At 41.5% G+C, this 107,792-nt stretch overlaps 2 protein-coding genes across 2 annotated transcripts; both read right to left on the bottom strand.

Moving 5' to 3' along the window:
- Nucleotides 1-11,350: 11,350 nt before the first annotated feature.
- On the bottom strand, nt 11,351-90,621 carry XRCC5 (X-ray repair cross complementing 5). The gene is made up of 21 exons (XM_070422086.1): nt 90,543-90,621; nt 87,390-87,503; nt 85,466-85,649; nt 84,520-84,568; nt 83,472-83,594; nt 79,868-80,059; nt 78,254-78,368; nt 77,423-77,561; nt 74,212-74,324; nt 69,921-69,983; nt 67,572-67,709; nt 66,622-66,712; nt 63,765-63,898; nt 62,462-62,658; nt 51,524-51,614; nt 49,812-49,881; nt 24,867-24,976; nt 23,032-23,128; nt 21,009-21,076; nt 12,323-12,397; nt 11,351-11,567 (listed from the first exon to the last, which is right to left on the bottom strand). The coding sequence occupies exons 1-21, from the start codon at nt 90,561-90,563 to the stop codon at nt 11,553-11,555; spliced, it is 2,199 nt and encodes a 732-aa protein (XP_070278187.1). The 5' UTR covers nt 90,564-90,621; the 3' UTR covers nt 11,351-11,552.
- A 4,584-nt stretch (nt 90,622-95,205) lies between these two features.
- Nucleotides 95,206-99,387, bottom strand: TMEM169 (transmembrane protein 169). Its single transcript, XM_070423305.1, has 2 exons — nt 98,951-99,387; nt 95,206-96,798 (listed from the first exon to the last, which is right to left on the bottom strand). Exons 1-2 carry the CDS (start codon nt 99,219-99,221, stop codon nt 96,176-96,178), a joined length of 894 nt encoding a protein of 297 aa, XP_070279406.1. The 5' UTR covers nt 99,222-99,387; the 3' UTR covers nt 95,206-96,175.
- Nucleotides 99,388-107,792: the final 8,405 nt, after the last annotated feature.

Raw genomic sequence — 107,792 nt, 5'->3', positions numbered from 1 at the left:
AGACAAGTAAGACAGGTTAGACAGTGGACTCACTGGCCTCATGGAGTCTACACTCTAGGAAATGGAGCCAGCCATATAAACAGACAATTATAGTGAAGTTATTGGTGCAATCATGAAAAGTACATATAAGGTAGAGAGGATGGTGGGAAGGAGAGAGGGTTCAATTCTACAAGGAAGGTTAGGAAAGTCTTCAAAAAGAGGTGGTGCTAGGTTCAGGTTCATGGAAAAGCAGATGCAAAGAGAGGGTTAGACATGTGAGGGATTTATCGGTGGAGGGAGCAGAAGGCAGAAGAGCCCTCAGACCACACTGCATGCCTGATACCTGTGGGAAAGGAGGAGAGGATAGGAAGCGTCTCAGACTGCAGGGCAGTTCCAAGAAAGGTTTGGTCAGACCAATGGGGAGTCCTTGGACCAAAGCTACCCATTGGCAGAATCTCGTATCTTATTGGGCAGGGCCCACCATGCTCAGGCGTGGCCTGAGAGCAGCCCACAGGAGCCACGGCTTCGACATGAATATGGTGGCAGACCCAGCAGGGCAGCAGCTGGGGCATTGTCAACTACACTCTCTGCACTGCGAGGTATAGCTGCACATTTTCATAGCTTGGTCTTCTAAGTAATATCAGCAAGCATATAGGTGAGGGAAAGTGGGAGAAAACAAAAGGGAAGATGTTCCAGGATGGGGACCTGCATAAGAGAAGACTCCAAAGCGAGAAACAATGTGGATCATTAGTGGGGACGAACGGAATGTAGGTCAGGGTGTGGGGAGGGATGGTGCGGCAAGAGATGAGGTCAGCTGGTTGGAACAGTTCCATTGTGGGGGGTATTGCATATGAGCAGTGGGGAGTTATTGACTATCAGGAGGGATCACAGCAGCTTCGAGCTTTAAAAGAGGTTCTGGTGGTCATGTGTAGGGATGAGAGCTCAGAGGGAGGCAGGTGGGTCAGGCAGGAGACCCTAGCAATGGACGAAAGCAGTGGTGGCATAAAGGAGAGGGAGAGAGGGATGATGAATGGGAGGATGGATGAATGCAGGACTGAATGAGTGAATGAGTGCAAGTGATCAGACTGCTCTCATGGACAACTCCACTGTATTCAAATCCCTGAATTCTGCTCTGCGTGGGGATGGAAATGAAGCAGCTACTCTAACGCCTTCCTGCTGAAGAGTTTCCATTAGGTGAAACTGTGCCCTGATATATTACAAGGGGGAAAAGTCTGTCCAACATCTTGCTCTGCAGAAATGTATTAACACCTGCCCACCCTCACCTGCGCGCCTGACCCAGGCTAGTCTCAGGCAGGCATGGACACGACTCTGCACCCAGCAGAGCACCAATCCCCGGGAGGCGAGGCCATCCTTTTCTGCTCCATTCATTTTCAGGGCCAGATGGTGTTTGCCTCATTGACTTTCACTGCTGATGTAGGCTTGTTTGCTGGTTTTTCACAGGTTGCTTCATTTCCTTTATTTCAATTCATTCTTCCACTTGCCCTCTTTTGTGCTCTGTGTCACGTTCATCACGATGGCAGGGAGACAACTGGAGCTCTCAGCAGGTGGACGTTTTTTCAGGGAGCTGGCCAAACCTCGTGCCCACAGCTCAGCCCTCCCAGCTCTGGGGAAACATCCACAGGAGCCCCTGAGAACAAACAGAAAGCTCAGTTTTATTGAAAAACTGCTGATTAAGAAAGATGGCAAGGGCACCAACAACAGCCATGACCCAAAGGATGTCTGCTGCCACCTTGCATAAAGACTAAGTCTAAAATGCAACTTCAAGGTCATTCCTCACCCAAGTGCTCTGTTTGGTCACCAGCAAGGACAATCAGCGTACGCGCCTGCACTTACCATGCCTCCGAGCTTCAGGTGCCTTTCCCAAATCGAAAGTCTCCATCCTTCCTCCAGCCAAAGACATCCTCTTCCACCTTGACATAGTTCTACTTTGTGCTAGTACCAACGTCCCCAGCAGCCTCTGTTACATATGCCCACAGCCCTATCCAGTGGTGGCTAGTTGCTGACTTGCTTTGGTCTGAGTTGAACACCTTGAACATTAATTAGGGTTGCAGTTCTTTCTTCTTCCCCAGACTCTCAGATTCTCAAGAGTGAGAATGAAGACTTACTCCTCCGTTTGGGCCTCCAAGCATCTGGGGAGTGAGCTGTGGAGTGTCTGTGACTTGCAAGGCCTGGCTTCTAGGTCTGATCTGCTCTAGAAAGTGATCAGCACTGGAAAAACAAACAAAACACACACACTTGTCTTACATTTTTCACCACTCCTGTGTATCTTGGTCCGTGTCATTTGCCTTTCTTGGCCCTCCTCCCTGTACTAGTAAGTGTTTATGACATTATGTAACTGTCACACATTTGGATTTAATGGATTCAAAGTGAATTGTTCCGAAACCTTTTATTAACTAGCACATGGTTCCCTAGGCCCTGACTCTCTGCACTGTGGTGGTGGGAGGGAGGAAGGGAGGGAGGGGGGGAGGAGTAAGGGGGAGAAGGAGAGAGAGAGAGAGAGAGAGAGAGAGAGAGAGAGAGAGAGAGAGAGAGAGAGAGAGAGAAATTGAATTAGCGAACTGAGAGAGAAAAACAACCCAGCAAGTGCCAACTGGCAGCCTCTCTGGATCAATAATATTAACGATTTCAGAGACTTCCAAAGAGCTATTGCCAACTCTTTTGGCTTTTTTCAATACTATTATCACTATTACAAGGATACCCCAAGGCCCTTTTACTTAAAGCCATGAACAGAATGCCCCAAATGACAGCACTGTTGATTTCTGCATTCAAGGGCTGCAACCTCAATGCTTCCGAGAGAGGTGGGTGGTGGGGCTAGACTTGGCTGTAATTTGAAGGTCAAGGTTTCAGAGGGAGGGATGGCAGTCTCCTGAGAATTCGTTTTGTCTAGTAGCCATGTGACCACTTACCCTGACCAACCCTGAGGATTTCCACTTGCCTCTATGAAGATGTTGATAAAAATCAAGGCCTTCACTGGAAAAACTAGGTCGTGTCTAAGTGCCTCTGCTCTGGCAGACGTTCTGGTTCCACTCTCTGCTCTATCATTGACCATGTACTCCTCAAGGCCCTCCATCTCTTGGGGCCTCTGTCCCCTGTGACTTGGGGTATGGGAGCGGGAGGATTGTCTAATGATGAATGATTGCTGAGAGTCTGTGGTGGTCAAAGTGGATTCAAAGTGAATTGTTCCGAAACCTTTTATTTAGGGGTACAGGAGCCAGAGGGAGGGCACATGGCTCAAGGGAGAAGACAAAGGCCCGAGGAATCTGTGAAAACTAGTCATTCATTCATTCATTCATTCATTCATTCAACATGTACTTCCTGAGGGCCCACTCTGTGTCAGGCATTATTCTAGGTTCCAGACCAGGGGTGGGCAAACTTTTTGACTCGAGGGCCACAATGGGTTCTTAAACTGGATCAGAGGGCCGGAACAAAAGCATGGATGGAGTGTTTGTGTGAACTAATATAAATTCAAAGTAAACATCATTACATAAAAGGGTACAGTCTTTTTTTTTTTTTTAGTTTTATTCATTTCAAACGGGCCAGATCCGGCCCGCGGGGCCGTAGTTTGCCCACGGCTGTTCCAGACCAATGCAGTCTAAGAGGAATTTCAGGGGAGCCACAGCTATAATTTTAAACTTTCTAGTTGCTACATTAAAAGAGGTTAAAAAAAAAACAGGTAAAATTAATTTCAATGATGTTTGTTAACCCAATATACCCTAGGTATTATTTAAACATATAACCAATATAATATACACTGAGTGGTCAGATTATTATGACTGGCCAGATTTTTATGACCACTCCATCAGTACTTCATTGAGTCACCTTTTGCCTTCAATACTGCGGCGATTCTTCTTGGCATTGACTTTACGAGATGTTGAAAGGTGATTTGAGGAATCTGACACCATGCCTGATGAATAGCACTGTCCAGTTGAGTGAGATTTGATGGTTGTGGAACCAGCTGCCTGATGGCTCTTTTAACTTCATCCCACAAATACTCAATTGGATTGAGATCTGGTGATTGTGGGGGCCACCTAAGCAAGGTAAAGTCTCCCTCATGTGCTTGAAACCACTCCTGCACAATACGAGCACGGTGGCATGGCGCATTGTCTTGTCGGAAGAAGCCATCTCCATTGGGATACGCCATCAACATGATAGGATGAACTTGATCAGTAACGATACTTATAGCTAATTTGCTTAGAAACGTCAGGTGGTCATAATAATCTGGTCACTCAGTGTATAAAGTACTGATGAGGTATTTCATGTTCTCAGTTTCATCCCGAGACTTTGAAGTCCAGTGTACATTTGACATTTCTGGCGCACCTTAAATAATGGCTCCGTGGGCTGTGACACCTGAGGATTTGGATGTGGAAAGAGCAGAGACGGCTAACATTTATTGAGTTCTCATTAGGAGAGAGGCATCATGCTAAGTACTTTTTGCACATTAAATAATTCCATCCTACAGCACAGCTAATAGTCACTATCTCATACTTATAACAGAGATGAGGAAATGGAGACCCAGGAGCTCAAAGTTGCTCCAAACCATATGGCTATTGAGTGGTGAGCCAAGGATACAGTCTGTCTGGTGACATGTACTTGGGCAGATATTTACTATCCTATTTACTGTATTCCTTTAAGCTAGGCAGCCCATGTGAATCTGTAAACATGTGGTGGTTTCTTAGCTCTCAGGGCTGTTGTGGGGGATAAAATCAAACCGTTGTAAGTGGTATAAACTACTGGCTCTATCTCACGTAGGACACCAGGAAAGGGCACTTCCCTTTGAATCCTTCAATTTAGGTTAAAGCCACCTATAAGCTAAACGACAGTGTCACCCTTTGGGGAGGTCCTCCTTGTCCCTGGGTCTTACAGAGTCCTAAAAGGGGATCTGTCTGGCTCCACGGCCACCTGCCACTGTCCCTGTGTGCCATGCAGGGCCTGGTGGGGTACTGGGCCTCTCCCAGCTGGAGCTGTTGGTTCACACTGAACTTGACCTCAAGTAACACCAGAAGACACCACCCTCCACAGTGGGTTCATCAAGTCATACCTCAGGGGTAACAAGTGAATTTAAAATTTCAAACTTTTGAGCCCATCTTGAAAAATCAGGATATTTAACATAAAAATTGATATTTATAATGCCTCAAAAGTTTTTTAAATAGGATGACACTCAGTCTGGATTCCTACATGGCTACCACTGAGTAGCAACAGTCCCTTTCAGAGGGGTGTGTGCTACAGTGGACGCAGTCCTTACCACTACCTACTACTGGCTGGCCCCTGCCACTAATGAGGATTCAAGGGTGTTTTTTTAAAAAAATATTTTTATTGATTTCAGAGAGGAAGGGAGGGGGAGAGATCAATGATGAGAATCATTGATCAGCTGCCTCCTGCATGCCCCCTACTGGGGATCAAGCCTGCCCCCCAGGAGTATGCCCTTGACCAGAATCAAACCCTGGACCCTTCAGTCCACAGGCCGACGCTCTATCCACTGAGCCAAACCAGCTAGGGCAAGATTCAAGTTTCATTTGTCATCACACGTGTGTCATTGCTTTTCATTGTGGAGACCCAGCTCTCTGTGTACGTGTCTCTACAAAACAGACCACACACAGACAGGCTGTGTATTTCCTAAGGCCAGCAGCGTTATTGCTTTATTTACTCTTTTCTTACCTGGCCCCTTGCAACACCTGCCCTGCTCCTGGGTCCAGTCTCTCAGCCACACACACAGCCACTTCCTCTCTAAGGGCTCTGAGCCAGGGCAGATTCCGGCACCCACCTGCAGGAACCTGCAACCTGTAAGCCTCTTCCTGGTTTTGAAGAGCCTTTGAAATGCTAAGCATTCATTCTGTTCTCCAATGGTCCAGTCTCAGTGTGTGAAGGTACTTCTGAGGAGCCAACCTTCAGAAGCCCAGCGGTCCATTTCTCCTCTGCCAGGAGCTAGGGAAAAATAACCGTGCAGCCCGAGTTGCCTTCCTGAGGAGACCACGCAGTAAGGTGGCTAAGAGCACAGATTTGGAAGCTGGACTAACCTAAATCTAAGCTGGCTTGCACCCCTTACTGCTTGGGTGAGCTTGAAAATTTCACCCCGTGCCCCTGCCTTGTGTCAGGACCTGGCACAACCAGTGCTGTGTAGTTGCTATCGTTCTTAAAGTGCAAATAAAATTGTTAGCAGTTCACTCCACTGTGCCATTTAAGGGGGAAGCCTAGCTCTTGTAGAGTTTCTGGTTTCATAGTAGAGAATAAGGGCACGTTATCCCTTTTCCACACCAGTAAACATTCATGAGGATGTGCTCCAAGGATCAGGCCCTCCCAAACAGTCCTGTTTACTCTGTTGACTGCCCAGTTGAGAGGGAGACCCACAGCCCAGAGTACAGCAGACACCTGTCCTTTGCACAAGTGAGGAGGCCCCTGCAGGGCAGCAGGCATGGCTCACCGCCCAATCCCATCCCCAGAGTTCAGGCCACAACAAAGGCGCCCCCACATGAGCAGTGGAAGGAGAAAAGGGATTCTGCTCTGTAAACAAAACATAAATGCCACCCCAAAGGGCAGGATAAACATAGCAGGGGACCCAGGCCAACTGGACAAGAACAGGCTGCCTTGAGTGACAGGTGAGCAGGTTGTGAAAGGGGCTTCAGGTGGCCTGGAAACAATGAAAGAATAGGGGGCAGGAGTCAGGAGACCTGAGTGCCAGGCCCACCTGGCCTACTGTCTAGCTCAGGGGTGGGCAAACTTTTTGACTCGAGGGCCACAATGGGTTCTTAAACTGGACCGGAGGGTCAGAACAAAAGCATGGATGGAGTGTTTGTGTGAACTAATATAAATTCAAAGTAAACATCATTACATAAAAGGGTACGGTCTTTTTTTTTTTTTTTAGTTTTATTCATTTCAAATGGGCCGGATCCGGCCCGTGGGCCATAGTTTGCCCACGGCTGGACTTTAGCTGAACGGCCTTAGATGAGCCTTCCACTGTGCTGGTCTCAGCCTCCTCAGCCAACGAGGGGACAGACCAGGTGTGCATACTGTCCTTCTGGCCCATCCCCCGGCCTCTCATACTAGAGTGACCATGCTTATTACATGTCCTGGCTGACCTAGTCCTGACATAGTCCACTGTAATCCCCAAAGCAAGAACTGTCTATAAGATCCAGGGCCCTACAGCAGGTGCTGCTTAGAACCTCGGACCTTGATTGGGCTCAATAAAAGCTTTTCCTCCCTTCATCGTGGTGGCTTCTATGTGGAGCACCCCACACTTACTATTTACTTATCCATTCTTCCATTAATGTAGCATTTATTAAACTCGTGCCACTTATAACTGGGATGAATGAGACAAGACAGGGCACAAAATCCAGCAATGCATCCACATGACCTTGGACCTCTGAGAACTGGTGTCAAAGCATCCCGCCATCCCCTGCTTAAGAACGCATGCCATGGCTCCCTCCGTGTCACCCTAGCTTCCTGAGACAGGTGGGTGAAGCGGGTACCAGAGGGCCAAGCCAACCTCCAGCACCACTGAAAGCCCCATCACGGCTTCTTGCTCTGGACTGAGTCACAGTCCCCTTCCCTCTCTTCTTGCAAGGCAGTGCATGGTATGAAATGAGAACATTTCCACAGATTTTCCCCAAACTGCACGTATCCTGGGCTCTGGTGTCAGGAGCCTCTTCTTTTCCCAGAAGCCGAGACGGCGTCCCACTGACAGAGCCTGATAATAAATGAGTTCATTACCCTGGCTGCTGGGGCCCATGACAGCCCATCTGCTGGCGTGATTAATTAAAACTCTGACGGCGATGGAGGCGCCATCTCAGGGCAGAAAAGCAATTATTCGGAGCATCTTCCAGCCCAACTTTCCTGATGGATCTTAGAGAGAGGGACACCAGGGAGAGCAGGGTCTTCCAGGCCGGTCCCATCTCCTTCCCGCCTTAGGTTCCCTGTAGAGTCTCCTCCTGGGAAGCCCACTAGAATTAAGTGGAAGCGAGGGGTGGGCCAGATCCTCAAGTTCCCAAGTGCAGCAGGGGAACATTCCTTAGAAGAGGGTTTTCCCCCTTTTTGGACCCGTGCTCAGGAACTCCCCACTTCCATCTGCATGCGATGTGCTTGTCGTCCTGTCTTGCCAGTTGAGTGTGAAGCAAGGGTGGGAGGCCAGGCCTCAGAGGCTCCAGCCGTGTGCAGAGCCCTGCATTTAGGGGATGTTGGTGCGTTCTTGGTCATAAACAAGGCTACTTTGGTCCCAACTGTCTGTGACAAGTTGTGCTCCTCTCTATGCCAGGACCCAGAGGAAAAGGAAAGTTGCAAGCTCTGAGGAGCCTCCACTACCTCTGGGAAGACAGAGACACCATGTCTGTCTGATTTGTGCGCCCACTGTCCTGGGATGGCAGTGTGAGATCCAACGTGGGCTTTTCACTTGAATGAAACCACAGTAGGGACCTCATCACCTAGAAAACCATCAAGTTTGCCTTTGGTCTATGGAAATCCTGTGCCTGTTCTTCACTTCTCAGGCTTAGGGCTCTCCTACTGCCCTGGAACAAAACTCGCCCTGGAGCCAGCATCCACACTAAAGGATAAATACCTGATAACAGGTTAAACTATTATATTTATTTTATATATATATATGTATATATTGTTGATAGTATTACAAATATCTCCCATCCTCCCCCCCTTTCCATCCCTCCTCCCAGCCCCAGGTCTTCATTACCCTATTGCCCGTGTCCATGGGCTATGCATATAAGTATAGAAGTTTTTTGGTTTAACTCTTCTCATCCCCCCAACCCTACATCGAGGTATGTCTTGTCATGCCTCCCTGAGTCTTATTTTGTTGGTCAATTCATTTTGTTCATTAGATTCCACAAATAAGTGAGATCATGTGATATTTGTCTTTCTCAGTTTGGCTTATTTCACTTAGCATAATACTTTCCAGGTCCATCCATGCTGTCCCAAAGGGTAAGATGTCACTCTATTTTACAGCTGCATAGTATTCCATAGTGTAAATATCCCACAGCTTTTTTATCCATTCATCTAATAATGGGCACTTGAGCTATTTCCAAATTTTAGCTATCCTATATAATAAAAGCCTAATATGCAAATAAACCAAACAGAGGAACGACCGATCGCTATGACATGCACTGACCACCAGGGTGCAGACGCTCAATGCAGGAGCTGCCCCCAGCCCACAGGCCCCAGGTCAGCCACGTTGGGTGCCAGCTGGGAGGCCCCCCCCAATCACCCCACTGGTCGCCCCACAGATCGGCCCCAATTGCTGGCCAGGCCTAGGGACTCTACCCATGCACGAATTTCATGCACCAGGCCTCTAGTTGCAAATAATGCTGCTATGAAAACAGGGGTACATACATTCTTTCTGATTGTTTTTTGGGGGGTTGTAGGATATATTTATTAGGAGTGACTTCATTTTAACAAGGACCAAAGCCATGAGCTATAGCAATGAGATGGGTGTACTTCAGAACCAGAACCAAGGAGTGGAGGGATGGAGCTTTTGGGTCTTTGGGACCTCCCAGAAATGAATTGCTATACCAGCAATTTTCCACCAGTGTACCACAGGGATTTTTAAAACATGCAATACCTGACTATTTAATCAGGGGCACTGAACTCCTTTCCCTTAGATTGTAAAAAAAAAAAAGACAATAGCCATGTGGTGTGAATGAATCAAAATTATACCTATTTTTGGTCATATTGACATATATATTATTAAAAAGTATACTTTTTGGTGTGCTGCAGAACTTTAGTAATTATTTTATGTGTGCAATTAGATGAAAAGGGTTGAAAATTGCTGTTCTATACTAATATACAAGGTTAGCTCCTCTCTTTTTTTATATCCTCAACACTACCTTACTGGAGTTAGCATCATTTCATCATATTATCTCACCAGGAAGAAAGTGGGGCTCGGGGGTCCTCCACTGACTCTAGTCTCAAGAGTCCTTCATTACACGGCCCTAAATAGTCAGAATAGACATATACAAGGCAGGACTGGACGGACACTTCCCTCTGCGTTGTTGGAGGTTACTGTTTCATTCTGTGGTTACCTGGCTTGATGGGGTTTCCTGCCCCATGGCAAAGGCAACACAGGTAAGAGCTCTGCAGGGGGCTGCAGAAGACAGGAGGTGGCTGATTGGAAGCGCTTTCAAAGGGTCCAAGAGGGACATGGCTGAGGCAGGAGGTAGAGGGAAGGGTGTGTCACGGTGAAGCAGTGCCCCACACAATGCCATAAAGGCAACATAAAAAAAAAGGCCACATGTCTGGGACCAGACACTGCCCGTGCATGTGGTCTTTTTCCTCAAAATGTAAGAATTCATATAGGACACAAAGACACATACATATCAATAATAGGTAACATTTATGGAACACTCTACAGTTTGTTTCATATCCACATTCTCAATAAATGCAGACACAGATTCTTTCTTTACAATTCAGCAGCCTGACCCTTTCCACTCACACAGGATGTACAATCACCCCTCAGAGGGAGGCCCAGGCCACCGGCCAGCGACGCTGTGGCAGGTGTGCAGGGCCAGCCAGCAATCACCCCGCAGAGGGAGGCCCAGGCCAGCCAAGTGATGGCACCCCATGCCTGTCTCCCACAGAGGGAGGCACTGGGTGGTGGGGAGTTGGGGGGCGGGGGGGGGGGGCGGCAGTGCTGCACAGATGGCAAGCAGTGGCAGCGGTGGGGGCAGGGCCAGCTGCCGGCAGCCAGGGGAAGGAAAGCCCGATAGGCCCTGATCGCTGGCCAGGCCTAGGGACCCTACCTGAGGGTCCCAGATTGTGAGAGGGCGCAGGCTGAGAGACACCTTCCCCCTCCCCTGCCCCCTCTCCATGCACGAATTTTGTGCACAGGGCCTCTAGTGAAATGATAAAATCCTAACTGCTGTGGTAAATTTCTTTTTTTGGGGGGTGGGGTGGTCACTAACATGTCAGAGGGCAGAAAGAGCGTCTTTTCTCCGTGAGGACACCGTCACTTGCTGCTTAGAATGGGTATGCAGGAGACTGCTTCCCCTCCCACCTGCTTACAGAAAACCACCTGCACAGACAGCCAAAGTACTGTGGGAATAAAAGGCTTACATAAAAACAGATATGGGTAGGACCTACCCTACCCATGGCTTTCCAAACCCAGCTTTCTGTTATAGGAAACAAAGGGCATCAATGATCAGCATGAGCTGTGACTGCTGAGAGGACCAGGCGATGGACCACACCTCCTGCGAGGACTGAGAAACTCAGCGAGGGCCCTGCCGTGGTCTCGATGAGAGAGCTTCATGAGGGCTGCCACCCTTACCAACACCCCAGGTCAGGAGAAAGCCCATTTCCAGAAACTTCAAAGCGCATGTGCTATATACGGAGATCAGTAAGACCACAAGCAACAACACACCAATCAGAAAACAAGGACACTTTATAAACCTGTACGGGTCTAAACATCCCTCATGTGTATGTGCTCATTACAGGAAGAATTAGGAGGTTCCTTCCGCACAACCTCAGAGACTGTCTCCAGAGCTTCGGTCCCTCCAGGCTGTTCTGTGTAGAGGTCCCAGCACGACAGTAATGACGATTCGTGTTGATCCCCACACGTCCAGGACCTAAATCAAGTCCAGCTGCAACAGGAACAACATGTTCAGAAAGGAGCCAGGCCACTGCAGGCCACTTCTGCTCTGGTGAGTTTAATGACGATGGTTCTCTTCGCTGGCAACACACACGGATGTGCATTCTAGTCCACCACTGACTATTTCAGGAGTTAAATACCAAGTATCTCCCCATTATAATGCTAAGAGCTTCTCCATGTAAAGCTGACAGCTGTTACTGGACGGCCATGTCACGTGAGCCTTAAAGGCAGAAAGTTCCCACACCTGCAAGATGGGCACAGAGGCCAACACCTGTACCCAGCCCCCTGGCACCGCAATGGGATGGGGTCCAGAAACCCCCAGATGCCTGCCAGCCTGTTTTGTTTACATTAAGTTAAGTGAGAACATTTAAGAATCAGGCATCTTAAAGGCTGGTTTTTATTCGTCAACCTACACAAATCGCATGCTGTATCGCTTACTTAGGCTGAGAGCAATTTCAGGAACTGGGTCATTTTGCTACCACAGGAATAGCCTCCCCAGCTCTCTTAGTCCTTCAAAGAGGAGGATTAAACTGGATAAACTATGTGACTAAAACCACTGAGCACAGGGATTCCCACTATGAAATCACCCGATTAAATCTATGATGGCAACAAATAACAGTGTGGGAGCTTCCGGTGTGTTAGGAATGAAAGCACAAGTAAGAAACGAGGCTATGACCAGCGGCCTCTGTGCTACACTCACAGGTTAGACGACTTCCAAGATTAGCCCGTTTGTGTGAAAGTACTTACTAAATCATCCACATCACCACCTTCTTCAAAGAGGGCTGCTCTCTCTTCATTTGGATTTTCTTTAGGGGCCAGAAACTGTGAATATAAAAGCAGTTATGATACCAAAATGACATTCCTCCTCTTGAGATGAAGACACAAACCGCGAGCAGGGCCACAGGCAAACCTGAGACCTGTTCCTGATGGCTCCCAAGAAGCATCATCTCGATATTTGCTCCTGTGTCTGTCTCTGGGTGAAAGACTAATTCTGAGGTTGAACTGTCCACACTAACTAGTCACTGAGAAAGTGCCTGTGAAGAGGGAGACAGTGACCCTGTGGAGTCCCACGTCAGGCAGGGAAGATGCCTGATGTTCCCACCTGTGCTCCCAGAGGAGATGTGCGGGGTCATTAGGGTTAAGAAAAGAACCAAACGCCCTAAACCAGTATGTCTTTGTCTCCTTTGAAGGGATCATAAAAATGAAGGGTTAGAATTACAGATTATAACCCACTATTCTCCAACTCCTCTCCTCTGTGGGCAAAAGAGGCAAAAGGAAGAATTTCTTATCAATGATGTAAAACAAATAAATAGGTGAGCTTGGAGGTTATTCAATTCATTTTCTGGAAATCCATTGTGTTAGTCACTGTTTGAAGTGGATGAGAAAACTTCTCCCGTACCCGTTTGCTCAGCAGCCACGCTCCAGACTTGCAGTTTCTGAGAGGCAGAGCCACAGCAAAGCCAGGGCCCAAACCGAAGTCTGCAAAGATCTGGTAATAAAACTCAGACTTTAAAAGGGTAATGAGAGCCCTTGAAAACGATTTGAACACCCCTGCTCTCTCATCCTGTCCCTCTGAGAGATAGCAGGGGGGACTCTTTTTCTTCAAGGCACATGGTAATCACATCCAAGAGCTAGGTTTTATCAACCACTTATCTATCCTAACACGAGAAGTGATCTTCTGGCAGCGTGAGTACTTAAAATGGCAGCAGAGATGAGCCTGCAGGAGCGAGTGCTTTTAAAAGGAGAGGGGAGGTGGGAGGTGGGAGGTGGGAGGTGGGCAAGCATCCCATCAGCATTCCTCGGGTCAGTGTACACGGAGCACGCATGTGGTGAGCAAACCTGCCCTCCCACTCTTGCTCTCTTGAGGAGCAGTGTAGTTATACTTTCCTCCACCTAAGAGGGAGCAGTGTAGTTGTACTTTCCTCACTTCTTCACCATGAAAATATGCAAGAATTGCATATTTCTGTACATTCCTGTTATTTTTATGGTGTAATGGATACAATCGAGGCTCCTGAAACCTAAAACTTATAGACTCAAAATATGTCTCTTCAACAAGTCACCCTTTAAACATTAGGCTGTGCATAGCAAATCTTAGAAAGCAAGTGCTGCATGTCCTTCCATTCCCCACGGGCAAAAACTCACACAGTTAACCAAATGGGCACAGTGCAGGCCGCATGTACAGAACTGGGCGGTGCCCTCGTCAGCACCCTGGACTGTGCCATGGTGGCTCGTTTTTCATGCATCCTCCCCTGAACCTGTAACCCGCAGTCAAAGCAACCCCACCATCATTATCTTCAAGTCTGACTGAGAGATTAAGGGATTGATGTTTTTCTAAAGACATTTATGGATCTTTCCATCGCCCTTTGTTGACCCTAAATTGGACTGTGTTCAGTGCTACAGTCAATGGGAGAGATAGAAAATGCTAGCAGTAGGGGTACAGTCTAGAACAGAACTGTAATGCAGCTTCCGTACCATTAATTCTATTTATTTATTCTGGTTAATTATTAATGAAGATATTTGAGGGCCAAAAACAGATAAATAAGAAATCTACATGTGTATTTGCAGATGGTTTATGTCTAAAGATTAAACTCTGCTCTATCGCAGATTCCCAAATTAATTTTTATTTATGATTTTCCTAATTATTATAACTATTAAAAAGGATTTTTATTTTGTTTCTTTTCTCATTTCTCTGGTGTCAGGAATGTAATGGTTAAAGGATAAGATATCGGGTTGGGTGAAGAAAATATAAAGCAGGGCTGTGTCTTGCCACAAATGCCCAGCACCTTTCAAACACAGACAAACTGCAGGCCAAAGGCTCCACAGGGCACTGCATCTTCTATTACCCCTTAGTAACCTGATCCATGGTGGGTGCTTACTGAGGAAACTAGAAAATCCCTCATGCTTTTTGGCACATAGCCCTAAAAACTCCATATTACCATCCCCTCCCACCTGCAAAGCCCCTTTCACGCTGCAATTAGAGGATAAATTGAGACAGGACTATCTGCACAGCAGGATGGAGATCTATATAATTAAACTCAAATGGCACATCTCTGAGACTAGGCCAAATGCCTAGGAAGAGAGGAGCAGCAGCAAACCAACTTTCATCTCCATCCAGCGCTGAGCATCTGCAACTGAGTGTCCTGATAGAGCTGCTCAACATTTCTGCGTAAGCAAATTATGGCTAAAAGCTGGGCTGCTGTCCATTACCCTCCCCAAAGCCCCAGGCAAGGCTGATCTCTTACATGTATCACTCCTCCTCATCAGAGGTTTAAACTGCCAGTGATTTCCAGGCTGCACAGTGACAAGGAGGGAGAGACAGAGCAGAGAATTCAAGGAAGGGCTGGCTTTCTCAATAAAAGCAGCAAAGTGGGTAGGCACCAATTCTCATCTTTTCTTGTGCTCTTTCCCTCTACAAGATGCTGAAAAGGTAGAAAATAAATAGAAAGGACACGTGGGTGACACACTCCTTCTTCTTCAGAGCACCATCACTCACTTGGGGCTACCGAGAGTCTCCTTACTCGGAGATCTTTAGGGGATGGATAAACTGTTACTTGTCAAGTGCACAGAAATACAATCCTGGCCCCAAGCAGAGAAATGGAATCAATAACCTTTGTACAGAAATTTCCAGTCCTATCCCTCCGCAGAACTAGAAACTAACAATCAGCTTCTGCTCAAACCCTCACCAATCCCCAAGTCAAAGGCACATGGTTTCCATAGGGCTGGTTCCAACACCAGCAGATGATTATACACCCATAGTCCAGATGTATAAAAGCAATAAATGTCAACAACAGTAAAGAAAGCTAAATTAGGCAGCTGCAAGAAAGCAAGTGCTAAAAAGCTAATCCTCCTCCCCACCATAGAACTTGTACCACATAATTATTTAGACTAGCTCAGCCTCTCTGAATCCCAAGCCATAGGGATTAATCCCCTTTCCCACTGTTTTTAATATGAAGTAGAAAGAATGGAGGACTGGCGATGGTCCTACAAGTGGCTTCCTGGGCAATGACTTACCACGAGATCTCAGACAGATCATTTTACTTTTCAAGGCCCTACGTTTCTTCATCCATAAAATACAGAGTTGACACAAGATCAGTTATTTCTCAGGTTCTGCCCCCTGGGCACGGGTGCTCTCCATCTGCCACTCCTATCAACTGAGGAGCACCACCTTTACCTGTTCCACATATCAGGCTCCCTTGTAAGTGTTCAGTTTAAAAAATAAAACTCAGCTAAGAGATCATTAGGATTCTTTCCAGTTGAATAAAATTTTATGCAACATAAGCCAATGTCCTCTGCCTTAGTTAAGAATCTGGTTTGTTTAGATTCTTCTAATCCAGGGCTTCTTGACAGTGTCATTATCAACATTTGGGGCCAGATAATACCGTGTTGTGGAGCTGTCCTGTGCACTGTAGGATGTTTCAAAACTTGACCCACTGGGAGCCAGTAGCACATTATTTACATTTCTCAAAGAACCCTCTGTTGTAACCACCAAAAATGTGTCTAGACTGCCAAATGTCTCCTGGTTGAGAAGCATGTTCTCACCCTAACACAGTTAGCAAGAAGAAACCTAAAAAAGATAAAGAAGATAAACTTCAAGTAAGAACCAGCCTATCCCGACCTTTCCCAAGGCACTGCCCTTTACTGACTGTGGCCTGGAGCAAAGGACTTCCCAGATGCTCCTGAAACCTGCCAGGATAAACAGCCACCCTACCCACTACCACGCCCAGAGAATAAACTGACGGATGAAAGGCAACAAGAGCTGCACTATGACTTTACCAAGCATCAAATGTCAATGGCATGTCTAAGAATAATCACCAGAAAGAGAAAAAAGTGAACTGAAAGAATTGACAGGTTATAATAACAATAAAAACAAATGTAAAAGTGGTAATATTTTTGTTGAAGCTTCAAAATGCAGTGAGAGTATCTGTACACCTAAAAGAAAGTGACTACTTATATCTAACTTTATGTCATGGAAGAACTTTCTATTTCTGCAATATGGCTGACTTATCTACATTTCTCACAGAATCCAAACATCCACACATTTCTAGAATACAGTGGGGGAAATGGCTCTCCTTAAGATGTTCAAGTTAGAATTTCATAGTCATTTAAAATGGACACCCCTGGATAATTATTTTCTTTCAGGTCACCAACAGCAAGAATCTGACAGCTTGCCAATTTTAAATAACTTATAAATATCTTGAATTTAAATGCACTGTGAAGATTGCTCTTCAATCTCACTAATTATACTCCAGTTTCCTTAATTATTTGAAAAATGACCAAACTTAAAACACTTGTGTAATAAAGACAACATAAATGACTATTTTAGTACACAGTCAAAAATGACCACACTTCCCTAACCTGGCTAAGAGAAATAACTGACACATGTCTCTCCCATTAAAACCGAAAAGAAGACCTGCCAGAAATTTCCAGTCCTATCCCTCCGCAGAACTAGAAACTAACACTGCATCTGTGCACCAAAGGGTAGCAGGTTTGATTTCCGGTCAGGGCACATACCTAGGTTGTTGTTTGATCCCCAGTTGAGGTGCATACGGGGGGCAACTGATCAATGATTCTCTCTCACATCGATGTTTCTCTCTCTCTTCCTCTCTCTCTAAAATCAATAAAAACATATCCTCGGGTGAGAATTAGAAAAAAACAAAACCCACAAGGAACCAGCTGCCATGAGCCAGAATCTCTCTCAGTCATTCTCCCCATTATCATCTGTAAATACACTCTCACTTCTACACTTCTCTTCAAAATCCAACAGGTGCCATTTAAAAACATTTCTAATACAAAAGATTAAATCTTCACCCTGAAAAACAAAGGTTCATATGACATTGAAGTAGGTACAGAATCATCATCTTGCAAACAAGCGAGTATGCACAGGGGAGTCTAAACACTGGGCTGGACTCTACTGTCCACCATGTTTTCTCTCTAGTCAAGGATGAGGTGTTCAGAATTACAACCAACCGAAATCAGTTCTGCTGATATTAGAATCATGTAAGGACACCACCCCAGACATAGTCATTAACTGAAATTCCTCTCCATAGCTATATTATCAGACATAAAAATTCCTGGGGAGGCAACACAGAACAAACCTCAGACAATTTACTAGAAGCATATGATCCCCTTTCAGGTTTCTCTCTGCTTTAACTTTAATGTACTGGATCCACTGGGCTGTGACACCTCTGGGAGGAAAACTACCCTTTTAGATCAGTGTCTCTTCTTCTTCCAAAAACTGTAGTATGTACTCAACTCTCACCTAGATAATAGATATTTTAATGCAACAGTGACTAAAATTAAAGTATTCGTATTGGCTAATTCTATTTGTTTAGCAAAAACTGATTGACAAGCCTTCAGGCTAGGCCATGGTGCCCAGCTGCTGCGTCAAACGCCCGACTAGATGTTGCTGTAGATGTGGTTAACATTTACAATCAGCTGACTTGAAGTAAAGGTTCCCTCAATAATGTTGGTAGTCTTCATCCAATCAGTTAAAGAAATTCTGCCTGACGACTGTAAATAGAAATCCTGCCTGAGTTTCCAGCTTGTTGGCCTGCCCGACAAGTTTCAGATCTGCCAGCTTCCACAATCATATAAGCCAATCCCTTAAAATAAACCAATTTTCCTTCCACCACACACATTCTACTGGTTGCGTCTGTGCAGAGTCCTGAATGATACAACTCAGTTAGAGGGTGAAATATCAGCAAGCCATTGTATAAAGTAACAAACAGAAATAAAACACAGCCGCTGAATGACATACTCTCAAGTACTGGCAGCCTCACAGTACTGATTATGGCAGAGAGGGTGCAGACAACTCCTCCTGAGACAATCATCAGCATCTCAGAGTTTGCTTCTAAAATTCCAGCATATTATTTCTTGAAAGCAAAAGGCTTTTGCTAGGCAAAGTGCTTTAAAAAATTCCTGCATATTTAGACTAACTGTTCTTCCAAACAACATTAGAGTTTCTACCAAATCCTATCTAATAAAAGAGAAACATGGTAATTAGCCATATATCCACTACTCTTCCCATTGGCTAATCAGGGTGATATGCAAATTAACTGCCAGCCAAGATGGCGGCCGGCAGCCAGGCAGCTTAAAGCGAACAGGAGGCTTGCTTGCTCCAGTGATGGCGGACTCCAACGTTCCCCGCCTGACTTGCTGGCCTCTCAGCTGCAACTCTAAGCAACTATGTTGCAAATATAGAAGCTAAACAAAACCCCAGAAACCTGCTTTAGTCAGCCGGGCTTCAGCCAGCCGGACCGCAACATTGTATCAAATACAGAAGGTAAACAAAGGCCAGAAACCTGCTTTCAGCAGCCGAGGCCTCAGAGCTAAAGCTGGCCCAGAATAAAATAAAAAGAAAAAAAGGAGCGGTTGGGAGCTTCAGTCACCCGCCAGCCTGAAAACGGCCCTCAGCCCCTCAACCAGACTGGCCAGGCACCCCAGTGGGGACCCCCACCTTGATCCAGGACACCCTTCAGGGCAAACCAGCTGGCCCCCACCTGTGCACCAGGCCTCTATTCTATATAGTAAAAGGGTAATACGCCTGCCGGCACCGGGATCAGCATGACAGGGGGCAGCGCCCAAACCCCCTGATCGCCCTGCGGCTCTGTGTGTGACAGGGGGCAGGGCCCCAACTCCCCTATTGGCCCTAGTCTGTGAGTGACGGGGGGAGCTCCTCAACCCCCTGATGGGCTTGCTCTGTGCGTGACAGGGGGGAGCTCCTCAACCCCCTGATCGGCCCTGCTCTGTGCGTGACAGGGGGGAGCTCCTCAACCCCTTGATCGGCCCTGCTCTGTGCATGACAGGGGGCAGCGCCCCAACCCCCAATCAGCCCTGCTCTGTGCATGACAGGGGGTGGCGCCGCAACCTCCCCATCAACCCTGCCTTGAGTGTGACAGGGGGCGGTGCCCCAACCCCCTAATCGGCTGTACCCTGAGCGTGACTAGGGGTGGCATCGCAACCTCCCAATCCGCCCTGCTCTGTGCATGACAGGGGGCAGCGCCCCAACTCCCCCATCGGCCCTGCTCTGAGCCCGACCAGGGGCTGCACCTAGGGATTGGGCCTGCCCTCTGCCACCTGGGAGCAGGCCTAAGCCAGCAGGTCATTATCTCCTGAGGGGTCCCAGACTGCAAGAGGGCACAGGACGGGCTGAGGGACCCCCTCCGCCCCGAGTGCACAAATTTTTGTGCACCGGGCCTCTAGTCACTTATAAAAATTCAAGGCGTTTTTGATTTGGCCTAAACTTAGCCATAAGATGAGTATTTCCAGCCTTGTTCCTGCCATTCCCTTAACAGATTCCTGTCTGCCACTCCAGACCAAGCTCTCCCTCCACGGGTACAGTGTTTTCTGAGTCTCACTGCCTCCCTCTGCTACTTGTAACTGCTCCTTTGAGTTTCAGAGGACAGGGGTGCTGTCTTACCACCCAGCACATTACCTAGCAGACAGCAGAGGCTGAGGACACAACCGGCAGTGGCCAGGCGCTGTGCTGACAGGACTGGGTCAATCAGTGACAGAAACTGAAGCAGAATGCTATGAACCATACACTTTTGAGCTATTCAATTTAATTTCATTAAAATTTTATCAAAAACCTAGGTATAATGAAGGATTATTGACCTACATAGCCACACATATTTGACTCATAGCTGAATCAGATTCAGTACTCATATACAACAGGGAGACCTTGGCCTAACTACTTGTGTCAATACGAATCTCCTGGGTCTCACACATGGGGTCTTGTACTTGCTGAAAACACCTAGATGTGCCTTATGCTAGAACACCAGTGTTTTGCCACCTTGCTCCAAAATTACAAATTCAAAACCATGCCTAGGACCCATCTCAGACAAAAAAGTATCTTGGGGGAGGGGTTTGACCATCAGCATTTTTTATAAAAAACAGCTCCTCAGGCGACCAATGTGTGGCCAGGATGGGGTCTAGGCTGAGCTTGGTATGCACTATGGACGTCAGCAGCTTTGGAGCTACTGAAGCTGGGGTCACAGGAGAGTTCTGAAACATTACCACAGCCTACGGAACACTGAGTGGGATTATAATTTCTCCCACAAGGACACTGCAATTTGCCTGCTGACTGAATAAAAATGGGTACACTAAAAATAGTTACCCTCAAAAAGGTAACTTCTGCCCTGACCAGTTTGGCTCAGTGGATAGAGCGTCGGCCTGCGAACTGAAAGGTCCCAGGTTCGATTCCGGTCAAGGCATGTACCTTGGTTGCGGGCACATACCCAATAGGAGGTGTGCAGGAGGCAGCTGATCGTTGTTTCTCTCTCATCGATGTTTCTAACTCTCTATGTCTCTCCCTTCCTCTCTGTAAAAAATCAATAAAATATGTTAAAAAGAAAAAAAGGTAACTTCTTCAAATAAGAATGGGCACTAAGAAAAGAACATTCACTGCAATAACTGATCTAAAGACAGGAAGTACCTTTTTGGCTTCCTCAGCTGTGACAGAGCTTCCAGAGGCTTCATCTTTGGTGATCAGAGTAATTCCATCTAAAAAGTAATTCAGAGTAAAATCTAAGTACAGAATCAACCCCAGTCCCACCTTCCTTTCCACCATATCTCCTCACATTTAGAACTGGAGATCTTTAAAACTATGATTGTGCTCTTCTCTGTAAGGAATATAAAACTATAAAGACACTTCATTCACGTAGTTCCTTCCATCTTACATTACCCTTTCTCCTAGTTTTGCTTGTGTAAAATAAAAATCACATCGCAAATGCTCCGTGAAGCCTTCCTTGCTTAAATCCAGATAGAAATAATCTCTCTTTTGGAATTCTCAGATCACTTTGTTCATGCCTTTGAAATGGCTCTCATCATATCTTACCCTGTATAACTATTTGTATAAATTTCATCTCTCCTATTGGGACGCTACACTTTTCTCTAAGGCAGGTTTTACTCATCTTTATATTCCCCTCAATGTAGTACACAGCAGAAACTCAGTAAATAAGTGATAACTGAATGACTGTATACTTTGGTACCCAATATGGGAAACTGCAGACATTTTGACTTCCAGGAGTGTTACTGGCTATTGATGGAACGGCAGGAAGGCCAAGGTCGGGAGGAAACATCTCTTACAATGGCTGTCTATCATTTAGCACAGCACATCAATTTTAGCTCAGTGAGAGCAAACCAAGGAGAGAAAATCTACCCTTTAGTTTTCTTCCTAAGATTTTCTCCTGCCTCAAATGGCTGATGCATGAAATACTTTCAGAAAAGCACATGCATTTAATATCCATTTGTACCTAGAAATGGCACAAGTCATGTGTATTCTCTCAATAGGATATAAGCTCTCAGAAAATATGTATCTTGTGTACGTCCTGTAAGTTTCTTTTCAGCAAACAATATGCTGGAGGCATTCAATAAATACCAAAACCAATCTCTTTCATCTACCAGGTCGGCAGCAGAGACACAAGAGTGATTTGAGGAAGCGCCATTTGCCACCTATTCTAATTGCTTTTGCTCCCCAGTGTAGAAGTTAAAGGGCTGAGAAATGAACTGTCAGGGAAATGGTTGCCTGTGTGATGAAAAGCTGCCCGTTAGAAGCTGGATAGATAGGTATGTAACTCCTTCCCACAGAAATGCACATAAAGCCAGGCTGAAAGTAATTCTGGGGCCCTATTTCAAGTGAAAAGTTTCATACTTTTTAACATCATTGTTTTTAATGGCTTGTACAGAGTACTTGGGCTCTGAAAAAAATATCAAGTCTGCTTAAAAAAATGGGCAGAGGGCATGAAGAAAATCAAACACAAAGCTACCTTCTTTCTAGGTTTAATTTGCATTGGCCACTGTAAATAAGTGAGGAACTGAGTGGCCACATTGGTGCATGAAGTTGCTGGTCTGCTGCTATGAGAAGCCCAACAACATGGTAATGAAAAGCAGCAGGTGAGGCCAAGGAAAGTGCCGTGGGTTCAGCAGGACTAAAAGTATCTCAGAGTCTGGGGGAGGGGGCAATTCTGCCCTCACAGCTTCTTTCCTATAACACAGCGGTTCTCAACCTGTGGGTCGCGACCCCTTTGGGGGGTCGAACGACCCTTTCACAGGGTCGCCTAAGACCATCGGAAAACACATATATAATTACATATTGTTTTTGTGATTAATCACTATGCTTTAATTATGTTCAATTTGTAACAATGAAATTGGGGGTCACCACAACATGAGGAAGTGTATTAAAGGGTCGCGGTATTAGGAAGGTTGAGAACCACTGATCTAACAGAAAGGTGTGATCTTTGAAACGGGTCAGGCTACAGTTCCATGTGGGACTTACATGTATACTTATTATTTACCTCTTTGTATTTAGGCTTATTAAATTATGTTTTTAGTTCATTGAATCCTGAGCTGTTCCTAAATACACATCAAAAGTCATCACACAACACAATTTATATATTAGAATTTGTATTTATAATTAGAAAAAATAGCATCAATATTTGAAGAAAATGATAGCTTACCCTGAATGATGATTTCCCAGAAATTATTTAATTGTTTAATTTCCACTTTCTCGCGAAGGTCTTTCAGGAAATTGTTAAAGCGCTGATCTTCTGAAAACTGTGGGGGCAAGTCAGAGCAAATATAAAAATGAGTCCTCCCCAGGCCAAAGTACTATATATACTGAATTAGTCATTTATAATAGATAGTATATATATTACAATTATACATATATGTGTATATTTATAGATATTAAATATATGTTATATATTTTTATATAAATATTAAATATATATAATATATGAATAGCAATGTATGCCAATAATATACATATTTCTTTGGTAAGTAGAAAACTGTTATTTCCAATTTCAACTTTGTTTGATAGGAACCTGAAATCTTTCCATCTGTGGAAGGTACAGAACCTCCCAGAGCCACATAGTTTTTTAGTGGCCTGGTACTTTGTTTTTTACCCTTTAATATAGACATATTCAAACAAAAATAGAGATTAACTCATTGAACACTCATATGCCCATCACCCAGCTTCAACAATTATCAGCTCGGCCAATCTTCTTTCATCGATACCCCCGCCTTCTCCCACAACTCTGACTGTTTTGAAGAAAATTTCCATCATATTATTTCATCTATAAGTATTTCAATACACAATAGCTAAAATATATAGATTCTTTAAAATGTACTCATAAAATTTAATAATAATTCCTTAATAGAAGCAAATAACCAGTCAGTATTTAAATTTCCCCACTTATTCCATAAAACATTAAAAACATTTTTTTTTACAACTAGAAATGTCTTTACATTAAGATTGATATAATTTTAAAGTCTCTTTTGATTCTCCTCCAACTCTTTTTCTATTTTTTGTTTTTTTAAAGAAATCTATCACCGGGTACTTTTAAGGACAAGTAGTGGCAGGAGTACATAGAAATGTCGTCAGACGCTATCTAGCCCGGGGTAGCAGTGTGACTTAAAAAGCAGTATTTTTTTACTGCCTTTTTCCACCTGATGAAATCTTTCTCCACCTGACTGAGTCACCCCTGTCTTCTTCTGATTCTACTCTGCCAAAAGTTTCTCTTTTATCCGTAGGGCATTTGGGTCACCTGCTACTAAATCTCTTATTCTATTCTAACTGTAACCATTTTCCCATTTCTTATTCTTTGCAAGTGTCTAAACTATTCAAGAATTATACTGCTCATTCATTCAGCAAATATTAATTAGTACAAGATGTAAGAACTATAATTGTGCCTACTTTTATAATTTAAACTTGCTTATTCTTGCCTAGAGTTTATGTATAAAAGCCTAGAAATAATTTGGAAGATTTTTGAAGTGTTTTATAAACATTTCCAATTAAACACACCAACAAAAACCCACACAAAAGGCAGGATAGAGGTACTGAGTAATTAATTTTCAGTGTTCTTTTACGCCCTGGCATTCAGATCCCTACTCCTGTCTTCATAAAATCCTTCTCAATAATTACACAATATATATTTCCCATCAATATCCTTAAATAATTAGTCCATCCTTTACAATAATGACTGGACCACTAGGGGTACAACGGAACTCTCCTGTTTGCCTAATGGGAACCATACAGCCAAGGCTATAACATAACAAAAAGCTCACTCCCAGGGATAAAACATTCCACTCTTCCACCCATCCTTATTCCCCCTCAGAAATGACACTGACAGTAGGATGAGTCAGTCATCTCCACTTCTCTTGGCATACATTGCTATTCATAGTGAGACTGACTGTTTCCAAAGCCCAGGCTTATTTGTGGGGTGCTATATGTGTCTCCCCTGTGATGATGGCCAACGGTTTTGGGTGAGGAGACAGGCTAGGATAGCATTACCTGAATGGCTTCTTCCCGGAAGGCTTTGATGCAGTCCATGCTCTTCATAAAATACGGTGTTTCCTTAGTATCCAAAAACTGTTCAATGTGACTTATTAGCTGGCGACTCGCTAGAACACAAGAGAAGTTTTATTTTTCTCTATTCAAGTGATGCTTGTTAGAGAGAATATATCCTTCTGTGTGGCTATCTTCTTTTCTGGAGATGCAAAATGCTGATTCTAGATGTCTTTATTTGAAAAGTTTGGGTAGAACTTACTAATATTTGTCAAGAAATAAAATTTAATTTCTAAAATGCTTAGAATTATAGCTAAATGTTCCAATTGGGACTTCAAATACTAAATTGTTGGGTTTTTAAAAAATTATTGGTTTTGCTTTTTATTCTCCCTTCCCTAGAATTTAGGAACCATTGGGTTAATTTAAAACTGTCTTTCCAAATATATTTATAAAAGATAGGTCCTCTAGTCCCTCCCCTAATTACACTTAAGATAAATGTCAAACAGTGCAAGAGAGTGGAAAATAATGAGGCAGGGACACCTCATCTTCTACTAATCCCAGGTCAAATTAGAAAAGACCGGCCTCGTCTTAATTTAATAATATCCTTTGGAATGGAAGTCATTGCTATATATCTTCTGCCCTCAGCTGAACCCAAATAACCTCTATGCTGCTCAGCAGTCTACAGGCCATAATAAACACTTAATAAACAATAACTGTCAGCCAGCAATGTCAGAAATGCTACAGAAAGAGAAAACACATTAATGTTATCATTTCTAAGGCAGACTGGAATTTGGGGCTGCCTTACAAACAAACAATTCTTCAGTATAAAAGCAGAGAAAAATAGAAAAACAACATCATCAGGAAACTTAAGTTGCTGAGCAGATCAAAACTGACCCTTATGATCTGCGCAGAAGAACAAACTACGGAGACATGCACCTTCATGGCCTAACGGCTCCTTCTCACTCATCCCCTGAAACCACTCCCTAGGGCTGTTCAGCACTTTATGCTGAATGGTCAAGATGTTCTAAGACTACGTGTCTGCTGTGGGCATGGCCTCATCTGAGCACTCTAACAGTTATGAATGTGTGCATACAATACTAATGAAAAGTACTTTCAAGGCTGGCCTGTAAGGGCCACTAACTGAATCACAGTGACCTGACCAATGCTAGACACCTTCTGAAAGTCAGGAAACTCAGTGCCACCCACTTATTTCCTAAGGCTCTTGCAGCATGTGGAAAGGATTATAAACTGAAGTATTTTCCAATATAAAAATTTTGCAGCAGGAAAAAATATGCCCAGGAACCATTTCATCTCTTCTACCAACCAGGAGATTATGATCTCCATTATAATAAAGTACTTAACAAACTTTGAGGGATTAAGGAAACACTTCCTTGCAATTTTGGAAATCTTTACACAATGTATCCTGCAGCAGTAAATTAATATCCAACAGCAATTCAAAGGAGAGAAAGAACGCTCGGATGGGTCTTTTTAAACAAGGTAAACAATACAACCCTGATTAGTAGGCACAGCAGAAAACCATCCACAGAAGCTCAAAGCAACAAAAGCTATCTCCCTTTTGCAGCTTGGAAAGGTGAAGGAACAAATGTTTGATATTTCCTGTTCCACTTAAAGCAGGCTTCTTTATCAGACAGTCTGATATAAAGTTCATTCAGAGTTATATATCTGGGAACAAACAAGAGCCTTTCCAGGTCAATGGCAGTAATCCCAGAGATTCCAAGTTTCTCATTTCCTTTGAATGAGAACGAGGGATCTTTCAGGCTATAATGTAAATGTTCCTCTATGTTTGATTTAGTGATCATTTTCATTAATTTAACCTGGTATATACTTATTGTGTAACTGTTACATATAAGACACTATGCTATGGTCTGTGGAAGATTCAATTAAGTTGAAGATGAGATTCTTGCTTTTGAGGAGTTCCCACTCTAGTAGAGGATATAATACACATACGCAAAAACAACAGGTGGTAAAAGTGAAGAATGTTATGGGAACATACCAGTTGATCTGAATTTTTAAAAATTCATGAATTAACATTTTTTTTTTAGCTGGCAATGAAAAACAAAATTTAGCTGTCATATAGGAGAAAACAGACTGAGCAAAAGTTGGGAGAACAGAGGTGGGAAAGCACATGTTATGTTTGAAGAAAACAAATGATTCAGTATATGGAGTCCATGGACAGACAGACAGGAAGAAACCAGAGGAAAGGAAGCTGATGAAGGAGGCTAAGAAGAAAAGGATAGGAGATGAATAAAAAAACAGGAGGCTATGGTGTCACAGAGACTAAGAGAAGAGAAGCTTGGCAGAGCAAGGTTGTCTGCTGTGTCATAAGGTATTACATAAATAATGTTACATACTATCTATACTAATAAAAGCCTTGGGGGTAATCTGGCCAGCAGGGGAGGGCAGTTGGGGATGACCAGGCTGGCAGGGGAGTAGTTAGGCGTCAATCAGGCCAGCAGGGGAGCTGTTAGGGGGAGATCAGGCTGGCAGGCTGAAGCAGTTAGGGGCAATCAGGCAGGCACGCAGGCGAGCGGTTAGGAGACAGTGGTCCAGGATTGTGAGAAGGATGTCCAACTGCTGGTTTAGGCCCGATCTCGACAGTCGGACATCCTGGGATCAGGCCTGTCGGACATCCTGGGATCAGGCCTGTCGGACATCCTGGGATCAGGCCTGTTGGACATCCTGGGATCAGGCCTAAACCAGCAGTCGACATCCCCCAAAGGGTCCGAGATTGGAGAGGGTGCAGGCTGGGCTGAGGGACACCCCCCTCCCGCACGAATTTCGTGCACCGGGCCACTAGTCTGTATATATAAAAGCCCAGCAACCATTATGGTGGAATGACCAGAACGACCAGTCATTATGATGCTCACTGACCACCAGGGGGCAGACGCTCAATGCAGGAGCTGCCCCCTGGTGGTCAGTGCGCTCCCACAGTGGGAGCACCACTCAGCCAGAAGCCGGGCTCACGGCTCCGCCTCTGGCAGGTGCAACCTCCAGCAAACAGACTGCAGACCCAATGCCCGGGTGGTAGGGGTGTAGCCAGAATGACCACAGATGAGCTACCGCTGGTCCCTGGAATTTTCCCTTTAAACCCCGCAGCTGCCTATTGCCCTCTGGGTCTCCGGATGCGGGCTTGGGAAAACCCACAGAGGCGCTTCACGCACATACTGCCTGGGCCGGCTCCCATCTCCAGAGTGAGCGCAGGTGAAGTCCAACCCAATGACCGACATCCACACATGTCCATGTCCGCGGGCAAGCCCTTCACAACTTCCACCTACCACCCGGCCCTGGCCCCATCTCCCGGAAAGATCAGCATCCTGGCACTGAATACCCGCAGAGCTCTGGTTGGCTGGGGGGGGGGGGGGGGGGGGGGGGGGTGGTGGCCAGAGAGGCACCAGCAGGTGCTGGCCTGACCTGTTCAGTTCAGGAAGCTCCACACTTGGGCCAGGAGTTGCCTGGAAAAATCACCCCCTATAACCTGCAGGTACAATCTACTGTGAACAAATGCAGCATGGAACGTTTGCGCGTGACCGGGATGACCTTGATACTGATGCCGGCCCCCTGTAACTCCCCCTTAGGCATCAGGGCCAGGCTCCACCCCTTAGCTATTGCTGTGTTCCTTCAGATGCGGAACTGAAATACTAAGAACAGGCCTTACCCCGGACCACGATCCACGATCCACCCCTCCCTCCTTCCTTCCTACCACCCCCAGATGCCACTTCCAAGCCAGACTGGTCCCCACCTCCAGAAAGAGTCCCGGAAAAAGTGATAAAATCCCAATCTGATGAGCGGTCTCCCACGCATGTCCGCGGCAGAGCCCATCGCACCCTTCCTGGGCCTGGCCTGCATCCGGGCTCCCCCACTCCCCTCAGATTCCCGGTGGCTCTGGCAGGCAGGCACAGATGGACCGCCCCCCCCCCCCCAACCCCCCCCTTCGGTTCTGGTACCCACCAAGGACGCCCAAAGCTCAGCCAGAACTTGCTGTGAGGCACATAGCCCATAAACCTACAGGTACAATCTCCGGGGAATGGATGAAGCGTAGACACTCCGAGTAACAGGGATGAGCCTAATATTGCTGCTGGGCTCCTGGAACTCTGCCTAGGGCATCCAGATCAAATCTCATCCCTTACCTATTCCCGGGAGCTACAGAGGAAGGCAGCAATATAAAAATAGCCACAAGGTGGCGACTGACAATTGGGGATAAAAGAGAGATGGATCTGAAGGGTGGGGCGTGGGCAAGAGATCACCCCGCCCTCCAAGATCCCCAACTTTGTATTGTTCACCTCTGAGAGGCTCCTATCTGGCTCTGAGCAGTGGAAAGCGTCCAGCACAGCCCAAGGTGTTCACTGGGGACCTCCTGGCCAGCAAGGCATGAACCTGGCCACAGAAGGGACATTTGGAAATACTTTTTCAGGAAGCTGCGAGGAGGAGGACAGACTCCCCACATGACTTCCCAGTGGCTCAGGGGTCGTGGAAAGTCTCCAGGCACATGGGCCGAGGCTCCCGATTTCCTTTCAATGTGCACAAATCCATGCACCAGGCCACTAGTTACAGCATAAAGACTGCAAGGAAAGAGTAGATGGTATTAAGGACTGAAACTTATGGAGTCCTCAGACCCAGGAATCTATGCAGCAACTAAATAGGTACTGAACTGCTTTGCAAAAACACAACTTTCTGACCCATTTTATCTTGAAGCATGATGGAACACACACACACACACACACACACACACACACACTTGCCATCTTACAGAGAAAAATACCCAAAAGCAAAAAAATAAAAAAATAAAATATTCAAAAGACACTAAAATAAAGCAAATACAAAAGCCAACAACCCATCTGCAATAATGATAGGGGACAGAAGGAATTCAAAGAAAAGAAAGTAGAAATGTCAAGACCCAGTTTCTATTTAAGAGTGAAGTTTTCAAGTATTTTTGGGCTTATTTGGATATAGTTTTCTTGTTTGCATATTAGACTGTTCCATGCTTTCCTCCAGAAGGTTCAAGAACATAGATAAACATAGCCAAACTTTTGACAGGCCCAGTGATTACAAAGAACCAAATTTTGCCCTTCTAGAAACAATCAGTCACACGGTCTGAGCATCTGACCCATGATTCTGAATTCTGTCCCTCTCCCTAGACTATTTTGAGTTTGCTGACTATAATGAATCATTTGACACTAGCAAATACATATGATGCTTTAATATAATGAGTATGAGACTGGGATGTGGACAACAGACTTCCCTCCCCAAATATAGTGGCATTTCATATTTTCCTGTCACTTTTAATAAAAGTAAAATTCAGAAAAGGCTAAAAATAATATCCTTCTCTGGCTAAATTATGCTTTGGCTCCCCCTTCCTCCCCAGGCCACAAAAAGGAAATGCTGATCACAGGGGGTTTTTCTCTGCTTCTACATCAATTATAGGGCTAAGGAATAGTCTGTCAGTCTTCATACTCAGTAAATCACACCCCCAATTATTACCAAAATGCTTTTCAGAATTAGTCAAAGGCTCAGTAACACTCATTAGTTGCTAATATAAAAAATGGCCATCGCAAGGGCTATCCATCGTAGGATACCAAGACAGACAAGAACCGTCTTTTATCTCAATGAGTCTTCAAAATCAAAATGTGTATTCTGAATTTCAAAAATGTCTGTTTTGGATTTTGAGGTTTTAAATATGGGCATTATATATTAACCCAGCATCTTATATGAGTACAGACTGTTGATACACAAAATCAGTCTCAAAACATTAATACTGTAGTGTTATATTAAAATGCTATCCAGATTCAGAAGGGTTATATAAGAGGAAGTTTTCTTGTTTAATCTGAAATGTATGTTCTGCTTCTCTAGAGAAAACATTCAACACGATCCAAAGGCCCATACACTGAATCACCTCTCTTCTTGCTGTACAGTCACAAGGACCAAAACACCTGGGGCCACAAGCTTGTTGGCCTCTGACCTTACATTCACCCACCACGTCTGCCTTCTGCCAAGATGTTTCTAACAAAGTGAAAGGAAGTCATTTATCGTGGGTTTCTTCCCTCCATCAGTCAGAGCCACAAAAGCAGTAGGTTCACTCATCTGTCACACACTACACATAAAGGACTAGAAAGCTATTTCAAATGATTTTGCTGAACCCAAGCATCATTCAAGATGTTTCCCAATTTAATTCTTCTCATCATCTAAATGCCTCACGTGAATTTTGCTTATTGAAGAAGTACACATTTTGCAGTCAGCAGTTAAATCATTTTTAAATGTTAAGAACAGATTTACATAACCAAGTACAAGACAACTTTATAAACAAAATGAAAAAGTGACAATAAAAGTCAAGCATCTAAATCAAATAAGTACCTGGTCAGGTCAGTGATTAAGAGAATAAAAGGAAACATTATCTATCAGCAAATAAAACTCTAAGCAAGTAGTCCAATCTGCCACCAATTAAATCTATATGTAAATTACAATTACTGTTTTAAACCAGAAACTTACAAGAAACATTTGCCTGATAAGAAAATGGGTCTCTTTTAACACAGGCAACTAAAACAGAAATGGATCACAAACAGGCTTCCTTATGTCTCTACTATAGGATATACACTGGCCACTCTGGCTAGAGGCTGTGTCAGGGCCCAACAAGAATAATAGAAATCACTGAATATTTAACTAAGAAAGTTTAATGCAGGCAACTGTTACACAGGTAATGAAAAGCTGCAATGCCAACTGAGAATGGTGCTACACCCCAAAGATTAGGAACAGCAAGTAGCCCTTAGCACCCCTCTGGCAGTGTGTGGAAGAGGAGGAGAGGGAAGCGGAGGGGAGAAAAAAGAAAGAAGGGTGTACCTAGGCCCCAGGGGCCTGGTCCAATGGGAGCCAAAACCATGGAGGACTAAAGATGCTGCCTAATACATAAGAAAGAAAGAGGAATACCCTGACTCCCCCCTCCCTTTTTACTTCCCACCAGGGTCTTCCATTGGCTGAACCCAGTAGGAAACCAGTAGATATGGAAGCCTGGGAAATGCAACCTGCTCTTCCTTACTCCGCCCCCATCTGGTGCACAGGGAAAGGGCGAGAAGTGGACCTAGGAGCTAGGGGTACAATGTGTTACTATAAACCTATAGAGATGGACACCCCATTTAATGCACTGAATATTTCCAGGAGATAGAAATTAACAAGGTATTCTTTAAATAATAAGGGAAGATAAAGTGTATAGACTTTTTTTCTTTCTTTCCAGCAAGGTAGGATACAATGAAATTTAGTAAGAAGTTATTGAAAAGGTTCACAAGCATATTTAAAGCTTTCCCCAGCCATTTAAATATTTTTATATTTCTACGAAAACAGAGTTATATAAAAAATGTCTTTCATTTCTACCTCAACATCTTTAGAGCTACATACGCTTCCCTTTCCTCCAGGTTTAACATTTGAAACACAGCAGAGTTGCCACACTGTGTAGACTATGATGATAAACCAGAGAAACTAGAAGTGACTGAATCTTCTTAGGGTGTCATGTCCTTTTGGACGTCAAATGTATTATTTCTTCTAAAAATTTAAGTACAAAAAGGAGGTATCTAAATATTTTCCCTCTAAATAACAAAAGATATGCCAATTTATTTCTTAAATATCTTTCTAATTCCATTCCAAAGAGTTCAGATCTAAGATCCAGGAATGTTTGCCTCCTTGGTCTGGTATTCTTGTTTTTCGTTTTTGTAGTCTTTAATGAAAGCCTTACTGGGGAAAAAGAAGTCACTGGGTGGCAACAAAAGAAACTGAGAACTAAGAAAAAAGTAGAAGCTTTCTGAACCTGAAAAGGATATTCAAATGTTGTCTTGTTTTTAAGCAGCTGGCCTGTGAAGGTGACACGGCTCTGACCTGCTCTTTGCCCCTCGCCTGTCCTTCCTCCTTTCAGAAATTGTTCTGTCAGACTCCAGCCCGACTTCCTCACCTGCCAGGCAGAAGGAGTCCATGGATACCACACAGAGAACACCACAGCCATCATATTATAAGTGACCGGCGGTACAGGAAATTGAACTGCTGACCACCTCCACAGTACAGGTACAGCCCTGGTTATTATTTTTTTCTTACCAATAACTAAAAAACTCAATTAAAACCTCACCATTTAAACTCCACAAGTTCAATTACAGCCCATTTTTTCATGCTTAACGATTTTCTCATTAAATGCTGTAATTTCTTACAAATTGCACTAATAAAAGTTAAGTCCTGCTGAGTGTTTCCCCCCTTGGTAAATGCAGCCTTTTCATTGATGTGTTAAATTAAAACCCCAGGCACAAGGAGCAGAGTAAATGCAAAATCTTTATTGTCAGAATCCACTCCTGCAGACTACGAGTTCTCTGTTTTATTTTTATTTTTATTTGAGCTGTGAGTCTCTTGGTCTTAGCATACTCTAAAAAATAGGTGATGGTGTAAGCAATTGAGAAAGTAGAGAAACGGCATCCAGTTAGCCTACTGGTTGTAAGCACACTTCATGTAAGAGAACATTATGACAAGTCTTTTTCATTCTGTATGAATAATATTTCTCATCTTAAATAACTTGGTGTATAAGACCAGATCTGTTCCCAAGTCAGCGGGAAAATTTTATTTCCTGGTCAGTGGGTGGGTTCCATGACATTCTATGGTCTTTAATTTTGTATTAAAAGCATTCAATCTAACCATTAAAGACCCACTGCACATGTCCCACAAAACCTGAAGGTTATCAATTAACATTTACAGGGCATATAGCAGTTAACTAAAGACCAAAGAAAATCCACTCTAGTGTAACTAATTCCCCCAATCCAGAAAGGAATGCACTTACAGTACAAAACTGGGACATGAGGCTAAGATAAGAAAGAAACTAAAGGAAGAGCTTCTCGTCAAATGAGAAGGTGATTCTTCAGCTTGTTTATGTAATGCATATCGCATATGCTTGAAAGTATGTGGTGGGGGTGGAGGTAGGGAGTAGAGAAGGCAGACAAAGAAGGTCTCCACAATTTTCTAATGTCCTAGAATTCTAAAACTTGGCAAAGCTCAGTAAAATAAAAGTGATATAGAAGAATTAAGAACCTCACCATCTAAACCTGATCCCATTCCAGATGGGCAGTAGGAGGGAGGCAGAATGCAAGATGACAGTGTTTGGTACTATAGAAAGTCTACAGTATCTGTCTAGCTTCATACCTGAGTGGATGTCATCAGGCTAATGCAGAAAGTAGCAGAAAAAAACAAGTAGCCATAGTAACAGTGCAGCCAAGAAGAGATGCTCTGGAACAGGAGACCAATCTGGCAATGGGCTCCAATTAAAAGCTGGTAATTGAATGGAACTGAAATTCATGTATTAGTTGAAGAGCTACAGTGAATGATGAGTCAGACTCCTCAGCAAGGAAAGAAGCAGGTGGCCACTGATTGACTGTGCTGTCGTGGATGATGGAGGAGCAGGAGGCAGCACACAATGCTTTATGAGACCTCAAAAATTTGACTCATTCCTTAAAGGAAATATCAAGTAGCAGAAATTTTAAAACAATTATACTCCATGTGGTAAATCTTTTTAAAAAATGATAAATAATGAGGTCCAGTGTTTATATAGTACCTTTCCTTTAAGGACCTCCTCAGATCCTTTTTTTCCCCTTTAATTTTTCCCTCTATCTTTTTCTGGTTTTGTGAAGAAAGTTACATATTGTAAAGCTCAAAATATAGACATGTTATTTTTCCCTACTTCTTTGATGGGGCTAAAATTTATGAATTTATCTTACCTGAGAATTAATTCTGCTGTAATTCAAAAATTCAAATTGTTATTATTCCAAAGCACTGCTTTGTTAAAATCAACAATGGAAACAAACAAAAAAATTACTATTAGCCAGAGTACTTAGAAAATAAAAACAGATGGAGGTTATCTGACAGCACACTGGCAGCAGCATCTTTGATAATGAGTCATACTACAATAAAACTACTACTCGGTATTGGCATCCTAGGGTATGTTAACTCTTAAATCACAAGCATCTCTTTAGAATGGGATTTGGGAGTGAGGAAAAAGAATGGAGCTTTGTGGAAGGAATATCATGAGCAAACATACAGAAGCAGGAAAGCCAATGTTACAAGGGTATTAGCAGGAATACAATTTGGTTTGGGTTCAGGGTTCACAAAGGGGAACTGTGAATGGATCTGGAATGGCAGGGTGGGACTCGATCATGGAAAGCCTAGAATGGGGCATTAATTTTAAAGACATGGGAAATAATTAAGAAGGGATGACCCATAATCAAATTTGTGCTATAAGAAGCTAAATCTATACAACAAATAGGATGAGTTGAACGAGAACATATTATCCAAGGATAATTAATATAGAAGAATGCTGTAGCTGTCCAATGTGAAGTAGTGAAACCTGAATTAGAATAGTGGTAGTTAGGATGGAAAGGAAGAGACAGATCTAGAAAATGATGAGAAATTAGAGAGAATTAGAAATGGGTACAAAGTAGTCAGAAATGATCAACAGTAAATGGGAATGGGGGGGAGGGTCCCAAAATGTACTGCCAATGGCCATAACCTCAATTTACCATATCCTAAAGCAGCGGTCAGCAACCGGTGGTCTGCAAAGTCCAAAAGGTTGGCGACCGCTGGTTGAAGAAAATCTTTGGAGCAGCAGTCGGCAACCGGTGGTCTGCGGACCACTAGTGGTCTGTGAGGTCCGAAAAGTTGGCGACCGCTGCCCTAAAACTATTAACCATCTTGACTAAAATAGAGAGCATTAACAGGGTTATCCTTATGAAGAAAGAGTAAGAAAGAAAGGTAAGAAATGTGGCTATCAGGAGGCTTTGGAAAAGAGGGGGACAATGAAAGAGGAGACTTTCTCCTTTTAACTTTATGTATAACCTATGTTACTATTTTCTTTCCCAATGAGCACATACTTATTTTTTAATGAGGAGAAGCCAAAGGAGCAATTAAATCATCTTGTGACATGTAAGAGGCTATTATATAAGTAGACAATAAAGAACTGTTTCTATTTCTAGTGAGTCCTAAATGGAAAGACATTTTTCATGGGTTGGTATTTATTAATGGTGAAGCTCAACATACTTGTAGTTCATTGATCTTTTTCCTTTATTCTTTCTGAACCACTTACTTTTTTCTGTTTATTACTCATATACTTAATGGGTAGTATTAAAAAGGACCTTAGAAATTATCTAATTTCATCCACTGTTTTCAGGAAAGTCTACCAATTTTAACTAGTTTTGTTATAGGCAAATTTTATTTTTGGATTGTAGATTCAACCCTCCCTGTAATTAAACACATTTAAAATTCCAATATATGAGTCTTGCTGACTGCATTATAGTCCATCTAAGGAGTAATTAGAAATGGGAACAATTACAGAACAATCCAACCTTAGCTATTCCATATACCTTCTTCTCAGTGTATTAGATAAATAATGAATCAAACAAAATAAACCCTGAGAAATGGCACCAAAGAAGAAACAAATGAAAAGAGGGAATAATGAATCTAAATTTTTTCTAAATCTATACACATTGACATAAGACAAAAATACCTATTGTCAAAAAAAAAATAGCATTCCTATTGTCACTAAAATGTAAATTGGGTTTCATTACTCACAACTCATCATCTCTATGCTCTAACAAGTTCCTGAAATCTACACAATATTTCTTATACTGAGTAAGCTTGTCACTTATTAATGTAAATGAATTTCTCCCATGAAGCAGAGGATTCTGAAATACAAACATAATTTTGTGATACATGTATCTAAGTGTGTTTTTAATTCCCATACCTGATGACCTTTATTTAAAGTACACTTTATTACCTGAACTGACAATGTTTTCTTTATTGGTACTCTGTAAAAATTCACTTGGGTCTCTAGATTTTTGTTTAGCTAAGCGAGGCAAAAATTATACAGGTCTTACTAGCCCACAAAGTCTCAAGATGAGTAACTTTCAAAACTCAAAACATCATAGAGAACAACTAGACAGAAAACCAACAAAGATATAGATTTGAACAAAATATCGACCTAAATGACCTGACATTTACAGAACCTTCAACTGAACAACAGCAGAATACACATTCCTTTAACAGGCATATGGAACATTTCTCAGAAGACTATATGTTAAGCCATAAAAAAGTCTCAATAAATTTACAAGGGTTGAAGCCATTCAGAATGTTTTCCAATCACAACAGTTAAATTAAAAATCAATAACAAAAAGAAATTTGGGAAATATTCCATTTTAGGAAATTAAACTACACACTTCTAAATAATCCAAGGGTTAAAAAGTAATCACAAAATAAATTAGAAAGCATTTTAACTCAATGAAAATGAAAATACAATGTACCACAACATCACAAATTATGATGTGCAGCTAAAGAGTGACTAGAAGGAAATGTGTAGCTTTAAAACAACTATATTAGAAAAGAAACGAGGTTTCAAATCAATAATCTAAGCTTCTATCTTAAGAAACTAGAAAAAGAAGCCCAAATTAAATCTAAAGCAAGCAAAAGGAAGGGAATAATAAAGATAGATTAGAATCAATAAAATAAAAAAGAATGATAATGGGTAAAATCAATAAAAGTTAGGATCTTCTATAAAAGATAAATAAATTCATTGTTAAAGTTAATAAATGAAACCTCAACTAAAAGCTGAGTTGGGAAGGCCTGTAGAGGGAGCTCTTCTCACATCCTACTGCTCAGAGTCAATTACAGCCTCCAACAGGAAGAGACTACCTTTCACTCCCAAACAGGAAGTGCAGCTACTTTACTACTCCATCAGGAAGAAGGAAGATTTTCCTTTGGCTCAGCAACAAGCCCAGTCAATGGAAATACCACAGCTCAGCCAACAAAAAGCCATTGTCACCTGAACTCTTCCCTTTCTTGAATTAATGTTTTTTTCTCTCTCTTGCTGATGACTTTCCTTGTCCCACCCTCCTTTCTATAAAAGTTCTGTCTTGTATAACCCCTAGGAATATCTCTCTGCTTGCTAGATGATGAGATGCCAGCTGGATTCTTGACTCAGTTAATAAAGCCAATTAGATCTTCAAATTTATTCAGTTAAATTTTGCTTATTAACATCATAAACCTTTACTTTGACCAATTAAAAAGCTAAGATACAAATGATCAAAATCAGAAATAAGAGGGGCCATCACTATCAACTTAGAGAAATTAAAAACATTATAAGGAAAAAATAATATGAACAATTTATGTCAACAAATTTGACAACTTAGATGAAATGGTCAAATTTTATAAGACACAAATTACTGCAACTGACTGAAGCAGAAATAAAAAGTCTGCTAAATCTATAAGTAAAATAACTGAATTAGTTTTGTTTTTTTGAAAAATCACAATTATTATGTTTATTAAACAAAATAAATTTAAAGAACATAATAATCATATCCAAATTTTAGCTTCCCCATCTTCTTTGGTATTGAAATCAACGTTCAGGATATAAAATATTTTATTTTGAAGTTTAGTCACTGGGTCCATAACAAGTTTCCATATAAAGAAAATAGGAAATCAAGTTATCTGAAATTCTCTTATTTGATGAATAACCATGGATGCATAAAAGCAATCAGTTACCTGTGTGCAGAGATAGACATCATTAAGCAAATAGTCATTCATTGATACATGTATTCTACTGGAAATACATTTTAACATTTTAATGATTTTTCTGCCATAATTTTACCATGTTATCTGAATAATAATTCAATACACAAGTGCTGCTATTCACTTAACTAAGGAACTATTCTCCCAGGAATGAATTAGTATTGAAAACCTTCCCACAAAGAAACCATGCCCAGATCACTGGCAAATTCTATCAAATATTAAAAAAAAAAAAATAATAATAATCCTTAAAATGAGGAAAGAATACATCCTAATTCATTCTATGAGACCTATATTTCTCTGGTATCAAAGCAAAAGACACCACAAAAAACTACATAAAAATATCTCTCATGAACAGACACAAAAATCCTAACAAAATATTAGCAAAATGAATTCAAGAACATACCAAAGAGCTTATATACCACGACTGACTGGAATTTATCCCTGCAAGCAAGGCCAGTTTAGCAACTAAAAAATCAATGAATATAATATAGCATATTAATAGAAGAATCAAACCCACACGATAATCTCATAAAAAATGCATCTGACAAAACTCAACATCCATTCATAATAAAAACTCCCAACCAGCCTGGACGGCGTGGCTCAGTGTTTGAACGCTGACCTATGAACTAGGAGGTCACGGTTCAATTTCTGGTCAGGGCACATGCCCAGGTTGCAGGCTCGATACCCAGTGTGGGGTATGCAGGAGGCAGCCAATCAATAATTCTCTCTCATCATTGATGTTTCTATCTCTCTATCCCTCTCCCTCCTCTCTGAAATCAATAAAAATATATTTAAAACAAAAACAAAAAATTCTCAGCCAACTTGGTATGGGAGAAGTCTTCTTTAAGCTGATAAAAGGAATCTGAGAAAAACTTAGAATTAACATCATATTGATAGTGAAAGACTAAAAGCTTTCCCCCTAAGACCAGGAACAAGGATATTCACTCTCATTATTTTTTTCAACACTGTACTGGATGTTCCAGCCAGTACAATCAAGAAAAAGAAATTAAAGGCATACAAGATAGAAAGAAGTAAAACTGCCTTTATTTGCAGACAGCATGATCCTGTATGTATATAAAAGCAACTAGAATAAACAAATTTAATAAGGATGCAAGATATAAGATCAATATACAAAAATCAGTATTTCTATATACTAGAAACAAACAATCCAAAAAATAACTTCAAAAACTTCCATTCACAACAGCATTAAAAATAATAAAATACTTGGTAAAAACTTAACCAAAGAAATGCAGGACTTATACAATAAAAATACAAAACACTATGGAGAGAAAGTAAATAAGATCTAAATAAATGGAAAAATATTCCATGCTCATGGATTAGAAAACTCATGTTAAGATGGCAATTCCCCCTTCATTATTCTATATACTTAGGCAATCCCTATCAAAATCCCAGTGGGCTTTTGTTTAGCCAAACAATTTTAGAAAAGAACAAAACTGAAAGACATATTACAGTATTTTGAAACTTATTATAAAGCTAAAGTAATCAAAACAATGTATTAGTGAAGGACAGTCATAGATCAATGTAACAGAATTGAAAAATATAGAAATAACTCTTCATTTATGGTCAAAAGATTTTCAACAAGGTGCCAAGGCAATTCGATGGGAAAAGGACAGTCTTTTCCACAAATGGTGCTGGGACAATTGGTTATCCCTATAAAAAACAATAAATCTAGGTAATTACCTCATACCCATTAACAAATATCAACTAAAACCAGATTACAGACCTAAGACTTACAGAAAAAACAGAGGAGAAAATCTTTGTGAGTTGGGCTAGGCAAAGATTTCTTACACAATACAACAAAATGCTAGTCCACAAAAAAAAAAAAAAAAAAAATCAAAATTAAGAAACATCAAAGACATCGTTAAAAAGACAAACCACAGACTGTAAAAAATATTTGCAAAATATGGGCCCCCCAAAAAGCAAAAGTTCATTTCACCAAAGAAGATATAGGAATGGCTAATAAGCACATGAAAAATGACCAGCATTGTTAGTCATTAAAGAACTGCAAATTAAAACCACGAAATACCTATACACTGCCAACAGAACAGCTGTAACTGAACACTGACAACACAAGTGCTATCAGTAATGTGGGAAAGTAGAACCCTCATTCACTGCTTACAGGAATGAAAAATGGCCAGCTGCTTTAGAAAAGAGTGGCTATTTCTTAAAAAGTTAAACATAAATCTTCCATATGGCCCAGAAAAATGAAAACATCCAAAGATTTGTAGGCAAATGTCCACAGAAGCATTATTTGTAATAGCTAAAAACTGAAAACAATCCAAATATCCATCATTGATGAATGGATAAATAAAATGTGGTATATTCATAAAAATGAATATTATTCAGCAATAAAAAATCAATTATTGATACATGTTATGGCATGGACAAATTTCAAAAACATTGTGCTAAGTGAAAAAAGCCAGATGCAAAAGACTGAATACTGATTGATTCCATTTATGTGAAATTTCCAGAAAAGGCAAATCTATAGAAATAGAAAGTGGTCTCTTGGGGTGATAGTGGGGAAAAATAATTGACTATATAAATGATTATGTGGAACTTCTAGGGGTGAGGGAAAAGTTCTTTAACTGGACTATGGTGATGATTGTACAACTCTATAAATTTACAAATGATCACTGAATTGCCTTTAGAATGAGTATATTATTATAGTAGAAATCTACATTTCAATAAACTATAAAAAATTGGCAATAAATACAAGCCATTTAGCAAAGAGATTTGTGGATATTTACCACAGACAGAAGGGAGACATTAGATGTTTCTACTTCAGGATAACTACTAAGGCACAGATAGTAAACTTATCCTCACTGTCCAAAAGAAACACTATTAGGTTCCAAGGGCAAGGGATCATCGAAAGGTAGTTCTCATCTGGGATATGGCTCCTGACTCTAACAGGATTATCTTGAGTGTTATACTTGCCGCTCATTATCACTGAAAGCATAGAGCAGTGGTTCTCAACCTTGGCTGCATATTAGAATCACCTGGGAATCTTTTTAAAATCCTGATTTCTGGGCCCCATCCGCCGGAAATTCTGTTTCTTTGTTACTAATGTTGTGGCCCCAGCCCATAACAAAGAAACAGAATTTCTGGAGGATGAGGCCCAGAAATCAGGATTTTAAAAAGATTCCCAGGTGATTCTAATGTGCAGCCAAGGTTGAGAACCACTGGCATAGAGAGATAAACTACATTAAGTTCAGTAATTTACTCGGACAAAGGAAATGAAATGAGCCTGTATTAGTTAAATTCTCATAACAAAATACCATGAACTATGTGGCTTCAACAGCAGAAATTTATTTTCTCACAGTTCTCCAGGCTAGTGCCGGCATGGTCAGGTTTTGGTGAAGGCTCTCTTTTCCTGGCTTGTAATCACTTTCTTACTGTATTCTCAGTTGAGAGAGACAGAGGAGAAGAGAGAACACAAAGTGGTATCTCTTCACATAAGGGCACTAATTCCATTATGAGGGCCACACTCTCACAACCTCATCTAAATCTAATGACCTCCCGAAGACCCCATCTCAAAATACAATCAATCAAATTAAGAGATAGGGCTTTCACATATAAATTTGTGGAAAGGGGGGGGGGGGGGTAATTCAGTCTACAGAAGGTCCTTTAATCATAACTATTAACTAAATATTTTTCTTCAACTGTCCATATGAAACCACAAAAAATACAATAAAATAAAAGGTTAACTTTTCTCCTATGTCCAAAGACAACTATGCTGATACTATTCTCAAGTCCTGCTGATCTGTGTTCTATATCTGAACCAAACCCCTTCCCTTTTCTGCCAAAGAAACATGCATACCAGTTTTTAAAGTCTCATGAAAACATGAATAACAGTCAGGACTAACCATGTAAAATTACACTTGCTACTTCTTTCTATGTCAGCATATTTTTTGCCTTGGGCTTGCAATTTAAAAGGGGAGGACCAAAACACTTCTATTGTATTGAAGTGGGACTCCAAGCTGTTTCTAAGCTGCTCTTAACACATTTCAGCTGATTAGTGACTATTTTAACAAAAGCCAAACATCCATCCCTAAAGATCTTAATTGGTTAAGAGCTTCTGTTGTTTACCACAAGTCCCCGATTAAAGCAGTTTGCACATCAGCACAATCTGAAATCAGTTTCCTTTTTCAACCAGCTGGGCTTAAGAAGCAATCTTGAAGCAGCCCAATTCCGGGAGAACCAAGGGCAATGCCCCGGATGACAAGATCTACCATGCAGGAAGAACTGTAGGATTTATAGGAGGTATAAGGAAGAACCAAGAGTAAGAGAAGTACTTCAACAGCTCTCTGCCTCACAAATTGTTATGCCCAGATTTCAAGATTCCCAAGAAACCACATCAGGGAGCCAATTCGATGCAAAAGCATAAGAATCTGTATTCAAGCTAGCTTGGGCTCCCCATCCACCAGGCTCACCGACATCAAGGCAAACCAAATGGCTGAGCACCCGAACCCCGCCCAGAGACCGATTATATAGGGGGGGGTCGGAGTAAGGGGAGGAGAAAGGACTGTGCTCTGCCGATTGGCCAGGCGCAAGCCGGGTCCTGTTACACAGGATGTGGTCATATCTATGGCGCGCACTTCCCTTGATTGTCATTGGTTAGTTTAAAATCCCGGGCGTGGCCTGCAGAGGCCTGGGCTTCCGGGAAGAAGGCCGCACGTGGCCCCAACATGGAGGATACAGGCAAGATGGAGGGCATAGCCCTCGCCCTTTCACAAATCACTCTCATTAGCACTCACTGCAAGGGTGAACTCCAGCAGCAAGTTGGAGAACCACAGCCTTTCTCCAAAGCACCCAGTCTAATTTTGTGTTGCCATCGGAGTCAGCTGTGAGCACTTGCCTTGATGCACTGCCGGCACGGGCTGGCCATCAGTGCAAGCCGACTGGTCACCATGTTTAAAGCAGGCTGGAACAGATTCTGTGTGTTTCTAGTTGTTTGGACGTGGAAAGCGTTCATATGAGTTCCACATATTCAGCCGGAGGGGGGAAACTATCCTTTCTATGTTTAAAATAAAAAGGAGAAAATACTCAGCAGGTTTAAGGCAAGCAACTTTACCACCTTGGGATGAGAAAACAAACCAGTGGGAGAAAATAGGAACACCGTCATGTGCCACATATCGACGTCCTCTAATGCTCTCAGGAGAAATCTTAGTGTTACTGAGAACACAACTACAGCAAACAGGCTTCTATGCTTATGCTACCCAGTAAGCTTTCTTTCCTAGCAGATAGCCAGGCTACATTAGACATATTCTGATCTTGAAAGGATTTCAGAAGCTGATTAAAAATGGGTAGAACCATTTTGGGGAGTGTTACTGAAAATACTTTAAAGAGGTTATGTATGATGGTCTTTGGTTTCTATGTCATGTCTTTTTTATTTCTGTCTTCATTTCAGTGATTTCATTTTAATTACTTGATTGATGAGTTTTATTATGTTAAAATGCAAACTTCAGGGTGGTGTTGTGCTATCTAGTGAAATGTACTGAAGCAACAGCGAAGAAGTTAAAGCCACAAGAGACCAAGAACTGGCCTCTGGACTCTGATACAGTGTTTTCCACACATTTGCAGTATCTGTGGAAAGTCATCTTAGCATACTAGTCCACACACATGGCAGATGTGACAAGACACTAAGGGTCACTGATACAGGTGGAATAATAACACACCCTTTTAGAAGGCATCCTTTATAATCCCAAATAAGCTGATTTTTGTTTTTGAATAAGACTACTTGTAATTGATAAAATAAGTCAGTATCATCAAGTTCTAGGGTTTAACAATTTAAAACTAAGCAAGTCAAAAAGGAATCCAGTGAGGAACAAGTAAGATGTTTAGTAAAAAATATAAAGCACAGCCTAAACCACTAGAATTTGTAATCTTGTATTATTCTCTCATGAATAGATGAATCTGCTTTTTTGAAAAGGACTAAGAAAATATGTCAAACTGTTAAAAAAAACACAAAACAAAAGTTTTATGGAGGTAAAGATGTTTAAACTTTTAGTTACTATTTGTATTTAGTATCCTTCAAGATGTTCAAGGTATTTGACAGAATGTACTCTTTAAAAATTTTGTGCAAAACAACAGCTAAAGGCCATATTTTTATCTTCTTTTTTTCTGGAAAGAGCTATGATAGGTTACATAATTCACACCCAAGATTACATAAATCAGGGCCCTATAAAAAAAGAAAATACACAGGAAGTTTCTTAGATCCCTACTCTTGAGAAACCACAATTTAGGGCTTGATTCAATGGCAGAAAAACCATATATGTAAGTAAACTTCTGTGAAAATGGGATAGTGCTATACCGTACAAAAAACATAACTGAAAAAACTTGTCTATTTAGCTTTGATGAACAATATAATTTTATCACTAATTATACCACAGTCTACCTACCTACTGTTGGAAGGTCGTGCTTAAGTAAATTTTAAGAAATATCCTTTAAAATGGAAAGGATGTTGTTTAATGAATAAGGTTAAGTTGGAGAACAAAGGCCAAAAGACTTGAGGATGAGATGTGTCCAAACACAGCGAGAGGAAGAGATCTGAGAGAAAATGAAATGCTTCAGCAGCCACAGAATAAAGTGACCATCATGTAATCAAGCGGATATGTGCACTTTATTGCTCACTTGTACATAAATCTAATGTTAACTATCAGACTCCAAATAGGAGTCCCTAGTTAACTATCAGACTCCAAATAGGAGTCCCTACCATTTCTACTTAGGATATTTTCTTGACAAATTTGTTTTTTAACCAATCATGTCCCTGTGAATTCAATTGTCTCCAAATATTCATCTTTTCTGGCTTTTAAGGTCCTCAGAGAACCTGTTTTTGACACACTAGGTACCTTTCAGCTACTTTACATAATATTTCATACTCAGTGGAAACCTGTAAATTCAAACCTATCTCAATCATGTAGAAATCATTTGGAGGACTGAAGTAATGTGGCTTTTCTTTCTCTAATTTGCTGTCATCTTTTGACCACTTTAGCACTCTCCCTAAGTAAAAGCAGGGAAGGGAAGAATTGGAAATCCATAGTGTTCCTCCTAAGAAGCCCTGCTGATGAGCTAGTGGAGAAGGGTGTTCATATAAGTAGACTAGAGGCCCGGTGCACAAAATCGTGTGCGGGTACAGTCCCTAGGCCTAGTCTGCAATCAGGGCCATCTCACTGCTACCCACCCCGGTTCCCCTTTCGCCATTCGGCGATGGGAACTTGATGGCCGGGGAAGGGACTGAGAGGTCAGCCATTGCTGCCTGCTCACCGGCCCCACCCCCGCCGTGGGTCACCTCTGTGTGGGGGGCAACCGGCGGGGTGGAGGCCTTGTCCCGGAGCTGCCTGCATCCCCCTCCACCCACCCCAGTTCCCGTTCGCCATCAGCGATTGGAGCCTGCAGGCCAGGGGGAGGGACCAAGAATAAGAGAGATTCGTACAATAGGCCTTCCCTTCCCCTGGCTGCCGGCACCGGTTTTCCTCCGGCACCTGGCATCAAAAGTCCATTCCACCCGCTTGCCAGTCCCCCGTCCCCCGCCACCCCCCCCCCCCCCCCCCCCCGGTTCCGTTTGCCATCGGCGATCAGAGCCTGCCAGCCGGGGAAAGGGACCGAGAGGTGGTCAGTGCACCTCATAGTGACTGGTCGAGCGGTCGTTCTGGTCATTCTGCCATTATGGTCGCTGGGCTTTTATTATATAGGATAACCCTGATTCGAGGAGTCTGAGAACTATGTGGACTCAGGTTCTTCCAATAACCTACAACTACAAATTCCAGGTGCACTTATGAATTGTGCATGAGGGAAACTACTCCACTTCCACAATTATTACATATGCAGCTGTAGTCAAGAATTTTTTTATTGTAAACTGTAGTGATAGCATGTAGGGGTGTGTAAGAAAGGAGAAAGAGACCAGCAGAAGAAGGACACTTGAGAATCAAAGACAGCTTACAGGAGCATCAGCAGCCAGGAAGAACACATTCCTGGGGTTCAGTGTTATCTTCTCTCTGCCAATAAACTTAGGACAAAAAATATCCCTCACACCAAAAAAACAGAAGATAAAATGTGTGGCTGCCTACTGTAGACAACTGATATCAAGGGAACAGGATCACAATTTTCTCAGTTTGACTTCACGATTATTAGGCCAGACAGAATTACACCTGTATATCTTACCTAATAATATACAAACATGTAAATTAACCATCCCTCTGCTACGCTCACCAGCCAATCAGGAGAGTATGCAAATTAACCCAACAAAGATGGCGGTTAATTTGCATACGGAGGGGCAAAGTGGCGGAGTAAAGACTGAAGGCTCCGTCCAGAGCCGCGAAGACTGAAGGCTCCATCTGGAGCCGCGAAGAGGAGCAAAGGCCTGGGTGCCAGGTGCCGGAGGAAAACCGGTGCCGGCAGCCAGGGGAAGGGAACGCCTATTGTACGAATCTCTCCGTGCAACGGGCCTCTAGTTAGTTTATAACAACAGGTGAAAGGGCCAAGTACTAAGGGTAAAACAATCTTACTAATACTTATTGATCATGCTTTTGGCAACTGGATTTTTAAAAATAGATACAATGGAGAAAAGAGCAAGACTTCTACCTCCCTTGCCCTAGTCAGAGAAGTCCGGGAGGGATAATGATCGATACCAAGGAGGCAGCTTAACGACTGGAGGACAACTCTGGGCTTACAGGGGAAGTGAGTCTTGGCTCACAAAGGGCCTTGGCTAAGACATGCACAAGCAAAAGAACAAAAGTAGGAAAAGCATTGAGGAAACAAAATTTCTGAAGCTTGAAGCTAGAAAGGGAAGGCAAGTTAGGACCACAAAAGAGAACTAGTTAACAAGTGGGTGGTCCCATTTTCCCATAGCTCTGCAAAAAGTCTGCTTTTGTGAGGCCACTGGGGAGATCTAACTGACCAAGTCCTAGACAGAGGCACAGAGGGACATTTCACCATCACAACACTATAGCACTCAGTCACATTCAACATCAAAAGACAGTCTACTCATCAAAAGTCCTATCTATAGACACAAGCTTTTAAATTCATGACCCTATAATGTTTAAACAAAAAACATGCAGGAAAGGAGGCCATTAGGATTAGGAGAAATAATAAGACTAAGTAGAAAAATCTAGTATTTAAGAAAGAAATGGGTTTGAATCCTTGTGTGATTTGGGGGGAAGTTCATCTCCTCCAGTTTTACAGTTTTTCCATCTGTAAAGAGGAGATAATAGTACCTATTTGTAACCTATGTGCCCTCTAGGGGTCACTGCCCTTATTTTCATACATCTGCTTCAAATGCCCAATTCCATGGCCTCAGGGAAACATATTTTCCTCAATGTGAACATTCTGAGGAGTTTACTTTCTCATGAGCTCTTCAGACTCTGGCCTCCTGTGCTCTGAGGTGCTTTCTCTGCTCTGCCTGAAATAATTCAAGACCCAAAACCCTGCCTCTTCACCAGAGCATTGAAGCCAAGCATTCTGATTTTACTGACTCTGAGGATCTGCAGTCATAAGTTGGGAATGTATTACAGAACTCTGTGCTCTTACCTAATTCCTTCACTTCCTCTCCCTCTTAGCTTTTATACTTTTCTCCTCCCCCTCTCCTGACTAAACTCCAGTTTGTCTACTTCTATGATGCTAATAGCTCCCCCCTCCTCTGAACCCCAGTACTGGTTAACAACCAAGCCTTGGACAGAGTCTATTTCTACCCTAAGCACTTATCAAAGTAGTTTCCCAATTAAAACAATGGAAGAATTTTCAGCAAATTCTGGCACCAGCTGTTAAAGCTCTCACATTTTCTCCACTTGCTCATGTGACCATGGGACTGCTCTGTGGGGTAGGTAACTAAGACAAAAATAAAACAAAGTGGGTACACAATGCTTGAACATAGTAGACACTAGTGGCTACCTTCATAATGGTGATGATTCTGGACTCAGCCCCCTGAAGAGACCATGCCTACATGAACCAGGGAGGCCAATCACTTCCACAGGGAGGACCCTTGACTTTGGCCAAAGTAACTGACAACATACAATCAAAAGCTAAGAAGGCCATGACCTTTCATCAAAAACACAAAATCTTCTTCGATCTCAAAACATAAAACATCCATGACCCACCTAAAAGAATTACCATGGTAACAGAGCTGTTCTTCCTTAGGTAATTCTCAGAGGTCTGGCGTTTGGTGTTGCTGCCAACAAACTTTGGCCTGGTGGATTACATGCTCTCTCTGAGGCTTAGCTGGTTATGACTGCTGCTGGGCAACAGCACAGCATGTCCAGGCATCTGGCTAGGATTCTCAAACTCGAAGTACTAAGGCACCCTACTCCTATGCCTGCCACTATAGATGATTAAACTAAAATGGTGTAGTGTTCTAGGCAATTCTCCCCCTAAAACACCAAGAAGTGAGAAGAGAAAGTTCTATGCATGCATTAACACTCACACACAGAGGGTGGCTCACAGACAGGCCTGACCCTGGGCAGCACTTATGACTTCTACTGTGTACACAAAGCTGCAGGATTACAAGTGCTAGCTGCCACTCTTTAAAAGGCAAGGGTGGGGAACATCCACCCGCGGGCCATATAAGGCCCAAAATATCATTTGTCTGGCCCTACCAAGGCATTAGGGGTGAATTAATTAAATGTTTGACCAGATATAGCAGGCTAATTTTTAAGCTGATAATTTTGTATGGCCTTTGTTATAAATATCCAAATGGACCTTGGCAGAAAAAAGTTTCCCCACCCTGCGTTAAAGGGTGAGAGAACAGGAATATAAATGCATTCAAGTAGTATGTGGATGTTAGTTCAAGACCCTCTATTCATTCTGGAAGCCATTTTAATACTAACCCAAGCCTAAATGAAATTCTAGGTTATATATGATAAGAAAACTGTGAGATTGTAGTCAATTTCAGAAGTACTGAATCAAAGGGCAGCAGCAAGGTCTTTCTGAGTTGTAAAGGGGCTCCAATCCTTAAGACTAGACTAAGAATGTGTATCCCAGAAAACAGGGAGATATTTCACAAAGTTATTTTATTCTAAGCTCATTCACAGTAACCCAAAGAAGTTCAATGAAGTGGAACTAAAAACTCCAAGGTTCTCGAGTGGAACTAAAAACTCCAAGGTTCTCGCCCACAGTTTTCTTAACAAATTAGTCCTCTGTTTGGGCAGACCTATACTGAGTTTATCTCATTGCTCATAATGTCTCAATGAGATCACTAATAAGGGACAACACAAAGACCCACAAGAAAGAAAACTGCTATATATAGAGGTTATAACATTATTACAAAAGGCTACACTTCTTAATCTCGATTTTAAATCCATTAACTCAATTGAACACCTTCCCTAAATGCAGAGCCAGTGGCATATCACTCACCTTCCTCAAAGCTGGCATTCTTCTGCCTCACCAGAACACGGAAGTTTTCAGCAGGATTCACACTTCCAACCTAGAATACACCCACAGAAAATAACCCTGCAGATCACCCCAGGCAAGACAAGATGGCTTGATGTCAGAAGTGTCCTCTTATAGAATAAAACCAAAGCCAGAGTGAAGGCCCTTCCTAGTCATTTCCAGGGTTCTGTTCAAAGCTAGCAGATACAGCTGCCGACTGTACTTTCACTTACCTCTCTTTGTACAAGCTGACTTCTTTCCAGAGGGGTCAGAAGTATTACTACCAAGCGACTAGCCAGCCCAGCTTGAAGGCTTTATGTGGCAAACTGCTTGTGCATCCTGACACCCAACCAATTAGGAAGGGAGGATTCTGCAGTGTGGGGCCAGTTCCAAATATATCTGTCCTACAAAGATGGCGTGAAAAATAACAGCCTGATGCTTGACTCTCTGAACTTCCCCTTTTGGGGGGACTGCTGCTGACCCTTTGGCATTGAGGTTTTGGTAGAATATATAAATGTGCCCAAACTGAAGATGTCACCCAACAGTACAAGCAGATCGTGTATCAAGGTTTACTGCAGCCGAACCGGTTTGGCTCAGTGGATAGAGCGTCGGCCTGCGGACTGAAGGGTCCCAGGTTCGATTCCGGTCAAGGGCATGTACCTTGGTTGCGGGCACATCCCCACTGGGGGGCGTGCAGGAGGCAGCTGATTGATCTCTCTCATCAATGTTTCTAACTCTCTATCCCTCTCCCTTCTTCTCTGTAAAAAATCAATAAAATATATTTTTTTTTAAAAAAGGTTTACTGCAGTGCTAGTTTCAAAGATGGAAATCTCTGCCACACTATATGGCACTTTCTGATCATACTTATGTCTTTAATCTTCCGGTCCCAACCTAAACAGGGCCTAAGTATCATTCAGCTCAAAGGAAGACGACAACGGGGCTCTATAGCTGGTAGACTTCGGCACAAAACATACTAAAGCTTCCAATTTGCTCTGGTAAAGCAGTCAGAAAAGTTCTACGAGCAAATAAGGCCTTAATTTTTTTCCTTCACTATAAAACATTGAAATAAAACCCAAATCATTTTTCAGACATTCAGTTTTTCTGAGAGCATTTATTTTTGAAGAAGGGAAAAGGCATGCCCTAGTGCTAACTGACCTTCCTAGTGCACTTGGCTAGTAAGGGACAATTTTTAAGACCCATTGATTCAAACTAATGACACTTCAAATAAGGCAATTATCTTTAAGTTCCAAAAACCTTTCCATTAAATAAAGATCTCAGGTGTCGAAGGATATTTGGTTTGGAGAAATCCTAAACTTGTGAAACCTGTTCTGAAGTGGTATATCAGAAAGAAGAGTTACACTCAAATTTTATGTACTTGGAGATTAAGAATTGTATCATCAACCCCTATCATTTTGACTAAACAGAAAGCTGCAAAGTGAAGTCAACAACAACAAAAAATCTCTATAAAAAGTACTCCCACAGCAATGTTCCATGCTCTGTGTATTATATAGTGCTCTGTGCACTGTGTATCATACAGATCATTCTATAAGCAATTCACTGACAGTAATTACTTCCAGGAAGAAGTATGGGATGCGCCTGCGTGGCTTATATGTTGGAAGGACTAACAGACACTGATGCAGTCTCCCCCAGCCCGTCTTCCTGCAATGGGGAGAGCACGCTGGAAAAGTTCTGCTCACCTTGGTGACCGTGCCTTCAGCCAGGCTGGAGAGACTAAAGTGGGCTTCTTCCTCTGTCTTCAGTTTTTTAGAGGTAGGTCCCTCCTCATGCCTGTAAAAAATAAATAAATGGGGTTTCCCCTTAAAACAAAGCAAACAATACAAAACCCAGAACTACTGATGTGAAAAGTACGACTTTATTTTTCAAGTGTCAAAAATAAACAGCCGCACTTGGTCCTCCTTTACAAAGAGCCTGGCTCGCTTTCCCAACCTCAGAGCTTCCGGCCTGACCCTGGCCTGAGCAGCCCTGGCTGCTTCACAGCATAGAGGTCACAGTCAGCAGTTGCATCACAAAGCCCTCTCACAGATGCAACTGCAAGCACAGGTCATGGAAACGGAACATTTCAGTAAGAAACTCATTGCTCTTCAGATACTATTCGCTGGTTTCCATCTCAGAATTGATAGCTATTAGCTTTCCATGTGCATAGAAGACTTGTGTCTTCTTCATCATGTACGTGAGAGCTTTAGAAACTTCCTCTTACAGCTTCAAAGCTTACAAGATAACCCTTGATCAAATATGCAAGAGCTAGTTCTTAGAGAAGTCAAGCTATAAAAAAAACTAATTCTGTGTTGGACAGTATGCTAACAGAGTCCAATAGCATCTGTGTCGTGAGGGAAAGATGACTCCAAGGAAGTGTATCAAACATCTTGCTTCAAGCAACATTCTGGCTTTAACAGCCTGTCTAGAAGTCAGGAGAGGTCAAGTTAATTGCAAAGGAAAATCAAATCAAATCCAAAGGCTCTGCCCATAATCTCCCTTAAGCTACTGAACACTGAGATATGAAGATTTTCCTCCCAGACAAATAATCAATCCAGGGCAAAAGCAGCTGTCAAGAAGTGGCTGAATGAGAAGGGAAATTACTAGGATCTAGTATTTCTAAATGTGATGTGTTTTTGTTCAAAAGCCCAACCTTCAGACAATGAGGCATGAAGAAGAGGTTATCCTAAAATTAAAGCAAAGAATAATAAGGCATGAGCTGGCTTATTCAATGCTGTTTCAATAATGAATCTCCTCTTACAGCTAGATGAAGGACTACAGTAATCAGAGCCTTACAAAAACATGAATTAAAAGTTTTAGTACTTGACATCTTTCCCATTCACCACTTGTCTTTTTCCCTTTGAGAAGCAAAAAGAAAAAAAAAAGAAGAAGAAAAAGAAAAAAGAAAAAATAGATAGAAGACAGAACGATGGGGCCCAGGAATCATTAAAAGGGGTGAATCATCCCGAGTTCTTTCCTTCAAATAGAACAGAAGCTGAGCACACAAAGCCTTGATGGCAAGAATGAAGGAAAATGCATAAACCCGAAGCAGCATGAAATTCCCCCAGAATTTGAGTCCATTCAAAAAACCTCGCAGTCATCTCAGTTCAACTTGGCCAGGTATTCCTGTGAGACAGACAACTTGGTACTGCTCATGGTACTGCTGAAGATTTGGAAACCAAAGAGCTAGATTTTAGTCTCTGTTTCAACACTCCCTAGCCCTGAAATTTTATGCCTTCTTAAAAATATTGATTTCATATTAATCCCAGTAAATATAGAGTTTAGACTCCAGTAAGCTACTAGACTCTCTGATCTTCAGTTGGCTCCTCAAGAAAACACTATGATAAAAAGTACCCTGAGTATACAACTATGTACCTATTCTCTTCCAAAGATACAAATTAACTTATAAGATGGCATTAAGAACCATTAAATATGCAAAGCACTGTGCTAAGTTCTGTGAGAATACAAGTTTGAATCACATAGAGAATTTCTTAAACCTTCCAAGATAAGATTCTTGGGAAAGAAGGATAAGAAGATATAAATTTTAGTTCTTCAGAACTGAGCAGGTGAAGGCAGGCCCAGGAATAAGCAGAAAGTAGTGAAATTTTAATATGAGTAATATTCTCAATATTAAATCATTTAATAGCATTATTAGGAATTCTACATATATTGAACTCAGACTGTCTATTTGAAGTGGGAAAGGGCAATGACTCTCATCCCCCAATTACTTATGAAGGTGCAGAGCCCTGGGAGGTAGAAATTATCCATGCAGGATCACAGTAGACATACAAATGTTAGGAGCTGCTGCATTTGGATGCTGGGACCATAGGTAATTCATTGTTCTTTCTCCTCTTCTCATTTTCTTTTATAAATATGTATAAATTTTGTAATTTATTTATTTAGCCAAACATTTACCTAATACAATGTGTTAGCCACTAAAACTAAGCAGAGCTTTAGATATTAAATATACAAAATTAATATGCAATCAAAATCTTTAAGAAGTTCAGTGAAATAAAAAAGATAAATATATAAACAGGCAATTAACAAAGCATTGTGGCAAGCAGCACATCCCTGTGAGAGGATAGCAAGTCACTGTGTTGGGCTGGGGCATGAGGTGCATGCTGGGAAGTAGTGAGAGATGAGGACACAAAACATCTAAATTATAGACTCAGCAACTGTGAAAAAATACACTGGTTCTCTAAGTAGCTGGATTATGGATAAACTAGAGGCCTGATGCATGAAATTCATGCACAGGGGGTTGGGGGTGTGTGTCCCTCAGCCTAGCCTGCACCCTCTCCAATCTGGGACCCCTCGGGGGATGTCCAACTGCCCATTAAGGCCCGATCCCACAGGGCAGTCAGACATCCCTCTCACAATCCAGGACTGCTGGCTCCCAACTGCTCACCGGCCTGCCAGCCTGATTGCCCCTAACCACTCCCCTGCCAGCCTGATTGATGCCAACTGCTCCTTTGCTGGCCCAATTTCCCCTAACTGCCCTCCCCTGCCAGCCTAGTCGCCCCTAACTGCCCTCCCCTGCTGGCCTGATCGCCCACAACTGCCCTCCCCTGCCAGCCATCTTGTGTCCACATGGGGGCAGACATCTTGTGTGTTGGAGTGGTGGTCAATTTGCATATTATCTTTTTATAATATAGGATACTTCTTTTCTTTCTGCCTATCTGACTTTTCTCATTTGTATAACAGTTTGATCTTAAGCTGAAGGCAAAAAAAAGCCATTAAAGCAAAGGTTTTTAATCAGGGGTTGAAGGATGGCATCAAGGAATGTGTGAATGCCCTGAAAATATATGCAAAACTTAGTATGTTAGGGTATGTTTCTGGGGAGAGGGTATCAGGACTTAATTGACATCTTCAAAACATTTCACCCCAAAGCCACAGAATATATGTTTTTCTCAAGTGCACATAGGACATTTTCAAAGATAGACCACATATTGGGTCACAGGCAAAGTCTCTCCAAATTCAAGAAGATAGAAATCATATCAAGCATCTTCTCAGACAATGGCATAATATTAGAAATAAACTACAATAAAAACAATAAAAAAAATTCAAACACTTAGAAGCTGAATAGCATGCTATTAAACAAATGATTGGGTTACCAAAGAGATCAAAGAAGAAATTAAAAACATCCTGGAAACTAATGACAATGAAAACACAAAAATCTAAAATCTATGGGACACAATGAGAGCAGTCCTGAGTGGGAAGTTTATGGCTCTACAGGCCTACCTCAAAAAAAAAAAAAAAAAAAAAAGGTAGTAAATCATCTAACTCTACAACTCAAAGAATTAGAAAGAGAGCAACAAGAAAAGCCCAGAGTGAGCAGAAGAAGGAAGGAGATAATAAAGATCAGAGCAGAAATAAATAACATAGAAACAAAAAAAACCAAAACAAAACATTAAAAAAAACCCAATACAAAAGATCAATGACAACAAGAGCTGGTTCTTTGAAAAGATAAACAAGATTGATGAACCTCTAGCCAGGATCACAGTAGACATACAAAGCATCTTCTGGAAGCTTCTGGCTCACCAAGAAGCAAAGAGAGGACCCAAATAAACAAAACCAGAAATGAAACAGGCAAAATAACAACAGACCCCACAGAAATACAAAGGATTGTTAAAAAATACTATGAACAACTCTATTCCAACAAACTGGAACAGTGGTCAGCAAACTGCGGCTCACGAGCCACATGTGGCTCTTTGGCCCCTTGAGTGTGGCTCTTCCACAAAATACTGACTTCTGCGCATGGGCCATGAAGTTTCAATCACACTGTACGTGTGCGCCCACACGTGGTATTTTGTGGAAGAGCCACACTCAAGGGGCCAAAGAGCCACATGTGGCTCGCCAGCTGCAGTTTGCCGACCACTGAACTAGACAACCTAGAGGAAATGGACATATTCCTAGAAAAAGACAACCTTCCAAAACTCAATCAGGAAGAATATAAAAATCTCAATAGGCCTAGAACTATGGAGGAAATTGAAGCAGTCATCAAAAAGCTTCCAGCAAACAAAAGCCCGGGGCCAGATGGCCTCACAGGGGAGTTTTACCAAACATTCAAAGAAGAACTAAAACCTATCCTCCTCAGACTATTCCAAAAAATTCAAGAAGAAGGAACACTTCCAAGATCATTCTATGAAGCCAGCATTACCCTAATACCAAATCCAGATAAAGACAACACAATGAAAGAGAATTACAGGCCAATATCCCTCATGAACATAGATGCCAAAATCCTCAACAAAATTCTAGCAAATCGAATCCAGCATTACATCAGAAAGATCATACACCATGACCAAGTAGGATTTATTCCGGGGATGTAAGTAGGTACAATATCCGCAAATCAATAAACGTGATACATCACATAAACAAATTGAGAGATAAAAATCACAATCATATCAATTGATGCAGAAAAACATTTGACAAAATCCAACACCCTTTCTTGATAAAACCCCCAGCAAATGGGAATAGAGAGATCATACTTCAACATAATAAAGCCTTATATGACAAACCTACAGCCAACATCATACTCAATGGGCAAAAACTAAGCCATTTCACCTAAGAACAGGAACAAGACAGGGATGCCCACTTTCACCACTCCTGTTCGACATAGTACTGGAAGTGCTAGCCATAGCAATTAGACAAGAAGAAGAAATAAAAGTTATCCAAATTGGAAAAGAAGATGTAAAACTGTCATTATTAGCAGATGACATGATATTGTACATAGAAAACCATAAGGACTCCATCAAAAAATTATTAGACTTAATAAATGAATTTGGCAATGAAGCAGAATACAAAATTAATGCCAAGAAATTTTTATACACCAATAGTAAACTTACAGAAAGAGAGATTATAAAAAAACAATCCCATTTACCACCGCACCAAAAAAATTAAGATACCTAGGAATAAACTTAACTAAGAAGGTAAAAGACCTGTACTCGGAAAACTACAGAACACTGAAAAAAGAGATAGGGGATAACATAAACAGATGGAAGGACATACTGTGTTCATGGATTGGTAGAATCAACACCATTAAAATGTCCATACTACCCAAAGCAATCTATAGATTCAATGCACTCCCCATTAAAATACCAATGGCATATTTCACAGACCTAGAACGAACTCTCCAAAAATTCATCTAGAATAAAAAAAGAGCCCGAATAGCTGCAGCAATCTTGAGAAAGAAGGACAAAGTAGGAGGGATCTCAATACCAGATATCAAGCTGTATTACAAAGCCACTGTTCTCAAAACTGCCTGGTACTGGCACAAGAACAGACATATAGACCAATGGAATAGAATAGAGAACCCAGAAATCGACCCAAACCACTATGCTCAATTAATATTTGACAAAGGAGGCAAGAACATACAATGGAGTCAAGACAGTCTCTTCAATAAATGGTGTTGGGAAAATTGGACAGATACATGTAAAAAAATGAAACTAGATCACCAACTTACACCATACACAAAAATAAACTCAAAATGGATAAAGGATTTAAACATAAGATGGGAAACCATAAAAATATTAGAGGAATCCACAGGCAGCAAAATCTCAAGACATATGCCAAAGCAATATCTTCACCGATACAGCTCCTAGGGCAATGGAAACTAAAGAGAAAATAAACAAACATCAAAATAAAAAGCTTCTGCCGTAACCAGTTTGGCTCGGTGGATAGAGCGTCGGCCTGCGGACTGGGGGGTCCCAGGTTTGATTCCGGTCAGGGGCGTGTACATTGGTTGCGGGCACATCCCCAGTGGGAGGTGTGCAGGAGGCGGCTGATCGATGTTTCTAACTCTCTATCTCTCTTCCTTCCTCTCTGTGAAATATCAATAAAATATATATTTAAAAAAATAATAAAATAAAATAAAAAGCTTCTGTAGAGCAGAAGGAACCATCAACAAAACAACAAGAAAGCCCACTGCATGGCAGAACATATTTGCCAATGTTATCTCCAATAAGGGTTTAATCTCCAACATTTTCAGGAAACTCATACAACTTAACAAAAGAAAGATAAACAACCCAATCAAAAAATGGGCAACGGACCTAAATATATACTTTTTGAAAGAGGACATAAGGAAGGCCAAGAGACATATGAAAACATGCTCAAAGTCACTAATCATCCGAGAGATGCAAATCAAAACAACAATGTGGTACCATCTCATACCAGTCAGAAAGGCTATCATCAACAAATCAACAAACGACAAGTGCTGGAGAGGATACGGAGAAAAAGGAACCCTCGTGCACTGTTGGTGGGAATGCAGACGGGTGCAGCCACTATGAAGAACAGTATGGAGTTTCCTCAAAAAACTAAAAATGGAACTTCCATTTGACCCAGTGATCCCACTTCTAGGACTATATCCCAAGAAACTGGAAACACCAATCAGAAAGGATATATGCACCCCTATGTTCATCGCAGCACAATTTACCATAGCTAAGATTTGGAAACAGCCTAAGTGTCCATCAGCAGATGAGTGGATTAAAAAACAGTGGTACATCTACACGATGGAATACTATGCTGCTGTAAAAAAGAAGGAACTCTTACCATTTGCAACAGCATGGATGGAACTGGAGAGCATTATGCTAAGCGAAATAAGCCAGTCAGAGAAAGATAAACATCACATGATCTCACTCATTTTTAGAATATAATGAACAACATAAACTGATGAACAAAAACAGATTCAGAGACAGAGAAGCATCGATCAGACTGTCAAACCTCAGAGGGAAGGTAGGGGAGGGGAGGAGTAAGGGGGGAGAGATCAACCAAAAGACTTGTATACATGCACATAAGCTAACCAATGGACACAGACACTAGGGGGGTGAGGGCATGAGTGGGGGGGTTGGGGAGCAATGGGGGGGGGGGGGGAAGGACACATATGTAATACCTTAATCAATAAAGAAAAGAAATAAAGTATCTCAGTTAAACTTCACAACAACCCTATGTGTTAATTATTGTTATTGTCTTTTACAAATGAGCAAACCAAGGTTCAAAAGGGTCTGACCTTGTCTAAAGCACAATTAGTAAAGGGTCCACAACTAGTCCTCAACTCTTAGTAACCACTCTCCTATGCAGCCTCCTGAAAGGCAGGTGTCTGTTATGGCCACTTGACACAGAACCACTTGCCAACTTTAACTGCTATTAAAGGGAAACGCTTGGGTCTCATCCAAATGTATCCGATTCCAAAATCAATGCGATTAGCCACTATACTAACCCAAAGTGAAAGGAGTGGGTTTGAGGTAAATCTAATACATCTTGGTAAACCAACTAGATATGGAAAGTAGAAAAGTGAGGACTTCCTGGAAATAGGTGTCATTAACTAAAATAGAGAATAAAAAATAGCATGAAATGAGGTTTAAAAGGAGCATGGAAGAAAAAAGATGATGAAGTCATTTGTGGATACATTAAAGTTGAAGTAATGACAGACACTTAAGATACAGTGGCTAGGCTGGAAATATGTCAGGATGGACAGATACTTAGTAGTGTTTGAAGACGTGCATGTGAAATAATCAAAGGCCCTAGAACACGTATTGTGAAGGCAACGTGGCACAATGGGTGAGATTGCAAGCTCTGGAGCTGGACTGCCTGCATTTATTTTATTTTAATTTATTTTTTAAATATGTTTTTATTGATTTCAGAGAGGAAGAGAGAAGGTGAGAGAGAGAAACATCAATGATGAGAATCATTGATTGGCTGCCTCCTGCACGCCCCCTACTGGGGATCGAGCCCCCTACCCTGGGCATGTGCCCTTAACTGGAATGGAACCTGGGACCCTTTGGTCCGCAGGCTGATGCTCTATCCACTGAGCCAAATCAGCTAGAGTTGGACTGCTTGCATTTAAATCCTCACACCAACATGTAGTCAGCTGTGATCTTGGGCAAGTTTCTTGTCTTCTCTAAGGTTCAGTATCCCCAGCTTTGAGATGGGGGTTATAAAAGAATCTACTTCAGAGGATGGCCCAAAGGATCTAAAAAGGTAATACATGTCAAGCAAAGCATTCAACACATACCTGTGTCCAATAAGTGTCAGCTCTTGGTGAGGAAGAGTCCTACAGAACATCCACATGTAAGGTTGGTGGGGAAAGAAAGCAGCCCCCAGAGGAATCGAAGCAGGAGCCATTAAAGATTTAGACAGAAACACCCCCGGAGAAGCTGAAGTTAAGGAAGATATATGAGTTCCGAGGCAAAGAATAACTGACAATGTCAAGTGCTACCAAGAGGTGAAAGAAAGGGCTGCCAAGCTAAAGTCCAAGTAAGCAGTTGGTGTCTTTTGGAAGAACAGTTTCAGGGAAGCAGTGGGGGCAGAAAGCCGAGACAATGAGTGCCCAGTAAAGAATCAGTGTAGACTATTCTCCAATTAGCCTGGCTTATGGAAGGAAAGAAAATGATAGGTAGTAACTTGAGGGGGAAACGAGAGATTTATTTTATTTTGTTACAGAGGAAAGAAATATAGTGTTAATGTGTAGAGGGAAAGGAGCTGGTACAAAGGGAGAAGCTGAAAATACAGAAAGAGGGAAGGCATTAGCATTGGACTAAGGTACCAGATGATACAGGAGATGACATCTCAGGAAACAGGTGAAAGGATTAACTTGGGACAGCATGATACTATTATTGTTTTGGGTTTTGACTATTGCCTTCCCTTCTAAATAGTTCAAAGTGCTTATTAAATTAAATATTAATTTAAGAGATAGTGTTACAATATCTGTTGAGAGGATGCTGTTTTTAGATGGAGACACTCTCATAAAGGTAAAAATTATTTAACCAAAATCACAGAGTTCAAAGCTAGAATGAAGACTCGTGATTCCCAGTCCAGGGCTCTCTGTGTTGGCCTCTGACACTTCCTGAACAGACATTTGCTCACTCCCCAGTCTTTGTCCCTTGCCCCTACACAGGAAATATGTACCGTAGATACAGAGATACTGAATATACACAAAAATATAACTGGTTGTTAGCAATTTTCTTCTCTTTGGGGAAACCACCTCCAAAGCTGATGGGTACCTTACCATAAAAATTAAGGGTTTCAAGAACCTTGCAGAAGGGGCTGAATCCTTCTTATTAAATATAGAAAGTACTCAACAAATATTTGTTAAATTCATCATTTCTGCAGTTCTTAAAAACAAAGATTTCTGAAGAAAGGTAGAGAATGGGAGTGTGAGTGGGTGTGTGTGAGCAAGATAATTCTCAGGCCCCAGGAGACACTCAGGCTTCCAGAAAGAGTGAGGGGTAGGATTAGAGCTGAAGGTGTCATCACAGCGGGGACCAAATCACAGAACAACCTCTGGGTTTTTCTTAAAGTCAGCTAATACAAGTATACATTTTAATCAAGGGGAGAAGGGGAAATGACCCCTTTCCTTCCCACAACAGTAGAAGGTAATCAGGATCAGGAACTGGAGCCTTAACACAGACAGAGAATAGCTAATGACTGCAGTGAGGCCAAAGCAAGGCTGCCATGGGAAGAAAAGGACTTCAAATTGTATTAACTGTTCTAAAGTACTGATCTGAGGGATATAGGCAGATGAGGCTAGCAGAGAGAAAGTAAACTTCCAGTGACAGCCTTTCTATGTAGAAGAAAGCGTGACAGGCTAAAGTGAAACAAAAAACTCTCCAGAATGTATCAGGAAAGCATGTGATAGAATCTATCAATCCCATGATTATTTTTTTTTTCAATTCTAACATAGCTGGGGGTATTAATCTCTAAAAAGCCACAGAAAGCATAAAGCTTTCTATTCAACTTGGAAGATGATTCATTAAATTAGCAATTTACAAAACCCTGTCAAGGTTTTTGGAAATTATTCAGTACTCTTCCAATAGAGTATTTACAAATAAGCTTTACTTGTCAATAAAGATACAGCTGTGGGAAGGAAGAAAAAAAATGTGGCTTAAGCCTAGATCTCAGAATCCAATCTAAATAAATAAACAGATCATTTTGATTTGGGAGGAAAAGTCACCAATAACCAAACCTAAAACTGGTAAAAAAAAAATCAAGCTATACACCCAAATCATTCTGGATAATAAAAAACAATTTCTTATGGTTTTTATTTTGTTTTGAATAGAAATTGATACAGATTCTGAAAAGAATTTCCTGAGGGAAGAAAAAACTTAATAGCTTCCTGAAAGCTTGATTTGATTTGAGAATTATATGAAAAGCATTTTGCCATTCTTACAATGCAAACACCTCACTGATGCTATAACCAAGTACATCAATAACACAGGGCCAGGTTTTTTTCATTCCCCTTTTCACTTTTCCTCCAAAAATCTCACTGACATTCTCCTGATACCTAACTTCCCAAACAAAAAACCTTATGACCTTCACCCCTCTCCTCTCATCCCCAGCACCCTACTTTAGAAAATGGTAAAATTTAGTATTAGATAATCAAAACTGTTTAGCCTTCATATATATATAAAGCAAGAATTTGATGCTGATTAAAAAGCCAACAGCCCTGAAGGTAGTTCTCCATTCCAGGTGAATAGCAAGAATAAAATAGACCTACAATGCACAGATGAGAAACCAGTATTTTCAAGGCCAGGATCAAATAACCAAAAGTTTCTTCCTCCCACAACCAACCGTCAGTCCTGGAGCCCCAGTCTATGACTACCACCAATCTTATGTTGTCCAATGTGAAATGCAACCATAGCATTACTTACTTGTCTTGGAAAACGTCCTGAGCAGTCAGTTGATCCTTTTTCTTGACGGCTTCAGTCAGAGGGAATAGGGTCTTTATTTTGGAGAGAGGAATCTCACAGTTAGCTGTCACCTCAGTGGGGGGATCCAGCATGTTTAGAACATGCTGCTGAACTGGGGGCAGAGGCTCCTGAGGATGTAGAGCTCTGTGCAGCAGACACTGTGGGGAAAGTATAAGGACTTTAAAAAGCAAGTAAATGGCAAAAGCCATTTGAAGTCCAGTTGTCAAAAACATCGAAGAATTTTATACAAGTATTTATACTTGATTACACTTAGACTACTAAAGCATTTACTGAGTCAGGCCTTACATGTTAAGCTTTACATTTCTAATTTTAAAAAAAAAGTTGTCTCCCCTCCCTCATTATTTAAAGGAATTATAAACATTAAAAAAACCAAAAAACAGGCACTTTCTCTCGTGCAGAAGATCCCTCAAAATTACAATGGGCCCTAATATGGACCTGAGCTAGTTAAGGAGGCTTTAAGAAGTGAGTTAAGAGGGAGTTGAGGGTCTCTCCATCCACAGCCCCCACCCCCTCAGAAATAGGCCCTCCACTGCTCTGTGAGGAAGAGTTTGCCTGAAAAAGCTGCATGGGATCATTTTCAGTTTGGGGGTTCAGAAAAGCCTATGTCCTGCTGTCACTGAGCTAATCCAGGACTAGAATACTCCTTCCCTTCGACCCTGGCCTAGGCCTCCCCTTCCTCAGCATAAGTCAGCTTTGTTTTCAACTTCCCATTTCCCTTAATCCAATCTCCACCTTCCAATTCCTTTGGCCCAAGATTCAGAAATTCATATTTCATATTTCCCTGTATTTTAGTTACTCTTTAATAGTTTCATACTATAACCTCTTTATCTGACCTTTATGCCACCTTTAATTATGAAATTTTTGACAAATGTGGCACTGGAACACTTCTTCCCTAATAGTGATTATTATAAACTTCATTAAAACTCTACTATTTGGATATTTAAAGAAGAAGAAAAGCCTGGAAAACACATAAAAGGAAAATCGGCATTTTATTAAGCCTTCCTGAAAAAACAACAGCCTTTCTCCAGAAAGAAATTAAAAGCACCCTAACTTGACTTCTTTCTTTCCAAAAGCTCAGAGTATTTTTCTCCTTTAATAGAAAGAAGGCGACTTTCTTCCATTAAACATATAGAGCAACTGAGGGGATTAAAAACATTTGTTAGTGACTAGTCAATTCCCCTAATTTTTCACTCAGTTCTCTTTCATTTAAAAAAGTATGATTGGTTCATCTTTTCTCTCTCACCTGAAATAATCTCTGAAATTGAGGATTGGGGATTTTGGTGGTTGGAAATAAGTCTTCAATGGCGTCTCCCTCTTCATCTTTCTTGACCAAGCTCATGGAATCTATCAGAGCATCGACAGCACTTAACTGTGCCTCTGAAACAAGGATAAACAAAGAAGCAGAAAGAAAAATAGACTAATCCTATTATTTTCCACTACAACAAATGCTTTCCACTCATAGCTATTCATAGCAATACTGGCAGGTTACACAGCCCTGGCTCTGCCAAATATAGTCTCTAGTTATGCAAATCATTTACCTTGGTTTTCTTATATGTAAAAATGAGTTATTTAGAGTAACTGGTCTCTTAGGTCCTTCCCAGTTCTACCATTCAGTGAACTTTTGACAATGGAAATCATATCAAAAGCAAGAGAGTTTAGCCCTGGCCAGTGTGGCTTAGTTGGCTGGACATTATCACATGTACCAAGAGACTGCTGTCAGGGCACATGCCCGGTTTTGGGGCTCCATCCCCAGCAGGGAGTGTGCAGGAGGCAGGTGATTAATGTTTCTCTCTCATTGATGCTTCTCCCTCTCCCTGCCTTCCTCTAAAATCAATAAAAACATATTTTAAAAAATTTAAAAAAGCAAAAGACTTTGTTCCAGAGGAATGCCACACAAACCAGACCACAGCCACACAAAATCCAACCTGTATATGGCAATTCAAAATATTCAGAATTCAATGAATTAATATTAAAAAGAAATTAGTAATTAAAGGAGAAAAACATTTAAAAGCCCTGGCCAGTGTGGCTCAGTTGGGTGGGCATAGTCCTGTGCATTAAAAGGTTGCTGGCTCAATTCCCAGCACATGTCCAGGTTGTGGGCTCAATCTCCAGTAGAGGGTATGTGGGAGGCAGCCAACTGATGTTTCCCTCTCATATTGATATTACTCTCTCTTTCTCTCTAAAAATCAATATAATTTTTTAAAAAGAAAAAAAAGCATTAACTTTATAAGGATTTAATATAACTTATATCACAGCTTAACAGGAAGACAACATTGGATCAGAGTGAGCAGATTCCTTCACAAGCCCCCCAAGTCAGAAGGACCCCTTTCCTCTCACAAACCTCATGGCACTAAGCACACTCTGCATATATGCACACTTGTGTTCATGTCTTATGCAAACGCTAAAGATCCTGAAGAGCAAAAACATGACTTCCTTTTCTTTACGACTCTTCTGAAACCTAAAAGAAAGTGCTCCTCAATAAAAATCAACCTAGTCAACAACAATGACATGCCCCAAGGCAATGTGGATGAAAGGCAACTCTATCAAAAATGCTTCTGCTTAAACTACCATGTGTCACTTTCATGCTGCTGATTCACACAGCAGTTCAGTTCCTAAAAGCTGAGGTGCTAATTTTGGATCATTGAGTCACTAGACAAAAGGTAGAAAAGAGTAAGTGGTTCCTAAAACATCCATTATGCTTCTGTCCGTTACTGCTACAAATTTCCCTTTTGAACAGTTACTACAGAAGGAAAGAGCATGCAGCTATTTATCATAAAACCTTCCTATCCCATTTTTGGACTTTCTAGGGGAGGCTTCAGGCACTGGCACAGCCATCACCATGGTCAGCTGACTATGTAAACAACGTAGTAGGTGGTACCTGTGTATGAACATGCAGTGATTTTTCATTTGCCATTACGAGCTATCAGGACGTTATCAGGCCAGATCATTCTAGCACTGCACACCCCTACATAAATGTCTACTTGGGAAATATGCCAAACAGTGTTAATAATACATTTTTCCAATGGAGAAAATGCAAACAAAAATGTCAACTCACAGAAAATAAGTCAACAGGTCGAGAGATATTTAATGTTTTAGGTCCTGGGTGAATGGTGTATGTCCATAATTTCTCAACAAAGTTCTCTTTTTTAAATGTTCTGCTCATTTAAAGTTTGGGGTTATTAAGAGGTAGGGATAGGCTACTCTAACACACGGGCAGCTTCTGCATGTTGAAGTCCACGCCTGGCTCCCCCATGATGCAGAGGGACTCATTTCTAGAAGATGGGAAAGACACAAGCCCCAGAAGCCCATTTGTTTCTTGGCTTTTCTACTGCACACTTCTCCCAAACGGGCGAACCAAAAATACACAGAGAAACCAGCTTTGAGAGTCACCTACTATTCCCTAATCCTACACTGACACAGAGAAAAACTTGTAAACTAAAACATCTATGTGTCATTTTGTGTTCTTTGTGGTATGTTCTCTATATCTGGCCCACTACTATATTTTGTTACAACTGTCTTAAACTGTGAGCTCTCTGGAAGATAGGATCTGCATCTATGAGACTCATTCTGTGCAGTCCCTGACATTTGTAGCCAGATGCTTAATAAAGGCCTTTCCACGCCAAGCTCGAAGAACTCCTGGAAATGAGAACAGTGCGACTTAAACTGTTACCGTGAAACTACAAAGAAAGGGCAGAGAGAAAAGGTAAACTCCAGCACTATCACTCTTCAAGTTAAAGTTATAACATATTTTATGTAGGACACTAAAGTCCCAGGTTTAATTCTATATGTCAACTCCCGTAGAGGGCAAACCTGCTCATAACCAAAGAACGTACATCCATTTCTAGGAAGCTGCTTCCTAGATATAAATCCTAAGTCAGAAGGGGGAACCTAGAGAGTGTTTGGAGAATTCAGGGCAAACATATCCTTATTACTGGAAAAACACATGATGAACCACCTTCATTACTGTGTACAATGCGACTTGGACCCAACTAATTCCATCCTGTGAAACTTTGGCCCCAGCCAATGACTGCAGACAGGTGATTTCCCAAGAACAGTTTGTGTTTAGAGCCAATTAGGGAGCAAAGTGGAAATAAACTCACCCGTGGGAGTGTATTTCTTATTATTTTTCAATGATGAAAACATGTATTGCCGCAAGTCTTCCATGAAAGGCAGCTGCACATACACCAAACACTAATGAGAAAGAAAGGAGGTAAAAGCAAAAACAATCCAATTAATAAAAAAATATAAAACTGGTCCCAAATGCTGTGAAAGTGGCACAACAAAAATATTTCGAAAATCAGAAGGCCCAATGCCGGTGCATGGAAAGTACAGTGTTTTGATTACTGTTATTAGCTGTACACAGCTGCAAAGAGTACAGAGAATATTAAACATGAAAGACATGCTTCAAAGAAAGTCTACCAAAGAATATCTGGAAAATGTATGCCCAATGCAATAAATGAGAAGAGTCAGGTTGAGGGAAGGCTGATGTGCAAGTCAAGTCATTTGCTGTCCTTTTTTCAGTTCTGCCACAGTGAGTTCTTTGAGAAATAGGAAATGTAAGAAATGTAGACCTGTGTTTTAATAGGACATCGCTGACCAAACTGACTTTCACAAAGATCACAACAAAATCACATCCTCAATCTTTGTAAATAAAGACTGTTGTAAAAAAAAAAAAAATAGAGGTAATCTATTCCTATTAGGTTCTGAGATTGTCAAAAAGGATGATAACCAAGAGAAGGTCACTGGATTGGGCAAACAGGAGGTCATGGTTAACCTTTAGTGATTTGATAAGAAGGTCCTTTACATACTCATATTAACATATGTTCTTCCATTGCAACTGAACATGTGGTTCACAGGCCAGCAACATCGACATTACTTAGGAGTTTGTGAGAAATATAGAATCCCAGGCACCACCCCAGAATACAGAGTCAGAATTCATTTTTACAAGCTGCCCCAAGTGATTCCCACACACATTAACAGTTGAGAAGCACCTTTAGAATAAAGAAACTGAAGGGGAAAAACCATGAATAAAGAGCCCTGTGGGTTTTACCTCATAGGTGTCCTTGATATGAGGAAAAGCCACGCCAACTTGAGGATTAGATCTTCGGTCGTAAGCATAGCGAACTATGGCCACCATGGCCAATTCATCCAAAGCATGGATCAGGGAGGAAAGGGCCACCGCTGCTGCCTAGTAAGAAAGATGCAGCATTAACACATATCCAACACGGGAGAGTTTTCACAACAGAACCACATACTACTCCTAAGACTGTGTTCTACTGTCTTCCTGTTTCAGATTTTTAAAAATTTATTTTTAATCCTCACCCGAGGATATTTTTCCATTGATTTTTAGAAAGAGTGGAAGAGAGAAGGAGCAGCCTGCAACTGAGGTACATGTCCTTGACTGGAATCGAACCCAGGACTCTTCGGTCCGCAGGCTGACACTCTATCCACTGGGAAACACCAGCTAGAGCTCAGACTTTTTTTTAAAGTGCACCTTCACCCACTTCAAGGCCACACTCTACCCATTTGATCACATTTACTTTACCTCCTCTGGAACTTTACTTCATCATCTAAATCCTCTCTCTTATCACTTCAATCTTCCTAATCTGAATTCATACCCTCACCCTCTACATAAACTCGTCTCAGCATTCCTAAACAAAATCTTTCTTTGTCCCCCTTTCTCCATAAATTACTACATGTATCTTTCTTTCCTTTCACCTCTAAATTCCATGAAATAATCATCTTGTTGTTGACACTGCTTAGCACAAGATTGTTCTTCAATCTAATCCATCTACTGACCCATCTTACTGAAATTATCTTCTGAAGTCAGCCATGACCTCCTAATTGCTAAGCCCTTGGCTCTCATTCTACTTGACCTCTCAGTAGCATCTGACCATCCCCTTTCCCTGAACTTTCTCCTTTGGCTTCAGAATAACATTCTCTCCTGATTATTATACACTAGGAGCCCAGTGCACGAATTTGCACGGCACCGCCCACCCTCGAGTTGCCTTCAGCTGGTCCCACCTTCTCCTGCCTCCCCACTTCCTGCTCCCCCCTTACCACTTCTGCCCTGTCTCCTGTCTCCCATCTCCGGAGCAACGCCTGAGGCACAGGCAGCCTCCTGATGATAGGAGCTAATAAAGAGGTAATATGCTAATGGTCCTGGCGTGAGGTGTTACAGTGTCCCGGCTAATTTGCATATTACCTCTTTATTTGGATAGATTGTGAGCCACTCCTCCTTTAGTTCTTCTCTTCCTCCAACTAACCTGACACTCTGTTCTTGACCTTTCTCTCCTTCTCTTACTCTAAAGCTCTACTTGGGGATTATTTTATCCAATCTCATGAGTTGATGAATCAAAAGTCTGTATATTCAGCTTTAACACTCTTCTAAAATCCAGACTTATATTCAGCAGAGGTTCACAATGCAGTTAAGATGTGTTGACAGTATATCCCAAAACTGCATGACTACTAACAGGATCTGATTTAGGAGAAACCCAGAAACTCGGATTTTTAAATTGGAGGATTTGCATATTAGAGCCTATTGTGCTCTAGTGAATCTGTGCAGTACTGAGTGTTTTCTCCTAATGTCAACTGTTCTGATGGAATAATGAAATAATATCCATTCACTAGATTTGCAGCCAGCTACCCTTCAGAAGTGAGGAGAAAGAGAGGATTAAGAGGACTAGATCTCTTACACCATCACCCTCCCCCTGACCCCAAACAAGCCTTCTACATCTACTAATTTTAAATACAAATATTTGGAGACCTGCTTCAGTAGTCTTAAAAAGACACTATATTCTAATCTTCCAGCTTAGATCAGCATCTCCAAGAAAATAAGTTCTGACTTGGAAGCCACACAGAAAATATTTACAGAGAGGGCAGGTTCACCTGAGTGTAGGATGTAAGAGTCATGGGTTGTTAGCCAGGCAGAAACAAGCCTGAAAACAGAATCTCTTGGGAAGGTGGGGAACGAGTGCAAAGAGATGGGGGTTGGAAGAGACAAATTTCTCAATGACAAGTGGTCCAGAGAGTCAATGAAGCTCATCTCCAGGACACTAGAGCCAGTACTAAATGTCCAATATCCATAACAATGAAAATGTCAACCTGACCCCAACCTTTCTGGGGACCCTGAGATCCCCATACTAAATGCATGTGTTCAAATGTTTTTGTTTTTAACATTCACCTGCTGTCCGATGGTAGGACTATTTCCTAAGGCCTTGTGCTCATACCATGACAAATTCATTAGTCATTTCTTCATTTTCAGAGTTAAAAGACAATGAATTTCCCCACTGCCGTTACAATAATTAATGTCATTTTAAACTATAAATGTCCCAAACAATTCACTTAAACTGACAACTTAATTCTGTGGCACTACCTCAAAGACCCATTGTCAACTCACCTCATCATCTTTTGCTGCAAAGACTTTTAGAACTTGATTTCCCATGAAATATTTCCTGTGGACCTACAAGAGTAAGTGAAGAAAGAATCAGTTACGATCCAAAATAAGTTATACATAAAATCATAATGCCACAGTTTGCTAAGAAATTCCATTCAAAATGTTCTTACTGAAAAACATTGACAAGTACTAGAAACAACCTATTACCTAAGATTCAACAGAATAAATATATGAGCATCTAATATGCATCAACATTGTTCTGGGCACTTTAAACACAATAATGAACAGAATATAGATTGTCCTGAGGAGCTTAGGTAAATATTAAATTAACCACAGTGCAGTACTAACATACAGTGCTACAAGGACACAAGAGTAGTCTTCTAATACAGTATTACAGTTTGGTGCTATTAGAGCACATAAGAAGGGCATCTAGTTTGGTCATGAGGGCTCGGGAAGACTTCTGCAAATGGTGACACCTAAGTTAAGATTTAAAGGATGTGTTCGGAACTGAGATAAAAAGTCTGGCCACAGATACCCGGGGCATAAATAATAGTGAGTTAGTTTAGAGTGACATAAAACACAGAAATATTTGGGGAACTGCTTTTGAAGTAGTACATTGCCACAGTGCAAGGGGAAAGGGGGAAACTAGCAAGATTAGCAACAATCAATCATGAGGTCTCTTATCAGCAAAATTAAGCGGTCCTAAGAGCAATGAAGAACTGCAAAGAGACCAGAGCAAAGGACTAAACAGAGGGGCAGCACTGGAGGAAGGGTAACTGAAGCAAAAATAAACACTGTGTGTTCTTTTGCCCCCTTTAGTTACTCATCTATCACAGTATCAAAGGGGTCAAATATGAGAAAATGAACACTGAAGAGTTGCCACCTGCACCTATTGAATAAGATGAGAACTTCCCTCTCATCTAGGGGCCCTTGTGCCTGAAGCTTATTTATAAGAAGATGCCATATGCTGTATAAGGCAAAGCTTCTAAAATGTTTTGGGTTTCTTCTGCCCTTCCACCTCTAAAGCTGAGAAATTATGAGCAGTCATAGCAGCTCAAGACTAAGTCTCAAAGGTATGGGTGTGAGGCCCATGTAACTCAAATTCCCTCCATCTCTACTTCCATTCCCCATTTGAGAACCATTATTTGAAGAAATATGGGAATAATCCTATATTTTTAGTTTGCTACATTTATATAGATTTGTCTTCCTATTAGAATTTGTAATAGTTCTTGATTGATTAGAGAAGAGCTAATGAAATCTCTTCCCAAGGCACCTAAAATGACTTTTCAAAAGACAGCTAGACATTTAGGGGAAGTTCTGGCTAAATTCTTATCTGTCTGTAATTACATATCCAGAACACTGACAACTTGGAGAAAGACAAATTGAAAGGACTCTTGAAAATTTTAAAAAGAAAAGTAATTCACATTTCAAAAAAAGAAAAAAATAACCCAAACCAAAAATCCTATTTTATAGAATGAAAACTATCAGTTCAATCCAGAAATGTTAGTTTCCCTCACTGTGAGGGAATTTGAAAACTATGTGATTTTACCAATTTAATGATAATTACTCATCTGTTACAAGGTGCATGCTTATACTTTCTTAGTTGACAAGATGATGTGTATACATTTGTTAAGATAATACACAAAAGCAGGTATGTAAAACTTAGACTATTCAAAAATGAGGCTATCCATCTGGTGGGCAGATTACAAGTGATGAATGGCATAAGCTTTGGAATCAGAGACCTGATTCAAAACCCACCTCTACCACCTTCTAGCTAGGTGACCTTGGACCAGTTTTTTAACAGCTCTGAAGCTCAATTTCCTAATGTATAAAATACATATCATAGCACCTACCTAAGAGGCTCATAAAAGAATGAAATGGGAATTTACATAAAATGCGTAGTGTAATGACAGGAGTATTATAATCACTCGATAAATGATAATTATTATATTATCTTCATAGTACCTGTCTGAGATTATACTTAAGATAAAAATAGTTTAGAGCTTAAAAACAAAAAGCCAATTTAGAAAAATAATTCATGACTTAAAAGTTAATAAAAATCTTTTAAAAAGGTGACAGGATTAAGAAAAACGAAAACAACACATAGACATAGACAACAGTACAGTGATTACCAGCAGGAAAGAGGAACAAGGGGAGGTAAAAGAGGGTACAGGGGGGATAAATGATGATGGAAGGAGACTCGACTTGATAATACAATACGCAGATTATGTATTATAGAATTGTATACCTGAAACCTACATAATTTTATTAATCAATGTCACCCCAATAAATTCAATAAAAAGTTTTTAAAAAATGAAAAATGTACTTTTTGTTCAGCTCATTCTTCCTTGCTTTGCCATTCACTAAACAGGCTCCCCCAGTCCCAGCTAGGCATAGATGATTTCAATTTTTTGAGTTTTGAATTACACTTGCAAGTTTTTTTTGTCTTATTTTGTTGTTGTTTTTAATATATTTTTATTGATTTCACAAAGGAAGGGAGAGGGAGAGAGAGATAGAAACATCAATGATGAGAGAGAATCATTGATCGGCTGCCTCCAGCACACCCGCCATTGGGGAATCCAGCCGGCATGTGCCCTTGACTGGAATTAAACCCTTCAGTCTCCAGGCCGATGCTCTATCCACTGAGCCAAACGGTAGGGCTGCAGATGTTTTGAATAGGTCTTTTCTACCTGTCTGGAGTTAGGAAGACCACTTTCCAATGGGCCAGTTTGTACAAACAGGTCTGACTAAAGGTTCTGTTTCACTGAAAAGACTCATAAGCACTGCCATTAATAACCACTAATTTTAAGTTTCCATACCTCCCAAAGTGAGTTCACTTTGGGAGGTATATAAAGCATATTTAGTATAATTTGTTAGAAAATTATTAGAGATTCTCAAATCTCAAAAAGTATTCTTACCATTAAAATCTCATCAACTTTAAGTAAATCTTCTCAATTTTCAGCTTATGAGTCTTAAAAATGTATCTAACAACTGGCACATATCATGAAAAAGATTCTCCCAACTTCAATGAATTATTCTAACACTGAATTACACAGGGACTTATGCTTAAGCAATATGAAGAAGTTCAAGCCCAATATACTGGGTAGTATTTATTTTTATTATAATTCTCAATTGAGTTCATCTTGAATAAAAAAAAAAAATCTTCATCCCTATAGAGCCTGAAAAGATACATTTTATACTGATTCATTTTCATTCACCTCACGAGTAATTTTATCTAAGATATCCAGGAATCTTTAATAACCCTTTCTAGGGCAGTATATGGTATGTCAGGGCCTTCAGTGAATTACTGCATTCCCTACTGTGTCTATTTTGTGCTATCTCTGCATTGGTATCTAAAAAGCATATGGCCGAACAGGTTTGGCTCAGTGGATAGAGCGTCTGCCTGCAGACTCAGGGGTCCCAGGTTCGATTCCGGTCAAGGGCATGTACCTTGGTTGCGGGCACATCCCCACTGGGGGGCGTGCAGGAGGTGGCTGATCGATCTCTCTCATCGATGTTTCTGGCTCTCTATCCCTCTCCCTTCTTCTCTGTGAAAAATCAATAAAATATATTTAAAAAATAAATAAATAAAAAATAAAAAAAAAAGCATATGACATGAACAAATTTCACATCTTGGACCTCTTTGCTGGGCACTGAGATGAACAGTGACTGGCATAAATCAACGATATTCTAAGACGTCTATTGGCATTCAAAACCCAGCTAGATCTTCATTGCTATAAACACTCCATTATACATAACAGTTTCGAAAAGGCAATATAATAGCAAAGAACTAGATACTGTTTCTTTAAGGCTACTATGAACGATGACTGACAGCAAAGCTAAAAAGTGACTTTCAATTACATCTACTCTCCTGACTTTTCTCCATCTTGATTTTCTCTTCAAAAATCAAAAATAGTGTCCTGGCCAGTTTGGCTCAGTGGATAGAGTATCAGCCTGCAGACTAAAAGGTCCTGGGTTCAATTCCGCTCAGGGAGCACATGCCTGGGTTGCAAGCTCCATCCCCCCACTGGGAGCGTGCATGAGGCAGCTGATCAATGATTCTCTCATCATTGATGTCTATCTCTCTCTCCATTTCCCTTCCTCTCTGAAATCAATACAAATATATTTTTAAAAAATCAAAGGTAGTGACACTAACTCCCAGACTACATTTTAGAAAAACTAAGTTAAATAAACATATTATAAATAAAAGGACCAATCAAAATCACACCATCTCAAATAATAACAAGAAAAAAGTCACTTATTTTGTTTATAATTAGTAAACTAAGTCCTGTACCTGAGAAGATCTACAAAATCCCAAAACAGAGAAACACTTCCCCTCTGATTTGTATTTCATTTGTTCCTCATCCACTTTAGAGAAAGGAATGATATCACTCCCATAGCGGAACCCTAGAAAACAAGAGAAGAGCATCTGTTAAGCATACGGAGCCTCATTCTCTATGAGCTGAAATTAGCCCTCCACATACACTAACAATACATGCACACTCCAGATCAAGCCTCCATATACTATTCCCTAAAATCAAATTTCATCCCTTGTGATGAATGGAGAAGCAGCAGCAGATACACAAACAACATCTACAAAAAGAGTCGATTAAAATCCAATTACATTTTTTAAGTACATATTCTGCAATTTAGTTACTTAATGATTACCCAGCCTAGAGGAAAGAATATAGCCAATGCAATAAACTAGTTATTCTCTAAAGATAAACCATGGTTGACTAGAATATAATCATGATTTGTAAACAAAATAACATGAACATATTTCTTCAGAAACCTGGAGAACCATAGAGAAAAATGCCCACAGGAAATTTTCAAAACAAAATGTTCTCAAAAATGCATACAAGTGCCTAATGGAAGAAGCCAAAACTTTTCTATTTAGACACATTCAATTGATAAGTTAAATATTTTTCTGCATTTAAATTTATTTTATTTCTGGGATTGAATTGTCTATTATTTCTTTTTTTTCTATTACTTAGGTTGCTCATATAAATAAAGGCTCTTGGTTTCTTTTTTATTGTTGTTAATCCTCATCCGAGGATATCTTTCCATTGATTTATAAAAAGAGTGGAAGAGAGAGGGAAAGACAGAAAGAAACACATCAATCGGTTGTCTCACCAGGGCCTGGGCCAGGGAGGAGCCTGCAACCGAGGTATGTGCTCTGCCTGGAATTGAACCCAGGACCCGTCAGCCTGCTGACCAACGCTTATCCACTGAGCCAAACTGGCTAGAGTGGCTCTTGGTTTCTAAAAAAAACAACAAGAAAAAACAAACAAAACTCCCACTCGGTCCAAGGCCTCTGCTCTATGAATGTCATGCTTTTTCAATATGCAGTGTTATATATTTTGTGGGGAGAAGGATCATCAAAATCCAAGGATTCTGGCTTTGGGTAAAAGGAAAGGAAAAGTATATGCACCTTTACTCCAAGAAATATAGAAACTTGTGTGCTTGAGGCAGAATCGGTGATCCAGCATTTATTTGTTCCTGTCAATCTGTTGATGTCACATATTTAATTTTTTAAAAATTTTTCTACTTTTATGTATGTCTTTTTAAAAATTTCCAACAAAAAGTTAACAGGGGAATGTATGGCACATGATTAAAGGTGGTATTGAAACCAAATGTTTTTTTAATTTTTCTGTCATCAGACATCTTCTTACTTAAATTGGTTAATAGCAATGTGAAAATTCTAATGAAAACTGTCCTGGGTTTTTGGTTCATCTATTTAAAGGGTAAATCAATAACTCTAACTTTTGTACATAGCAAAAAAGATAGAATAGACTACACCATATAACCATATTCCTTTGCCCTTCTCTCTAAGAAACAGAACTCTACATATTTGGGAGTAGAGAGTGAAGGACAGGCAAAGGGAGTATGTGAGTAACTGCAAACAGTTTAAGAGACAAAAGTTGCACATCTATGCTCTCTGAACTCAAACCATATTCAACTAGTCCCTCTCCACTGTTCAATCCATAAGTTTCCCTTTTGCCTAAGATAACCAGAGCTGCTTTTTTTGCTTGCAACCAAAATAATTGGCATTCTCGACTCTAATCTCTTCTCCTTCCAATCTATCCTATACCCAGCCATCATATTAATCTTCCTACAACACAGCCCAATGACAACCTGCTCCTCAAAACTATAAACAATGCCATGCTGCTTTCAAAATTAAGGCTAAACTCTCCAGCCTATCAATTCAAAGCCCTTCCTAATTCAAAACAGCATGTAATAACACAGACTCTGAAGCAGGACAGCCTTGAGTTCAAGTTATGCTAGTTTGCTAGCTGTGTCACTTTGAATACATTAATGAAAGTCTTTTGGTCAAAATTCCCTTATCTATAAAATGAAAGTAACAAGAGTGCTTCATTAGGTTGGTGAGAAGATTAAAAGAAAAAATACAGGCTATCTATGAGATACTATCCTCCATTAGCACACACTAATCTGTATGTGCCCAATACACCAGCAACCCAAATACTCGACATCACTGAGGAGGCCCTGTACTTTCCTGGTCTTTACCTGTCATTGTGCTATTCTTCCTATATGGGTGGGTCACTACACTAGGATCAAATGATTTGCAAGTGATGGAGCCATAATTCTATCCTAGGTTGACTCCAAAATTCATGTTCTTAACTACACTATACTAGTAGAGCTTGTAGGATACTGATTAGTCTACACATAATCCACCAAGAGAAAGAAAGAAACCATAACCACCACCACCACCTTTAACCAATTTCCCCTATTGCCCTTACAACACATACAAATATCCACAAACACTGCAACACAGCACCACAGATGAAAGGTATTTTTTTTCAAGGTTTGCCAACTAAACCTATGCTGTGCAGCACACAGTATGGCAAGAAATCTATATAAACCCTGGTTTCTAACTTAAAACATCATTTGGCATCTTCTAATCTTAACTCCTGAACATTCAGACACTCTTAGATAGTTTTTAAGCCCCCTGCATAGAGATGCCATCTAGATACACTATACAGATCAAATGGGTATAATATAAAAAGGACAACTTCAAAGATCCTAGCGAACATAAAGCAACCCAATAAACACAAATAATTTTTCTTATGCCCTAAATTACTTCAAGGAGCATATCTAGCACTTAAAAATAATCTTAAATTGGCACTCAAAAAAATAATCATCATGGAAGTAAGAAATGAAATAGAGTAAATAAAAAAACTTCCTTTGGTCACATTGATATAACCAGTTAAATTTCAAACTTTAAAACAAAGCCAAGTATTAAGTTCTGTCACATGAGACATTTAAAGCTCAGAGAGATGGAATACCCAAGTGCATTCCTAGGAACCATCCTGCCTCACACCCAACAGATGAGCTAAAGGATCTACGTCTCATGATCCCCTCAAAGAGCTGTGTCTCCAGAATACAGAGAAATATCTCTAAACAACAACAATACAAATCCCAGCCTGCCTCCTATCACCTTGAAGAACAGCTCTTTTAAGCAAAAGTGGATTCTCTTACTGTAATACCTTGAATAGTATCTTCTTTTGGAACTTCAGTTTCATCATCGTCATTCAAGCAATAAACAGTTTCTTTTTTTACATCTTCCTTTTTTAGGGTTCTTGCATCCACAACTATCCAAGACTTTTTAACTTTCTCCTGTAGAATCTTATTTCAAACAGAAAAACAAATAAGTACATAATTAAATAAATGCAGAGAAAGCTAGGATTCCAATGGACATACTCTGATATACTCTCTACTTACAGAAAATCATCCAGAACAATTAATCTAGCTGAACTGCTTTGTTTGCTCTTACCTAGGGTTTCCTACTATGGAAACTTTAGTTTACTTCATAATTCTTTCTACATTTCATCTTTCCCTCAGGGTAAACCACAGATAAACATTAATATTAGTATATATTCAAACACTTTCTATATTAAACCCTCAGACTGAAAAAATAAAAGAGGACCATACATCTTGTTACCACAGTTTTCATAAAAAAAGGGGAGACGTCTATCAGTAGTCAGAAATCACTAAGAAAACTTGAAAGAAAACAAAAGCTAGATACTATAATGACAAAACTTTATGCATTCCAGAGAAAGAAAGGCCTGGAACTCATGATTAAATATTATGGAGAGAAAGAAAAAGGAGGGAATCAATCTCCATCAGCGATAATTCATAAAGCTTCCTTTTCTAGCATGCCTTTTCCTAAAAGATAGAGATGATACAAATAGGGAGAGCAGTTAGAGAAGTAGTAACTACAGTACTGAGTAACCCAGTCATGAATTGTCAGTTCCTTAGGTAAGCATATTTGTCTGCCAGGTAACATTTCTGTAAAAATATGTGTACCAACTACTTACTGATTTATAAGCCAAAATCTTTATTGACAAATTGGAGCCAATGGTCAGTTGACAGGGCCAGGCCATGGAAGACCTCTCAGTTTTCTTAAAGACACACAGTTGTCTCAGACTCTCACTTAATGAAAAAAAAAAAAGGCATAGTACTGTAATACTTTTAACAATAAAGGTAAGTTAAAAATAAATATATATACAATGAAAGCAACAATTTAAAAATGTTAATTGTGTTGAAATGATGCGCTTAGTTTTCTAGAAGGAGAAGTGAACTGTTGTCGATCATAAAGAGAGGAGGAACAGCTGGGGATGGCAGGAATGTAGCAATCACAAGTTGGGAGAGAGCCAGGTACAATTGAATTGGCTTATTGACAGGTAAAAACAAACATCTCTATCTTCCTCTATTCCAGTGGTTCTCAACCTTCCTAATGCTGCGACCCTTTAATACAGTTCCTCATGTTGTAGTGACCCCCCAATCATAAAATTATTTTCATTGCTACTTCATAACTGTAATTTTGCTACTGTTATGAAATGTACTGTAAATATCTGATATGCAGGATGTATCTCCATTGTTACAAATTGAACATAATTAAAGCATAGTGATTAATTACAAAAACAATATGTAATTACATATGTGTTTTCCGATGGTCTTAGGCAACCCCTGTGAAAGGGTCACTCAACCCCCAAAGGGGTCGCGACCCACAGGTTGGCGACCCACAGATTGAGAACCGCTGCTCTATTCAATCTTTTTTTTTCAACTCAGCTAGTTGTTCTTAACATTTTTTTTTAGGGCCAAAGACATTTTGAGGCTATGATAAAAGCACATTCATATATACGTTTTCACACAATAGAAAGGGTCCACCAAACTCCCTGAAAACCACAGACCTGAGGATAAGAACTCCTATCTAGGGTTTCATGGAGTGGGCACCATCCTATAACATCACTGCTCACAACTCTACAATTCTTATTTAATTCCAATTCTTCCAAACAAAAGGCACGTGTATCTGTACAGAATGGAGAGAGTTAAATAAAGACTCTCCAGGGGATAAAGGAACTTCGAAGTCCATATTTTAGTTTTAAGGCAAAGCAGATAGAAAACTCTAGGTTTCTTACTGGGGAGAGAGGGGAGAACTTGAGGGGGAGCAAACACAATGTAAAGTGCTACTTCATGTGAACATAAATCCAGATCAATTCTACTTTTATCTGGCCCCCAAACAACAGAGAAGATGACAGGTGATAGCTGGAATTTGTGGTATTCACTAAAATAAGGAACAAAGGAGTTAATGACCAAACACATTCAAAGCATACAGTCTAGAACAGCAGTCGCCAACCTTTCAGACCTCATGGACCACCAGTGGTCTCTAGACTATGATTGATTCCCTTGGTACAGACGAAAAATACATCGAGAATGAGGTAAAGAGAATTATGTGACATTATCCAGAGGTTGAAAAAAAAGATTAGGGACTGGTATACTATTTCTTTAATGAAATCAGAATATTTATTAAAGAAGAACTGCTTATTCAAGAGTGGACCAGAAAAAGGAAAATATTAGGAAGCCCTATGATCAAACGAGAAATTTACATAGTACAATTGAAAATTGTAATGAAGGTTTTCACATCTCACCTGAAAGAATAAATTTCATCCAGCCCATCTTCACCTTCTAAAGACATCATCACCCTTTTCACCATCCGAATACCTTCTTTTTGTTGCTCAGTAATTCCTTTTAAAGGAAAGGAGGGCCCATGGTTGTCCAAGGGCAAGTTGTCATCACCTCTGTCCCCAGCTCCATCTTCCTTGCCAATTGGGAAAGGCAAACTATCAGGAAAAGATCAGCATTAGTTAAGAACATAGGCTCTGAAGCCAGGCAATGAACTGGATCCCAGTCCTGGTTCTGTCTCACTAGCTATGAGAAAATGGGTATGTCAACCTCTCCAAGCTTTAAATTTCTCATCTGTCATCTTATCTCTTATCCAATATTCTATGAGGGTTTTTTAATTTATTGATTTGAGAGAGAGAGAGAGAGAGAGAGAAAGGGAGGGAGAGAGAGAAGCATCTATTTGTTGTTCCACTTATTTATGCATTCATTGGTGATTCTTGTAAGTGCCCTGACCTTGGATCAAACCTGCCACCTTGGCACATCAGGACAATGCTCTAACCAACTAAACTACCCGGCTGGGGCTCTATCAGTTTTAAGTAGCCAAAGCCTCTTTGATTTGGTAAAAACAAGAAATTTATTGGCTTAAATGACCAAATAATTGAAAAGGCAGGGTTGCAGGTGGCCCTAGGATGATTAGTCTCAAACACCATGCCGGTTATCTGACCTTCTCTCTATCTCCATACTGAGTTTTCATTTGCTTTTATGCTGGCTTCACTCTCTCAGATAAGCATTGTCCACATTGCCCCTGGACCACTCAAGCTCACATTACTCAACTCCAGTACCAAAAAGCAACTGATTGTTGCTCTCGCTCAAATTAAATATATATATATATATATATATATATATATATATATATATACTCACATTTAAAATATCTACACTAATAAAAGAGAAACATGTAAATTTGTGTCACTCCACTACACCCACCAGCCAGAGTGACTATGCAAATTAACCCAACAAAGATGGCGGTTAATTTGCATACACAGGCACAGAGGGAAGACTGAAGGCTCCGGCTGGAGTGAAGAGTGAAGAGTGAAGACTGAAGAGGCTTGGCTTCTCCACTGCAGCCGAACCAAAGGCCTGGGTCCCCAGTGCTGGAGGAAAACCAGTGCCGGTGGAAAACTGGTGCCGGCAGCCAGGGGAAGGAAGGCCTATTGCATGAATCTCTTCATGCAACGGGCCTCTAGTATATATATAATCTGGTTGCCTCAGGACCAGATCTAGATATCAGACCTCTATCATTTTATTTGCTATAATTAAAACAGGGCTTCCTGTTTTAATTTTTCTATGTATAATATCATGACATATCTGCATATACTGTATTACCTATCAGATAAAGAGCTCCCAGGGAGCAGAGTGTGGGACACAGGGTTTGCATCAGGCTATTGCTGTTTCCATAACATCAACCAGGAAAAAGGGAAGAATGATAGGAAAATGAAGGGTCAGGAAGCTACCCAGGAAAAAGAGTTATAACAGTTCTTTCTACCCTGCATTAAACCAGAAATAAACTTTCTCAGTAGTTAGAAGAACCTAAAAACCAGGTCCAAGGAACAGTCCTGCTCAGAACACAATGCTTCTTTGTCCTGCCTGTATTTTTTCAGTCCATCTAGAATAACCAAATATACACAGGATACACAAAACAATAAAAGCAAAATTTTACTTCATATGCTGGAGGTTTTTAGCACAGGAAGAAACTACCATCACATACACATACACACACACACACACACACATACACACACACACACACACACAAATACAACTGGTCAAACAGTGAGCAAGAAGGAAAAGGCTGATTGTTTCCCTCTTCAGCATGATTTACGGTATTGCTCATACAAAATAAGTCAGAGAAAGACAAGTACCATATGATTTCATTCATATGTGGAATCTGATGAACAAAATGAACTAACAAGCAAAATAAAGACAGATGACAGACTCATAGACAGAGAAGGCAGGATGATAGCTGTCAGGGGAGGGTACTGAGAGATTGGGTTGGGGGTGGAGGGATTGAGCAAAAAAGGAAAGAGAAAAAAAAAGAGCCCCGCTAGCATGGCTCAGTGGTTGAGTGTCAACCTATGAACCACAAGGTCATGGTCCGATTCCTGGTCAAGGCACATGCCAGGGTTGTGGGTTCGATCCCCAGTGGGAGGGACTACAGGAGGCAGCCAATCAATGATTCTCTCTCATCACTGATGTTCCTATCTCTCCCTCTCCTTTCCTCTCTGAAATCAATAAAGATATATTTTTTTAAAAAAGAGAGAGAAAACTCATGGAAACAAATGTGATTGCTGGGGAGAGGGAGAGTAGGGGGAGGTGAAGGAGGGTATAGGGGGAATAAATGGTGATGGAAGGAGACTTGACGTGGGGTGGTGAATGCACAATACAGTGTACAGGTGATGTGTTTGGAATTGTGTACCTGAAAGCTGTATAATTTTCTTAACGAGTGTTACCCCAATAAATTCAATAAAAAGAAAAATAAATACAAGTGTAGTATACTTCAGCCATGTAAAGGCATCCTGAGATTATGAACAGGGAACAGAAGCCAAGCTGGGCTTTTGAAGTGCTGGGAAAAAATCTCAATTCAATAAGAGAAGTGTCACTTTAAAAACACTTAATTTCTGTGAGGTATCGTTTTAACAAGTTTCAGTATGATGGGTTGTTCTGAACTACTTTTCTACAGAAAGGAGATGCCCCTCAGCAGTTCTAAGAGGTACACACATGCAAGGAGGTGCTTAATTCCCCATGGCAGGCATTTTAAAGCCAAAGGCTTACCACTCTGAGCTGGAGACTTCTTAGTATAGCTCTCAGTCCCCAGAAGCCTAATAATTCAACATCCTGTAATATCACTCTGCTTTCACCAAAAATAGGACAAGAAAAAATAGGCTACAGACACAGCAGGAAGGATTAGTGCAGTCAAAGAACTTTCATAGAAGATAACGAATGGAAATGCCTGGAGGGGAAATTCAAGTTTTTGGGGAGGGACTCTCTCCCCAACAAACTGTGAAATACGTTTCCCCTCTCTATTCATATACCTCATCTCTAAATACACATAAGCAAATTATTTTTATATACATGTGTGTATCCTTTAGATCTGAAAACAGTTAAAAGTAAGCATTATATATGTTTAAAATGATTCTCAAGTTGACATTTCTCTCTACCCCCAAAATATCTACTGTAAGGAACAGTTCTCTTGAGCTGTTTAAGAAAGAACTCCATCAATCTGGTCATTCATTGTTTGGGTCAAATCCTCTAAGTAGGCAAGAGATGAACTGAATATGCTCAAAATTTTTCCTTTAATTCATCAATTCTTTGAGTCTAAGAATAGTGAACAATCTGCTATTAAGCTAAATTCCTGTTTCACTGAGACTTTCATCCCTTTATCACCAAAACTCAGAAGAGTTCCTGGAACATGGAAAGTAATCAGTGAATATTTGCTGAGGTCAATCATTTGACAGATCCCAACTCAGAGCAGAGCAAAGACTCCTGGGAAGCAAGTGCTCTATAATGAGACCCACTCATTACATGTGAGAGCACAGGGTTTGTTTACAAGCATTATTCTTACTGTCTTACAAGAATTGCAGGGAGATATTGGATTTCTTCAAGTTATGAATTATAGTATCCAGCTGATCTTTGCTGAATGGGCTGCTGAGGTCAGTGAACACTTCAATATGCCTCTTCTCAAACTTCTTTCCTCTACAAGAGAGAGTTATCACATTAAGAAATCCTCCTCCTGAATTAGTTCCTACAGATTCAAATGCACTTCACTTGTTTACTAAGCAGAAAGAGGCTAAGGAATGAATCTAGGTACAGGTAACAAATGTAATTACCTTCCTTCTAGAAGTCCACATATTGCTGATACTCAGTTAAGTTTCTACCAAACATCTAGTCACCTAGTTATAACTCATACTTTTAACAACATAGTATTTTGGAATTATGTCCCTCATTTCATAACTCTATCTTCAGGTAAAGATGTGGTCATTGTGATTAAAAAGCATCCCCTTCCAGCCTCAGATAGGCAGAAGGTAAGTAGTGAGCACTCCCAGTGTACTACAACGTCAGCCTTGTAAGGGTTCAGTTGCCAAACACCTTGGTCTGACTCCTCTCACAGGGCTATGGCAAGATTTTGCAAAGAATGTATAAAGATTGAGAAATTATAATACAAATTTAGGCCTGAGATTTTTATGCAAATCGTTATTCCTAAAAGTCAAGGGATGTGTTTGTATGTGTATTCAAAGACACATAGTTTAAAAGCACAGTAATTAAAAAATAATGAATTAGAAAATTGGCCAGTTACTATGCATCTAATTTCAATAACATATGGACCACACTACTTAGTATTTTTAAAAAATTCCAGGTAATTAGCTAAGTCAAATAGGAAGGAACCTGTAATAAGCCAAACTTTTATTCCTCCCAGAGAAATTCCCTCCCAATATATTCCTTCCTCCTTTTAAACTTTTATGAGAGTTTGAACTCAACCACTGAATTCTATCAAATGTTTCCTTAGCCACACAAACATGCCGTTTGATTAACAATGAACCACATAGTGCACTGAATATATCAAGCCATACAATTTTTGTAGAAAGGCTCATTTCCAACTCGCTCCAGTTGAGACACTTACACTGTTTCTTGTTGAATCACATCCATGCACACAATGAGTGCATCCAGGACTCAGCTAGTTAAGGGAAGAGATCTGACCAAACAGTCCCTTTATTCCAAGAACATGCAACTTTTTTTCCAATAAAGTCCATAGTGTTGGAAACTGTAGACACTGGTTTGACTGTGTGATGATTTAAAAGTACTTGCCTAATGACCCTTCTTCTAAAGTTTATTTCACTAATATACTCGCATTTGCTATGTATCATACTATACATCTTGAAACATATAACCATGAGAAATAAAATAATCCAAAAGGTAATCTAACATATTTCACTCATTTAACCAAAAATTATGATGCCATTTTACAGTGACTAGAACCCAATTTTTATGATTAACAGTCCATTCTTAAAAATTAAGTGAGCCATAATGTAGCATTTGTAAGTTACTCCCAGCAGAGCAGCACCTCCTAGTGATCAGGAAGGCAGTACTGTCAGAAAAATAAGAGTAACCCCTTTAAATTAGGGCACCTATAAAAGTCTCACAATTTGGCTATCGGTCCGATTTTTGGCACAGAAATATCCTCCATCCAAGAAAGCATGGAGAACGCTAACTTCTCTTCTAGAAATACCTTCTCTATGTCCAAACATTTCTGACCATCACCACTATCAAACCCTCTGTACATTGTTGATACACACATATACCCTTCGTATCTTCCCCTTCCTATACCTCCCACCCTCTCAATATCACTAGTGCAAAGAAGGAGCAAGATTCTATTCTGGAGGACCTGGAATCCAGGCACCCAACCCAATCCGATTAATTTCCCATTAAATCCTAACACACATCACCTCCATGTCCTCAGAGCCAAAAATGTCATTATAGTCAGAGCTGGGACTCAGAGAACCTCACCAAACTAAATTATGACTCCACAGATTAAAAAATTTAAGTCTTCTTTGGCTGAAAAAGGATACAGTCAGCTTGTTGAGAACCTGGTTGGATTTTGCTTTCAATGTCCTCCAGCAAGTCAAAATCTGGTAGCATCAGGTGTCTGTGCACTGTGATGTTCTGATACTGATCTTCACAAGCAAGGGCATTCTCGGTGCCATCTGTACCAAAAAGGACTAATGCAATTTCATCTTTGCTCTCAGCAAACACCTAGAGAAGAATGTTAGAAGGTTGAAAACTATACAGCATCACCTGGAAGCCATATAGTATCACCTAGATACCTATCCTTCAGGGAGAGAGACTACCATACTTCCCTATGGCAGGTTCCTGGGACCACTGTCAACAACAGTACATTGGGCTGGATGGCCCATGGGATAAAGACAATTTCCTAGGTTCTAAGCAGACTTTTTCATGAACTATATAGGTACCACCCTTCATTTCAGCACAATTTAGGGTGGGGAAATAGGATAGTAACTGCTCTTGAAGAATTCTAGCAAAATCAAACTCTAATTCTGAATGAAAACTAATTATGGATAATTTGAAAAGATTTAGTCTGTCTTTCTGGAATAACTATTCAAGTTTTAAATTTTCCAGAGATTTAATAAAAAATGTTTGATGGTTCATCCTATAGCCCAGGAATTTCACTTACAGGTGTATATACCATAGAGAAATTCTTAAGCATGTACACAAGGACACAACGGGCAAGAAAATTCACTTCAGCACTGTTTATAACAAACAGGGCAACACTGGAAACAAGCGAACCATCCTTCAACAGAAGGAGGCAAAAAAACATTGCAGAATATTTATACAATGAAATATTACCAAAAAATTTGTGCAATGTTTATCAACAGGAATAAATCTCAAAAACGTAAGGTCAATAAAAAAAATAAGCTGCAAAATTACATGCACCATATAATAACATCACATAGTTTTGAGAACTGCACACAACACTAAGTATTATTTATGAATACATTTATGTGCAAAAGTATAAAATAAGCACAGTAATAACCATACAAATTCTGAGAAAAAGAGGGGGGGGGGGAGAGGAAAGAAGAGGATTGGAAAGGGATACACAAGGGGCTTCCCATTTATCTGTAATATTTTATTTTTTAAGAAAAAAAGAAAAAGAAACATGGCAAAACTTTAGGGTTGTATATTGCTAGACAATGGGAAAATATGTTCCCATTATATTATTCTCTGCATCTGCCTCTTTTATGAAACATTTCATAATCAAACAAAACAAAACAAAAACGGTATCTGACACAATAGGCAGTCTTGTTCCCATCTATGATTAAGCCTTTTATATCAACTGGGAGAAAGCTGCATGGGGAAAAAATGAAATTCTGGCATTCTTCATTTTTGTTTGGTCTGTTAAATTCCCCAGTCTCTTCACAACTCGTTATAATCCCTACTTGTACATGGAGAAAAGGTCCCAGCTGCTGGGGTTCAAACATGTCCAGCACACCAGTGGGACATGCTTAAATGATATAATATCTTTTAAAAAATCATCTTTCATGGTTCCATGGGACTCTCTTGAGGCCTGTTTAAAATAGAGATAGCATGTTACCAGCAAAAGGTAACTGGAATAGGCACAAAGTAGTTGAAGGCCTTGTTCAAGATCACAAGATTAGTAAATGACATGTTAGAGCAAGGATTCAAACCTAGGCCATCTGGCTCTAGAGACTGTACTTTTAAACATGACTCGACATTGCCTCTTGTGTCTGGTAAAAACTGTAATATTCAGTGGAGGGACCAAAAATAAGAGAAGGAAAAACTAACAGGCTCTAATGATAGTTGAACTTGCATGGGAGTATATGTAAGAAAACTCCTCGGATTCCAGAAAACACTGAGGCTGGACACTGTAAACAGGCTGGGATCTTGCATTACTAAAGTGGAGGCAATAAACAGCTAGAAGATGAGTTGTAAGTTCAAGGCCAATCTGACTCTTACCTGTCGCTGCACAAACATGGTCATCACCTTCTTTGCCAGTTCGAATGGAGATTCTTCACCAGGAAAGGAGTTACTCATGGCAAAGCCCACATCCATACACAGCACAACAGCTGCCTGGAAACAAGGTCCCAAAGAATGTTTGAAAAATGTTAATAATAGCCAATAAAAAAGAGATATGTCCTTTGTTTATTTCACCCAAATAACCTGTACTGATTTCCAGGGGATGCATGACGAAGGGAGAGGAAGTGTTCTACTTAGAGAATAGACGTAAGACATAAATTTTACTATAGAGAAAGTTTAAATAGTCGTAATATTTTCTAAAAGCTAGAAAGTATCTGTCAGGCAGGCGTATGCTCCAGGCAGGTGCTGCTCCTTTAGCCTGAGCCCAAGAATACACCGAGGGGAAGCAGATTTGCAAACAACCTGCAAGCTAGAGCTAAGTCCAGACCAGCTGAGCCCCAAATATATCAGAAAACTGCAGTTGATCTGCAGACCCACAAGCTTTTGTTGTAAACCACTGATTTAGGGCATAGTTTTTCATAATGCATTTTGTGGCAATAGGTGACTACTACAATTTATATATGCAAAAATGATCACAACACTTTGCATTGGTTTATTCTAGTAGCCGACAAAGACATATAAACAAACAATACCAGTACAATGTTCCATGACAGAGATATGCAGTGGGCACTAAAGTACACACAAGGGAGGAGATACAGGAGGGATAAAGAGGCCGAAAAAGCTGCCTGGATATGAAACTTGGGTGAGTCTTAAAGAATGAGTAGGAGTCAGTCATGTAAACAAGGGAGTTACAGATAGAGGGAACCACATAAAGACATCTAGTCATTAGATAGCAATCATGTATGTAGGGGACGAAGAAAATAGGAAAAACATAAACTAAGAGGGATACACATAAAATCAATATTTGGCATCCAAAATTTAACTGAATGAGTTGAAGACCTGAACAAATAGCAACTAATAATTTCAGAGTGGATTATAAAATGAGTTACTAGTAGGACATGGCTATAGCACTACATCCCCCTAATTTCATCCTCCAAAATATTTTAGATTGTGTCAATGGCTTATTGAATCCAAGTAAAGAAAAGAAAGGGCTTATGGTGAAAAAAAGACTGGATTAGCAATCTGGAGACCTGAGATCCAGTCTCCATCTTTATTATCAACTAGTGGCCCGGTGCACAAATTCATGCACATTGAAAGGAAATTAGAATATTTTAATATCACTATTCGCCCTTTCTCTATAATAGAAGTGTCAACCAAATTCACAATCCACAATAACAGATCGAAACACTGTGATTGGCGCCATTGAGAGCTTTATATGTATTGCGCATGCGTGAGTCAACTTAGCCTTTTATATATAGAGAATAAATTTGCTTAATGAGACCTGCTTTCTGATTTAGCTAAACTTTTTCCAGCCCAGTGAAGCACCCCGACTTCTCTTTCAGGTAATTGTCAACAACCCAGCAGTAAATATCAACAGGAAGCAGATTACACAGGGACAACAAAGAGTGAAATATTTAACTGCAGCAGTGTTTGACTATATTCTGTGCAGTGAATGAACCTGAAGTCATTTTCAAGGTCCACAATTTCTTACATCTTTTCAGTTGAGTCAAGTTTCTAAGCTTTCTAAATCTCCATTTTCCGGCTAATGAAAATAGAATTCCACTGAGTCTCCTATCTACCTACTCCAGGACTTCTGTGAGGATCAAATGAGATGAGGCACAGGAAAACGCTTCATAGACATTTGGTTACAGTGTGGAATGTTTGCACCTAGCTATAAAGCAAGTCGTCTTCCTGGGCTGAAGAAACTACGAGACTGGTCGCTGAGAGGAAGCCGGGCGTTGCTACGTGATGTCATTGCCCTGACGTCGGACACTTAGCATATTAGTCTTTTAAATATATAGATTAGCTCTGAGTTCTTGGATTCCCAAGGACTCCCACTTAACTTCACCATTCCCACTTAAACTCACTATTAATTCATGGAGGCAGAAAGCAGCATTGGACTAAATGAGACCTAAGGTCTTTTCATAGTTAACATTCTTTGAGTTTCACCTGTGCTTTGTACTGATCAGACCACATTTGACAAACTGTGAGCAGTTCGGAGCAACATATCTTAGAGAAAAATTATTAAAACTGAACATGAAATGAGCAGGTTAAAGAAGGATCTGAAGAACATGTGCTCGTCAACATGTCTTAACTGAAGATTGAGGGGGTATAGGGATCAGCTGCTCAAACTCCTATCTTGTGTGTCAGTGTATCAGATGCCTCTGACAGGGCCTTGCCTCTGGGAGAGTGAGCCACTCCCTGGAACACATCTCCCTCTAGTGACCCTTCCAGACAACTACCACTCTACCGATACTGAAGAAATGACTTAAAAATTCATTTCAATATCTGTTGTTAATTTGAAACACTGAAGGTCAAAGATTCCTAGCAACACAGAAACTCTCCAGGGCTCTGAAACCAGACCACCTGGGTTCGAACCCGAGTTTTACCGATTATGGGCTGGGTGACCTGGGCTAATGGATCACTTCAACATTGTTCATGCCTGCAAACGGGGATTAACAGTTTCCACGTCATGGGGCTTGTTAAGATTAAACGAGATAGGAATGAAGCATTTAGATCAGTGCCTCGCACAGAGAAAATTAGATTATTACAGAGGCAATAATAGGGCACCTTCTATTCAAGTTATTTTACTCACAGCATCCCTTTGAAGTTTTACAAGCCTGTGGAGTAGGTGCTTACCATGGCTAACGGCCATTCTCATACAGATTTAAAAAGCCCGGGCTCGGAAGGAATGAAGGGGGTTTAGGGGTGGACTGGGATAGAGGGGTAGAGAGGAGTAGCCGACACGGGAAGGAGATGGGATGGTGAGCAGATGGAAAGGAGGTGAGAGGATGGGAGGGCAGAGGAGTGGTGGGGAGTAGGCAAGGCTCAAATGCAGGTCTTAGGACTCCGAATCTCCAGCTTTTCTCACATTGCATCCCTCGGTGCAGGCCCTGCTGATCCAGCCCACGAACCACCATGATCTCCCCTCTTCTCTCACTCCCTAGCACCGCCGTCATCCCATGATTACTGCTTCGGAAACACCCTTTCCATCGTCAGCACGGGCAACGCGCAAGCCCACGCTTCCTCTACCTTGTTCCCCGACCGCGCCATGTTGCCGCTCCGCAGGCGCCCCGGTTGCCTCTTCCGGGCGGGAACCTGCAGCGCCGCAACTCGGTTCCCGCGGACTGGAAGCAGGTGAACCGGAAGAGCGGCTGGGAGACCGGGAGCCTGGCGGGGGAGGCGGGGGACGCTGTGCGCTGACCTCTGAGCATGCGCAGATTCCCTGGGTGCCGCCCTGCTGCGGAGGCGCTTGCGGTCGTTGAGTTGCTCAAGTGTCTAAATACAAACCACTTATCCGAAAGATTCATTTATTCAAACTCAAGGAGTTCTTTGAAAACTCAGACATTATTTTTAAAACTTTTTATATGACCCATAAGTAGAATGACTGAAGACCCACCACAGTGAAGGAAATGTGCATGCTTTATGTCCATAATGTTATCTTCTCTATAGTCTCTCCTTTCTGTTTGTCTCCTTCTCTCTCCTTCCTTTCTCTTTTCTCTCCCCCTTCCCCGATCTCACACCCACACACCTTCCAGTACAGATGTGCTTCCTGGGAGAAATCAGAGATTCTAGTACCTGTGTTTGTTTGCATCTTCGCCATCCTTAGAAACGTCTTTAGAATCACCCACTTGGAGGCGGCGAGGCAGTTGTGGTGCTGAGAATGGATATCGGCGTTAAGCACTGCTTTCACTGGCAAAAGGCCTCCCTTAACAAGGGCGAAGAGGCAGATATTACTCATGTAATTATATAGATAATCTGTTTAGATTTGTATGCTATGTAATTGGGTGGAAAGAGGGAGGACAAGAGGTTGATGGGCTATGGCTGGTAGAGGAAGAAAGGACGTTTTTGAAGAGAGATGCATGAGAGCTACAGTCACAAATGAGGAAAATGGATGCAAGGAGAATGACAGTGTTATTTGGGTGCCCCTCATCAGCCGTGCCTCCCAATTTGGTTAAGTTTTCCTTCTACTAGTCTAGGCATTTAGGTATCTTCTTAGAGCCCTTTTGAAATGATTTTCATTTGCAAGCCTATTTCTTCCACTAGGTGGCAATCCCAACTAGGGTGGGGGCCATGTCAGCTTCATCTAGGTGTGTCCCTTGGGCCTCATCCTCACTCCACTCTCCTCCATTAAACTATGGCCTCCTTACCCTTGCCCTAATTATAACTATTTTTGGCCTTGGCCATTGATTTCCCTAACCCCAGAAAAGTCTGGCAAAAGTGTTTGCAACTTCCTAATATATGCTTAAGTAAATATGTGTCTGTGGAAACAGTCCACCTAAACAAAACCTCCATAAATTAGTGGTACTGATAGGGGGACTTATAATATGATAGAGCACCTGAATTAATCTGAAAAATAATCGTATTATTTTAAATCTTAGAACACATATACTTATGGGGTTAAGTTTCTCATATGTGAATAGGGGGTTAAGTTTTTCTTAAGTTTCCTTTTCAAGGCCTGTGTGAAACAATTGAGGAGGTGACTCAGCTGTGAATCCAGCAAGCAGAACTGATAAGCATGGTCAGACTGACACACCAGAAGTCAAAACATCGTCTCATCAACATCATCTCATTGCCTGATGACTAAAGGACAATAGCTGATGTCCATTTCCAGCCTCACTCTAGCCCTATTCCCCTTTATAATCCTGTCCCTTGCACCTTGCAGTAAAACAGGATTTGAATGCTTGTAAGCACCCTGTCTTCTTGGTTGGCTGGCCTCCTCCATAAACGCCTTATATGATTCAACCTTGCTTTCATTATTGGACACAGCAACAGGCAGCCCGAGCTCAACTAGTAACAGTACATGGAAAGAGTACTATTCATAAGGATTCAGATTAAGATTATTGTATATACTAGAGGCCCAGTGCACAAAATTCGTGCACGGGCAGGGGGGGATCCCTCAGCCTGGCCTGTACCCTCTCCAATCCAGGACCCCTCAGGGGATGCCCGACTACCTCTCGCAATCTGGGACCACTAGCTCCTAACCACTTGCCTGTCTGATGGCTCCTAACCCCTCTGCCTGCCTGCCTAATTACCCCTAATCACCTCTGCCTGTCTGATCACCCCTAACCACCTCTACCTCGCCCTGCACCCAGGACCCGGGCTTCCTTCCCTCTGGCCGGCCGCAGGCACCCAGGACCTGGGCCGGCTTCGCCCGGGCCACAGTCGCAGGTATCCGGGACCATGGGGCAGGCAGCTTGTCCCTCTTTGAGGCTGCAGCCTGGCTGGTCCCCATTCCTCTCTCGCAAGCTCATGTGTGCCTGGCTGGTCCCCATTCCTCTCTCCCCAGTGTTGAGTGTCTGAGCAATTAAGGCATGAAGGCATGATGATGTGAGGGCATGACAACCATTTTCATATTAGCCCTTTATTATATAGGATACTAGAGGCCTGGTGCACGAAATTCATGCATGGGTAGGGTCCCTAGGCCTGGCCTGCAATCAGGGCCAATCTTCCCCAGCTGCCAGCAGCTGGCCCCACCCCCCACCACCACTGGTCGCCAGTCACTCTCTGTGTGTGTGGGGCGACTGACAGGGTGATCAGGGCCCTGGGGCCACCTGCACCTGCCGCCACCCACCCCCAGTTCCCTGTTCTCCAATGGGCGATCAGAGCCTGCGGGCTCCGGGCAGCTCCTGCATTGAGCGTCTGCCCCTTGGTAGTCAGTGTGCATCATAGCCGACCTTGTTTCGCTTTCGGGTCAATTTGCATATTACACTTTTTTATATATATAGACTAGAGGCCCGGTGCACGAATACGTGCATGGGTGGGGTCCCTCGGCCTGGCCAGCGATTGGGGCCGATCAGGGCCATCTCTTCCAGTCTGGGGGAGGGACTGCGGATAGGTTGGCTGTGGGAGCACACTGACCACCATGGGGCAGCTCCTGTGTCAAGCACCTACCCCCTGGTGATCAGTGCATGTCATAGAGCCTGTTAACCAGTCTTAACAGTCACTTAGGCTTTTATATAGAGAGATAGAACAGCCACCATAGTTACTCTTTTTCTGCAAATTGTTGCTCTCAAAGCAGTTTGGGAGAAACTCAGAAACAAAGTGAGCACATTTTATTTATATTTTATTTTGTTTTCATTTCAATTGTTTACATCTCTGCAAAAGTGAAACTGAGGAAACAACCCACAAGCTCGGCTGCCTGCCACCATGAAAGCCAATACCCATGAGACAGGTACGGTAAATAAGGAAAGAGGTTTATTCAGGTGCCAGCGACCTGAGAAGATGGTGGACTCTTGTCCTTAAAAACAATCGTAGCATCTCAGTGCAGGAAGGGGTTTTTATAAGGAGGGAAAGGAAAACAGAACAAAAAGATTAAGGGGAGGAGTTTGAAAAGTTTTTTACATGCAGACCAGCATAGTCCATTCCGTTAAGAATCTTAAAACTGGTCAAGTGATGGTCTGGGTGCATCATCCTGGTTTTACAATTGAAGATCAGCAAGTATTCTGGAGCTGGAATCCCTGAAGGTCAGAGTCATCCCTCATTGTATGCCAGCAGACATCCTCAGTTTTATTGCAGCATTAGCATTCCTTACACCCAAAATAGGCTGTTCCAGTGTAATGAGAACTTGGCCAGAGGTGAAAGCACATATACTTTGATTTGTTACAGAATAAATAACTTTAATCACTAGATTGGTGATATTAAATTATGGTTACAAAAGCACCAATGAGCACCAAGTTTATCTTCAAAAATGTTGAACAGAATTTTGTTTTTGTCAAACTAATAATAGTTATTTAAAAGGTGGGTGTTGCCCTGACTGGGTGGCTCAGTTGGTTGGAGGTTCAAAAGATTGCAGGTTTAATTCCAAGTCAGAGCACATACCTAGGTTGTGGGTTCAATTCTAGTTGGGGCACATACAAGAGGCAGCAGATGGATGTTTTTCTCTCATATTGATGTTTCTCTCTCTGCCTTCTTCTGTCTCTAAAGTCAATAAAAATATTCTCGGGTGAAGATGAAATAATCATAATAATAATTGTGGGATATCTTCTGAAGGTGGATTTCAGCACCATATGTTAAACAAATGTCATGCCCAACCAGTCTGGTTTGCTTCACAGAAGTTCTTTCAACTTCTTCCTGAGACATGAATAAGAAAAAAGTACCAGCTACTCTTGTAAGGCCCCAAACCTCAAAAAACTTCTTGATCTGTGATGATTCAATTAAAAAAAAATTAGAAATACACCTTCAGGAATGAATTTGGTTTTAAGTTTAAAATCAATCTAGATTCATCTGCTTTACACTCCTTGGTGACCAGGAAGACAGTCTTCCAGCTCAACAAAGATTGTGTTTGTTGTTAAACTCCAGAAAGGTACGAGTGAGTGAGGCTCTGAGTGAGGTTTTTCCAAACAACAGAAAAATAACTCTATCTTCTTCCTGCTTAGGGCTACCAATCCCTGTTGGGGGGTTGGGGGGAGGCAGTGGGGAATGACAGATGCAATCCCTCCCTGCATAGTCTTTAATCTTAAATTAAATATTACCACCCAGTCCCACCTTCACTACCAGGAAAAAAGGTACACTACTGTCATACAGTTGTACTCAACTGTTTACTCTTTGCTTCTAAAAAGAACCCTGAAACCACATGACATTACAGTCATTTAATTGCAAAGTACAAGATACTAATATCTATATATAGCTTATACATAGTATATATAGCTAGTATCTATATATAAAATCTCTAAGATTTAGGCCTAAATAAATAAATAAATAAATAAATAAAACTATATTAGTAGTTTGGGATCTGAATATATTTAAATAATTATTGATATTCTTACTTGCCAATCAAAATAGCCATTCTTCGTTATTCCTCTTAAATTTGCATAACCCCCATATTTAGCCTAGAATATAACTGCGAAAAGACTACATTTTGCAGCCTATTTTGCTTGTTAGATCATGTGACGAAGGTCTCGCCACCAATGAGATATAAGAAGTATTAAGTGAGACTTTGGGAAGCCTCCTTGAGCACAGAAAATATGCTTTTCTTTGCCCCTTCCTCTATTCTGCCAGAAACAAGGATGAAATGGCTGCAGATGTAGTCAGCACTGGGGTGTGGAAGATAAAGGTTATGAGGGCCATATTTCACCAACAGTAGGGGAATAAAAGAAGCCTGGATCCAAGTAACTCTATCAGGCCCCCTGATGGTCTGCCTCCAGACTTCTTCTATAGAAGAAAGAAATAAACTTCTATCTTGTTTAAACCACTCATATTTTGGGATATCAATTATATGCAGCTAAATAAAACTCTAAATGATGCATACAAATCTTTACATTCTGCTCTACTGTGGTGAACCTGCTTCCTAAATGTTTCACTCAACCCCTATCTATTATTTTATTGGTCCCCCAGAGCCTCCTTATTCTCCCTGTCACACTTACTCACATATTCCCCTGAGTTCCAAGCACCAGTAACACCTTCAAGCACCAGAACTGGCATAAAACTGAGCTCCTTGTCCCAGATGAATGGTCATTTTAGGGCAGGGGATGAAGAAGAGTTTGTCCATTGTATGGCCAACTTTTGTATAAATTGCTTTTTTGTTCCCTGCTCTCCTAGAATCATCAAAATAGTAGGGCAGATCAGTGTGGGCTAGGCTTTTCCGGAAGCACTGTGAGGGGAGGGAAATTGAAAGAAGATATACAGGCTACAGGGACCAGAAGAGGAAATAAGGTGTTCGAAGTTTAGACAGTGGAAGTTTCTACTTCCTGGGTGGGGTCCTTGTTGGAGAGATTGCCTGAAATATTATCATATTCAAGCAACTCCACAATGCTGTAGGGAGAACAGTCCTCCAGACCCAGCTTGCTGCAGAGCCACCCACAGAAGCCTTTCTCCATGTCCCGGGCAGCTTGCCACCATGCTCCCCAGGACCACGAGAGCTGAACCACAGCAGCATAGAGGCCCAGGGAAGAGGCCATGGCCATGATGAGCACTGGGTAGAAGAGAATGAGGCAGGGGCAACATGAGATCTTATGCCAGAAGGTCCTCTCCTCATTGTACACAAGGAAGATGTTGTACCAAGTGATAGTGCCATAGTAGAAAGAGACGACGAAGGAGAGGATAAAAACCACAGGCAGGCAGACCAGTGTCCAGAGGACCACGTGGGGCCCACGGTCTGCTGACATCTGGCAGACCTTTCTGCCTTCAGGGGTTGTTTCTTTCAATGACTCTTTAGGCTTGGTCAATTCCTGCAGCTCCTTTTCTGTCAAAGTGACATGGATGTCCACCATCTGGCCCTTTTTCTTCCCTCGTGTGATGGTCCCAGTTAATGTGACATAGCGGCTGTCCAAAGGCATGTTCCACATACCTGCAAGGCATAAAAGAGGTGAAGTCAAGATCAGAAGAGTGGACATTTCATCAGTGTTGTCCCCTGAGGCTGTGGCTGATGACAACAGTGTCTACTTTTTAAAAAAATGTTTTATTGATTTGAGAGAGAGGTGGAGGGAGAGGAAGAGAGAGAGAAACATCGACGTGGGAGAGAAACATTAATCAGTTGCCTCCCGTATGTGCCCTGACCAGGGATGGATCCCACAGTCTAGGTATGTGCCCCGATCGGGAATCGAACTAGCAACCTCCCGGTGCACGGGACAATGCTCCAACCAACCAACTGAGCCATACCGGCCAGGGCTAGTGTCCACTTTTATAGCATCTGTCATGGCACTGGAGACAGTGATTCAATGGTGGACTGAATTATTTTTCATGTTCCTTCTCCACTTTCTGGGCCTCAATCTTGACACAATCTCTGTGATTGGAGGAGTGTGAGGAACTTACTACCTACACCACTTTATAGTGTTCTTATTTCCAGCTTACAAGTACTGTGAAAATATTGCTTATTAGTATCAATATTATGCTTCTCTGAGAGGGGGCCTCCTCACAAGCCTGTGGACATCCCAGCCCTTGTGTCTAAGTTCTGTTCACACACACCCACACACACACACACACCCCACATACATACATACCACACACACATACATACAACACCACTACCACCACCACCACCAACAACCAAACAGCCATCCTTTGATCACTCTGGAAGTGAGGCTGAAGACACTGAAATAGGGAAGTCCGTGATCCTCGGTATGTGAAATGTATTCTACAAATAAAGGAGGCACGCACAGTACAAGCTTTAGGTTGGCATGTCCCCAACATCCTGTTTGACTCCTTTCTGGTCAGGGCACATGCCCAGGTTGTGGGCTCAATCTCTGGTAGCGGGTGTGCAAGAGGCAGCTGATCAATGTTCTACTCTCACATCAATGTTGCTCTATCTCCCTCTCCCTTCCTCTCTCTCTAAACATCAATCAAAAAAATATTTTTAAAAAATTCTTTATTGACTTCCCCTTGAACTTACAATAGATCCTAAACCCTTTACTATGACCTGCAAGGCCCAATGTGATTTGACCCTGCAGACCTTCTGACCTCTCACCATTCCTTGTTCTCTATACTCTCTAACAGAAAATAATCTATTCCGTTCTCCCTCCTCTAAAAGCTCTGCCCCAGATCTTTTCATTGCTGGCTCCTTCATATCATTCAGATCAGCTCAAACCTCACATCCTCAGAGAGCCCTTGCACATCCATGCAATCTCTCTCTCCCAGTTACTCATATTCCCATCACCGTGATTTATTGTCTTGGAAACTTGAACCATTACCTGAATAATCTTTTATTTGCTGACTTGCTCACTGTCTGTCTTCCTTCCATTAGAAGGTCAACTGCATGAGAGCAGGGATGTTGCTTATTCACCGTGGGTATATGTTTAGAGATGAATCCATCTGCACAAATAGATCTACCTCACCCATTTGTTGGTACACAGTGATGCTCAATACAGACATTCCACAACTTCATTAGCAGCAACAAATATTCTTACACATGCTTCCTTATGCACATGGGCATAAATTGCATGGGGTAGATACTGAGAATTTCCAGGACATAGGAATGCATATTTTGAATTTAATAAAAATTGACAATTTTCCCTACAAAGTGATTAAAGCGATTCCACTTCCACTTGAGGTATATGAGCATATGTACACTTCCTCACATTAATGTTTTTAGATTTTATCTGATTTTTTGTCATCCTAAATGTGAGGGAATACTATAACTCACTGTTGTTATAACTTGCATTATCCTGATTATTAAGAAAGCCAACTATTATTGTTTCTTTATCTTACATGTATTAAGCGATTAGCACAGTATGCTTGTATTACTAAATTTTGTGTATAAATTAACCTCTTTCATTACACTAGAAGTTCCAAAAGGGCGAGATGTCCTCCATATTACCTAGAAGAGAACATAATAAGTACTCAATAAATATTGTTGATTCATTAAATGAAGACTGCAACTTTGTGAGAAGAAATGTATCAAAAAGAAGAAATAGGTCAGTGATCAAATGCCTGTCTGTTTTCTGGAGGATCCTCATTTAGTTTCCTTCCCATGGCTTTAAGCAAGTGGCCCCAGAGAGACTTACCATCATCGGCAGGATAGTCTAGGAAGTCGGCTCCTTCCTCCTCTTTAGGCTGGTCTCCACCTTCTGACTCTCCAGGTTCCTCATCCACTTTCTCACTCTCTGACCGGTAGATGATAATAGATTCTGGGCGGGACTCCTTCCTCTTCTTTTTCCTGCGACCCATTGTGGATTCCCCATCCAGGGCCAGGGCAGCTGCCACGGCCTTCCTCAGAGAGCCATGGTGTGGGCTTGGAAGCTGGCCCTGATTTTCCACTGGTGCCAACTCTTCCATTCTAGTCCTCACGTCTGGTTATTCCTTGTGAAGAGTCCAACTTGCTTGGGCAAATTTACAATCCACACATCCCAGAGCTTCTTTCTGGATGGGGCTATGCCAGCCGTGGGCAAACTACGGCCCGCGGGCCGGATCCAGCCCGTTTGAAATGAATAAAACTAAAAAAAAAAAAAGACCGTACCCTTTTATGTAATGATGTTTACTTTGAATTTATATTAGTTCACACAAACACTCCATCCATGCTTTTGTTCCAGCCCTCTGGTCCAGTTTAAGAACCCATTGTGGCCCTCGAGTCAAAAAGTTTGCCTACCCCTGGGCTATGCAAAGATAGCCCAATGATGAGTGCAACTTGAAAGATAGGAAAGCAGAGCCATCAACAGGGGTTAGCTGAAAAGGAATTTGGGAAATGATCCTCAACTTGGCAAGTCTTCACCTCCTTTTACATCTCAAAACACTTTATTTCACTTTACTTCTCATAACACTTTATTTCTGCATTTAAAAAAGAATTTAAATCTATTTTTATTGATTTCAGAGAGAAAGGGAGAGGGAAAGATAGAAACATCAATGATGAGAATCATCCATCACCTGCCTCCTGCAGACCCCCTACAGGGAATTGAGCCTGCAACCTAGGCATGTGACCTGACCAGGAATTGAACCCTGACCTTCTGGTTCATTGGTCGATGCTCAACTACTGAGCCACACTGGCTGGGCTACTAGTAGTTCTGCATTTTTGAGTGCTGCAGAAATACTTTCACAAGGCTGGATTGTAGTGAATAAAATTTATGTGTTGCAATGATGTTAGTCATTTACAAAAACATATATTATGTACTAGTAAACCCATCAATCTAGACAAGTATAAGGAAATTGGGTGAGGAAGCCTTACAGACAAATGGGAGTTAAGAACCTTTCTTACTCCTACCATAGATGGAGATTCAGATGGCTGCAACATTGGTTGCAATGCTCCTGGCTTCTGGCTATCGAGTCATACATTACAAGCATACTCAAATGGATGAATGCAACTTTCAGTGAGGCACCCAAAGATGGCACAACTTCCCCAAACACATATACCCTACTGTTCCACAGAACACACCTCTTTCCTGGCTTCTTGTTGGCCCAAGATCCCAGAAAGTTCCTGGGATCTGCCCAACCACATGCTGGGAAACCAGTGGAAAGGATGCACACTTTTCACTCTTAACAGTCTTCCTTCTTCCTCTTTTGTTTGTTTTGCTTACAAGGTAAAGAGAGTTTGTGGGTGGATTGTAAAATTTTAGAAATCAGGAACAGTCTTACACTTCCTCATGTCCAGTGGAAAGACCCCAGGACTCATGTAGTGGATACTTAGGGCATACTTGTTGACCTCATAGGACAGAGGAGAAGGGAAAATATCTACTTAAAAATAAGATAAGAGAAACTGTTAAGAGAGAAGGGCTTAATTATCTCCCCATTTTTATACGCTTTTTTATGCTGTTAGTGTTTTATCTGGGAACTAGCTTCTGAACACTTCTTCCTTTTAGATTCCATAAGATGGAGGGTAAAAAGAATTTGCTGAGTTTCCAAGACTTTCATCTATAGAATTAAGAGAAGAGAAAGGACTGCTATTTTCCCTGGAAGTTGGGCTTCACCCATCTTCCACCTCCATTCCCACTCTGAAGATGGTCAGTGAATGTGATGCTGTACAGTGTGACCTTCAATAAATCATTAGCTCTGGATTCTCAGTCATCCTAGGGCAGCGGTTCTCAACCTGTGGGTCGCGACCCCTTTGGGGGTTGAACGACCCTTTCACAGGGGTTGCCTAAGACCATCAGAAAACACATATATAATTACATATTGTTTTTGTGATTAATCACTATGCTTTAATTATGTTCAATTTGTAACAATGAAATTGGGAGGCACCACAACATGAGGAACTGTATTAAAGGGTCATGGCATTAGGAAGGTTGAGAACCACTGTCCTAGGGGGTAAATGGTTTTAAAGAACATGCTCAGACTCTAAAACTCATGCTTAAAATAACTGGTTTTAAGCATTCTTGAAGGCAACTTTCCATAATTTTTAACTTCATCTACCACTTTTCCCATACCCATTGTTATACCACTTTGGTCTACTAGCCATCATCTCTTATCTATGGTTCTAAAACATGTTCCTTATCTTCTGGCTTCTACGCCTGCTGTCTTCCAATCAATTCTCCACTCAGTAGTTAGAAAGATCTTCTGAAAGCATTAATACAGTCACCCTCAAGTTCACATAAAGCTTAAAACCCTCCAGGTACTCTCCACTGTTATAATAAGAAATCCACATGGCCTAAGGACCTGCAGACCCCGCCTCTTCCAGTCCTGCTTCTCTATGCTCTACCACTGTTTTTCATCTATGCCTCCAATGCTTGATCACACTGGCTGCCCATTATTCTTCAAGAGCACCAACTGCTTTCCCTCTTGAAGTCTTTTTTAAAAAAATATATTTTTATTGATTTCAGAGAGGAAAGGGGAGGGAGAGATAGAAACATCAATGATGAGAAAGAATCATTGATCAGCTGCTTCTTGCATGCCCCACACTGGGGATCAAGCCTGCAACCTGGGCATGCGCCCTGACCAGCAATTGAACTGTGACCTCCTGGTTCTTAGATTGACCCTCAAACACTGAGCCACACCAGCCGGGCCCTCTTGAAGTCATCTTAAATGCTATCTACCACAGGGCCGGTATGCTGCACCGCCCCTGGCCCTTCACATGGCCATAGCCTTCATATCCCCCACAGCTTTCCTGACACCAATCCTAAAATAGGCCCCTGCTCTGCCTTTCATTATTCCTTTTCATTATAGCCTATTTCTTGTACAAGACATCAACATTTGTAATTAAGTCTTATTTGTTATTTTACTTGTTTGTTGTCTATCTCCTCTACTAGACTATACACTTAGGCCAACAAGTAGGTTTTCAACAAAATATTTTAAGTGACTGTATTAATAATTTGGGGGTGGCGGGGGGATGACATGGTAGCAATTAAGGATTATCCTGATTTTGTCAAAGACCAAGATTAAGGAAAAGTTTAATAAAGAGACATTAACCGTTTGAGTCCCAAGCAGCTCGATCGCCCAGTCCCAAGCAGCTCGATCGCGCTGCTTGGTATTTCTCGACATAAAATAAACCAAGCACTATCACACTGTTTGGGTCTTTTCATACTCATTTAGAGAAAGCGCGGTTGCGCTGTTTGGGATTCTTCGACAGTGTTTTTTCAATACCCCCTGGGACTCAAACGAATCGTATGTTTTCTTGACATAAAATCTCAGCAGCGCAATCTCGCTGCTTGGGACTCAAACGGTTAATAAGATCTTTTATGCCTAATAAGCTCAATTATGGTACAATTGTTAAGTGCTACATCTCTATCTATTTTCTTCTTTAATAATGGAGGTTTTTAGTTGATCACATGACTTCCCTGGTAAAGATAATATTTCCCAGCATTCCTCAAATATAAGTGTGATCATGACTAATCTTTGGCCAATGGGATGTGATATGTGCAACTTCCACATCTGCACCTCTCCTCTTTTCACTTTCTTGAGGGCTGGAATGTGAACTTGGTGAGTGATCTTCAACCATACAGACAAGGGAAAACCTGTAGGGATGGCAGAGGAATGAGGAAGAAGGATTAAAAGCCACCCTCTTCCTCTGGACTGTAATATGAGAAAAAATGTATCTATTTTGTTTCAATCCAGGGTTATTTTGGCATCCTGAGGCAGCCACACAGAAATCTTAACCAATACACTGGGATTGCGCACGGCTATTTTATGTCCCAACCCCTCTGCTGTGTTCCAAGTTATCAGCCCTGGGGCATAAGCAGATTTTGATATGCATCTTAGAGTTAGATCATAAAATGGCATCACCCATTTTATGGTTCAAGCAGTTTTGATTCTTCTGGGTGGGCCAGGAATTCTGAATCTCAGCAGGCCAATACAAAGGATACTACATTGATGCTGGCTTAAGCCCCACCAGGAACCCACTGGAGAGCTCAATACACTGTATGATACTGTTATGGAATGAATACTTGAATCCCTCTAAAATTCCTATGTTAAAATTTTAACCTCCAATGTGATGGTATTAGGAAGTGGAGTCATGGGGAGGTGATTAGGTTATCAGGGTGCACCACTCATGAATGAGATTAGTGCACTTATGATAGAGACTCCGGAGAGTTTTCTTGCTCTGTCATGTGAGGTCAGAGCAAGAAGCTGGACACCTATGAACCAGGAAGATGTCTATTAACCAGGCTCTTACCAGACACTGGATATGCCAACACCTTGATCTTGGACTCCCAACCTTCAGACTATGAGAAAAAAAAAATTCTTTAAGCTATCCGTACTTTTATTATAGCAGCCTGCACAGATTGAGACAGAGACTATTCTCTGCTTGTAATGAGCTGGCCAACAGTGCTTTCACAAAGAAATGCAGGTCCATTTGGCATGGGTTGCCTGAAATTTCATTTGAAAAATCCTGACTTTAATTGGTGCAATTAGTTCAAATTTGAAGGGAGCTGCTATAGCAGTGGTTCTCAACCTTCCTAATGACGCGACCCTTTAATACAGTTCCTCATGCTGTGGTGATCCCCAACCATAAAATTTTTTTCATTGCTACTTCATAACTGTAATTTCGCTACTGTTATGAACCATAATGTAAATATCTGATATGCAGGATGTATTTTCATGGTTACAAATTGAACATAATTAAAGCATAGTGATTAATCACAAAAACAATATGTAATTATATATTCAATATGTGTTTTCTGATGGTCTTAGGCGACCCCTGTGAAAGGGTCGTTCGACCCCCAAAGGGGTCGTGACACACAGGTTGAGAGCCGCTGGGCTATAGGGTTAAGCCTCCGACTGACCGGTTGGCAAAGCCACAAACAAGTCCCAGTTTAGAGGGCACAGCACTCTTAGCATAATTAGGCTTGACCTTATGGTGCTCCCTTGGTCTTATCTGAGTAGCTAATGGACTTCGGGAAGTGCAGCAAGTGCTGTCAAAACAAGTGAAACTCACAAGAACATTGTAACTATGGTGACCACTGCCTTATTTACCTCTGGCTATAAAATAAAGGCTCAGCTTGCTATCTGGGTCTCTCTCTGTGGCCTTAGTCAGGCACAGGAGATCCACCTAGACCCAGCTTATTCTCTTTGTCTGTCTTTTCTACATCCTTTGCCCCCCGGCTCACTGAACCCTTGGCTGTGCTGGCACGGCACACAAACTTAAATAAATTGCCAAGAGGACAACCAACCAAAACAAAACACAAATGGGCTGTCACTTTGTCACCTCTGGCTTATAACACTTCCAAATCAGGGTGGCCTGCTCCAATGGTTTAAGAACAATTAGGAGTTAACTTTTTGCACTTTGACCCATCTGGACACATCTCCTTCTTTCAGAGAACTTGAACTGGGGCTGGGTGGGTGGGGTAACATCATTTTCAAGTTAATTTATCATTACAATGAACTGTCTTGCTCCAGCCTGCTATTCTTTCAATTCTTCTGATTTGTGTATGTGTCACCCAAAGGGCCACATATTACCTGTCTGGGGTGGTCAGACTCTCCCAATAGCATCTTGATTCACCACCTTTAGATATACTAGGCCAACCAGGAAATAAATCTTATCATTTTACCACTGAAAATTACCATTAGCTTCTCTCAGGGAGGTAGTCTCACCAATGTAAAAATGAAAGGGAATTTGGCTTAGAGGGTGTCAAGTGACCGGAACGCTGATAGACCAGCAGCCTCCAGTCAGTTGCTGTGAATTGGCCGTGAGCACAGTATAGCCTGTTCCTTTGTGGTCTCGTGATAGTATTTTTCTTGTCATTGCCAACCTACTTGGTTCTGAAAGGTTCTCACACTGAGACAGGTTCATTACAGAGGGATGATCTGACCATCTACAGAGGAAACCGTTCCTGGCAGCAAAGGTAGTTGGTTACAAGGAGTTGGAGTGTGTTCTTATTGTAAGATCTGATCTCCACTATCTGACCTTCTGTTTGCTTATTTCTTACTTCTCATGGCACACGTAGCCTTTCCATCTCCCATTCCTGCTCCAAACATGCATACATGCTAGAATATAACTCTACCAAGGCAGGGAACCTAAGTGTCTTGTCCTCTGTACTGTAGAGAACAGTCCTTGGCACATGGCAGGTGCTCAGTAAATGTTGACTGAATGTTGTGAATTGGTTAAGAGTTTTATTTATGTAAGTCAGGCTCTCACTTCAAGGTGGGATGGAGCTAGAGGCCTCATTGACATTCCCTCTGCGTGGAGAGTCTGTGAGTCTGAATGTTGAGAATCCCACAGGGCCCTGTCAGTCTGAGCCAGCAGCTGCTTTGCAGAAGGGGGAAAGTGAAGTTACCACGCAGATGGGGCGGGGGAGGGGCGGGGAGCTGGGTGAGGAAGAATCTCAGAAGATGAAGGGAGTCAGTGCTAATGGGGTTTGACAGGGTGGGAGTGTGGAAGGGTCAGGGCCTTGACGATGCCTTTGTCCCCAGGACAAAGCGGGTAGTGATGCAGAGTGCAGGGAAGGGTGGCACTTGATTCACCAGAGGAGCAGTCAGTGCAGCATGGCGTGGCTGCCCTGAGGTGAGGTGGCTCCATCAGGGACCAGAGTTGAAATCTGGAAACAAAAAGCCTCTGAGCGGCAGGACTACCGCTGAGCCATCAGGCCTTATGGGGTTAGACTCTCAAACCCTGGTGAGGTCAGAGGCAGAGGAGACATGCCTCTTTATTTTTAACAAAAGACCTCTCAGAGAGACCCCATCTCTCTTCACCACGGGCTTTCTTTGGACTGTGGAAAATAACTTTCTGACTGCTCATGCTACAACTTCCTTGCTGCTCAGGACTCGCTCCTGTCATCCTCGGCAGTCAACACTGGCTTGAAGCCAGTCCAGCCAGCTTTTCACTGGAGGACCACAGAGCCCCTCTCTCAGTCCACTCTGCCACCACACAGGGGCTGTGGTGCAGCCAGGCGCACACTGACCTGCCCATGCAGAGCTCCATGAAGCCATAGGTGCAACCCAGTCACAAACCACACAAAATTATCATCTATCTATATATATAAAAGGCTAATATGCAAAGTGTCCCCTCGGGAGTTCGACCGGGAGACCAGGAGTTTGATCACTCGCTATGACGCGTGCTGACCATCAGGTGGCAGTACAGAATGAAGGAAGGCCCTGGCCGACAGCCGGAAGGCCCCATCGGCCCTGATTGCCAGCCAGGCATAGGGACCCTACCTGTGCATGAATTTCGTGCACTGGGCCTCTAGTATCTTCATAAAATTATTCTTAAAAGAAACTTCAAGTGTTCCTTGTGAAGAAAGAAAGCCTGGAATTTTCTGGAATAAAAGAAATTCCTCAGAACCAAGTCAATATTTCTCTTCCTGTTAAAAAAATTTCTTTTGTTGTTGGGATTAAAGCACCAGGAATTAATTTTTCTGCAATAAAACTTTGAACTTTACTATATAAATTTAATTCTTTGTTGTGGAGGTAACAGTGTCATTCTTAAAAATTTGGTCAAAACCACATACCTGACTTAATAGTAGATGTGATTCCTAGGTAAACTCTCTAGCAAATGGAAAGAGGAAGAGCTTTCTTCCCTTTGGTAATGAGTGTAGATTGGAATCTGTCAGCAACAAAGATTGAGGGGCAAGTGTGTCTTAAAGGAGGTGGGAGAAGGCAGGGGATGGAGGAAGAGGAAGGAAGATGTCTGATTGCACTCTCAATCATTTCCAGTTTGCTTTGTGAAAAGGTGCTGGGCCCAACCAAGGAATAATGGTATTTGTTTGCTTTTACATGCTTTTAATGCCCAGCAGAGGAAAATACAGCATTCTGATAACAGACTTAGAAATAGCATCCTGCCTGGATTGTTAAGACCACAGCACCTGGCACAACCCCTGGATCTGCCAACTTTCCAGGCAAAGTCTCACTGGGCCAGTCCAGGTGTGATCTCACTCTGGTGGGTTGACTGAACCATGCCAGATGAACAATAAGAAGGAGAATCTGAATAATGAATCCCTAGGACTGGGCACCCAAACACGGATGAGAAATTTCCCCCATCCTCAGCAGGCTCGCTCCCCTGCATAAGGAATGAGCTGGAGGATAGGTTCTCAAACACACACCTGCAGACGCAGACGCGTTCTTGCAGCAAGCATGCACCCTTCAAGGACTCATGGGTTTACGCTGAAATGGATCAGATCTCGAATCTGGTAAAGGTTGCTTCTTCCTTTCATTCCTGAGAGGGAGATGAGGTGGAGATGGGCTCGAGTTAATTTTTAAATCATTTTCTTGCGTCTGCGGATAACTGCACCGGGGCCCTCCTCCCCGCACCGCTACTACCCTCCCCGGGGTCCCTTCCGGAGGATGAAAGGATCTGGAAGCGGATTTCTTCCCCTCAGCTGGGCCAGCCCCTTCTCTTCCCAGCCAGCCGCACACAGCATCTGGGGCCACGCCGCTGCCTCTCTTTGCCCAGATGCCCTGGAGATTTAATTTTAATTAAATCAGAGCTACAGCACTGAGGACTGCATTTTTCAAATACAGCACACTCCCGCCTTTTGTCTGCTTCCCTTCTGC

This window comes from Myotis yumanensis, unplaced genomic scaffold (assembly GCF_028538775.1).
Source record: "Myotis yumanensis isolate MYYU_CA2020_CCGP unplaced genomic scaffold, mMyoYum1.0.hap1 SCAF_8, whole genome shotgun sequence".
NCBI classification, from domain to species: Eukaryota; Metazoa; Chordata; class Mammalia; order Chiroptera; family Vespertilionidae; genus Myotis; species Myotis yumanensis.
Note: the sequence above shows the minus strand (reverse complement) of the source record. Positions and strands in the feature narration are given on the sequence as shown.

Bases quoted from the DNA above. Each gene is read 5' to 3' on its own strand.
- XRCC5 (XM_070422086.1), bottom strand. From the start codon at position 90,563: ATGGCGCGGTCGGGGAACAAG. The intron at 85,650-87,389 runs GTAAGAGTCAGA...ATTCTTCTCTAG, and splicing joins CCATGTTTGTGCAGCGACAG to GTGTTTGCTGAGAGCAAAGA. The intron at 51,615-62,461 runs GTAAGTAATGCT...TATTTTTTACAG, and splicing joins CAGGACGTTTTCCAAGACAA to GCATGAGGAGGGACCTACCT.
- TMEM169 (XM_070423305.1), bottom strand. From the start codon at position 99,221: ATGGAAGAGTTGGCACCAGTGGAAAATCAGGGCCAGCTTCCAAGCCCA. The intron at 96,799-98,950 runs GTAAGTCTCTCT...TATGCCTTGCAG, and splicing joins AGACTATCCTGCCGATGATG to GTATGTGGAACATGCCTTTG.